This window comes from Gymnoscopelus braueri (genome assembly GCF_963280865.1).
Source record: "Gymnoscopelus braueri genome assembly, chromosome: 10".
NCBI lineage: Eukaryota > Metazoa > Chordata > Actinopteri > Myctophiformes > Myctophidae > Gymnoscopelus > Gymnoscopelus braueri.
The window spans coordinates 26,358,373-26,502,551 of record NC_137611.1 but is presented as its reverse complement, the minus strand read 5'-3'; the positions used below and the strand labels follow the sequence as shown (position 1 = coordinate 26,502,551).

The 144,179-nt window shown below is 41.7% G+C and overlaps 5 protein-coding genes across 9 annotated transcripts; 2 read left to right on the top strand and 3 right to left on the bottom strand.

Annotated features, from left to right (window-relative positions):
- Positions 1 to 56,227: 56,227 nt before the first annotated feature.
- Positions 56,228 to 86,342, bottom strand: mylk4a (myosin light chain kinase family, member 4a). Of its 4 annotated transcripts, XM_080441050.1 has the most exons (15): positions 86,270 to 86,342; positions 68,491 to 68,625; positions 67,960 to 68,056; positions 66,141 to 66,546; positions 65,015 to 65,319; positions 64,353 to 64,458; positions 63,015 to 63,108; positions 62,546 to 62,655; positions 62,308 to 62,449; positions 61,586 to 61,656; positions 60,980 to 61,108; positions 60,164 to 60,316; positions 59,820 to 59,898; positions 59,441 to 59,498; positions 56,228 to 58,132 (listed from the first exon to the last, which is right to left on the bottom strand). In XM_080441050.1, the coding sequence occupies exons 1-14, from the start codon at positions 86,333 to 86,335 to the stop codon at positions 59,451 to 59,453; spliced, it is 1,941 nt and encodes a 646-aa protein (XP_080297176.1). In that variant the 5' UTR covers positions 86,336 to 86,342; the 3' UTR covers positions 56,228 to 58,132; positions 59,441 to 59,450. The 4 variants fall into 4 exon arrangements, with proteins under 4 accessions (XP_080297176.1, XP_080297173.1, XP_080297174.1 ...); XM_080441047.1 differs by lacking the exons at positions 68,491 to 68,625; positions 86,270 to 86,342 and adding an exon at positions 71,904 to 72,813; XM_080441048.1 differs by lacking the exons at positions 68,491 to 68,625; positions 86,270 to 86,342 and adding an exon at positions 71,904 to 72,813 and having other exon boundaries at positions 56,228 to 58,127.
- A 1,053-nt stretch (positions 86,343 to 87,395) lies between these two features.
- Positions 87,396 to 96,523, top strand: wrnip1 (WRN helicase interacting protein 1). Its single transcript, XM_080441054.1, has 7 exons — positions 87,396 to 88,138; positions 88,612 to 88,806; positions 89,451 to 89,689; positions 92,180 to 92,403; positions 94,720 to 94,875; positions 95,103 to 95,182; positions 95,838 to 96,523. The coding sequence occupies exons 1-7, from the start codon at positions 87,455 to 87,457 to the stop codon at positions 96,114 to 96,116; spliced, it is 1,857 nt and encodes a 618-aa protein (XP_080297180.1). The 5' UTR covers positions 87,396 to 87,454; the 3' UTR covers positions 96,117 to 96,523.
- Positions 96,524 to 105,057: 8,534 nt separating this feature from the next.
- Positions 105,058 to 126,112, bottom strand: LOC308093477 (proproteinase E-like; the record flags this gene model as incomplete). The annotated part of the gene is made up of 12 exons (XM_080439813.1): positions 125,989 to 126,112; positions 116,196 to 116,290; positions 115,542 to 115,624; positions 114,943 to 115,068; positions 114,629 to 114,738; positions 108,902 to 108,996; positions 108,248 to 108,330; positions 107,649 to 107,774; positions 107,311 to 107,444; positions 106,613 to 106,755; positions 105,161 to 105,313; positions 105,058 to 105,075 (listed from the first exon to the last, which is right to left on the bottom strand). Exons 1-12 carry the CDS (start codon positions 126,047 to 126,049, stop codon positions 105,058 to 105,060), a joined length of 1,227 nt encoding a protein of 408 aa, XP_080295939.1. The 5' UTR covers positions 126,050 to 126,112.
- A 1,811-nt stretch (positions 126,113 to 127,923) lies between these two features.
- Positions 127,924 to 140,032, top strand: dhx30 (DEAH (Asp-Glu-Ala-His) box helicase 30). 2 transcript variants are annotated; one of them, XM_080441044.1, is made up of 20 exons: positions 127,924 to 128,098; positions 128,282 to 128,412; positions 128,890 to 129,000; positions 129,105 to 129,383; positions 129,637 to 129,786; positions 129,889 to 130,041; positions 130,334 to 130,801; positions 131,955 to 132,338; positions 132,703 to 132,781; positions 132,946 to 133,050; positions 133,189 to 133,364; positions 133,609 to 133,815; positions 133,911 to 133,992; positions 134,223 to 134,416; positions 134,889 to 135,048; positions 135,519 to 135,676; positions 136,993 to 137,093; positions 137,671 to 137,807; positions 138,832 to 139,136; positions 139,245 to 140,032. In XM_080441044.1, exons 1-19 carry the CDS (start codon positions 127,930 to 127,932, stop codon positions 139,089 to 139,091), a joined length of 3,504 nt encoding a protein of 1,167 aa, XP_080297170.1. In that variant the 5' UTR covers positions 127,924 to 127,929; the 3' UTR covers positions 139,092 to 139,136; positions 139,245 to 140,032. The 2 variants fall into 2 exon arrangements, 1 of the variants encoding a protein (XP_080297170.1); XR_013933947.1 differs by having other exon boundaries at positions 127,930 to 128,098; positions 138,832 to 139,143; positions 139,257 to 140,032.
- A 97-nt stretch (positions 140,033 to 140,129) lies between these two features.
- Positions 140,130 to 143,307, bottom strand: LOC308093476 (alanine aminotransferase 2-like; the record flags this gene model as incomplete). The annotated part of the gene is made up of 11 exons (XM_080439812.1): positions 140,130 to 140,220; positions 140,341 to 140,453; positions 140,565 to 140,720; positions 140,926 to 141,100; positions 141,263 to 141,399; positions 141,506 to 141,585; positions 141,673 to 141,820; positions 142,059 to 142,192; positions 142,387 to 142,495; positions 142,989 to 143,078; positions 143,203 to 143,307. The coding sequence occupies 11 exons, from the start codon at positions 143,305 to 143,307 to the stop codon at positions 140,130 to 140,132; spliced, it is 1,338 nt and encodes a 445-aa protein (XP_080295938.1).
- Between the last annotated feature and the right edge of the window lie 872 nt (positions 143,308 to 144,179).

Sequence of the window (144,179 nt, the reverse complement as noted above, 5' to 3'; positions counted from 1 at the left end):
GATAACAGAGCCGTGGGAGGAGGCAGGAGCAAGGCCGAGGGCCAGGAAAAGAGGGAGGAAGGCGAGGGGCGATGGGTAGATGGTGGGAGTCATTAAGATAGCAGGGGTGTTAATGTAATTCATCAAGCCAGATAAGGGGGCCATGGCCCAGCTGCCACTGAGCAAGGTGTGGTCACATTCCCTCACTCATCACTGTCAATGGTAACGTCCCTCACACTAACAAGTTTGTTGTTCTTACGCTTGCAGTTCATTTCAATATTGATGACATGGAAATATGAAGCGGAGCAGCTGGCAGATTGGGGCTGCTCCACTCTTTAACATCACTAGCAACTTGTAGAATTAATCGCGATACTTAGCTTTAGTTTTCAGACCCTTGTCTGTTCTGTGACAAGACCCTTGTCTCGTCTGTTCTGTTCTGTGTGGGTTTAAGTTTAACCACTTAAACGCTATACTTTTGTGAACCGGGGGTCTATACTTTGTCCCCTCCTTTTGTCCCTCTACACCAAATCTATTTACCAAAAATAGTCAATCTACATGATCACAATGCATAGATGAGCTTGTAGATCTGCAGTTTTCTCAGAATGTCACACACTGTGCCGAATGTTCGCCTATTATGACCAGAATCTCTGTCTCTGTGTCTTATCAGTCACTGCTGACCCTGGCAGGTTGCCGGGGGTGGAACTGGTCTCGAACCGGCTGTAGTAGATGTTTAGTTCGTCGCGGAAGGAGGCAGGCGGGTTCACTTCTCTTTGCCATCCATCATAGTGTGTACCGCCTGCCACGTACGCCTGATGTCACCACTGTTTAACTGGTTTCCCATCTTTACAGTGAGCGCCTTCTTCGCCCTCCTGATGGTGCTATTGAGGGTAGCGCGAGTAGACCCCACATTGACAGATCTGAAACCAGCGTTGCGTACATGTAATGCGACGCGTATCTCGCTGTCGATCCACGGTTTCCGGTTCAGGTAAATCCGAACCAACTAGTGACACCGTCCTTTAACACCGCCCAGTTAGTCTGGAGAAAACAGGATTGTATCGTATATGTTCCGATTCAGACCTTATGAACTACTGGCTCTCTTTTTAGCCTCTGCTTGTAGGCTGGTAGCAGTCGAATGGAGCAGTGGTCTGAGCTTCCAACCGGTGGGCGTAAGACCTTTTTGAGGTCTGTCCGGTTGAAGTCCCTGGTAGCTACATACGAGAGCGGCATCTGGGTGAGAATTATCCTGTTCACTGATAGCCCTGTGTAATTCCTTCAGTGTTGTGTCTTTGTTGTACCCAGGGTGAATACCACACTATGTGCACACTATATACTGTACCACATTGTGGTATATAGTGTCAAAGCATGAACAAAAACTTTTTTATTTTTGTCTTTAGCCTCCTGCCATTAATGCCATACTCTGCCTCTCAAGTGCACAAGTCACACAACCAACACAAGATTTAAACTGCTTTCACAGTATTAACTCTGCTTCCACGGTTGTGATTTTTGGAAAACACACTTGGTTTCATTGCTCCTGGAGGAAACTTTCCAGTTGCGCAATTTGTCATGCAGATGAGCACATGGATGCATGAATGCACACACACACACACACACATGCGCGCGAATGCATACACACATGCTTGCAAACACACTCACGCATGTACAGTACTGTACTCGCACAATACTCTGAAACACACACACACACACACACACACACACACACACACACACACACACACACACACACACACACACACTTACATATCATCGCTCTTGGGTAGAAACCTTGCTCCATATTTCATCCTTTTATGATTTTTGTAAATGAATACCCTATTCATACTTGCCAATGCGAAAGTGGCAAAAATAACTTGCATCTCAATATGTGTTGTGAGCTCGTGTATAAGCTATTTTTGTTACTTTTGAAAAATGTAGAACATTATTTTAATTTTTTTAACCTGTTCACCGTGTGTCTGTGGGTTTTATACGTAACAAATGAAAAGTATTGACAAGAGCTTGTGACTAAATAATAACTACATTGGATCCATTGGAACACAGGTTTGTCCATTTCCTGAAAAGTAACAGTTTTGGACATACGGTACAACGTTCAACAATAACTATATTCACATGCACACACACACACACACACACACACACACACACACACACACACACACACACACACGCACACGCACACGCACTTGCAAACAATCACAACTACACAAAAAGACAAGCACACATATACGGTATTAGAAGAAAAAAACACTTCAGAAAAGCTTGCTAATTTGTGGGGAGTGCGTTTTCCCCTCTTAAATTGTCCAGAAAATGATGTGTGCTCTATGGCTGTGAGTGCTGTCTCCTCCAGTCTGAGTTATACTTGGTTTGCGTGCAGGTGTGGCGAACCGAAAAGAGCAGATCTACAAGCTCACAAGGCGTCGCAGTGCGACGCCTTGTGAGCTTGTAGATCTGCTCTTTTCGGTGCACCACACTGGCGCACAACTAAGTATGTGTCACTTTTTAGATGATGATGGATGGGGCTATCATCCACATCGCCTCTCAAATAAGTGGCTGTGTCTAAACACAGTTAAGCTTCAATTTGAACCAGTAGCAGCACACCACAACTGATTGATTGGTGGATTCTCTCTTCCTCCTTCTTGCTGTCTTTCCTCGTCTTTCTCCTTTTATATTTCCTCTCTCTCTCTCTTGCTCTCTCTCTCTCACATCTCCATCTACATCTACCTCTCTCTGCCTCTTGTTGGTTTCTCTAATGCGCGCACCCACACACACTCTAGCTATGTCATTTCACCACCATAACCCATTTAGACCTGAGGCCAATTCCAAAAACGGCTTCAAATTCCTTGCCTAAGTTTTCTGAAAAACGTATAAAATTCGTATAAAAAAAATTCTAAACAAATTATTGATTTATACTTAGTTGCGTGCCAGTGTTGCCAACCCGAAAATAGACGATCTACAAGCTCACAATGACACGGTGCACAACCAAGTATGACTCAGGTTTTAGATCTCACACAACGCAGGTGCTCTATTTTAGTACTGTACAGTCAAAAGCCACACAAATGGTCATTCATATCAATCAATCACTAAACACCGTCCAAAAGGCCTCCTTCGTCCAGTGATACTGAGGAAAACACATCCAGGTGTGTCCTGAATAGAAACCCAAAAATGTTCAAGGTGCTAAAATGGCATCCAAACGTGTTGAAACCACCATGAGCACGCTCTCAAAGCCGAGATTTTCTCAAGGCTTTTTTTCTTTTTCATCAGCGAGGCAGCTTTGAAACCCAGGAATGTTTCCATTTTCAGCACCCCTCTGATAAAAGTTTGCAAAATATTACATATGGTTCGAGAAGTGTCGATGAAAGAGGACATTATGGCGATCACTAGGGGTGTGCTGCACGTGGCGAGAGAGGGAGTGAACGGATCAGGTCCCAAAAAGTGAGTGGAGGAGAAAGCTGAGAACCCCCTGCTACGTTTAGGAGGTGTGAAGGTGTTGTCCAGGGGACCGTGTTCACCATCTGTCCCCAAAAAGCAACAAGAGAGCCTGTGTGGGGAGCGTACGTCACCTCAGTGCACAAAGGATGTCCTGTGTTTTGCACATGTGAAACACACGCACATGCCTGTGCACGTTCACACACACATTCATTCAGACAGACACGTGCACGGCCTTGCACATCGGTGCACGCAGGCGCACACACACACACACACACACACACACACACACACACACACACACACACAGACACACACAGAATCACACAATCCCTTTGTCACAAGGCACGCGTTTCTACACTCCAGGTTACAAATAGTTGTTTGCCGACAGCCTGCTGGTTTTTGCCGCAGAGTGGTGGAGTGAAGAGGTTTAGCCCACATCCCTTTCCCTCATGCTGATAAAGTGCTCTGATAAGCTGCCTGGTGCTGGTGAAAAGTGGCTGGCCCTCACAGCCCCGAGGGGCGCAAATATGAAAGACTGGCTTGTCTGGAGCAAAGAACAGAAGAGATGATTAAAAAAAAAAAGTTAAAGACAGAATAGAGAAGTTGGAAGGATGAAGTGGTCTAGGAGCTGCGTGTGTGTGTGTGTGTGTGTGTGTGTGTGTGTGTGTGTGTGTGTGTGTGTGTGTGTGTGTGTGTGTGTGTGTGTGTGTGTGTGTGTGTGTGTGTGTGTGTGTGTGTGTGTGTGTGTGTGTGTGTGTGTGTGTGTGTGTGTGTGTGTGTGTGTGTGTGTATGCATGTGTGTGAGAGAGAGAACCTACTTTCGCCACCAGCTGTGGGCGGTACAGGGTGTGGAGGAATGGGGGGGGGGGGCTGTGCCATGTGTTTATGTTGACTAATGAGCTAATTACCCAGCCCCTAATCTACCTCAGCTTGTGTCATTTCACAGGAATGCTGCTGCAGTGAAACGCTTGCAGATTATGGGTAATTTCCTGACAGTTAGAGGCAGACTACCAGAGCAGTAATTCTTCCACACACCAGGCGTTAAACCACAAGTGCTGCGGCCTCCCCATTTGTCGCTATAGAGCGTCGCAGTTCCCGCCCACTTCCTGTTTTTTTTGGTGCCGGAAGAAAAATGCATTTTTCCATTGACATTTCCAAAAATATTTATATCTATTAATTTAAGCCTCGAATCAAGCCATCATGACATGACATGAATCATGACCATAAACGTTTGATTCTGTGATTTTTTTTTGTTGAAAACGGCAAAACAAAGGGTATTTATTAAATATAGTATATCATATAATTAAATATTAAAAAAAAGAAAATCACAGAAAAAAACGTTTTATGGTCATGATTCATGTCATCTCGTGATGGCTTGATTCGAGGCTTAAATTAATAGATATAAATATTTTTTGAAATGTCAATGGAAAAATGCATTGAGTTTTTTCTTCCGGCACCAAAAAAAACAGGAAGTGGGCGGGAACTGCGACGCTCTATATGGTTGTATTGTTTGTTATGTATTAGAAGGGGATACAATGAGAGACGGTCACAGAAGGTTCTTGAATTAAAACTAAACAATAACATGTATGGAAAGAGTTCCCAACTAGAATGATTTGTGTCAGTGCTCCAGAGGTTGATTTGTACAGTCTGAGCTCAGCAGCATAATGGCAGAATAAATCACACACCTGATTTAGATAGACCTTTATTGATCCCACAGGGGAAATTCAGTTGTCTATGGCAGTACAGCAGCAATGAAACACAGGACAGATACAGAAAAGAGAGATACAGCTATGTATAGCAACAATAGTACTAATAATTATTAACAGAAATAAGAAAAATAGTACACAGGTAGTAATGCATGGGGGAAAGAGTACCAGAAACCTGGTATTCTACAAAACTCTTGCCTGGCCCTCAGCACTTGGACTCCCTGGGAAATAGTGTTGTGAGTGAGCATTTAACGTGTGGATTTGAGTGTAGCCAGAATGCACTAACACACTTGAACATTATTTGCTCATGTTATCTGTCTCGTCTTTCTCAAACTGAGAGCCTGAAACCTGCCTGCTTGCATTTGAAGTATTTATTTGTTTGTTTTATGTATCTGTAGATACAGTAATACATGCGTACTGTAGACAGGGTGAGGTGTGAATCACTGTTTTGTCTGCATGGAATTGATTGTGCTATGCAGGACTGGCTATCCATCTGAAGGTGGCGCTCATTCAAAAACGCTCACCCCACACATCTGTACATCTTTCCAATTAGGAGAAATCATAGCTGCAATTGTCGCTTGCAAACTTAACTAGTGTGCAAAATAAAACTATGGTTGATGTAAACATTCTTAAGAGGTAAACCCTTTCAATCAATCTTTCAGTTAGACATCATGGGAGGTCCCCCTCCACCCAGGGCTAGAGGTGTGAGTGGGGATTAAGCTTAAACTCTACTCTACCCCCTCATCACCCACCCACCCAACCCCCCCCCCCCCCCACCCAGCTCCCATCCATCACTCCTAAGATTTCACTGCAATAGGTGGTCCTCCTCCTCCTCATCTTCCTCTTTTTACACATCCTTGTGAGAACCTCTCACCAGGAGACCAGCTCAGCAAAGGGTGGAGAGCCAGCAAATGTATGCAGTGTTTTGTTTCTTCAAAAAGCAAACTATATATACTATTTTTGCTATATTTATTTATTTATTTGATACATTTCGCAGAAACAAATAATCCCCAAAATATTGCTCTGGCTGTCATCCCTACAGCAGTGGTGCTCAAACATTTAAAATTCCTAGGACCCCCGTAACTCCTCTACAATTAACTCATTCACTGCCAAGGACGACTTTGACAACTTTTTTTTCCAAAGGCCCAGACGGCCAAGGACGACTTATACGACTTTTTGTGTTTTTGGGTGTTTCCACTAGATGGTGCTCTTTGCTAACACATGAGTGACCATTTCATCCCCAGATGCACTCAGAACCGCAGGAGATCATGTGATCCCAAGATGTATTGCTCCATTCACTTCCTGGTTAACGTAATTTGGGAAATCGCCTGTATCTCGGCTCCTGTGTTTTACTATGTATTTGCCAGACCCAGGGGGTCAGGCCTACATGTGGCTTTGTCGGTCCCCATTTGCTATCGTTTTCGTCCATATATGGACGAAAACATTTTCTTACATGTCCGTCTTTTTGATTGGCCAAGCTTAGCGTGACGTAGTTTAGAAACCATTCAGATTTCCGGCCATTCATATTTCAACCACTAGGGGTCTGGCAGTACCAGGTCCCCTGGTTCCCTTGTTTTGGCGAGACATGCTATTTTCAACGGCCTATAACAAGCGAGCGGGGGTCGCGATGACACAAACCCCCGTGATTAGCAACGATCAGGGGATCGATCATACTGGAGATAAATATTCTCCGACTACTTGAAATGGTAAGAAAATCGTAAAATCGCTGGCAGTGGATGATATATTTATGTATTTATTCTGGCAGTGATTGAGTTAATCATGTGTACACTCAGAGTTATAGACCTGTAAGGGTCCATTTGGAAGCCCCTCAACCAAACCCGTGGGTCCCTGGACCCCACTTTGAGAACCACTGACCTACAGGATTCAGTTGCATAGAACGGCAGAGACGTCCTGGAACGGCAGCATGTTGCTCCCTCTGGCCAGGCCCAAGCCAAGCTGTGCGGTAGCCAGCCATTCAAACAGAAGGCAGGTTGGTTGATATTTAAATGGCCTCTGTTTGTTTTTCTTCTGGTCCCGTGTGTGTATGTGAGCCCAGTATAAAGGACTGGGCCCTTTTGAAGGGGATAGCACCAGGAAAGTGAGGGGGAAGGAAATGTTGCTTTGGTGTTTTATATATCAACGGAATGACTTCCCTCAAATAAAGAAGCCATTCCATTCTGTCTCTGTCTGGAACATGCCGCTCGTTTCCTTTCCTGAGAAATGACTGTTTGAACAATAGGCATCGCCGGAATAGGGGTGCTGTCATGTCAATTGGCCACGGTGCTTTTGTTTGACAGCAGGCAAACTACAACTGAATTATTATGTTTACAGTATTTGTGACATTTGAATGATCAAACACGATTGTCTCATTTGAATTTGAAAGTACTGAAACAATGGACTATGCCTTTTGAACTGTCCTCCAGCCCAGGACATTAAGATGAAAGTGTTTCCTACTGTAAAGGCTTATAAAATCTCTTTAAAAGACCATATTGCCAACAATACATGTTGTCTATTCACAGCTTCGCCCGTATATAGGCTACATAAACATAGACCATTTTGACATTAATGGTTTTAATTTTAGATTTTGTGTTTGTTTACATTTTCCCCATAGTCATTAAAGTGATATCATTGTTATAACAAAACGTTTCTTGTAAAAAGGTTAAAGCTCTATATTCTGAAAGTAATAATTGCTACATAGTGTTTGTTCAGTAACGGGTCTCCCCGTCTCTCCATGGCTTTAGTAAACTGAAAATACATTTCAGGTGGATTCCAAATGTCTTCTAATCAGGAGAGAGAACACCACAAACAATCATTTATCAGCTTGTTTTCCAGTTCCAATTTTGTCTTCAAATATTTTCATCACTTCTAATTTTACCCGTTTATCCTGTATTGGTATTCAGAAAATTCATTGTCAGGCTCTAATAATTACAGCCTGAAAATCAATGTTCTGTTAACTAAAGAGTTGGAGAGACAGGGAGACCCCGTTACGGAACAAACACTCTATAGCAATGATAGCTATGGGAATATAGAGTTATTTAACATTTATTTTAACAAAATGTAGTAAATGTTGGCTAATCTTCATTGCATGGTTAGATGCCATGGATGTTTGAATTTTGTTCTTGAATCAGTCTTTCTCTAGACTTTTAAATTCAATTTCTCTATTGGCTTCCTTGAAAATCAAACAAACTACGGCACGCTTTGGAAGTAATGTCAAGTACACCATGAGTCGTATCCAATGGGCTAAACATGCCACTTTAATGTCATGGTACTTTAATGTCACTTTTTCACATTCAGCCACACCAGTGACAGAATGCTAACAAAGGAATAGGCTTGACAGTGAGAATAAAAGACTCCACTAGTAATGAATGAATTCCCCCATGATTAATCTTACTTTACATTTCCACGTTCTGCACACTTCCCTGTCTGTACAGCGTACAAAGGCCTCTCTTTGCCTGTCTGTACGGGGAGGCTGCCATGCAGGGTTTCTCACTCACGCTGCCCCCTCATCAAATTACAGCCCTGCTCCCTCCTGTCATGTTGGCAAACAAAGGTCTTAAAGCGCACTCCCAGTGTAATTGCCTCTAATCTCAGACATAATGTGGTCTTTCATGTCAGCTGGGCAGAGAGAAAAGGGAGCTGTTGTTCTCTCACTTCTTTTTTTTCCTCCCCAACCCTTTTGACTTCCCACTTTCACTTTGAGGAGGGCAGCTTAAAAAAAACTTTTCTTAACTTCTTTTTTTTTGCCTTTGTTGAGTAAACTCCAACCTGCTCCTCTGCTTTATCCCCTTCTTGTTTGAAGGATACTACACTTTGGAGTATTGTTTAACATTGAAAGAATTTGACTGCATGAAACTTCACACATAATTACCCTGGAGCTTGAAAACTAAGCCTTCGGTATTTCTACAGATGCCTGGTGCTACACTGATTAAAATAAATATCATGAAAAGAGAGTAGGACTCGGGGAAACCGTCCAGGGCCGCACTGCAGGTCTTTGGTGAGCTCCTCCACCTTTGGCCTGGATTCTCTCCTTGGTGAACATCAGGCAGTCTGCAGCTGGAAGTGTTTCTGTGGTTTGGCCAGGTGTCTCTCTGCCCTGTCTGAGACAAGGCCTCCGTGGGGCCTGGGACTGGATTCTGGGAGAAGGCTGGAGGGGCTTGAACAAGCTGGCTGCCCTCTGCGCCCTGAAATCCAGCAGGCCGCCCACCTGACATTTGCTGGGGTGTAACTGATACAGCACGATAGGAGTGCTGAATGGAACAGACAAAGTTCAGATATGAGTGTGTGGATGGAGGGGGAGAGAAAGAGATACAGAGAGAGGGAGAGATTTAAAAAAAAAAGATGAGGGGCAGAGAGAGAGAGAGACTCAGAAAAAGAGAGATCATGGACATTTTCGACAAATTATTCAACTCGAGAAACACCATCTTTAAAAAATGGAATGCAGACTTTAATGGGGGAGGGGAGGGGCGTGTTGGCCAGCAACGATGGACACGTCAAATTTACAGTATCTGATATCTACGCTAGATGGAGAATGTGCGGCGAGAGATGCATGAGTGCAGAGTAAGAGGAGATGCAGTGTTTCTATAACCATTCAGCTGGAGGTATGTGTGGGCTTTTTAAGGGACCCAGCTGTGCGCCCTGGAGGTCCCAGGCTCTAACTGGGACAAGGTCAGTGCAGTGGGGCCAGGCTATAAGGCTTCAAGACCTGGGTTAGCAGTGGCCTGATGTTCCAGGAGCCACGGTGAATTGATGGGTCCCAGGAGAGTCGTCACGTAGCTCTCTCAACAATCACCCATTCATCCCTGCAACTACAGCAACTGGCCAAACACTCTACAGGCAGACAAATATTGAAAAGGGACTGATTAAATTTTTCTCTCCACCTTTCTTTTTCAAAATTGTAAACACAATTTAAAAGATGAAAAAAACTATATGCATGCGTTCTTCTGTGAATGTGGCCAGTATATTTTTGGGCAATGTGGCTCAACTGGCCCCACCACATCACGCCTCATCTGCCAGAGCTACACACTGCTGTTACATAAGACAGCAGAGGCAATCCAGAGGTTTTAGACAAGTCCATATGTGGACAAGATGGGTGTGTTCAGTCAGTGTGTCCCCTACCCTCAAATCCATTTACCATGACTGTATCAACCAACGTTCTTCAAGTGTCATGTTGCCACTGTTCAAATCCATGTTCAGAGAGTTGCTTTCTGTCTCAGAGACGAGACACTATGGAGAGGTCAGCTGCACATCAGCTACATTTCTCTGTAAGTTTCTGGCCAGTTATTTATAGAGCCAGAACAAATATACAATGGAAGGAGGGCAGTGGTTTGGGGTAGGAGGCAGGTTAGGTCCAGGAACATCTGTCCGTTCAAAGGCATCCTTTCCTTGGTATGCTCACAATCCTCTCCAGGGGTGTATGTGCTCCACTGGCAGTCAGAGAGCTGGCATGCTAGTCAAAATAGAGCTGAAGAGGGGGAGCCAAGTACCCCTGCAGACCCTCGATCCCACCCCAAGCCCCCAACGTAACCATTGAACTATGTTCCACAAGTCCCTGCTAGCAGCGTCGCCTTTAAAGCATCCATTTGCTTGCCCATGCAGGCCCTGTGGCAAGCCCTCTGAATGGCACTCACCTTTGTTAAAGTCAACAGTGGATGACCTGTGCATGAGTGACATTCTCTGACATGCAGGAAGAGAAAACAGCCATCAATTCCAGCATGGAATTGTTTTGATTTGTTTCTGATAAAGTCTAGAGAGCCTCAACTAACCCTTCCTCAACTCAAGGAGGAAATGGCGGGTCGTAGAGTCCGTCAATAGACTGTAGAAATGGTAAAGCTGTACAGTATGTTTACTTTAAACATGCTTGAATTACTCTCTATGTCTCTATGTCTAATTATTTGACATTTTACTGTTCCTCAAGGCGTCTTTTAATTTAACCACCTTTTGCTGTTATTTTTCTTTAATTTAATTTAATCACAATAATAAGAGAAAAAAAGAATAACAAATATGCATAAATACACACGTAGTATAAATATATATTGTGTGTGTGTGTGTGTGTGTGTGTGTGTGTGTGTGTGTGTGTGTGTGTGTGTGTGTGTGTGTGTGTGTGTGTGTCACACACACACACACGTACAGTGTAATTTATTTATATATACTACAGTCAGACATACATCGAGTGTGTGATAGTGTTCTGCAGTCTGTTGTGCAAAATATCAATATAAACAAATATCAACTATAATAGTATTTAATTAGCCATTGTAATTATAGATGTATATTTTTCCAGTATTTGTTCTAATCTCGCCAGTTCCCTCGTTTGTGCAGCTTGTAGTGGTTGAACATATCTTCTAGCAATAGCACAATTAAACAGCAGGAACATACCATGCTCTCCGATATAATAACTCCCAGGCGAGAGAGTCATTATGTTTCATTTGGGGATTTTGTCCCACACTGTCCCACACTGTGTGCAAATCACTGGCCGTTCCCAGGAGAGCGCCCGGCATCAGATGTAGGACAGGCACCAGTGTTGCCATGTCTGCTTATTATAAGCGACTTTGGGCTTGTTTTTCTATAAAGTCGCTTGTAAATATTGGTAGTGGGAATGTGTTTTTTTTTTGGGGCTTGATTTTAAAGCGTAGTTGCTCATTTGGGCTTGCTTCCTAATGTTGTTTAAAACAGTGGCTCTCAATCATTTTCAGGTTTTCACCCCCCACCCATCTAAAAATATGTTGTGCTAGGGACCCCCATACAAGATTTGTGTTGTTAAAATGTTTCAAAAATATTAAAAATATAAAAAAAATTGTGCAATACTTAATTTTTTTTAAAAGCAGCTCTACAAGCTGTATATAATAGGTTTAAAGTACTCATGTGGCCTAGCCGCTTCTTTTGGGCTTGTTTTCATAGACCTGGTTGCTTATTTCTCTCGCAAAATCTGGCAACACGGACAGGCACATCACGTCTCGTATAGGCCGAGGGTTATGACTTGGGCCTTGGGTGGGACCGAGCAGCGCTGGCTGGGGAGATGAGGGGAAACATGAAGCTGACACAGGCTCTGTTTAGTCTGTCTGCATCAGAGATGCTTCATTGCACACTCGTAAATTCAGCCACACTGACACTCCCAGGCTGACCTCTCTCTCCACCCCCACCCCCCCCACCCCCCCACCTCTCGCTAGTTCTCTCACACACACACACACACACACACACACACACACACATAACACACACGCAAAACATACACATGTAATAGTGCAAATATGAGCAATCATATGGCACTCATCAACATCTCTAAATTGTATTAACTTTTTATTGTTCATCAGAAATACACTGTGCAGTACACAATAGGCACTATACTATATCTAAATATCTACATACATCTACACGTACACACATACAAATAATATTTTATTATTGTCAAATAGAATCACAAATGAAATTATGCATCATAATGTAGGGTACAAGGCGACATTATTAAAAGATAACAATTTACTGACAAATTTATAACAATTCAGGAGCTGTATGAAAACCATTAAATAATTCTACACAATTTCCAGCCTGTAAGACAACCCTGATAGTCTTAATTGAATTGCCCTGATATTTAATATTTGAGTTATTTTGATCATAATGTCAGTTGAATTATGCATAATTACAGTATACTGTCTTCTATTATTTACATGGCCCTTTTTCTGCGAAACTTTGTTTTATTATGTTTATGTTTTTTGTTTTAATTTATGTCATGGCATCTGTTGGCAACATGGAAAGAGTTCATGTAAAACTTCTGAAAAGAGATTTCCATCATGTGGGGACATTTAGATTTTCCATTGTGCTTTACAGAACATTGTATGAAAACTGTGAGGATATACTGAATAAACACAAGTAGCGTTGCGGTATCACATGCAGTAGGAATGTATTTGTCTGAGAGATTATAACAAAAGAAAGGCTGTCGAGGAAATGTGTTTCATGCTTTTTTTGCAAGCTGCAAGGTAAACAAAAATCATATTATTTCCATTCTTGGTTTTGTGTTTAGAATAGAAGAAACTTTTTTTTCATCCAATATAAATTTACCAATCAACAGAAGATGTGTCAACACAATTACTTGAAATGGGTAAAATGTAATCTTTTGCTTTAATATGTCATATACCGTATATAGTATGACTAGTTAGTAGTAGTCACAGTTTTTCTTTTTAACACATCTCTCATTGAACAAATACTTATTACCCTCGCTTAAGAGATGTATCAAGAAAATCTAGTATTGTTCATATTAGTGTATAATTAATTTTAAATCTTTTGGGATTATTATCCATGTTGTTTTTTCCGGTTTCACTTTGTTTTCAGTTTTTTTTATTTTGTTTTGTTTTTGGCATCAGTAATATTTACCCCCAAAAAAGCATAATTTGTTAAAGATGCATACCTTGGCTCTTGGCTCTATAATGGCCCAGTACTGAGACTAACACCGGTGAGGTAAACAGGATACATTTAAGAGTGAGAGAATTCCCCAGGGTGGAGTCCACTGGCCTGTTATAGCCAGCCCAGACCAGCACCAAGCCCAGACCAGCAGCGACCATAGTTCTCCTCCTGTCTCCAGTTGCAACCTTGGAGGTCCACACCACCAGCCTGACCACTCTCCACTTTTCAATTTAGGATTTTCAAGTCTAAGCACTAAGAAATGGAAGCCTTAGACATGGGAGAAGATCTGTAATTCTAGCTCGCAAAAACTGAGCAGTGATTTAGAAATTATTAATACATGTATGATGCTATTTGTAAGAATTGCATGGCCTGCTCTATTTCTGTTATTAATCAAGCTTGAATTATATATAAAGGAATAAAGGCAAATTTGCCAAACAAGTTCATCAAAACAACTTCCAATCTTGGTATCTAATTCAATACATAATTTACATCATCAGTGAGGTATAAAGGGACGGTTCAACCACCGTGTCAAAGACAGTGTTCAAGAAATCCCCCTATAATTTTGTTTTAAGAGCAGAGGAAGCTGTCGTTCTGAACCCTGTCATTTGGTCGGCATTAAATAAACACAAGCCCCTCACTACTGCTTCGTCAGATACAGTATGCCCTCACACAGTTACACTGTAAATAATGACTTTCATTTGCCATGAGCAAAAATCTGGGGTCATGATCAGGGTACGTGAAGAACAGTCACACCATCAAAGGCTGATACTGTATGTAGAAAAAGAGAAGGAGGGGGTGTTTTACAGGGTTTGTGATCAAAGCTTTTATTTATGTTCCAATAAGCAGCAACCATTACTTCCTATTTCCTATATACCGTATTATTTCCTATATTAAGTCTGTCTCTAAATATTAAACAATGTTATAATGGGAGAAAACTAATGAAAGATGCTAATTACTACAGTATATTGAGTTTATAGAAAGCGTTGCCTGCTCTACATGCCACTACAAGTACAGAACCATAACACAGGACGAATGGTTGCCAATAGTATGTTTTACAAAAGTGCTGCTTGAAACGCATGATTTTCAGATGTGGAAAAACAAATAAAAAGATAAGCAAAATTGATGGAAAAGAAATTACTTGAATGAGAAATATAATTCTCACAAACTCATAATTCACACAAGTTTGCCGTAATGGAAACATTTGTGTGCACTTACTGATGCATGATTTCTAACATGCACCATGTCATTTCTATACCCATCAAACATGGCTTGTAATGATACCATTCCAGAACTGTCAACCGTCAAACTGGATTACACTGATTCCTTGACAAACAATTAAGATTAATTTATTAAATAGAGTATAACCTAACTAGAATTACATTATACCGTTTTTATTATCAATATTACACATATATATATATATATATATATATATATATATATATATATATATATATATATATATATGTATTATTAATCACATCCTTTTGAGAAGGTATGCCTTTATGGCTATTATATTGTCCATAATACTGTAACCTTATTTACTTGGAAATTATTTTATATAACTTGTTCCCTAATAATCATCAAAGTTTGTGGTTATAATTATTTGATAGTTTGACATCATAGAATCACAAGGGAAGAAATTATCTTAAATTCAAGCCAAAACCCAACTGATCCAGTTTGTAAAATTAGAATTGTGAGATTGACAATTATAGAAATGTAAATAATATTCAGTGACATACAGTACATAAAGGCTGCTGCTGTGCCGCGTTTCACTCCAGTTCCAGCCAAGTGATTTAAGTTGACCCCTTTAACCCTAAGGTCAACATCAACATTGTCTCAATGTGTCACTGCGTGGGTGAGCAGTGCCAACACTCTGTTGCACAATAACGTAATTTAAAACACTGCTTTGTTCCGTAAATAGGTAATAAGGAAGGTTGTGACCTTCCAATAACATCCTTCATCAACTCACCCAGCTCCATCATAAATTATAGCCTACTATGGCGCCAGTGGACCAGCCCTCTACCACTGGAGTAAAGAAGAAAAAAAAAAACACCTGACAGGGCATGTACGCTTTTTTTCCCCCCCAGTAGTTCTCATAGTAGTTTGTATTCCCTTAGAGTCCTAATAACTTTATTTCATATGGCAGTATTAATGACAAGTACATTATAATCATCATGCCAGCCGTTTGAATTGTTTTCAATTTTCCAATGCTGATATGCCTCAAGAGATCCCACACACTCATGGTCTCCGCTGTGCAACGCACCAAATATTTAGTCTAATAGTTGGTTACTGTGCTATCTACTCCACTATTAGCTGTCAATCTCTGCCCTACAGCTAATTAAAAAAAAGACCCTGGTGCTTGTTTGTTTGCACACACTGAGGGCAGACTGGAACAGTCAGGCTTGGGGGCATGACAGGCACGCCATGCTCCCTTAAATCACTCCCCTGTGCCAAAATGCTGACACCACATAAGAGCCCTGACAAAACATTCCCAGTGTCCCCAGTGGGTTTTGACACAGAGAGAGAGAGAGAGAGAGAGAGAGAGAGAGGGAGAGAGAGAGAGAGAGAGAGAGAGAGAAAGAAAGAGAGAAAGAGAGAAAGAGAGAGAGAGAGAAGCTCAGATGTTTTAATTAGTCACCACACCAGTCAACATGTATCAAGGATCACTTACTGAATTCACCACACTGCCCTTCATTATCTCTTGTTTACACCTCCCCATTCACTCACTGTCATCTGCTCGCTTATCCCTCAGCAAACTCACCTACCAAATGTCTTTCTTTAATTTTAGATTAAACACATTATTAACTCATATCACACTGAAATGCAACATAGCTTTAAACTACTTAGGAATTAAAAAAAAAAAACACATACAGTATAAAGACACTGTATTTTACTTACCTGTACTGTCTCCACCCTTCCCTCCCTGTATCTGACACAAAGTGAGACCACCTCCTGCAGTGCTCCATGGAGTGATAACTCGCAGGCCTTTTTCCTGAGTCCCCCACTGACTCTTTCACCATAGTGGAGTGCTATGTTCTGCACTCTGTACATTCTAACAAGTGACACCAAGACAGAGCTGGCACACAATAAAAGACACTGACATTTAATTCTGTTAACGGTGGGCTCTGGGACATAAGTCACTGTGGCCCAATGGCTCTCTGCTGCCACCTGTCTGTCCATGTGGAGTAAAGTATAGATTAGATAGGCATTGTGAAGCCGGTGTTCAACAGCAGAATGTGCTGAATAATGGTGGGTGATTCCATTTAAGTTCTTTGCTCTCTGTCTCAACATCATATCATTCCCGCGGTCTCTTGGTAGATCAAACAAAACCACTCGATGTGACATTGGAGGAAGGGAGAGATTGAGAAAAGACAGGGCTCTTTTATTCCAAGCTGTTTACCCCAAATTTCAGCATGGCTATAAATAGCCGCCAGCTTTTCCACATTAAAAGCATCTCTTGCCCTATAGCACACACGGTGAGATAGATCACATGCTTTTAAGCTCTAACTAACACTGCAACAGCAAATTGAAAATACAAAATATTTCTCATTCTACACCAGCTGGGAGAAATACCAAATTAGTCTTAGACCACCTGAAAGCCATAAGTTTAGGTGAGATATTGTTCATTTTTTTTGCTTAGAGACTTCACTGTATAGGCCGGGGGGCAGCTGTAAGACTGTCTTTCAAATAGCTCTTCAAATCTGTGTTTTGAGATTGTGCCTCTGCTCTGGATGATTTGATATCCTAACAAGTAGTGTACACTTCAGACAGGAAGCTCTTGAGCCCCCTAACGTAAATAGTAATCAAGCAATAAGTAAACCAATCAGCAGCTTTGTTACAAAATATGCACCAATCAATTAGCAAATGGATTTCCTTACAATTTAACAAACCAAATCAAAGCATCCCAGGCAAAAAGGCTATGGCCGATTTACTGCTTGTTTTTCTTAAATGAATTCCAAACTGCTCATGGCAATTTGCAGTTTCAACATACTAGATATTTATGGCTGCTCACTTTAGAGGGGGTTGCATTTCATATGCTTAAACCATTTTGTCCATCTGTTGTGTGTAGTACGAATTTTTGTTTTGAATCTACTGAACTCAATCTGATGCCTCGCACTTCCTCGTGGCGAGGCTAGTGTCCAATGATGTGCATGGAACAGATGGTAAACAACAGATGATTATCCAAGTGACAGCAGGTTCTTTTTATTAGGAAACTTTTATTTCCCCTCGCACGGCTCTTTGGCTCCTCAGGACAGCCTGTTGTCTTCACATTTACTTCACATTTACTTCACTCACACAGCTGTCTCCCAGCTTACAGGCAGGGCTCCATCCACAGTATCCAGCTGCAAACCACAAACAGATTGTTTTTTTCTTTGCTTGGAGGGGACTTCCTGCAGTCAGACGAGACGATCATCTGCATGGAAGATGAGGAGGCCAAGTATCAATGAAAAGTGACTGTAGTGACTATTGACCGGCAAGAATTTAAAACCACTCAGTGCTTTTAGTGGGAGTGAAGCCTGATACAGCAGTAGCTGGGAGTGTTATCTGAGGATGTGACAACATTTCCCCGACCACCAAATATTGAAAACAGACCAGCAGGCAACATATTGCATTGATTTACTCGTTTGACAAATAGCCTTGGAATGAGTATACATGTCCAGTCGCTTGTATGCGGTTGCCTTCCAATGTAGTGGATGAAAGGAAGCTCACAGTCATACATCCCAATGGCAGGACTTCAATGACCAGAGACACACTCGGATGATTGTGGTGGTAAGTAATGTTGTGGAGATGGTATTTTGAATGTCCCTTCACATTAAAGTCCTGGTCCTATTATTCGATTCGCATTCTAAATTCAGTGCATTTTTCATTATCTTGCTCCTCATGGTATTATGACCACGTTAATCAAATCTTGTTTAAATATTTCTTGATTCTGTCCTTTTTCAGTGTAGTGCACCAACGTCACAGCGTTGCATTCCTCATGAAAACATACCTGGCATTGAGAATAATTGGGCTGAAATACAATTTAACTGCATGAACCCTAGCTTCCCTATTCTGGGGGGCGAACATTCGGCATAAATAGCTGATCAACGCAATGCACATGTGAGCTTATAGATCAACATGTTCTCACTCTCAAGTCGTACTATAGTGACGAGTTGGGGAAACATGCGTTACGCGTTTGATGCGATGGGATCCCCTGTCAAATCATTTTTCAACGCTCCTAGACAGTATTCACGCCCACACTGGAGTGAGGACGTGCCGTTCTCACTTCCAACTCAGAATCGGTTGATGCGTCCACTAAAAACATTTAAAACAAGGCAGGTGTGCCGTCAGAAGTGGACTTGAGCCCCGCAAGGCACTCCCAAGCGAGCCGTAAGGTGCAAAGTTCGCTTCTGCAGACTCAGACTCGAGTTGTATACAGATAGACAGAAAATCATCTCCTCCTTGGCAACGTGCGACACGATCGGGAGTCCCATTGTGTCCCACGGGTGCTGCATGGTCAAATCTGTCCCAACTCATCATGAGAATGCTTAGATCTGCTATTTCCTGCAGAGATTTGGTGTTGAGGGAAAAAAAGGAGAGGGCCTAGTAAAGAGCCCTGCAAGGACTCCGGTCAACGATGTATATGGTTAATTATCAAGGTTACTATTGTCCTTTAAATTTCAATCATGCAGTGTGCTAAATTCCACCTCCGCAGACTTACTGTTGGTACCAAGGGTGCAGCTTCCTGTTCTGAAATTGAGTCCATATAGGAAGTGAGTTCAAGTGACAGTTCATATGAATGGCCTGTAGTTTTGCTGTTTTACCCCTGCTGGTGTCAGAAAGAATTTCTCTCAATGCAAGTGGGTGTTTTTTTTAACGAACTTTAGACTTTATTTTCTAACCTTAATAAAAATTGTCATAAATACTGCTTCCAGTCGCTAGTTTAAAGTCTTCTTTCAATCATCATGATATGTGTTTTGGTAAATTATGGTCCCATTTATTTTAAAATTGACGATAAAATAGGTTATGCTCTAGGAGGGGCGGGATGTTTGATTGACAAGCTACACAACCAATAACATTCATTCCCCGCCCCCGCTTTTGATTGACAAGCTACCCATCCAATAGCATTCATTTAGCGATTGATTTCCGGTTGCTTTTTTGTATATATAAAAGATGGCGGATTTGAAATTGTTGAAAAATAGGCTTAATGTATGGTCTGTAGAGTCTGGGGGTGTGACTTTGTCCATCTCTTTTATACAGTCTATGGTTGGTACACCTTGCATACCCCAACCTCAGAATACCAGAGAGGTTCTTACATACAGTACTGCGACTGACCAATCAGCACCAAACAACCATCAAGGTGCATAAAGTGCAGCTTGTCAAAACAGCCTGATTGCCTTCCATTTGATTTTCCTAAACCCTGCAAAACTCCAATGGAGAACCTCTGTCAGCAAGGGGAACACAGTTGGGCAAACAGGATTACTCGCCATGGCAACACCTGGAAGCAGCACGTGTGAGCAGGAGGGGGAAATGATCCCAGTTAGCTGCCGCAGATAATGACGCTGCTATATTTATATTTGTCTCAGGCAAGGGCCGACTCAGCCATTCCACTTCTTACAACAGCCAGATTTTGTGTGTGTGTGTGTGTGTGTGCGTGTGCGTGTGCGTGTGCGTGTGCGTGTGCGTGTGCGTGTGCGTGTGCGTGTATGCTATACAGTCCCAATGCGACTCTTACTCAATGTTAGAATGTTAGTTTCTCTGCCATTTCAGAAATATTTGGCTGGGATGCATGTTTTCAACAATGGAAGGCCAAGTTTTTAGTCATAAGCCCTCACAGTGTATAATTAACGCTGTAACAGAACTCTGTATAGAGCTGTTTTATTCTTTACAGAGTACATGATTACGCATCCTGCATTCATTGTGCAATATGTCACTGACAGGGACTCAGGTAATTGGTGCAATAAATGGGTTTGACGAAGAGAGGCTCAGGGTGAATGTGAAGACAATAGAAGGTGTTTCATTATAGTATTATATTTGATTATTGCTCTCCATAGGTGCTTGTGGGGTGAGAGCAACTCGACGGGGAAATTGTGATGATTTGAAGAAAGGTTTGTGGAAAACCACAGTATCACCCGGGTAACCAAATAGCCACTCTTGCAAGGACAAAGGATGGATTTGTACAACAATTTAGCTTTCTACTGCAAACCATACACCAGCCAAGACTGCACACTCAAGCTGTTTTTCTATGGTAATATGTTCCCGGAAAACCGCTGAAGCATCTCGGCTGCCATCGCTGCCCGAGGTACAGGGTTTCCCCGGATGACCTGCAGGGATCCTGTTGATTCACTCGTCATTCCCAGTCAGAAGCACTGATAATGCCTGTCTCCCTTCGGGCCAGCTGGGTCACAAGCAGGTGGAGCTTCTGTTTGACGCCACTGGGCCATGCTTCCAAACCCGACAGGCTCCCTTTTTTAACAACACCGCGACCCATGGGCCCCAGACGGTACGCCGGGCCATGCTCTGTACTGTGTCTCGCTTTTATGGGGGCCTTTCCGGTCTATCGCTGTACGCGTTGTGCCAAAAAGACGGCAGCTATCAAAAGAGACAGACTGGGCTGAGGTGAGAAAGTGCAAAGAGATGTACAAACAAAGGGGGAGATAGAGCGATAAGGCGACCGACAGACAGATAGCGAGGAGCAATGGAGTGAAAAACGTGTGATCGCTGTGATTGTGGGTCGGAGACTCGGGTCAGAGGGCTGCGAGGCCCGAGCTGGCAGCGCTAAGACCAGAGGCTGGCTGGAATAGGTGTGGGGCCACAGGAAGTCCTGTGGGGAGGAGATAACAGTGTGTGTGTGTGTGTGTGTGTGTGTGTGTGTGTGTGTGTGTGTGTGTGTGTGTGTGTGTGTGTGTGTGTGTGTGTGTGTGTGTGTGTGTGTGTGTGTGTGTGTGTGTGTGTGTGTGTGTGTGTGTGTGTGTGTGTGTGTGATGGAGTTGGGGGGGGGACGTAGAGTTGGTTTTTAGAGAGTAACAGAGTGCTGTGCCCTGCCCTGCTTTCCTCTATTCACTACCCATATCCTGCCTGTGTGCCGGTCCTTAATGGCTTTTAATGAGCCACTAGTGGATCTCTCTCCTTCCTGCCTTCACACAACATGTCAGGAGGGAGAGATGTGATTTGAGAGAGGGATTTTTGATTTGAGATTTGTGCTCCAAGATTTGTGAGCTGTTGTTACAGGAGAAGGATGTCCAATGGAATTATGTGAACTCCTGCACTATCTGCACCGTGCTGATCTTGAAACTTTTTCTGAGCTGTGTATAGTTGGGGAGGGGGGTCTCTTACCATTGATCTGAATTTCATTAATTTTCTTGACTTTTTATGCCATGTAGCACTTTGAGATTTGTGTCAAATATAAAGTGCATTACAAATTAAATGTATTATCGTTATTATTATTGTCTCCGCCAGGCCGAAAGGCATGGCGAGAGAGTATGTTTTACCCTCCGTCCGTCCGTCCGTGTGTGTGTGTGTCCGTGTGTGTGTCCGCGTGTCCTGTCTGTGTGTTAGCAGCTAATCTCTGGCACCGTTGGCCCGGTCGCTGCGAAACTGTGCACACACACTCCCTGGATGCCAATTCAGAACCTCTGAAATTTTTCACATGGGCCTGTTATAGCGCCACCTGGAGGCCGATTTGTGCAAAAGATTTTTTTTTACATTACTCCTACAGATTTTATTTATCCATACGTCATGCAAATCGGTACACAGTATCTCTATAGTCATGTGATCAACACGGATCTGTCCGATTTCCCATATTCCATCCTCATTGGCTAAGGTTCGCTTCCAAAATTTGCAGGATTGGTCCGTTTGAACAAAATGCCTCAAATCATGAACGCAGCTTGCGATTTCCGTGAAATTTCACACGCACATTCCCACTAGGCCAAGGAAGAAATGTCACCCTTTTTCACATTGGCCTGTTATAGCGCCACCAGCAGGTCTAATTTAGCAAAACACATTTTTGGAACAAAATGCCTCAAATCATGAATGCAGTGTCCGATTGCCGTGAACGACCTAAGAATAAATGGCACCCTTTTCACATTGGCCTATTATAGCGCCACCAGGAGGCCACAATAACGTACCTGACCTGGCGGAGACCTGTGCTCCAAGGAGCACTTTTTCTAGTTGGTACTATTATTATCTTGGTACTGTACATAGAACTACTGTACAAACAGGGCAACTAACTTTAAATACATTTTACGCGAAAAAAATGCGAGAGAGAGAGAGAAAGAGAAGTAGTAGAAGGGTTGTCATTTTTCACTTACACTGTAGCTGTCTCCTCTCTCCTAAGCAGAATCCACACACCAAGCCTAATTTAGACTTCTGTATTAAATGGCAACGATTTGATCACTACAATCTAAAGATTGGGGTGGGCTCTGGACTGGAGTGTGGACTAGACAGAGGTCACGAGGGGGGCACCTCACCCTGCAGAGAAAAGTGATCTGTAGTCGAGAAGAATGAGCAGGCTTCCAATACACAGGAAGACTTATATGAATGTGGAAAAGTCACTTGAAGTCCTCAATAAAATAAATCTAAGTCTGTCTGTCTGTCTGTCTGTCTGTCTGTCTGTCTGTCTGTCTGTCTGTCTGTCTGTCTGTGTCTCTCTCCCCCTGTCTCTCCCACCCTCTCTCAGACAGGCCCTTGCCTGTCAGGGGTGTGAGTGACAGGGGTGTTGCAGTCTGCACTGGGCTGGGAGTTGTGTCTAGCTGTGCTGATAGATGACAGGTGAGAGCGTCTCTCTGATCCCTCTGACACGCTGTAATCTAGTTAAGAATGCCGGATTAGAGGCTCCTTTTGAAATGGGCTGAGGTCGCCGCTCTGTTCTGCCTGATGCATAGCTTCAGAGAGTGACAAACCCTCTGACACTGATGTCAGGAATGTGTGTGCGTGTAAGTGGCTGTGTAAGTGTCAAATATTGTGTATTTGTGTGCATGTGCATGTGCTGTATGTGTTTGTGAGTTTATGTGTGGGTGCGTGCGTGCGTGTGGGTGGGTGTGGGTGTGGGGGGGGGGGGGGGTGCGTGTGTGTACTTCTGTTATCACAGTTATACAGGGAACGGCACGGGGCACCATTGTACATCTTATTTAGGCCGCAAGAGGCTCCATTATGAGACGGAAATGGAACGGTGTAAACAGAGTGGAATCAGCTGTACTCCGCCGCATGCCTCATGAAGGCTGTTAATAACAATCAGTCTGTTTTGTCTTGACACAAATCGCACATTCATCATTGTGCTACAACATACTAACATTCCAGCCTCCATAGTCCCCTGCTCTCTGAGCTGCCTGCATTTTCAACCACATGCTTAGTGACAGGAGGAACAGTCATGTCCTCCTCCTCCTACCTATAACCACTTTCAACCTGGCGTCCCTATTTTGGGCATGTGCGGAAAAATCACCCATCATTTCTTCAGGCGACACTCGAAAACCGAATGGTGCAAACTTCCCTCCACAGTGCCTTGCTATAGTGAGATACTGATGATGATGATGACGATAATAATAGCTCCCTGCCGCAGGCTGCTACAGGTGCTGTTGGGGATGCAAGGTCTGGAGGAGGAAGTGTGGTGCGCAGTGCGCACGTGTGTGTGTGTGTGTGTGTGTGTGTGTGTGTGTGTGTGTGTGTGTGTGTGTGTGTGTGTGTGTGTTCTGGCTTCCATCCCTCCAGACACCTGAGTGGTTTGGTAGGGTCCAGAGGAAGGGTGCCGGTCGTCGGACATCCCCCCAGCGTAGGGCCCACTCCCTGCTGCAGAGACCCCTAATCAGTGGGAACAAAAGGGGGAGGGGCTTCTAGCAGCTTCCAAAATAGCAAGAGGAGCAGGGGAAGGATGTGGGGAATGTGATGTAACGCCTCATAATGCACACGTTTGGTAAACAAGGTTTAAGTCAATTGGCAAAATTGCACAACTAATTATACACATGCTTATTATGTGGCCGTCGGACACGCGCATGTCCGCACACACGTGTAAAGACAGGCTTGTGTGCAGGAAGCGGGGGGGGAGTGATGCCTGATTTATACAGTAATTGTGAAGCGCACAGAAAATAGCAGCTCTACAAGCCCACAATGGGTTGCGCTTGAGTGAAGTATTGTGCAAATCAGTATATATCAGCCATATGCCACAAATTAGAAAGAGAGGAGATAGTGAGACAGTTGAAATAAGAGAAAGGATTCACTAGTGTGTTTGTCATGCAATTATGTGGTCGTTGTTTCGTTTGTTGTTAGTTGTCATGTGCTTCTTCTGTGTGTGTGTGTGTGTGTGTGTGTGTGTGTGTGTGTGTGTGTGTGTGTGTGCGTGTGTGCGTGTGTGTGTGTGTGTGCGTGCGCGTGCGTGTGCGTGTGCGTGTGCGTGTGCGTGTGCGTCTGTGTCTGTTAGGATTCATGTGAGAGTGAGTGTGTCCATGCATGGCTGTATGTGACTTCCTCAGCTGTTCATTATGAAGTGACAGTCTGACAAGCTGTGGCTATAGTGGTCACATTCACTTCCTGCCTCCAACAAGCCACAGGGCTTTGCCTTGATTGAGTTTTCCTTCTCATACACCGAAACAAGAGCGGAAAATCACCCTGACCAGAGGAGGAGCATACTGTCCAAAGCCTCCTCTACAGTCTACTCTGTAGTAAGGCTGAAAATATGAACTGAAAATATATCGAACCAATAACTGACTTATAACCGAATAATTAAGAAACAATGTTTTTATATACATATACTGTATATATATATATATATATATATATATATATATATATATATATATATATATATATATATATATATATATATATATAATTAACCACCCTATACTTTTTTGTATAATGGTGGTGTACAAAAATTGTGAAAATAGCTGATCTACAAGCTCACAATGCGACGTACCGCAGCGTGTTGTGAGCTTGTAGATATGCTATTTGAACTATTTATTGTATTCATCATAACGAGGCAAAAGTTAAAAATGATCGTGATATTGATTCGATTACCCAGCCCTACTCTGTAGTATTGTATGTAGTATGTGTAGCTTGCCAAAAATAACTGATCTACCAAGCAACACCCTCGGGCAAAATAGTATAAATACATTTTATAAATGAATGCCACTGTCTGCACAGTGACAGAAAACGTGATGAGTTTGTGAGATTGTCGATTGAAAATCTTCACCTACTGTAATAATGTCATGCCAAAAATAGGCAGAAAGTGGTTAAATGAACACTGAGGATTTTGCAGTGCAGTACTGTAGGTTTTCAGAGAGGAGAGCACGCGCGTGTGTGTTCCCGTTATGTGTCGCCTACTGTAACTTTCTTCCGCTTTCAATAAAACAGTCTAGCTTAGCGCTGCCTGCTTGTGCTCTCATGTCTGATGATGATAAGTCCCTGTCCATGCAGAGCAGGGCCCATCAGAAGCAGGAGGTGATAAAGGGGGACAATGAGCAGGGGCCACCGGGTCCCCTCTCCTCTGGGGGCCACAGATTAGGCCTCCCGCGCTTCCTTTGGAAAACAGGCACTGGACCCAGAGGAAGCTCCTGTCATCTGTGCTCCCTCACCTCCCTGGCCCCTCTCTGCTCTACCTTCCAGACCACCACCCCGGCCAACTCCCCCCGACCTCCACCACCACCCACCCTTCCATCCTCCGTCTCTCTCTCTCTCTCTCTCTCTCTCTCTCTCTCTCTCTCTCTCTCTCTCTGTCCCAGAGATAAAACACAGGCCTGTTAAGTTCGCGACTTGCCACCGTACTCCACCCGGCGACTACCACAGCCCAGGCCTCATCAAGCTACTGTGGTTCTCACTCAATCTATCTTTTCCTTCCCCGTTCTGTAATCGCAGAGAAATAAATAAATAAATCCCCCAAAATAAATAAAGAATATTCTTTATAGTGGATGCATTTTTACCGAGACATTATATCCAGTATCCAAAAAGCGTGCTTGAAAAACAGATTTAGAGCGGTGTGGAGCCGTAACGCCAGGCTAGGATTAGTTCTGTTGGTCTATGGTGGTACCGCAGATGTTAAACAGAGCTCTGGACGGGAGACAAATCCCCTCAGTCAGTCATTAAACTGCACTGCGCTGCCACGATGCTTCTATAGCACACAATGCTTCTATAGCACATAGTGGTGCTATAGCACACAATGCTGCTATATAGCACACAATGCTGCAATTCAAGTCTCAGAAGTGTCAAGTGTCAGTATCTGTTTTAGACCATTGGATGTTATTCAACCTTGCCATTTAATCATTTAGGAGGTTTCAAACCTTTTCATTTCACAGATGGACCCAGGGATAGCCCTTTGAGATGTAGCACCTCGTTTTTGAGGGATTCCTCAAAGACAATAATACAATATAAACACAATTAGGCGAAACTTTTAACAAAAAAAACATCTACCAGACAATTTATAGAAGAATACAAAATGTGACAAAAAACGAACCCTTACCGTAACCCTAACAAAAAAAACAAATAACCCTCTATACCTCCATATCAAATGAATCTATCCTAATGTATGGCACCTGATCGGAAATGACATACGTATTTGAAATGTTTTGGTCAAAAGTGAATTATCCAAATGTCATAATTGTACATGACAAAACTAGTATGACTTCCATTCATTCTGTGATATTGAAACATTGTTTGCATTTCTTTGTATTGTAATCACTTAAAGTGAATGGAATTATAGTTACATTAAACTACTCCTTATTTGCTGGGGACGCCCTGGAACCACCTTAAGGACCCCACTTTGAAAACCACTGGGTTTTCAAACCAAGGGGGTGTGGGGGGGATGTGTGGCTAGAGCAGCAACGCTCCTGAGAATGTCCCGAGTTCTTCTGCCATGGACAGATAGCAGGCCCAGTGGAAGGTAAGGGTCAGGTGGTTAGCATTGATTGAGGATGGACCACTCCCTTGACAAGTGGAGCCAAATACGTGTTAAAGCCATCAGAGGGATCACCCCTGCTGGCCTCCTGCGCTTCCACTGTCCTCCCCCTGAGGATGACCCCAGAGAGACGGGACTAGGCGGTTCCCTGACCTCTAAACTGTGAGGACTATGTTTGGCTCAGTTGTACCGTCTCTGTTGATATTAAGTCTGTACCACAGCAGCCAGCGGTTTACACCTTAACCACTGTCAACCTGCCATCCTTATTTTTGGCATGTAATTACATTATATATTTGTAAAGAATTTCAGAAATGTTCAACAACAACAAAAATCCAAATATTTTGAAAATAGCTAAAATAGCCAATTGTGTTGTGAGCTTGTAGCTCGGTTATTTTCGGTATTCGTCCTATCACAAAGTATATAGGGCTTAAATTGTTAACTCAATCCCTGGGCCTTTGGCTTTGGTTGTTTATTTTGTTCCATGTTTCACCCCACACTATTTCCAATCTGGCTCATGAATGGATTTGCACTGCACCTTGTGACTTCGGCTGAAGCTGCTGCACCATCCTCCTATCTGGCTCACACGCGCTACCAAAAAACATAACTCAAGCCGCAGACCTTTGTGATTGACATGTTTAGTATCACTTGTGCGATTATTGTTCCATCCCGGGGTTTGACTTCTGGTCTTTGTAGACATGACAGGCATTTGAGAAGACTACAGCTCTGTAGGTTATATTTCCAGCAGAACCGCCACAGGCAATTTGGATCTCATCCTGGCCCAGTAGCAGGCCTGGTGTGGGAGCGCATGGAAAGCCTAAGTAGGTAACTCAGTCAGGCTTCCCTGCAGTCCCTCTGCCCACTGAAGGCTGGCACACAGTGCCCTCTTTACCACAAACATTGCCCGCAGGTAATGTTTTCCTGAAGCCATGCCAGTGTTTTTAAGAATTTCCATGCATTGAGAAAAAAGACCCTAGCCTTCCTCCTGAAATACAAGCAGTCTTTTCAGCCCCTCTCGGCACTAATGCAGTCCCCCCCCCCTCACAGACAGCAAGCAGACTAAAGCCCCCCTGTCTTGGAACTCAAGAGGTGAGAGGATTAGGGCTGGCCACAGCATTTAACTACACTGAACCTTGTTTGGTTCAATCAAGCATGGCAAAAACCAGGCACAGTGACGACTCTGACCCAAACCTCCTGTTTTTGACCCCGCCACGCAATGTGTGCGTGTGTGTGTACGTACGTGCGTGTGTGAGTGTGTGTGAGACTGACTGAGGGAGAGGCTTCTGGCACCTCACCACACCACACCACCAATGGGGAAGACAAATTGATCTTGAGGTAGATTTCATCACGTTTTCCCCTGACAAATTTGACAAATTGGCAGGAAAATCCCTTCATTTGTAATAGACAAGCACCTCTTGTGAGATTAAAGGTGTTAGCCAGTGAGACGCTAGCCCTTTCAGAGAAAAATAATAATTCACATTTATTTAACCACTTAATCCCTATATACTTAGTTGACCGCAGTCCCAGAGGGCTCTATACTCGTATTTACCTCTACACCCAACTCTTCGACTAAAAAAGCCAACCTACAAGCTCACAACACGTCACAGCGCCCCCCAGAATAGGGATTCTAAGGGTTAAGTGGTTGACGTGAATGTTCAACAGTTCCATAATCTCCGTGTGAAGAAGCTCAACAGATCCACTTTATGGATGCTTTATTATTTCTGTAGAGCGCTTGGCTATCGACCGAATCCATTCTCATGCTTTGTTTCTTCTAAGCCAAAAGCTAGACCTCACCAAGCCAGACACCAGCACACCACCTCTCTCTGGTTCCGCAATTTGACAGGGTCTGGGGGTCTGGGTCTGGGTCTGGGCCTCAGTCTGGTCGGGCAGGAGCAGAGCAACTTGCCACAGAGGAACAACTTGTGATAAATGGGCCTTATCTGGAGGCTGTGGCGTTGGGAAGCTGATTCTGTTTCCCTCCGATTACATTAACAGGCAGGAAAACGGGGACGCGAGGGGAATGGCTGGAATTCCACAGAGCGAGGGGCAGACACTCGTTTTCACTTGTTTGCCGACAGATAAAGAACAAGAAGGAGGGGTGGAGAGGTACTGGAGCACACACAACCAACGTTTGCCAAGTTGATTGTATTGTTTTTGTCTGGTCAGTGCAATGCTGATGACCCAGTGATTTCACCATGAATGTAGAATGTACACAGATAGATAATATTAAAGAGTAAATAATAATTAAAGCAACCTCAGTTCATCCAAGTGGTACACCACAACTTGACCTCAGCTTGGACCTACAATTTGTACTTGTTTGTTTGTTTTTTATCATTTATATCTAACTAGGTCCCAGTGCATCTCTGGAGATACACTATATTAGCTTTTATCAGCTGACCTGAGCCCATGGAATAACAGTGTTTAGAGCCAACATCCTAGTGGCTGGGTGGGGATGATTCATGACTGGGGCCGGGTGTCACCAGAGTGCCCACTTGACTGGATTGTTTCCTAGCTGTGGACCTTTACTGTGGTACACTACAAACCCCAGTTAACAAGCGTGTCAGATGATTGCACATCACTATAGCGTATTGGAGCAGTAACTGTAATAATTTTCCATTACATTTAAAGTACAAATATGATGTGGAAAAAAGCAAACATTATTGTATAATGTTTATTTGATTCTGCATCTAAAAACAAATATAATTCACAATGTGCATAATGATCATAGTTATTCTTTCTACTTATTATCGATTTGATAATTTTTCTATTTCATCTTTTAAATTACACGACTAATAAGAGTCTAAAAGCAACACCTAGATGCTGTGATTTGAACTGACGGACATTGCTATCTTTAAAGCCCCCCACTCTCACTTTTAACTAAGGCTAAAAATTAGAATAAATTATTATATAATATAATTTTTATATAAGTTCCAGAGTGATCGGGTATATTGTATATTCACTGTCACTGAGGACATCCTATATTAAAATTGCCTGGAGGGTGGGTGGACAGTGGACAGTGGACGGTGGACGCCACAAACGTAACATGCAGACCTGCGAGGCGCACCGTTGCTCCAATCTGCACCAAACTTGGCACCAACACTGGTCAGGGGTCAGCCATCAGAGTAGCCACACCGGGGGTCACAGGCGCACAATTGCTCCGCCCCCTCTGTGTTCCTATTGGCTGGGCTTTAAACAGCCGTAACTCCAGTTCCCAACATGCTAAAGGCCCCAAACTTGGTGGGTACTCTTAGATGGCCAATAGGGACCGCATTTACTGATGCCCTGCCCCCTCTGTGCTCTTATTGCCTGGGGTTTAAACAGCCATAACTCCACTTTCCAGCATGCTATAGCAGGCTGCAAACTTGGTGGGTGTTCATACCGACTTCCAATTTCATAAAAAATGACCACTTCCGGTGTTTTCTTCCTACTTCCGGTTTGTCGGATTGCCTTGAAACTTCACCCACACACTCTCTGAGGGGTGTGGAGTTCAATGGTTCCATGACAATAGTCACACACAAAAAAAAAAAAATCACCTGTGGGGCACTACAGCACTGTTACAGCAGTTTCGAACATTTCAAATGGCCATAACTCGATGACCATTGCTCTGATCAGCGCAATATAGGACTGGATTTGAAAATCTAGTTTAGCAAAAATAGCAGTCATGTTGTGATGTAGGCTATTGTGAGTTTGTAGATTGGCTATATTCGGCCAGAGATTTGGACTAGAGGGAAACAGTGAGCGTGTCTAGTAGACCTCTGGGGAACTGGTCAGCGAATTACACGTTTAAGTGGATAAACAAGTGTCAGTTTTGGCCTACAGGTTCACACTGTAGTCTCATCATGAGACATCTGATTGTGCTTAGCAAATTTCATGGCAATCTGTACATTAGATTTTGCGATAGTGTGCAAGTAGACATTTTGGCCCAAGTGTGGCACCAGGGCAAACACTGTGGGATCACCAAAATCAGCAGGGGTCATCATCCAGGTGTCCAACAGCACCCATAGAGAAAGATTAAACATCACGCCATATGGCTTAGTTGTTGTACACCTACGGTAAAAGAAACAGATTTTCATATTCACTAAATTGCTTTGTTTTCAGTTTTTACACTTTCCCGGATAGAAATAACATTGTCTCAAGATCTTGGAAAGATACAAACATATATTGAGAGAGAGAGAGAGAGAGAGAGAGAGAGAGAGAGAGAGAGAGAGAGAGAGAGAGAGATTGTGATAAGGAGTAGGCAGCAGCCCAGACAAACATGGCGTGGCCCTTCCTTGCTGACATCCTGAGGAGGAAGTTGCGGTTCTCTGGCCCCTCTGCTCCAATCCCTCAGAGACAAACTCCTCCAGTGGGTCATCTAAGCAGGCCAGGATCAACTCTCATGAACACTTTCCCTTCCGCCTCTCCCTGTGTCTCCATTTCTCTCTCTCTCTCTCTCTCTCTCTCTCTCTCTCTCTCTCTCTCTCTCTCTCTCTCTCTCTCTCTCTCTCTCTCTCTCTCTCTCTGTCTGTCTTTCTCCCTCTCTGTATCTATCTATCTATCTTTTCCCACTCCTTCTCTTTCCACTCTTTAACATCTTTGTTTTCCACACCTGCCTGTCATGGTGCTGAATGTGAATCATAGTCCAAATTAGTGCAGAAATCCTCCAGACCCTCAGGAACACATGGAGGGGGAAAGTCCAACTCTCCAGATCCATAAATCACTATTCAGACAATCAGGCTAATTGCCACTCAAAATGGCTTCTAACGAAGTTCTGGCTGAATGAGGTGACTGGTGCAGTGAGGTCGCACAGTAAGCTGAGGTCTGGAGGGAGGAGGGTATATTTGACTTTTGTGCTCAGAGATTTGTCGGAGTGGGGTAGGCCCGCTGGCACCAGCGGAACAGCAGTAAGCGGCATGGTTTAGCGTTACAGCGGTGGCTCCCTGCGGGCCTGTCCTCGACTGTAGCAGCAATCTGAGGAACTGCAGACACGCTGGGAAAACGCTGGAAAATAAAGAGTGAGACGAGAGGAGAAGCAGGTAATGCCAGTAGAATATGAACACCACAAACCATCGAAGTGGAGGAGATATGTATGCAAATTCACTTATGCCGTCTCTGTGACACAAATATCCTCTCTTCGTGAGTATATCTTTGGGAAACAGTGAAATGTTGAAAGATTTCTTAATTTTTGGTTGTTATCGTTTTGAAATTGCACTTCGGTGTCAACTTTCGAATAGGGAAAAGCAGCCTTGACGGACATGTTTTGAACGAGGCGTCACCATCACAAGCACAAGTGGTGTTGCCCAAAAACACAATGAGAAGCCAGGGTTTTTTCACCACCCTGCTCCGTGTTTAGCAGAGATTACCGCTGTGTTGTTGTTCTCCTCTCGTTTTTTTTTCGTTTTCTTTTTTTTCACATCCATTCATCCTCCACTGTGGTTATCTACCCTCCACATGCTTGTCCAGCACAGCAGGGGCACTCTGGGAGAACAAACCCACACTGACGGGCACAGAGCGGTCCCACGACCCCCCCCCCCCCTCCTCCCACACACACACACACACACACACACACACACACCTCTTTTTCTCTGTGTCCGCAAATACCCCCCCCCCCCCCCCCCCCTCCCGTGTGGTCCCACCACCGTGCCCCTGCCTATATGCCCCACCGGCCTGCCTTGTGACCTGGTTGCTGATAAGGCCAGAGGCCCCCCGCCGTGCCCAGAGCCTGGTGCCAGCACTTCCCTCTCGCACAAAGTCAGACGTGCTGTGTCACAGATGGGATAGGTGATCAAAAACAGCAGCCTTGCTGAAAAAAATAAAAGCGCGCCGGGTTGTGAGACAATAGGGCTCCATGACCATGCTGCATGGCCCTTTTAACCCTGTGTGTAGCCTGTTATACAAGCTTTTTTTGGGCCCCCGTTCTAGCAGAGAGGGATGGATTTCTTACGTTGCTGGGACTTTTGATGGAAGGTTTCGTTGTGGAGAGCGGACAGGGACTCCAAGACTGTTGGTTACAACTTATTTTGGCGCATATCTTTCACTCTTTCTCTTACGCGCACGGACGCCCACGCACGAGCCACACACACACACACACACACACACACACACACACACACACACGCACACGCACACGCACACGCACACACACACACACACACACACACACACACATACACACACTCATCCTTACTCCCTCACTCACTAATTCACTCACGAGCATGGCCATTAAGAGAGTGTGCGTCTGGCATGGCTGAGCACAGTCACTGTTACTATTTGTCTGGACACATATAACAAGGCTCATCAATCTTCTTCTGCGACTATTCAGAGTCAGGATTAAAAACAGGTGGGCTCCTGCCCAGGCCGCCTTTCGCGAGGTGGAAATGCGTTCCTGCCCTGTCAGACTGGCAAAGAGCGGTCAGACTTAACACAGCCCCAGACAGATAGAGACAGAGAACCGGGCACTGCACAGAACCAGGCTGGCTTTTTTGGGGGCTCTGGGAGCTGTTGGTAACCTTATCCCTCGTAGCAGCACAGCACTGGAAAGAATAAGACTGCACAGCATATATGGACTTCTTCCCTTGAAGCAATAAATGCTGTAGATATACTCAGTTATGTACAGTAAAGTCCTGTAATACAACCCTTAGAGATAAATTAACAAGGATTTGACTGTAAATAACACACTGCAAGCCATTGCAACAAATTCAGAATTGGCACATCCTGACGACAAGGATGGAACTGATTTTCGCTACAGAGCGTCACCTACTGGTGGTGCTGGCAACACTGCGCGCACACACAGTCACCACAGTGAGAGGGGATACTGACTTCCTGAGCCACTCTTGGCTCCCACAAAGATTAAGCCAACTAAAGAAACAAGAGAGGTGAGACCTGAGGCAGCCTTTATATGTGTACCTATGTCGAAATGACGGTAGAACGTGTTGAGGAAGGAAGAACAGGCAATCTCAGGGTGTTTCATATACCAGCTTTTCCAGGCAGAGCTGAAACTGGGCCGACAATATTGTCTGTCTGGGGAAAAAGTTGACTGCAGTTCCTGCGATTAAAGATAATAAAGATATACTGTGTCCATAGTGTGCGTGTGCATGTGCATAGAGTCTGTAGCGTGTGTGTGTGTGTGTGTGTGCGTGTGTAATAACTTTGGGTGGGTGCACTTGAGAGAGAGAGAAAGAGAGAGTGTGTGTGTGGGTGAGGGGGGCTACTTGTTCGGGCCTACCTGTGCATGGGCATGTCTGTGTGTGTGTGTGTGTGTGTGTGTGTGTGTGTGTGTGTGTGTGTGTGTGTGTGTGTGTGTGTGTGTGTGTGTGTGTGTGTGTGTGTGTGTGTGTGTGTGTGTGTGTGTGTGGGATCACGTGTGTGGCTGAGAGAGAGAGGCTTTGACCCCGGTCAAGTCACTTGACTTCTCGGCACCTCTGCCTACCCCAGCTGTATCAACACATCCCTGCTCTGCCCGGGCCGGTGGGCCGGCGGTGTGTCAGGAGCTTGGCTTCAGCCCATCACACAGGGAGACTGACTGGGTGTTTGTATGTGTATGGGGGGTGGGGGGGGCGGAGGGGACGCGCACCCCCTTACCACAACTCCACTCAATGGAATTCTAATTATTCCTCTCCAACCCCACATCCCCCACTGGCAACCATGCCCTGAGTAAACAAGCATCTGAGGTCAGGGGCAAAGCAATCAGCGCCAATGGGGTGGCTCTTAATGGACGCTCATGTTTGCTGAAACAGGTGGCTTCGCGGTGCTTCGAGATCGATATGGAATCAGTTGAAGCCTGTGGGGCTTTGAGGCCGCATGAAGGCGGCGAACTGTGTAGTAATGCAACACAGTAAAAAAATATATATATTATGCCTTTCAAAACATATATTACTATGGATTTTTGTAATCCTTGGTAAAAAAAACACACAACTGCTGTTTTAACCAGTGGTGTGTTCTAGTTTTTTTTCCGGAGGGTATTCCATAATTATTCCCTGCCCAAGCACGACATGCGCGAGTATATACGCTCGCGCGTGGTCACCATATCAATGGTTAGTAGAGGGTATAAGTTTTTTTTCAAATAGTCTGGGACGGTATACTACGTATATAGCGTAACACGGTAGAACACACCACTGGTTTCAACCCCTTTATGTCCTTTCTGACCAGAGTGCTGTGTTGGACAGAGGCTCCCTCAATACAATGATACTGTGAAATTTCCCAATACAATTTTGCTGCAGACTAAATTGACTAACCCTAACCTCTACCCCATAATTAAGAATCAAGAATCAAGATAAGCCTTAACCCATGACCCTGACCCTAAATAATGTTACCCAAACAGCTGCTCAGTAATCACCACGCAATCTTCCAGCATCCACCTGAGAATGCAGTAATGCACATACAGTGGCACCCATATCAGAATCACTTCCGCTGGGGTAGTCGCGGTGCCAAACTGAACGGAGAAGGTTGCCGGAACGGGATGTGGATATGGGTGGAGGGAGAGTGAGTTGAGTAGGTGGAAGTAGAAGGGGGTGTTCGTCTAGACGTACTGTAAAAACCTGAATTCCAGAAACCTGAGGCATGTGCTCCATCTTGCCTCTGGATGACATTGAGTGAAGATATATGGGTACATTATCACACTGTACGAATGTGGAGGCGGAGAGAGGGAGTTGGGGGAGGGGTTCCTGGTACAATTAACTGCCGTACATTAATCTGAAGATGTAAATATAACCAAAGTATTTGGCTTTAGCTTTCAACCCCGTGGCACTGAGCCCGCTGTAAAGGAAACAGCTCTATGAGATGCTTACTCTGTATATCAGGGGGCGCATAAATCAAGCCTCTCTTTTTAGTTCTTAAACATACAGTACCACCTGTTTTGAATGACTTGCATGAATTTCAAGTGAAATCGCACTTCAAAGATATGGCAGTCAACCACCGATGACCGGAGCATAGGTCTCATCTATCGCAATCCTAAAATAAGTTGTCAAGTTGAGAGGGTGATACTTTCAGTTTAGACGGTGACAAGAGTGACGGGTCTCTCACCTAGGAAAACCTGTGCATCTTTAAAGGGTTTCCCTCAACCCACTCAAGAAGAGAATCCACTTGAAAATTTGATGGATGTTTAACATTGGTTCCCTTGACAGATCGGCTGAAATCCTCAGATGCCCTTAAAAGTGACATTAAGCGTGGGGAAGGAGCACTACTTCTGTGATACTCTCGAACTTCTAATATCATTACAGAAGCTAATTCATCTTGGGGGAGGAGAAATACAGAGGCCTTTTTCTTACTTTATTATTATTATTTCTGGCACCGGGAGCCACACACTTCTTGGTGCAGTGCTGACCAGAAGTCTTTACCCAGATGGCAATGGCAATACAACAGATTGTACAACAAACACATCTTTTGGGCTTTGTATGCTATATAACTAACCTAACTTTGGGCTGGGACTAGAGCCAAACAGCACTCTACCTTTCACCTCCTAACCTCCGCCGTTCACGTCCCGCAGATGGAGTCCTTCTTTGTAAGGAGAACATCCCACGCTGATTTACTTGTCTGAGAAATACTATATGGTTTGCCTTCTCCACTGCAAACAGAGTCCACAATCAGACAGGGCCACAGAGAGATCATTTTCTCTGTGCGGGTAAAGCGTATGGGAACTATAGGTATTATTTGAATTTTTTAAATTGCTTATCACATATTGCATTCTTGTCATCGGATAACTAATGACTGTTTGGAGCCGAATGCTCTGGTAGGGGGGCCCCTGTGGTCTGGTGTGCTGCCCTGTACTGTAAACGTCCTGCCACAGTGTTCACTGTGTTCTGACTGCTGGCAGAGGGGGGGAAATGAACCTGGCAGAAACCTGCTCTCCCAAAAAAAAAAAAAAAAGCAGTCAATAACAGGAACTCAATCATAACTGCCCTGGTTTCCGGTAAGTTATGCACTCTGGTCTGCCTGGTCTGACAGAGGCTGGCTTGCTGAAAGACTGGCTGGCTGGCTGAGTGTTGGACTCCACCACAGAATGGAGAACTCTTAGTTGGCTCTGTTGGACCACACTCATTTGTAACTCATTTGAATGAGGTTTCATCTTTTATTCAGCTGAGGGGGGAGCTGGGCTGAGCACTGCCAGGTGATTTGCCAAAGAAAACATTGAGCCCCAGTCTTGAATCAGGTTAATGTAACATGAAGTGGATATTTGATTTATCTCGTGCTTGTTTTTAAAGACATGAGAATGGATTAAAAATAGATCGATATTAGAAGCAGGCGCTCTGTGATGAGACTTTATGTGAGGCCAATGAGCCCAAAAAATTTATGGGGTGTTTGAACTAAGCATTTTTGGGCCTCTAATCCTTCCAATAGACTTGGCTACACCAGGCATCATGTAGACAAGAAATCACTTTTTAATGACATCTTTGTTTATGATACACCTTTGAAAACACTAATTGCATCTTTTGAGACACTTTCATGACTGTCATGAAAGTGTGACCTTTATCAAAACATGTACTGTACATCTCACTCAGCATTGGCAGTGACAGCCTTTGGCATGATCCCCACCGTGTACGGCTTAAGCATAATGTATACTTGGGCGTACAACCGTGTCAGTCTCTCGGCATGCAACACAGTCATTCACAACGAAGTATAAATTTGCTGATTCAGTCTAGTATCGATGAGATCAAGATGTGAGAGAAAACCGTACATCACGCATAATATATCCAAGCGTAACTAGGAACGTGATGCTGCTCATCTGAACCTTTTTCCTCCCCTTGCCCCCTGCCATCAGCGCCCCTGCTTTCAGGTATACAGGCCCTGGGTACACCCTGCACAGGTGACAGCGTGGCCTATGGCAGAGACTGGCAGGTAGTAGTAATACTGTACATATAGGACAGCTAATGTCACAGGCACTAAACCTCAAGAGTGACAGAGAGTGTTGGAGGGGAGGGCCTTCCACGCTCGGATTCCACGGGCCTCTGTCATCACCTCTGTTCTGTTTAGTCTAAGTGTCAATGTCTATCAGCTCACCATGGCACATAAATACTCCTCTTTTTCCTACAGACAAGGAAGGAGACAGTCCTGTGAAAATCAGATCCAGAAGGGAGAAGTATGAATAGAAATGTACGTATAGGTGAGCTGTGTTGGAAAGCTTTGATGTTTTACCAGTTTCCCTTCTACATGTAGAAATAATGATAACTTTTTAATGAAACTAATGATCCCTGTTTGTCACTTGAATTTAAATCAGTCAAGATCTAATTAATACTACAATGACGATTCACAAAAATATTCACATAAGACATTTGTGTTATTGTGTCAATACACAATGACCCAAACAGATAACTCCAATACAATTATTGGAGTGAGGGATTTGCGGAAATAATAAAGAAATAATGCATACAGTATAGAGTCCTAATGTTAATAAGTCATGGTCAGGGCAACAGGTTGTTGATCATTATTCTCTGCCAGTGTTCTACAAGCCTACACAGTTATCATTAACACCTAGTTATGTGATGTCATCAAAGCGCCACCCTCTGGCAAGAAACGTAACCTGCACGCTGTTGTATGACACTGACTACACTGCACTCCATACTGTACCTTTCTCAGATAATTGTCTCGTCTTCAAAGACACCCAGGGTCAGTATGACATTTTAATACAGCATCAAAATGTAAAGAATAAAAAAATGAATGATTTATTGTGTTCTTGAATTAGACCCACTCTCAAAGCTGCCCACAATCTCTAACACGGCCAATAAAAAACACACACGCACGCACCCACTCGCGCACACACGCACACACGCACACACACACGCACGCACGCACGCACGCACGCACGCACGCACGCACGCACACACACACACACACACACACACACACACACACACACACACACACACACACACACACACACACACGCAATACATACTACACATACTAATCACATTCTACTGTATCACTCCTTTCTCTCTCACAGATTCTCTCCTGCGTTCCTGTGTTCAGGACCATGGGTTCAGGACTAATTGAATAAGCAGCGACCCTGTGGACCACCTCTCCTAGGGACCAGGATATGATCTAAAAGCGCGTCCCTCTGAGGGCAAACACAGCCAATTTAGAGCCATTTCATGCTCTCTGCTCCGGCACACGAGGGGCCAGGATGGAGGCCACACACACCAGAGGAGAAGTAATTTATGGGCTCTCAAATCAGGCATGCTTTAAATTCTGCTCTTTCTCTTATGAAACACAGCTGTTAATTTTCCCTGTCTGCCTCTTGATCCAGCCCCCCCCCCCCCCACCACCCCCTTCCTGACTCTAATGCTGCAGAGGCCATTAATTACCCAAAACTATCTTGACACGCATGAATGCATGCACTCAACACACCTTAACTGCATGCTTGTACAGTATGACGAGCAGTGCATAAAAGATGAACGCTTATCATGATCACTCCAGAATTGAAATATATGTTGTTTTGTTTTATGTATTTGTTTATTTATTTTAAGAACCCTCAACAACGGTGGTCCACCGTTTACCTGTGATAATGTCCCTCTTGATGATGTTCACCAATTGTGTCACCCGACAGTGACCTCTCTCATTCCTTCACCCTACTGGCCATATGTCCTGGCAGCATTTCATCAAATTAATAGCCTGACTCACATTCTTAATGATGCCTGCATCCATTACGTTAATTAAGTCTCCACACAAGTGGGCTGTTTGTAATTATGAAAAAATTACCATTTTATTTATAGATAAGGAGTTCTGTGGTCCTTGTGGCCAACCATTATATGAAAAGTACTTCTATATGAGAAACAGTTCTAAGAGCAGAAGGCGCCACAAGAATTCCTCTAATCTCCTCCATTGCCGTCTCTGGAGTGCCTCATAATTAATACTTTAGGCCTGTGAAGTATTTTTAGAAATCTTCTTCATTTTGTATTAATTACCTCAGCCATTAACTCTCCACCCCATCAATGAGAGTGATAGTTGGACGGGAAGTTTCCTAATCCTCAAATCTCCTGGCCTCTCTACCCGCGCACAGTTCCAGCTTTGGCTCTTTAGTCTCTGACTTGAATATGAAATTCATAAGCATTCACATCATATTACACACCATTTCTGGGGCTTTAGGGTTCACGGGGAAGCAAGTCGAACAGTGTGCGTTTTATTACATGCCTCAGTAATCCAGGAAAGGGGAAGCACATGGCCGGGTGAAATATGATCGATTTCAGATTAGCGGTGCATACGTTGCCCCATTCTTAACTTCTCAATGAATCATATGAAAGTCTCTCCAGATTCAGTCTTTACATTATTCATTTACATTATTTTATATAACGAGACCTCCTCTTCATCGGGGAGTGGCCCATCCTGTAGTTTATGTCTGCCTTTCTCTCCCTGACTGCCTATTAGGATTGTGGCTTCCCCCTGTGGTGGCGTATTTCTCCCCCCAACTAAAAAGACAAGTATGTCATTAGTTCACCAGACCTGCCATTGCTGTCAGGATTCTAGTGGGGAGTAGGTCTATTAGATACCTATATTTCCTGGTAGAATGGGTTCCATCTCTGCCTTCCCTCTTGGCACGTTAAATATAGAGACAAAACCCAGATGACTGGTTCTGAATCTATCAAAACAAAGACTAAGTACACTGCTTTGGATGTGGATTCTCAAAGAAAATAATGAAAAAGCCACTGGTGGAAAAAAAAAAACATTTCTCAAAGGACAATTCAGCTGAGAAGAAGCAGTTCACTGTCGTGCCTGTTGGGCCAATAGATCTTTTCCTTCTACAGTTACTCTTATATGTATTTGTTTTTATTGTTGTTGTCATTAGTTAGTTGTAAAGGTACGGCACTGTAAAAGCCGGAGTATTGTTAGTAGTTTGCTGAATGAAGCTTTAACTTTGATCGTCCTTACAAATACAGGTATACTAATTCTATTTCATTTAACAAGACTGATGCTCCTGAGGGACAGTCTCAGTTTGATTTCACCTCATCTATCTCTATCACCAGTGTCCCAAAAAAAAACAGTTGGAAACTGCCTATCGCTATTTAGTATGGGGCTACAGTTACTCCATGCAGCATTCAAGATTCTAAGCAGTAGAGGGAATGGTGCAAAAAAAACATTTGTAATAAAAGTCTGCTCAGGTAAATCACTTTTCAACCTGTCATCACCCGGGAGGGTAATATTATTAGAAACAGGCGGTGTGTGTAACATATGAATACTGGCTACTCATTTCAGTGTCCCTCAAGGCTTGGGCACTGGTGAATTCCATCGTTCTTTAAAGGTAATCCATACAGTGTGTTTTATTTGCTATAACAATGTGATTTGATTTTCATAGAGAAATCAGTGGATAGTTTTCCATCCCATTCTGGATCAAAAATATTTAAAATATATTTTTTTTTTGAGTGCAAAATACAAACTGTGTCAAAATGTTATAGGTTTAGTTTGGGAAAGTTTGGTTTGTAGAGCATAGTGATAGCCTATTAATGTTTAACATGTACTCTATGCTGGAGTATAAGCGGTTGCAAAATTGTGTCTAATGCTGAGATTAAAAAAAAATCACACCCTGTGTGAAGTGGGCGGTGTCTTGCTAGCTAATCACAATACTGAATGGAGTCAACCAATCATGTACAAAAGATAAATACATTTATTGAAACACTCTTTATGATGGACGAAACCATAACTTGAAAAAAACCAATACTTGGTTTTTTTCAAGTTATGGTTGCTTATATAGGGCTATGCACATGTGTCATGTGACACTGGCCAATCACAGTCCTGAATAGATTGTGATTGGCCAATCACAGCGCAGGATAATTCTACTAATTTCCTGGGCCCAGATCACAGCGCAGGAAAATGTACATTTTTCCAAATCTCACTTATAGGGGCGGTTTCACCGCCCAAAAATAATAATAATAATATTAAATAAAACATTATCACCAGATGAAAAACAATGACGCAGGCATGAGCCTTGAGAAATTTATACCACCAGCGTTTGACTGGCCTCTCCATCTATTCTAGCCAAAGTCCTAGTACCCACTAAGCTGAGTTTTCAGGGCCGCCCACGCTGTGTGAGAGCTCTGAATCTACAAGCTTTACAGGCTTTCCTCTTCCCGCGGACGGCAGGAGAGGAGAGGCTGCTGACTCCACATTCTCATCCCTCTATCCCTTGCTCTGTCCCCCTCAACACCCCCCCCCCCCCCCACCCAGTGTCCTGTTTACTCGCTTCCAGCCCTGCGGCCGTGCCACCTCAGAGGCGCTCCAGACCAGTGGTGGAAAAAGTACTCAAATGTTTTACTTAAGTGAAAAAGTATCAATACTGCAATGTAGAATTACTCCGTTACAAGTAAAAGTCCGGAATTAAAAATTTACTTGAGTAAAAGTACAAAAATTACTTAAAGTACCAAAAGTAAAAGTACTAAAATGTTTGAAAATAGCAGATCTACAAGCTCACAGCGCGTCGCGATGCGACGCGTTGTGAGCTTGTAGATCGGCTATTTTCAAATAGCCTAGGTATAAAATAGGGCTAAAGTGGTTAAAGTATGTTTTCTAATTTAATTATTGATCATTGCAAAGTAACTAGTAACTAAAGTTTTCAAATAATTGTAGTGGAGTAAAAGTACAACATTCTTGTACTGCCATACTCTGAGATGCCATACTCTAGAAGAACTGAAAATTGGAAATACTCCAGTAAAGTAAATAAAATCACACCCAGTGTGAAGTGGGCGGTGTCTTGCTAGCACAATGTGTGATTCACTTAAAAAAAAACATAAATGTGTTTTTTTTAGCTTGTAGATCTGCTATTTTCAAACATTTTAGTACTTTTACTTTTGGTACTTTAAGTAATTTTTGTACTTTTACTCAAGTAAATTTTTAATTCCGGACTTTTACTTGTAACGGAAAAAAAACATAAATGTGTTTTTTTTTAAGTGCATAGTCCTATTTATAGGGCTATGCACATGTGTCATGTTTCACTATCCAATCACAGTCCTGAATAGACTGTGATTGGCCAATCACGGTGCAGGGTTAGGGGGGTACACTGGTGGCCAATCACAGCGCAGGATTGGGGGGTGCAAATATCCAAACCTCACATATAGGGGCGGTTTCACCGCCCAAAAATACCGAAAAAATGTACTTAAGTACAGTACTTGAGTACATGTACTTACTGTAGTTACTTTACACCACTGCACCCCCCCCAGTGTCCTGTTTACTCTCTTCAGCCCTGCGGCCGTGCCACCTCAGAGGCGCTCCAGACCACCAAGGCCCCGGCGGGCGGCTCCGACTGGCCAGTGGTGGCCCTGGCTATGGGAACGACAGGGAGAGGTGCTGCAGTGGGCGGAGGAGTGGTGCTGAGATGGTGGCTTAGCGGTGGGGGAGTTGTTACGCTTTGCGAAAGGCATTTCAGAAGGAGAGCAAAGGTATGATTACTCCTTATGTTATACTTCGCCGTGTGACCGTGTCGCTTGCACCGAAAATAACCAACTTCAACGCGTTTATTTTCTGCAGGCGACAAGGTCGTTTAAATTGGCCATTGGACTTGACCAGTCCTTGATGTCCATAATAATACAGCGTGGTATTATGGGGAGCACTTTGTTTGCCAAATTGGACTGCTCCAGGGCCATTATCTCTTGACCTTTAGGCCTATTCAAGAGTTTTTCAATTGTTGGAAACCATGACAAAAGGCTCTGTGTAAAGGAGTATAAAGTAGTACAGTAAAGTAATGCCACTATTATGCACAATACTGACCTTTTTCTGAGAAGACGCTGTACTTCTCAGTTACACAGGCAATGAATATGAATAGTTTATTCTCAAGGGCCGACCATTGAATTCTGTTTCAGCTCCCTTTGGCAGGAGGTTTTCATACCATCCTAGTTAAATTTCCTCTATAGCCATGAATGTAATCGGAGATGTTATTTTTGACACTTGGAGAAAACAGGAGGTCACATTGGCCTAATAATATAATGGGGGGGGGGGGGTTGTTTTTCCAGAGCTTCAGTCGCCCTCTACTGGTTAAAGAGTGGACTGTTCTATCTACGCTCCCTGTCAGCATTCTGGTGTGTTTGCACAGCGCTATAGCCTACCACAAATATAACCACAGCAAGCTCAGTCATGGCATCTATTTTCGGCCGACGCAGCGCGGGTGGTCCGCTTTACGTTGCTGAACTCTGTGACAGCAATTGCTGCTGAAGGTAGAAAAGTAAGTGCTGGGTGGTTAAACAAAAACCCCCAAAAAAGAGTCTTGCACAAGTCAGTCTTTCAATAACCTATCAAAGCCAACTGTGCTGACCGAGCAGTGCGTGCAATTGTTAAGGACTTTTCTCAAAATGCTCGCTGGCAGAACAGTGTATTTTCTCTGTGAGGAGAATAGTTTTGTATAAGTTCTATATGAGGTGTTTGAGGGCTGACTGGGGGGGCGCTTATCCAGACAGGGATGGAGAGAGAAGTTTCTGGAGAAAAGGGAAAGAGGGGTGAAAGAGGGATGCAGGTGTGTGTGTGTGTGTGTGTGTGTGTGTGTGTGTGTGTGTGTGTGTGTGTGTGTGTGTGTGTGTGTGTGTGTGTGTGTGTGTGTGTGGCGTGTGTGCGTGTGCGCGTTTACCCTCAACTACTCTGCAATAATTTTCTGCTGAGCTTCTGGAAAGTGGGTTTCAGCACTCGGGCAATCAGGAGAGTGTTTCCCCATGCTGATGTGTGCTGATGTGAGCTCTGCGGGCCTGGAGGTCCTGATGGCCTCCAGTGGTGGAAAGTAACTAAGTACATTTACTCAAGTACAATTCTGAGGTACTTTTACTTTACTTACATATGACCTTTTTAAAATAAATGTATAGTTGTACTCCACTTGCATCTCAGAGGCACATATTGTACTTTTTACTCCACTACAATTATTTGAAAACTTTAGTTACACGTTACTTGATTTAGATTATTATTACAAAACACACATCAACCAATAAAATGCTGTTTTGTGGCTATTTGAAAATAGCCAATCTACAAGTTCACACCACGTCATATCGCAAAGTGTTTGTAGATCTGCTATTTTCCAAAGATTTTGACACATTTTGAAAACTTTAGTACTTTTACTTTAGGTACTTTGAGTATATTTTGATGCCAATACCTTTGCACTTTTACTCAAGTTAAAAATGTAATACAGGACTTTTACTTGTAACTGTATGTAATATAAATAGTCTTACATTGTGTTACTGCTACTTTTACTTAAAATCTGAGTACTTCTTCCACCACTGCCTGATGGCCTCTGTTGTGCAGTCTGACGAGTGGAGGGGGCTCTGCTGAGACAGCGTATAAATGGTGAAACGGTGGGAGAGGGGTTGTGGGGTCGTGGGTGGAGGTAACTCTTGAAGTGCCTTTTTTTTACCCTTTACCCTAACCCTTTTTTTAACCCCCCCCCCCCCCCCCTCTAAAAAAACAATAATTTGCTTGTGTGTTGCATATTTTTATGAAGTCTGCACGCCAACCCAAGTCTTAAACCCTCCCAAGGGGATCTGTATGAATATGGACTGTTGAATGTTATATTCGGCTATAATTCCCTGCTGAGCATTCCCTGCTTGTCTCTAGGACAGGAAGCTTCCAAACCTGTTGGGCTATCGGCGCGGTTGCCCCCTTTGCTAGAATGTCCCTGTGCCAGCACACTTAAAAAAAGCATTTCCAAAAATAAACGAGACACCTTTCAGCAGAAAAAAAGGAAAGAATGCATTCAAACCTCTAAGACAGGCAGCCAAAACTGAAACAAAACCTGGAACACAGCAAAAAAAAGGGGGGGATTTGCGGGTCCTGACTGCAAAGTGTTTGTGTAGGGTCTTCAAGATTTTGACAGCCACAGGATGTGTGTGGCCATTGTTTGTCCCTCCAAGTCCTACCTCACTGCCCCAGTTTCCTCCTCTCCCACCAACCTCCATGCCACACACACACACACACACACACACACACACACACACACGCACACGCACACGCACACGCACGCGCGCGCGCTCACGCTCACGCACACTCACACACAGATGCACAGATGCACACACGGTCATCATGTCATACATCTGTCCTGACTACATTCGCAAATCAGAAAAAAGGGAACTGAACATTGACCATTTTAAGGTGTAAGCTAGCTTCAAGGTACAAGGTTTCTTTGTTGTTATACATGTACCTTGCGTAAAGGTACACAGAGTAAATCTTTTTGTCTCGGTTCCTCAAATGGGGGGGGGGGGGGGGATTTGGGGGTTAGCATTTTGGAAGCTTATTTTTCTTTTTCATATTTTCCTTTTCCTAACTATAAAATTATATTAATAAATACAAAAAACAATTGAAAACTCTGTTTGTAATTCTAAAAGACTACAGTGGCCTGGTTTTTGTTTGTATTCAATTGTATGTCAATTGTGATCATTTCTAAGAGCAGAATGGGCTTTTCTTTATTATTTCCACATAAAGTAGATTTTTCTCTAAGAAATAGACGTGATGTGAATTTCAAGGGGAAATTTTGTTCACAGATATACTTTAATATAAATCATCCAAAACATTGTAAGTTACAACAAATTATAAGAGCAGAAAATGTCTTTATGTTTTAATAGTTATAGACATGAAATACACTGTATCATCTAACAAAGAAATCATAGACATGTGTTTTGAAAATCATACATTGTTTTCCACTGCAGTTCATGTTGCTGTTAATTTAACCTAAGAATATACTATTTTTTTTGGTCAAATGTAATAAATGAATCCAACAATAATGATTAAAATATTCATAATTTAGTCAAATATATTGCCTATTTAAAGGTGCAGTAAGTGATTTTTTCAGTTTTGTTAAAATATGTGTTAAATAGATCTATAGTCGGATTGCAATCATATCTATAGTATGTCTGTTCAGTAACAGGTGTCTCTCTGTCTCTCCAGCTCTTTGGTTAACAGAAAATGATTTTTTAGGTCAGGATACCCATTTTTTCCAATCAGGAGAGAGAACTCATACAGGTTACAGGATAAACAAGTGACATTGGAAGTGATGACACAAAGAAGTGAGCAGACATAATTGGACCTGGAACACTATGAAACGGAAGCTGATACTGTAAATGGGACCTGATTGGATTGAATTGGCCACCCACCTGAAAATGTATTTTGGGTATATTTAAAGACCTGGAGAGACAGCGAGACTCCTGTTATTGAACAAACACTTTATCAATGATTACTACAGTATCAGAATAGAGCTTAAATGAAAATAATATATATATATAAATATATCTATATATATAAAAAAGCACCATTTAAGTTTGATGTATTGCGAAGTCACCTTCAATCGACTCAGCGCCATATATATATATATATATATATATATATATATATATATATATATATATATATACCCCAGCAATAAACCCCTGACCCTTACCAGTAAGAGCATGTACATCATCCAAAACGCCCCTGAATAGACACACACTAAATCTTTTTTGTCTGTGCTGCCTGCCACACAACACATAAAATGTCTCCCTGAAAATGGGCTCTTTGTGTGGTCAAGTGAATATGGTCTTAAGAATGAACCACAGCACTGTGGCTCTTTTCCTGTTTCCCCTGCTCTAAAAGAAGACTGGACTGGAAAGAAGACTGCTCTAAAAAATGCCAACCTAAGAAAAGAGCAGTGATGAATCTTTGAGTTAACAGGTCACCGGGGCAAAAAAAAAAACAGTGACCTACTACCCTCATCCATCCTGGCCCAGAACTCCACGTGGATGTTCATTTGTTCATTACTTGAAAATCCATGTTTAAACACTTTGACCCTGGTTTCCATTATTATAGGTGAACGTTTTCAAAAAGGAATTCCCGGAAATTAAGTTTCCAAACATCGCGAAAACAGCCGATCTACAAACTCACAATGCTTCGCATCATGACACATGGTGAGTTTGTTCCACATTTGGAACAATCCAAATGGTCATACTGCTGTGACCATAGGTGTCTTTCGTAGGTGTTGCAAAAATGTGGTGTTAAGAATAAGACTGTATCCTGATATTATGCTGCATTTTTGTTTTGTTTATTCCTCTAAAACAGTGGTTCTCAACCAGTGGTCCTTGAAGGAGTTCCAGGGGGTCCCCAGACAAATTAATAGTTAGGAACCATATTGACCCTTATGTGTCTGTAACTCTGAGAGTGTACAAATGGAACCAAATGGACCCTAACGGGTCCATTTGGTTCCATTTGTACACTCTCAGAGTTAAATGAACACTGATAATGATACTACAGTGTAGATTGGGACCCCCAAGAAATGGGGGTCCCTGGGCTAATATGTGTCAATTTGGGGTGTCCTTGATGCGAAAACGGTTGAAAACCACTGCTCTAAAATACAAAAACATATCCATGCTAAAGCCAGGGATCCCGGGGGGAACAGTACGTCCTACAATTTTACCTGAAAATCATGACCTGTGCTGTTCACTCACGGCCTCGGATATTTGTAGAATCCTCTGCTCCTGTCTGAGGTCTATCGTGGGAAACATTTCACACCACAATAGCAACAGCCTCCGTCTTGCCATTGGGTGCCTTGTGCTGTGTTTTTGTTGGCCATGGGAGCTGTTTTTGGGAGTCAGACGGAGAACAGGCGAGGGTTTTTTCCCCTCTGTACAGTCCCGAATGCAGTGGGACCCGGACTCAGGTCATCGATCACTCAGCACTGGGCGGGAGGACAGACTCTGTGGGTGGGATGGGAAGAGATAATTGAGAGATGTTTGGATATGCAATGCATTGTATGTATGCGCAATTCTGAACATGTATGTGAGAGTATGTGTGCGTAAACGCATGCCTGCGTGCGTGGTCGTGTGTGGTCGTGTGTGTGTGTGTGTGTGTGTGTGTGTGTGTGTGTGTGTGTGTGTGTGTGTGTGTGTGTGCGTGCGTGCGCGTGCGTGCGTGTGTGTGTGTGTGTGTGTTGAAAGTATGGCAGTACAAGAATGTGTGTGCGCGTGTGTTTGCACATGCATGCATGCATACAGTGAGTACGTGTGCATGTGGGTGTGAAAAGAGGGGGCTGCAATAAAACATGACAGAGCGGTATGTTGTGGGCAGGATAAGTGGACTTTTTGCGTGGGCGAGGGCGAGGGTCAAGGTTCATTTGTCTGGTTGGAAAGTTAAGAGGTCTGAGCTGCCAGCATTGTAATATTTGCATGCATGACTGCACACACAAGCATGCGTGAACAACACGGACACATGTGATACAAATGCGGGGTACTGCTCAACGAAATAGCTTAGCTTGGTTCCCCTTCAGGAGTCCTGACAGAGCAATTAGACATATAAGAATGTAACACACACACACACACACACACACACACACACACACACACACACACACACACACACACACACACACACACACACACACACACACACACACACACACACACACACACACACACACACACACACACACACACACACACACACACACAGGCAGAGGCCTGTTGGATTATGGCTCTCCCTGCCACAGGGCCGCCATGCAGCCCTCTCAGCAGGCCTGGCAGATTGAACAGAGGCCCCATGCGGGCCAAGGGGTGAGCCATGGGGATGGGTAAATACAGCGCTGATGGAGAGGGCCCCACTGCGGGACCGCCTCACCAGCGGTAGGGCCCAACATGGAGATGATATGGAGCCGAGCGGATGACCCAGCAGCAGGGACCCTCCTGAATCATTAAAGACTTCGGCTTTGCCATTTGATCAGTGTTCTGAAAACACTGGGCACACCGAGCTGCCGTGTTTCCCCCCTGTCTGAAAATCAATCTGTGTGTGTGTGTGTGGGAGTCAGCACTGTTTTCATTTCATAAGTCATGTTTGACCGTTACCGAAAAGCGCGTAAAAGTATGGAGCACATGTGGACCGACCGCATTGTTCATGTGGATTTAAGATGATTTAATAATTCATCTTCCTAATCACGTTTGAACAAATGCACTCAATCAATAAAGCGCGCCTCCCAACTGTCTGATTTCATGAAACATCAGACACAATATGAGACATGGTTATAAAATATGATATACCAAGTCTGACATTGATGTCTCAATAGACAGAAGGCCCTTCATACAGAACTGACAAGGCTGTATGAACGGTGATTAATGTGGGGGAGCTAGAAAGGGTTAATCGGACCTTACAGTGTCGTTGGTGGCAAACCTCAGCGGTGTTAAAAACAGATCACTCACGCTGCATGTTCCCACCGCTGGTCCCGACGACACGTGTACTGCCATTAACTGAACATAAACATGGTCTGTCGTCCCGTCCCCCCCCCCCCCCCCACACACACACACACACACACACAAATCAGAACCACCTGCCTCCCAGTCCCTGAGAACTGACTGGTCGTCTCTCCAGGCCTCCTCAGAGAGAGAGAGAGAGACTCTTGTTTGGGGGAAGAAAAAAAAAAGCTTAGGCTAGGTGTGGGACTTTTACATGAAATAAAGAATGGAGGTGGGGATTTTCACATCCCCCCCCACGCACACAAACAACACTGCCCATATCGCCTTCCTCCTGCTCAGGCCCAAATGCAGGTTTGAATTACATACAGGAAACTCTTGTTAGAAAGGACACTTTTCTTAATTGATCTGCATAGATTGTGGGATCTCTTTCTCTCTCCTCTCTCTCTTTCTCGCTCTCTCTCTCTCTCTCTCTTTGTCTCCGCCAGGCCAAAAGACCCTGTCCGTCCGTCCGTCCGTCCGTCCGTCCGTCCGTCCGTCCGTCCATCCGTCCGTGTGTGTGACCGTGTGTCTGTCTGTGACCAGCTAATCTCCGGCACCGTTGGGCGTTCGCTGCGAAACTGTGCACTCAAATTTTACTCAAATCGGTCTCTATAGTCATGTGATCAAGACTGATCTGTTTGATTTTTTTGAACAAAATGCCGCATGAACGCAGTGTCTGATTGCGGTGAAACTTTGCACACACATTTGCACTACGTTGCGGAACAAATGCCACCCTTTTTAACATTGCCCTATTATAGCGCCACCAGGAGGCCGATTTTTGCAAAAAATAAATATACATTATTCCAAAAATAATTGTCCAAACATGACGCAAATCGGTACACATTACCTCTATAGTCAAGTGATCAAGACGGATCCGTCTGATTTTTCATATTTCATCCTGATTGGCTACCTGACCTGGCGGAGACCTGTGCTCCCAGGAACACTTTTTGTAGTTCTCTCACTCAATTCTTCCCTTTCTTTATCTTCATCCCTCAATGGAAACAAGTTATCCTTTTGTTTCTGACTAATAAAGTATTCAATCAATCAAAACAAATCCCTCCATGAGTGTGTGTACTGTATGTGTGTGTGTGTGTGTGTGTGTGTGTGTGTGTGTGTGTGCGTGCGTGCGTGCGTGCGTGCGTGTGCGTGTGCGTGTGCGTTTGTGTTTGATATCAGCTGACAAAAACTATGGAGTTTGCCATTCAGGGGCCTCAGGTCATTGCTGTCTCAGAGCCAGGATGGCACCTGGTCTCAGAACCCCCCCCTCCAACTTCCCCACCCCTTCAATCGCTTAACATTCACTGCCCTGCCAAAATAATAACCACCCCACACACACACACACCTTCAGCAGTGAGCAACCAGTTTACGCCCCCTCAACCCCCGCCCCACCCAACACTCCATTAGCTTGCCAACCACCATCAGCAGATCACTGACTCAGAGAACATGGCCCCCCATCTCTCTTCCTCTCCCTCCGTCTCTCTCACATCACTCTCTGTCTTTCATTTTTCCTTTCTCTCTCCACCTCTCCTTTTTATAGCTCTCTATACGTCTGTTTCTCTCTCACCGGCTCTCTTCCGTTCGGGTCTGATTTTTTAATATTGCAACACGTGATGAGAAATACATCCATTTTTCATAAACTTTTGGACGAAGACGCAGACATGTCAGCGAGCTCTTTTTATCGTTTGTGTCTTTGCTCCGGTGGTCCCTAACTGACAGGAACTCAGGCACTATTTGTTATCTTTAGGCCCAATAAGTCCATCTGGTTTTGGTTTGGCTCCTCGAGATCGCCCCTGGAGATGTGGATGGAGGGGACTTGGGGCTGGGGTGGGTGAGGTGGGGGTCTAGGAGGCCTTTTCTCTTTTTAAATTGAATTTCTCACCATTCCAACCTGGGCCATGGACCAGGGCTAAAGCTGGAGCCTGCATCTACCTCTCTGCCCTCGGGCTCTAATGCAACAAAAAAAAAAAGAGGGGAAAAAAAATCTGTTTCACCTGTTTGGCCAAACGACTGCATGTTGGGAGTAATAGCTATTAGCTAAATCAGATTCACTCAGCCGATGTTTGCAATGCAGGAATGTATGAACTCCCTCTGAACCACTCCCGACATGAAACTCATGTCTGATGAAATAAAGTGTGAAAATAAACAAATACTAGACTAAACAGTTATCAGCTCTCAACAGGAAATAAGGAGAGAAAGTAAATTGATGTTTGCGTGCTTGCACATTTTCTTACATGGGTAAAAGTTTCTTATTTTCAAACAATGGACTCTTCAGTAATTTTCACCGTATCAAAACAACTGAATATAATGGAGAGTTTTTTTTCTTCTTTTTTATATTAGCAGCAAAGCAAAAAGCAGCAGGCATGTTTCTTTCTTATGAAATTAAGGGCAGATGAAACTCATCCTTCTTGGTTGGAGACATTTTAAGTATGATTTCCACTACCCAGATCCCAACCAAACAGAAGAAGCCGCCATAGTGTAGGAATTATTCAACAAAAGCCAGATCATACTAATTAATTTATTATCTTTGGAGCAACTGGAGGCATATTTTTCAATGTATTAAATCAATCCATATTTTGAGGATATCATGTCCGCAGTCTACATTTAGCTGGATATGGTGACAAGTGATAAGCATACTGGGTTGATTATTATTTTATGGTTATTTCTCCATGTGTGGTACACTAGCCTACATATCAGTGGAATGGAACATGGTGCCAGGTTGGAATCCTGGTAACAGGAGATATAGTAGATATACAGTATATCAGTTTAAGGGAGTATTTGTGGAGATTAGATCTTCTTTCCAACTGGAGGGAGCAATGTGAAATATATGTTCAACCATGGCCTTATTTCTTTCTTTCTTTCTTTGACATAATATGTTCATTTTCCATTTTAGATCATGTATTTATAAGTTGAGACAGTATTCCAGTGACCCCTAAAGCTGTTTGAATATAAAGAGTAGCCAACCGTTGCTCATGGAGTCTCCTGGTGGCTCACTTGGGTAAGACTAGCAGACATTGTGCTAGTGATGCTGTAACTGTGAATCTGGCTCCTCTATCCATACATGTATTGTGAATAGCTCTCTCACCATCTCACTTTTTCTGCATGCTTTACTGAAAATAATTCTATGAAAACAATCTTATCCTAATGGTGGTTTACTGTATGGTTGTGACACTCATATAAATGAAAGAGTGAAAGAGTATATTTCCTGTCCATGTATGAGTATTGAAAGAAACATAACAAAGGGAATGTATTGGTTAAAAAGATGGCTGAATATCTAGCACCTAAATGTCGTTTACGGGGGGTTTTGTTTTGTTGTGATTAATATAGCCATTCATTTTCTGTTGTCATGGTTCGTAGGGGGGGGGGGGGGGGGGGGGCTGTAGGGAAAAAGCAGCACATGTAAAAAGTTCCAGGAAGTGGTCACTGGTAGGAAAGTTCCAGAAAATACTGGAGGTACCAGTATAAAAGTTCCAGGAAGTGAGGCGGCTAGGGGTTCTATTTTGCCCATGAAAGAGTCTCTTTACAGCCTACATTGTAATCCTAATCAGAAATTTTAAATACTTTCTGTTCATTTGTATATTGAATGTCAATTGCTTAGTTTTTGATATTTTGGGGGTTTTTCTGCCTTTATTGGACATGGATAGTACAGTGCGCCATAACCACTAGGCCATCAGCGCCCCCAATAATGGTTTAGTTGAATTGAAATATGAATTTGTTTGATTCGTTTTGGGTCAGATAAAATATAGCAATTTTATTTCAAAAGCAACAGTTTTGTGTTTTCCTTTTGGTCTGCAATACAAGGTTTAATTACAGTAAATAATTACTGACGCAGGTACAAGACCTTCATTTCTTTAATATAACTCAGACATTACATACAATTTATGGTTCTGATTGTTATATGGTCATCTATGGGTTCTGCTGATTGAATGGTTTGTCTTTCATTTGTTTCTATACAATCAAAAACTGTACTATTTCTTTGATTGAATTTACATAGCTTGAAAACTCAACTTACAAACTCACTTACAGTTTGCCAGCTTTGCAGTTTCCTCTGTCATTCCTGCCCTTTCTCTTGTCTTTTCCATGTTTCTCAATCCTTCCTATGACCCCTGTTAACCCCCCCCCCCCCCCCCCTCCGGCATAGCTCAGCTAACCCCATTCCCCCTATCCCTCCCATCACCGTCATCGTCCCACACACTCTGGTTCTCAGTTTATTTTCTCAGGTGAACAAACTGTATCGCACACACTGGCTCCCTCAGTTGCTCTCAATTAGGCTCCTGGAATCATCTGCGCTTTCATCTACTGCAAGAGAATGTGTGGGTGCATGCGTGTGTGTGTGTGTGTGGCGGGGGGGGGGGGTCTTTTTTGGAGACTGAATAGAAAATAGACAACATGTGTTTGCTATGACATGTCAGAGAGACTACTGTAAAACACTCATGAAGAATGTTGCACATCCATTAGAAGAAGAGTGCTTATTTTGAGTCCTCCAAGACCTAAATATAGATTACATAGACTAGAGGGTATCCTGTGGGCATTTTGGTCGATTTTCCACTAACATTTGGCTTTGAGAGACCAAAGTTAAATCTTTGACTGGTTGTACGCACAGTGTAATTTTACTGTCGCTTAACGTTGCCCAGCATTTTAAACTTGTGACACAGACAAGAATACCCATGAAATATTTAAAGATAGAACCCATTGACTACAAGAGCAGAGTTACAAATAAGTAGTAGTGCTTTTAATTCCAATTAGACTATAGATAGATCTGTTACAGACTGGGCTTCCATCGTGAGAAAATGCAAAGGGAGAATTCTCTGCCTATGGGTATTATGAGGTCAAAGTTTGAGGCTAATCCACAGCAACCAACATGACTTTTTTTCATAAGTGAGAGCATTTGTTTATTTTTCATCATGATTAACCTCTTAAGCCCTATCTAAAAAAAATGCTGATTTAAAAGCTCACAATGCATACCAATGCGAAGTCTTGTGAGCTTGTATCAGCTAATTTAGCTGTTTTTGAATTATTTTAGATTTATTTTTGCAATTGTTTGGACCGTACATTTCCTCCGAGGTTGAAAGTCATTAAGCAAGTTTTACCAACAAAACTAATTTACATTTGCGTTTTATGAAATTACATGAAATGTGAAGATGGAATTTCTTGAATGTTGTGAATGACGTTTTGTTTCCTTTGTGGCCAAGTGGTATAAGTCCCTTCATACAGTGTCATGCCTCATCATGTTGTCAACCTGAATTGAACAATACACATTTTAAGAAACTTACACTGAGGAGTGAATTATATTCAGTTGTTTTAATGCTACACACTTCAAAAATACTGTGTGAAATGCTTTTCACTCATGATTATATTAGTTATGTTGTGACTTGAACAGCTCTTAGTTCATCCTGAGTTGGAAAATAAAATAAAATCACACATGAATGTAATCCAAACAGAGACCATGTGGAACACAGAAATCTAATCAAAAAATCTAGTAAAAATAACTACATTCTTGGCAACAATGATTACCTTCAGTTATGCCACCTTCACAGAAGGCAGATTAAAACATAGATTATGTAAAGTGAAGAACCATCTACTACTAGAATGACAAAGTACACAACCATATTGCAGGACAAATCTAGCAATTTACGTGTGGTGTTTTGGCTTAAAGTAAAATATAACCTACAGTACAGCAGGAACGAGAAATTAACTTTTTCTTCTTCCAAGCAAAGCAGTACAATCACTGATAAGACTTGAATTATTTTAATAGGAAGTAAAAATATTCTTATTTTTTTTCATACACACATGGACATGGTTCGAATGAAAAAAAACAACAAAAAAAACAAGAAAGAATACACACCTTTCCAACATCACATTTCTAGCTTGATGTATCGTCTGTAATTAAATAAATAACTATAAAGTGCACATACTACAGCTTATGTAAATGAACCATAACATAAAATCCATTCAATCCATACATAACCATAGACTTCCTTTCCTAAAGATGTTGGAAAATCTGAAAGCTAACTTCACTTTGTTTCGTCACTTCAACATAATCACATGGGCTTCAAAATAATGTATTACATATCACAACCTATATACAACTCTTGTCAAAAACAAAGATAAATCACAAAGTCAAGCTGAAAGAGAACAATACATCATGCATTGTTTCACTCAAACAACAACTTGCGCGGTAGCCTTCATACATTAAGCAAAAATAGTCGATCTACAAGCTCAATAATCATATCGCAGAGATTCTAATTCATCGTGAAATTGTACGTCATTATATACTGGACCTGAGTTGGCTCTGTACTTGGACCGCGTTCTATTTGCCTAAATCTCTTTGCCAAAAATAGAATCTACAAGCTTTGTGAGTTTGTAGATCTGCAATTCCTGGCTAATGTTCCTCCCAGAATATGGATGCTGGGGTCCAGGTGGTTAACAAAACTGGCATTTTAAGAGTTTTACCAATTTTTTGATCATCGCGATAATATTGTTAATCGCAATTATTCTGGCCACAATAATCATGACATATTACCCCATCCCTAAAGCTCACAACCCATCGCATTGTGATGCATTGTGAGCTTGTAGATCAGCTATTTTTGGTGCACGACAAGTATAAAGTCAGGCATTAGCCATTGATGACTACTAAACGTATAGTTTACGTGGGCAAAAATGAAAGGGAGAGTGGCAGACAATCACAGGATACCGTGTGGAGCACAGTCAAAGTGTAGAAATAAAACCTACATTATGTGAAAACACCAGTTAGAACACTGTGCTCATTCAACTTTCAAAGTCATCTTGTCACAAACGTAAGGGCAATATATCTTTTCCCAATATATCACAATACATGACACATAGAATCAGGTTGGGCTCTAACAATACAAACATTCTGTATAGTATCTCTAGTGATAGAACTATGCATTTAATATTATACGATGGATTATGGACATATCCCCAATTAAACCCTATCATCCGAAACGTGCTTTTGTCATTACTTCTCAAAGGTGCAGTAAGTGACGTATTGTTATTTTTGGTTGTTTGTTCAAATACTTGTTAAATAGCTCTATATTCTGATAGCAATCATTGATATATAAAGTGTTTGTTCAGTAACAGGGGTCTCCTTGTCTCTTAACAACATGCATTTTCAGGTCGGGATGCCAATTTTATCCAAGCTTATCCAAGGTTACAGGATAAACAAGTACAACTGGAAATGATGACACAAAGAATTGAGCAGACACAATTGGAACAGGTACACTATAAAATTAAAGTTGATAAATGGGTACTTTCTTCTGATTGGCTGAAATTGGCAACCCCACCAGACAATCTATTTTGTGTTTATTAAAGAGCTGGAGTGACAGGGAGACCCCAGATACTGAACAAACACTCTATACCAATGATTACTAGCAGAATATATTATAGAGCTTTAACTTTCTTACCAAAAAGATATCACTTACCCTACCTTCAACTTACCCTTCAATATTTGCTTTTGCGTAACACAGTGAATCATGGGACAGGAAATAGATCATTTGGGAGCAGTTGGGTCATTGTCACAGGTGCACAAGCAGGTAAAGCTCTGGTAATCTATGTGTATAGCAGAGTTGGTCCAAGTGGTTACGTTACAGCTAGAGCCATCCGGTCAGCGTGCTGCTCTGGAATGAACAGTATAGATAGGGAAAGGAACATTAATCTTCTGAGGGCCGCAGCTTTGTACTTTATACCTTTGTCGCTGTCGGGTGGAAACCTTTACTTTTCTAAAAAACTTTGCTTTTCAGGACATGGAAAAAAAGGACCCGTGTTCCAATGGATCGAATGTAGATTTAGTCACAAGCTCTTGTTAATACTGTTCATTGGTAAAATATTTATAAAATCTACAGACACACTTAACCACTTTCACTTACACTTTCAAATAGTTTCAAAAATAGCAGATCTACAAGCTCACTGGGAGCTTGTAGCATGGCTATTTTTGCTACTTTTGCATCACATTGTTTTACGATGGAGTAGCATGGCATTAATTTATGAAAAAAAAACATAAAAGGTTGGAATGGAGATAGAAGGTTTCTGCCCGACAGCAACGCCCTGCAACTTTCCTTCTGCTGCACTGCACAAATGTGGAAATGTGCTTCCCCCTTGTGGACAGTTGGTTAACATGACATCCTGATCTCTAATGACAGGTGTGCAGCAGTGAGGTCGGATGAGTGAGTTACATCAGTGATTCTCAAACTTTTACATTTCAAGGACCCCCATAACTCTGACAGTATACAAATGGAACCAAATGGACCTGTTGCATCGTCTTCATCTCTCTAGAATATATCCTGACGTGGACCCCCTGTGAGAGCGTTGCAAGGCCTTCCTGCCACTTTGGGGCACATATTTTGCCCGTATTTTATCTATTTTGAAAACCCTATCAGAGCTCTTGGGAAATGAGGTAGAGAGTGACCCCAGTGATGGCTGTGTTTGGGGTGCCGGGAGAAAACAGTCCTCTCAGAGGGCCCAACTCCACAGTTGCAAGGTTTGTAACTCTCTTGGCCCGTAGGTTAATTTTGTTGAACTGGAAACAGGCCCAGGCCTCCCACGTTCGCTGTGTTGATCAGAGACGTTATGCAACACCTTAAATTGGACTTGGCAGCCCTTTATTGACTATGTAGAGGCCAGGCAATAGGTCCTCCTCTCGATTTCTTTCTGCAGTAGTGAAAGATGTCTCAACTCGTTTACCACATAAAACGGCTTTTGTACTTAGTGTTTTTTTTTCTACTGTATGTCCTATTGTGTATTGGGGGTGAGGGTTGTTTTGTGTTTTTGTGTTTATGTGTATCTGTGTAAATGATCATTTTAATTTAGATCTTATACTGTTACTATTGTTTGTGTATCTTTATGTGTTCTGTTCATTTATTAATGCAAAAAATCTAATAAACAGATAAGAAAAAAGATAATGACATATACTAAAAGGATAGACCCACCTCAGCTATCCTAGGAGGGGGGCAGACATGAAGATCGCCGTGATCTGCACATCGTTTTCTGTTGGGGGGAGTACAGTAAACAATAATGGACATTAACACACCTAAAACACGATAATCATTGTAAAGTTGATCTATTAACCACCTTAACCCTGACTTCCTTATTTTGGGCATGTCATTACAAGACTTTTGAAACTTTCAAGCTCACAACGTGTCGCTGTGAGCTTGTAGATCAGCTATTTTGAAAATGTTTGAAATCTTTTTTAAATCGTGAACATTTAAAAAATATAATATATCTACAAGCTCACAAAGAGTTTGTAGAAAAAAGCAAAAAGAAGGTAGGGCTTAAGTGGTTAGTTAGTATAGTGATGATGTACCGTACCCTTGTATACAGGCGGTGATGAAGGACTGGGTCAGAAAGCCAAGGGTGTCTCAAAGCCTCCGACGCCCCGATCCTCCAGCTGCAGATGAACATAATAACAGCATGACGTAAGAGCAAAATGCCCACCGTGTGAACAAGGTCAATAACAACACTGTTACCACATGAACCCTAGAGTCCCTAAGTCTGGGGGCGAACATTCAGCGAAAACAGACGACACATGTGATGTGAGCTAGGAAAAACTAGGAGGCCTTGACAGCATAGACCCCTGGGGGACTTCCGTTTAAATGGTTAATTATCAAAACACAAAAGACAGACGGAGAGACTGAAGGACAATTAATCAATACCTTTTATTAGTGACGAGAAGCTTTCTGATGAAGTCCTTGGCCTCTTCGGAAGTCTCGAGGAACTCCTCTTCCTCAAAGCCCCAAGTACACTTCAAGATGTTGTTCAGCGTCTGAGTGTCATCGTCACCGAGGAAGGGACATAGACCACTTAGACTATGAGGAAAGAGCAGGTGAACGTTAGCGGATGCATGTCTGTACTGTACATGTGCGTATATGTACTGTACATACAGTGGCAGGATTTTTCTGTGATGTCATTATGTCACTGTGATTACGCGTTCTTTGCTCATATTCTTTGCCTAAGCTTGGGGCGGGACACTGTATGGTTTGTTTTGTTCTGCAGTGCAGAATTAGATTATATAGCATAAAAATGAGTTTGTGAGCTTGCAGACCTGCTATTTTAAACCATTCAATCCGGGAACGCATCTATGTCCTTTTAGATTTGAGCTATAACCATTATTTTGTACTAAGGCTATTAAAGAAATCTTGAACATTTGTGCAAATCTTTGAATATATATATTTGTAACTCAAATCTTTGCTTCTGGAGGTCCCTGGGACAAAATATTTTACAAATGTTCGCTTTAAAAAATATATGTATTCAAAGATTAGCACACTTTTTCACGATTTTTCGAAAATAGCAGATCTACAAGCTCATAGCGCGGCACTCGGTGCCGTGCTATGAGCTTGCATATCTGCTATTTTTGAATAGCCATCTTGTATGGGGGTCCCTGGCCCCAAAAATATTTTCAGATGGGGGGTTCCGCAATACATAATTAATTTGGGGAAAAGCTTGAGAAGACCCCTGTCTTGTGTACTTACAGCATGTAGGCAATGACTCCAAGGCTCCACATGTCGGTGTTGAATGACACATACTCGTAGTTGATGACTTCAGGGGCCAGGAACTCTGGAGTGCCAAAGTTCACCTTTAACTTCTCCTTTGGTTTATATCTACGTACATGGAGAAATCATTTGTCATTTCGGTACGATACTCATCCTATAATGAATAATTACAAAACTAAACAGAGATTCTCACCAATGTAAATTCCATGTTTCTTTATATGAATGTAGACTGGAATGTTGTGTTTGAAGCTCTGTTGTGGTATTACTACTTGTGACATCAACCACGGTGAAGACAAATGCAACTTTAGACACATGGCCAATACAATCTCTGTTCTATTACATTCAACTTTAGGTATATTATGAATGCAAATGTTAACCGCTTGAGCCAAAAATAGCTGACCTACAAGCTCAGGATGTGTCACATTGTGTAGATGGGAAAAAAGTGGTCCAAGTACAGAGCCAACTCACATCTGTTTCATTAAGTCTAGAGGGTTTACGTGGTTAAAGGCCCTATCCGGGATAGACAACACATACAGTATTGTACTGTCCTGTAGGTAGCAGAACTGATGTGGATACCAAACTTACACTCTGGCAAGACCAAAGTCAATGATCTTGACCTTGTTTGTGGCCCTGCTCACGCACAGAATGTTCTCAGGCTGAAATAGAAAACAAAAACAAATAAAACCCTTAATATTCAACTTTTTATTTATTCTGATTTCTGTTCAGGAATCTACAACAAAGAAATGCATGTGGAGTCTGATCCATTTTTACTGATGAACCTTCAGGTCTACATGGAGGATTACATCTTCTTAATGTACCTTCAGTGGTGTAAAGTAACTAAGTACATTTACTCAAGCACTGTACTTAAGTAAAATATTTAGGCATTTTTTACTTTACTGGAGTATTTCCAATTTTAAGTACTTTTACTTCTACTCCACTACATCTCAGAGGCAAATGTTATATTTTTACTCCACTACAATTATTTGAAAACTTTAGTTACTACTTACTTTGTAGATTTTGATTATTATTACAAAACATACATTACCCACTTCAGCCCTATATACATTTCGGCTATTTGAAAATAGCCGATCTACAAGCTCGCGACGCATTGTGAGCTTGTAAATCTGCTATTTTCAAAAGTTTTTTTTACATTTTATACATTTGAAAACTTGTGAGTGAAACGTTACTCAAGTAAATTGTTTATTAAGGAACTTTTACTTGTAACAGAGTACTTCTACATTGCAGTATTGATACGTTTACTTAAGTAAAGAATGTGAGTACTTTTTCCACCACTGTTTCTAATGTACCTTCAGGTCTAGATGGAGGATGTACATCTTGTGCATGTGCTGCAGCCCCTCACAGATCTGTCGGATGAACATCACGGTGTCCAGCTCCTTCAGGGTGTAGTTCTCATCGATGATCCGGTCAAACAGCTCTCCTCCATCGACGCTGGAGTCACACACATTAGATAAGCATGTCAGAGAGTTAAGTATTTCTGTTATGGTCTATTACTTAAGTTCAGCCGTATAAAATGTAGGAACGTACTATTCAAGTACAAGGATGATATCATTTCTTGACTCGTAGGCAGCGTAGAGCTGGATCAGGGACGCATGAGCCAATTGGTTCATGACATGGATTTCATTCTTCACCACTTCCTAGCAAAGACACAAGTTGGTATTACTATACTTGTGAGGACATCAACATTTTAGGAAGGCAATTTTATAATTGCCATTTTTACCTTATATTTTAACCCAAACACTAAAGCCTGAGTTATACTCATATACCTGAGTACTGAAAATAGCCAATCTACTCTTTTTGGTCAAGCGGGTATAACTTATGCTTTTATCATAAAGCAACCATTTCCCTGTTACTGAACAAACACTTATAAAATGCAATAATCAGAATATAGTTTTAGCCTATTAACAAAAAAAACTTTAGTTGCAACCCCAAATAATCACTCACCCTACCTATAATGTACTGTAGGGTGAAAACAGAAAATTCCTACTGTACATACCTTTTCTTTTAAAGTTCTGGCTTTGATGATTTTGGCTGCGAAGGTAAGTCCCGAGGAGTTCTCAGCACATTTGTGCACCTGGCCAAAGCGACCCCTTGGAAAGAAAAAAAAAAGATTAGTACCCTGGCCTGTCCTCAAGTGCCGGGGTCTGAAGCACACCTGTTGAGGGTGCCGATACCCTTTCAGTGGAACCATAATCTAATGTAAAGGTCAAACTTTGCATTGCCAACTCTCACACCTAGAAGTCACAAATCTACAGTGTGGCACACTTAGATAATCCACCAACAAAACACCATTTAATGGTGATAGAAGCAGTTTGTAATTATTCTGCCAGTCGATAAACCAATTATTTTCAAACTGAACTTTTAGGAGTCGTATTGTCGGACATAATCAATATTTATGTTACATAAAAGTACTGTAGTATTCCCCCTCTCCTCTTTGAAGATTTGGATTAACACTTAGCGATTAGCTACCAGCTGGCAGAAAGGATATGGTTTCACATACCTCACAGTCCACAAGTAAAAATAACTGTCGTGACTCTAAAGCTATGAACCAGACGAGAGATGGGGGGGGGGACTTTTATGTAATAAGGCTTTCTGAAGAATTGAGAAACCCCTTCTGTCTTTGACCTACTGTCTGGTCAACCATCACCTCTACGTTTAGATTTATTTCAACGCTATGGAGTTTAATATCCTTAATCTGCTGTGATACTGAAGTCTGGACACAATATAAATTCTTAGACACCATTTTTTTAAAACAGATAGCAGCAAGAACATGTGTAGTTTCTCAATTAAGCAACTTTATTGACAACATTGTGTCTATATTATGGAACAACATTAACCACTTAAGTCTTATAGTTTAAGGTTGTATGATGAATAGCTAAAATAGCAGATGCACAAGCTCACAATGCACACGGTACAATGTAATGTGAGCTTGTACATCTGCTATTTGTTGAAGCTGATTGTGTGCGATTACAGACAATCTGTATTGGGAGCTTCCGGATTATTCTATCACACCAGAAGATCGTCGCTGTTGGGCAGAAACCTCTTATCTCCATATTCTAACCTTTTGCGTTTTTTCGGAAATTAATGCTCTACTTGATTATACTACAGCGTCACACAAAAGCATCAAAAGTAGCAGATCTACAAGCTCGAAACACGGCGCGAGGCGACGCGTTTTGATCTACTTTTGCTGTTTTTGAATTGTAATCCTGAAAATAACCGTTTTGGACATGTGAGACATGTTTCCACATAGAAACTGCTTCTAGGTGGTTTCCACCCGACAGAGACGATATACAGTAGATGCTACTGTCTCTCTGGGCTGCAATTGAGTACTTACCCTCCTATGACCTCTTGCCGATTGATGCTGTAAAAGTTGTTGATCTGGTTGGGCTTGGCCATCACAATCCGGTGACTAAACGGAGCTTCTGGAGGAAGGCTATCGTCTACATGAGAATAGGACAATAATAAATGGCCTATTTTAATAATAATCTGGCTTCAGTTAGTAGTTTAGTATTTCATGATTGTTCTGCCTGCAACCACTCCATCTGTAATCCCTAATAAGAATACAACAACGCTCGCCCCAAAACACGCTCGCCCCGCGTCAAATCCGGCGACCTCGGAATGGTCGCCACCAGGTGTTCCTAAACGTAACCTCAGCAAAACTATGCCTAAACCTAACCTTATTCCTAAACGTAACCTCTGTAAATCTATGCCTAAACCTAACCTTATTCCTAATCTTAACCCTAGTAAAACTATGCCTAAACCTAACCTTATTCCTAACCTTAACCTCGGTAAAACAAATATAAGAATACAAGAACCGCTGGGGGCGAGCGGTCCTCAAAAGAAATGGGGGCGAGTGTGTTTTGTGGCCAGTCTTCCGGTTGCCCCTAATACTCCTCCTGGCTTGCCTCAACACAAATATAGCCTGTAAGAAATAATTTACAGTTTACAATAATTTACCATTTCCATGACCAACATATACTGTATGTTCAAACTCACCAATGAAGTAACGCTCCTCAGGTTCATCATCCTCATCCTCATCCTCTTTCTCCTCCTGTGGCTCCTTCCTCCCTTTCTCCACCCTTTCTCGTAGCTCTTTTAGCTGGAATTGGATTCCATCCGCCATGAAGATGCCCCAGCCTTCCTCTCCTTCTCCTCCCTCCTTCTCCTCTTCTCCCTCCTCCTCTTTGCTCTTCTCGTGGTCCTCCACTCCGTTGCCTTCCACATTCACATGGCTCCCCTCTGCTATCTGGACATGTTTCACCAACGCAGGTGGGGAGGTACCTTTGTGGTCATCACTGCTGCTACAAAGGAACAAGGGCTCGTTTGTTTGTTTGTGTGTTTGTGTGTTTGTGTGTTTGTGTTTGTGTGTGTGTGTGTGTGTGTGTGTGTGTGTGTGTGTGTGTGTGTGTGTTTATCTGTCCTATGTGAGAACTGTTCGACCGATTGACTTCAAACTCGCTGTGTGTGTAACAGAGGACCCGAACAGGGGTGTGCTCCCCGGTATGAAGTCAATCAGATCAGTGGTTCTCCCAAAGATCTATGAAACCGCAAATTTCCATAAATGGAGATCACTGATGCCATCAGTATGACATCATAGTCAACAGGCTTGCATCATGTGTTCCGACAGTCATCGCAATTTAGTGATGTAAATTGAAGTCGAAGTTTGGAATTTCGTGGATCAACTATGCATACCTCTTAGGTTTCCCTTTTGTGTTTGAAGAAATTAATTGTTTGGCTGAATAGCATAAATTAAATCAAGCTTTGCCCAATCATGAGCAAAGCTGATAAAAAAGGCCCACTTTTCACAGCATTGTCTTGTGCATGTACAGTATGTGCTGTAATGAGTTTGCGTACATCAACGGCATAATTTTTTGCAATAGCACTGTATTTCTGTATATGCTGCTCATTCATAACTCACTTATATACTAAAGCCTGAATTATACTTAGTTGTGCATGTGCATTTTTGGTGCACAACACTGGCACACAACTAAGTATAATTCAGGCTTGTATTAAAGCCTGAGAGCATCAGGCTTTAATACAGTATACTGGAATAGTAGAAGGACAGTAAAATGAAAAGAAGGAATGAGCTTAATAACTTTCGCTGTTGAGGATAAGAAGTTACCTTGCAATAGGCCCTTTTTCAGAATCCTCAGAAGAAGGGAGTTCTATGGATGTTTCCGGTGATGCTTTCTCTTTTTCCTTCTGCTCTTCCAGCAGAACCTCCTCTTTCGCCTTTATCACATCCCCTTCTTCAAGCTTGGATCCTGTCTCCGTTACAACCTCAGTCACCTCTTTCACACTATCCACCTCTGGCAAGTCTTGCTTCTCAGGCTCAGGAGCCTTCGTGTCTTCAAGGTGGAAGTCCAGCAAGTTGGGGCTGGGGGACCCGAGCTGTGGCTCCTCAGGGGCCCCTCCAGCCTCCAGATCCAGATGTTCAGAGGGGACCTGTTGCTCAGTTTTCCCTTCATTCTCCCTGTTGAGCTTCTGCACTTCCTCCAAGAGCAATATTTGCTTCTTCAGGGAGACGTCTACAAATGTCCAAACAGAAGAACAATGGGTAAGACTTTATATTAAGGTTGTGTCTATAATGCGTTACAACCACAATTATAATGCATTATGATGCACTTATAACATTGATTATGAATGATTATAATTATGCATAACAACTTATAACCAGGTTTATTAAGTATTATATCTTATAATAGTATAATTTATAAGTGCTGGTCATAATGCATTATAAACTCAATATAACTACCAGGTAACACTTAAAGGTTGTGTCTATGATGCATTATAATCACATTTATAATGCATTGTAATGCATCATAATGCATGATGATGCACTTATAATGCTTCATAACACTCGTTATAAATGTTTATAATTTCGCATAACATTTTATAAAAAATACATGTCATATCTATGGTAGCTACTGTATAATGTGCAGTTCCACTGAGCTTATAATGCATTACGATATAATGTGTTATAATATAGAAACGTTGTTATAAGTTGTCATACATGATTATAAACATTTATAATGAGTATTATAATGTCTTATAAGCTCATTATAGTGCATTATAAGTGTGCTTATAATGCATTATAGACCCGACCTTCAAGTAAAGTGTTACCGAACAGGGTTTAGTCTTCCCCAACCAGCTCCACTGGTGACTGTAACTTGCTGATCGTACGGACATGCTAAGTGACACTTAGTGAATCCCCTTGTGTGAAAACTGGAATGCAAAGGGTTGTCTAGCACATGGGTTCCCAAACTTTTCAGCCCGCGACCCCAAAATAATGCGGAAATTGACTCGCGACCCCACCTAAGCCTGGAGGTCATTTATGCACATAAACTTGCATGTTCGGTGCGCATTTGTAATGTATTAAAATGGTAAAATGTACCATTTGTAATCATTTTTAGATTGTATTTCATCCATTCTGTTGAATTTAAAGTTAAAAAGTTTTAATGACCCAAAATAATTTCGCGACCTCACCGTCAGTCTCCCAACTTTGGGAACCCCTGGTCTAGCATATCACCCTGTCATTTTACAGCTTTTAGTTGAATTACAAAGCAATTATGTGTGTGTGTGTGTGTGTGTGTGTGTGTGTGTGTGTGTGTGTGTGTGTGTGTGTGTGTGTGTGTGTGTGTGTGTGTGTGTGTGTGTGTGTGTGTGTGTGTGTGTGCGTGCGTGCGTGCGTGCGTGTGTAGAGTCAATCTGCAATGACTCAATAAACATCCTCAAATCACAGAGCACATAATCAAAATCACATTTGGTCCCATTTGTACACTCATGATCACTGAGGAATTTACAATGTAGATTGCGGTCCCAGAGATCAAAATGAAATTGGGGGTGAGTCGCCTCATGCATATCAAACTTGGGGTCTTTGAAGTTTAAAAGGTCGAGAATCACTGGTGTACATTGAGCTTGTTATGGCATCATGAAATCACCTGCTGCATCGGGCGGCTTCTTCTTCTTTTGAGCTTTCAGGCCCTTGAGGCTCAAACAGGGCTTCTCTTTCCCCTCTTTGCCCTTATGTTCTTTCAACTGTGAAATACACAAAATGACAGACGGGAAAAGTGCGATGAAGACAAATAGAATGGCGAGGTATAAAGTCAAAGTCAAATGACAATGAAAATTGAGAACTCTTTCTGTCAGGATGCATTACTTTGATGTTTTTAATTATAGTTGGTCATTTTTCTTCACCACCACTAACAAACCATTTTGGGGCAGGATTGAAGTTCAAATATGGAAACCATTTTGACACAATGTTTCTGGTGAAGAAAAATTATAAATCCAAAAAAGTAATGGTATCCCTTTGAGATAAAAACAAAACAAAACAACAACAACAACTAAAAATGTTTTGGGGAATTTGAGACCAACCTGAGAAGGGATACGATCAGCACAGGACACGAATACAAAGGGTACATGAACAGACAAAATCCATTAAAGGAAGGTATCAGTGTGAGCGAGAAACCTACAACGGTTCCACGTTTACGGGAGGAGAGGAAAGGCTTTGGTCCATGGTGTTTTATCTTGTGAGAAGGCTCTGGAGTACTGGGCTCACATGCAGAACTTATCTCTTGAGTCCCTTTGGCTTTAGTAGAGGTAGGTTTCTGTTAAAGAGACAGATGGCAATGCTTGGTAGTGTTTGAGCCATGCACATGGGATGATGGGACAGTTATTTGACATTATAGACAACAATGAATGATGAGGTTGTTAGAAACAAATGGAAAATGAAGAAAATATGATGTTAACAAGATTGACAATGGAATGAACACATGGATAAAATAACAAAGGAGATAATCAAGGGCAACGTCCCTGTTATCTTGCACAGAATGGTGTCTGCCCTGTTCTCCACGCACAGACTAACTTGGACTATCATGGCATGCCTTTGATTATTCATAGCAGATGGATAGACAGACTGGTGCAAGGCTGTGAATTTATAGCTTATCACTTGTCACACTCAGCAGTGGAATGCAACGCTGACCCTGAACGGAAAATATCGCAATAGAACATACGCGGTTATTCAACTTTTGAAAGCAGAGCTGTGCAGGACTCATTGAACACAACCTTATATGAGTAGGTCAACATGGAAAAAGCTCTCTTGAACTCAGGGAGTCTCGCATTAGCTCTCTGAATGTTGTTGTGTGGTAAACACAGGTTTGTGGAGAGGCAGGGGCGATGTTTTGAGTATGGACTGGAGTTTCCACAGTAACAGCAGTTATGGGTGATTTATACTTAGCTGCCTGCCGGTGCTCTGCACACAACAAAGTATATCAAGCCCTTTAGTGCTTTCTGGAGGGCAAATCCCTGGATGGGAGCTTGGGGCTGCGTGGCAGCTAAAATAACAGATGTCGCTCTGTAGACATCTCACACCTCTGGAGGCAGAGAGAGATGGGGCTGCCCCTTGACGGCGCTTCTAACGCAACACAAATTCCTTGAAATCCGAGAAGCCATCACATTACTACTGTATGCAATCATAAAGTGCATGGAAATGACATGTCCACAAGCTTTTTGTCTGATAATTCAGCATGATTCAAAATTTTGCTATTACATAATTTTCTTGACGTCTCAGCCACACTAAATGATACTTGATGCTTGCAGGCTGTAGAGCCTTGCCAAGGAAGGGGATACCACTCTGACATATGCAGCTATGTGAATGATGGAGTGTGTTGATATCAGGCTTGATACTAAAGATACTGGAGGAATCTTTAAGTATAGCTCAATAGGCCAGTGCCAGAGTATCCACTGACCTTCACAGAGCCCCCTTCTGGCTATTGTTCACATCTTCACAATAGAGGACAGGATGACAACGTTTGGTGCGTGTATAATTTTAGATTAATACCACTTTACCCGCAAGAAATGCCTTTTAGCCTTAAAGGATAGTTCACCCGCAAAATGACTTTTTTTCTATCGATTAGTCACCCCATGGAGACTTGAATGGATGGGTATTTTTTTGTTTTTGTCGCATTACTAAGCCAATAATTTGATGACCGGCAGTGGTTCCGATAGGAGAGACAAAGAGTCTCCTTAGTGTCTCCTACCGGAACCGCTGCCTACCGGTCCGCTAGTCATCAAATTATTGGCTTAGGAATGTGACAAAAACAAAAAAATATCCATGAATTCAAGTCTCCATGGGGCGACTAATTGGGTGAACTATCCCTTTAAGAACAAATGGTTTAATTCCTTACAAAAGACCATACATCTGAAGCTATTCACTGATCAAAACATTCCTCTCTATACTGTACACATGGGAGACACCTCCAGTATATTACTAGCTAGTAGCTACTAACATCTGAACACCATGTCAACATTAGATTCACACTTTTCATGGCAGGACCTCCAATAAACGCTAATGAATAGCTTCTTCTGCAGACTCAGAGAGATCCAGGCAAAAGTGCTGACAGAGGTGGATACCTACAGTACAGTATACAGTAAAATCTTAAGTGTTCACTTAAATCAGAAGGGTCAATTTCATTCACTTTCAACCTCATTACTATAGTCAAGGAAAATACTTTCAAAGATTTTCAATGATAAAAAAAAACTATAGCAAATATCTACAAGCGCACAACGAGTCGCAATGTGTAGGTTGTGGTATTTTTGCGCGACACCGGCGTACAGCAAAGTATAGGACTTTAACACTCTGGATTTTACTGTGTAGATTGAAATGAAGCGCACAGTAGATGTGAAATGTGGATAGTTGAAATCAGTCACGCAAAGAAAGAGAAAGGTAGAGAGAAAGGCTGAGTCATCACAAGCTGTTGACACTTGACTCCTTACTAGCAGGTGGGTTTAAGGCCCTTTTAGCTCACAAACAACACTACAGCTGAACTCTGAAAGTGGCATTTCTAAACATGGCCACCCACATTCCATCCCTAGCCTCACACCGGCCCTTTCATGATCTCCATGGGGACCCTAAGCATGCCTCATGGCTTGGAGGCCACATCGCGTGTGAAGGGTGTGCAACATATACAAACAGGAGTTAAAATGGAATAGGTGTGACAGGAGTATTTGGCGCTGCTGCACAAACAATTATTGTCTTTTCTTACGGTGCTCAACCCTTAAAGGATCATACCAGTGGTTTGCTGGTTTAGGCCCATGGACTATAAGTCATGTACTTTACATTAATGATTACACTTTTACAAGAGTTTCTGGTTTAGGATTTACCATTTTTTTTAGGTTCATAATTTCAACGTAAAGTTATCTGCTTCTTCATGTCACCATAAGAATTTCATCAGCACAAAATTCTACTGTATTCAAATGCATTGTAACTTTGCCAAAAATGAAGGCGACATAAAGTGCTCTGCGTTGGATTACCTATCTCAAGCAGGTTTCAAGTCTCTGCAACTATATTTTCAGTACTGAAATTAATGTAAACCCGTGGCTTCCTGGAAGAAAGGAAGGAATACCAGCGGTATTCTTCGGAAAATTGTCAAGCATTCGTGACTTGTAGTTCATGGGCTAAAAATGCAAAACAAACTGGTATTGTCCTATAAGCATGAGCTGCAAAACTGAATCAATTTGAAGCTATGCAAATGGCCCTTTCCTCTGTCCCTAAAAAAGAGCCATTGGTCACAGTCGATAGGTCACATTTTACCCCCGTCTACGGAGAGTTACAGGCATGAGCCAAGACACTTTTCTTAGTAAGAGAACTCTACTTGAGTGGTCAGCTTTGCTGCTGTGATCATTTTCATATTCATTGCCAAGAATGTTAAGATACAAAATAAGAGCTAAGGATTTCAACTCAGCATTGAGAACCTGTCACTCCATATCTTGGACTGTAAATAAAAACCCAAGTATATTTCCCCGGAAGCGCTTCCCTTTACAAAACATAGGACATAATCCACATGGGCTGTATTCAAACACTTGAGAGATAATTTTGGAGTTTCACCTTGTCAGCTTTCTTGGCTATCGCATCTGCAGATGATTGTCTCTTGATGGCTACTTTGCCCTTTTTGTCTTTAGGCCTGGAGGCCTTTCTGGCTGCGGGACCTTTGAACATTAGCTCCATGATCCGGGAGCTTTTCACCGTCTCCCCAATGAAGCTGATCATTTGCTGCATGTTGAGAACCAGTTTCTCCATCCCTTCAAGTTTCTGAGCTTGCTGCTCTGAGCGCTGGTTCACAGCGGACATGATGGAGCTCATCTCCTGACAAAGCAACTTCACCTCCCCCCTCATGAGAGCCTGTGGTGGGTTTGTCACACTGGGCGTGATGTGGATCTCCTCTTTGTCCACCCTGATAGTCTCCATATCCTGTTCGATGTCACCAATGTCTTGAGACAGTCCATCTAGTCGGTTGAGGACCTTCTCTTGGATGTTGATGAGCCTGTCCATCTTGCCGCTCAGAGATTCAATGTGATTTTGGATTAGGTCAAAGCTCCCACTGTTGACATCTTTCTGGTCACCCATTGTGCCTGTGGTCGAAGAGCAATGCAACATCTTGGAACTCAAGGCGTTAGGTGAGACAGGATCACTTAAGGACACCGAGCAGTAACAAGAATAGGACCGTCCACGTTCGCGAGGCCGTTTTTTGAATTTAGCCAGTTCTACCCTTCAGTGCACACAGATGAGCTACAAAAAATGCTACAGCAAAGACAAAAGTAAACTATTTACCCCACAAAAAAAAAAGAAGAAAAAACACTTCACATAAGACAAAAATCCACAGGCCAGCAACACAGAAGGTAAATCTCTCGTCAGGAAAGGAAAAGCCCTAGTAGCACCTCTGAGCTCTGATTAAGTGGTCATCTGGTTATGGGATTGCCTCTGTTCCTCTCACCCTCTTTCACCGGCACCTGTCACTCTTCTCCCTAGAAATGGTATTAAGAATGGGGTAAGCCAGTCTCTCTAAATGTAAACTGGCCGGCTTACGTCAGCAGGGGCCAAGTATTGGGGGCTGGACTTGTGGCACAGCTTGTGGGCTGTGAGACATTTGAGATCCTTTAAATCTTAAGCCCTCCACTGTCGCCTGCTCGCCAAGTGTCAGAATGGCCAGTGTACACACAGTGCCTCCTCAGTGTGGAAACTTAAGTGCAACATTGCCCGCTCACCTAGTTCTTTGCGTGTCTATATGTAGATACTGATTGCTAGTCCTGCTGCACATCATAGAATGGACAAAGCAAGTGTTCAGAAAAAGTGGTGCAGGGGGAGGCATTGTTGGGTGTTTTATTTTTAGGGGCAACTCAGGATAACAATTGAGTAAAATGTCACACAAACAGCTGTACGGTGTTGACAAGAGGGCATAAATATGAAATAATGACCATCATAACCTTTTCAGGATTGAATGTTACTCCACTGTTACTGGCACCATAGGGCATTGCAGTGGTGGCCATTTTTGTGGTGCCACAAATCGAAAGCCTGTTCATTTCCCGCATAGCGATTTCCGAAAATATTTATATTAATAATGTTAAGCCTGGAACTAAGCCATCCAGGCTCCTGGTGAATCATGACCATAAAACATTTGATTCTATGTCAAAAGAAATATATATTAGTAGTAGCCTATTAGTATTATATACTATATTTGATATACCCTTTTTTGAGGTTTTCTTTTTGTTACACAGAATCAAATGTTTTATGGTCATAATTCACCAGGAGCCTGGATGGCTTGGTTCCAGGCTTAAAATAATTAATATAAATATTTTTGGAAATCTCTATGGGAAAAGTTAATGGGCTTTTGATCTGTGGCACCACAAAATGGCCACCACTGCTATGCCCTATAGGGCACCCTGCTGCTGTTAATGCATGCAGTGTTTCAAGGGAAGTTCCCTCCTTGCTGGTTCCCCTTATCTGCTGAATACCTGTAACTAGCACCTAGTCAGTGGGAAAAGTGAGGAAGCTTGTGGTTCCTGGCTAAGGACTACTGAAACAGGAGACGGGTGTCAAGGGTTATTCATGGTGTGTCTCTGCACTGACAAACACATCCAATGAGAGTCTCTGTGTATACTTTCTCATACACAGTTAAGACAGTTGGAGCTCAATTTTAACCTAGGACCTGTAATGTGAGCATAACCCATGTCCCCTATAAACCTATCAAAATATGTCTGATTTACTAACAGCATGTATGGGCTTCAAATCAACTCCTAAGATAAAACCACACATCAAACATTTCTTAAAGTTACAGAATAGCAGGGGAAACTTTTATGGTAAAACAATAGATTCTGCTGCGAGTCCGCAGGCATTAAAGCAATGTCATGTTTTCAAGTAGGCCTACACCACTTGGGCTGGACAAAAAGGACACTTGAGATAAGCTTGCAGGACTGTGCCAACTCATGCTGTCTTTGTAGATCAAGGGGGGTGGGTGAAGCTGATGAGGCATCCGGCTTTGTTAAGGCAACCATGAAACACGTTGTTGACAAAGGGGCACTGCCTACAAAGACCTGACTTAAAATAGTCCAGCACTCACCTCACTGCAGTCACTGAGGGCCAAGGCTGGGCAGCCAGGAACCAGAGAAGGATGGGGGTTAGTAGGAGGATGGGATGGGAGTTCGGGGGGCAACCATTCAGCTCAAGTTACACGACAAGTCACGCCACCAGCTTTGACACTGCTCTCTTCTCTAATTTGGACAAGAATTAAGGCACAATGCCTGACCTTCAATATTTGAAGTAGTTGATGAATTGGGAGGTGACATGCTGGATTTGCATTTACTTCAAAGTTCATTTGCAAGAGGCTGCCGAGGGGGAAAGGACAGGTGACCCTGACATGGCAGTAACAGATGGGAATTATTCCCCACATCATTCACACAGGGGAGAGCGAGGGAGACACACCTGTCCTGGGGTGCCAAGAGATGACAGTGTGGCAATTCTGACAATGTGGGTCATTCAACTCATCTTGAGTTGCATGTTCATCATGGAAGAAATACAATATATTTTTTTCCATTCAGGCTGCAGGTATGCTACTCTGACTTCAAGGATGAATGGAAATACAAGCCTAATTGTGACGCACCATCAGAGTTCATATCCAATGAAAAATATGTGCTGCATCACATCAGATAATCCCTACAAGCCTGGTAGCTTATTAGGGCTGTGTTTGAGGTCATTAAGCCCCAGATATAAACAGGCCTCAGTGGTGGGGCTCATTACATAAACCAAAGATCATGTTAATATCAGACGCGTTACAGTGCAACTCGAGCGATGGTGTTATGACAGCCTAAAGTCTGCCCGCCTACTCTCACCTTCTCTGCCAAGTTATGTGTCATGAACCCACGGCTTCAGTGCACCAGGTGGCAGCTGAGGAATCTTTTCCCTGTCTCTTAGTGCATTATTGAAATGTTGTTTACTTAATGTGACAGCAGAATTATCAGGATGTTGAGAAACACTGAAACAAGTCCACACACATGAACACTAAGATGGCCAAGGAGGTGATCATGTTGATGCAGTTAAGTGTGTGTGTGTGTGTGTGTGTGTGTGTGTGTGTGTGTGTGTGTGTGTGTGTGTGTGTGTGTGTGTGTGTGTGTGTGTGTGTGTGTGTGTGTGTGTGTGTGTGTGTGTGTGTGTGTGTGTGTGTGTGTGTGTGTGTGTGTGTGTGTGTGTGTGTGTCCTGATTGACCTTAGTGTTGGAATATACTGTATAGTGACTTACTTTACAGAGTTAAAACAGACAGCTCCTTCTGGCAGTGGCAGAATTTGAAGGTAAATGGTTTGTCACCCAAATAAATGTTTAAACAAGTTATCTTAGTAACCATACAATATGTGATGAGAATGGACTAATGTTTTGACTATTAATGCTTGCAATGCCACCAAGATACAGAGCAGGCAAAAGAGTCCAATATAATGCCAACACACTTTACATAAAAAATCTAATTATTAACAACATATTATCCTGACCAAAATAAATAGTCTGTGCTTGTCACGGTATCAGGTAGAGTAGTGTGACCTGTGTGGTATTGGGTTTGTTTGGCAGCCGGACAAGATTGTCCGTTTAAAATGGAGCACTACCCCTCCTTTCCCAGAACACAGTGTCCTGTGAAGCACCAGAGTGGTGTGCTGTGGCTGGGCTGTTCTGTCACCCTTCCTATACCCCCCACCACCATTCACCATTCAATCTTTTCTATCATTGTCTCTGAATGCTTATTCAACTATATTAGACTGAAAATGCGTGTCCAGACGATCAATTTCAAATGTGCAATATACTACCATACAAAATAATATTAAATGTCTTTCCAAAAGTGGATAGTTGCATCACAATAGTTTGACAACTCTACTCATTACACAGAGCAAAGCATAAAAATGTCCAAATATTTGATGGAACATTTGGAAATGATGTATGTCCACTGCAAGTCATAGAGTGCCACCTTGCGCCTGGTTGATTAGATCACACTTTAGGTATTTTTTTCATTTTAAACAGCAGATGGTGCTCTTCGTCCAGAAAAGCATGTGCATCAGATTCAGTTTTCAGATTTTACAATTTCCAATTTTCCACGGTAGTGAAACATTACGAATAACAATGACCTAGTACTTATCTTACTGACAGAACCTTTGGAAATGTTTATACATTTTGATACAATGCTTTCTTCAAACTGTCATTCATATAGAGAACTATTTGACACTATGTAAACACTAACAGTATGAAATGTAATAGCATCTTACAATGAGGAAGCCATAAACGCCAAGAGCAGTTAATGACTGGATGTTCAATATTATACCTAGGAAGAGCTTAATAGCATGCTAGTCTATATCACCTAAAATGCCAAGAGAGGAATGGAAACAGGAGAGAGTGATAAAGGCTTCATCTTTCCTATGTTTATATATATATATTTATACTTCAGTGCTGTGTGAATATTTAGACTCATGCAGACCTCATTTGAATGTGCAAGCTGTACTTTCACACTGATCCTTATCGGTGAGGGAAAATTGAATAGCTCAACAGAAACAAAACAGAAATAGTAGCAACGAATATCCTAACATCTCAAATACGATTACATAAGACATTCTGCAATCCCATGGTGGGATGCAAGCTCCCTGACTCATTTATTGCCATTTATGTTAATACTCCATAGATAGGCCTGTCATAATTATTACACAATCGTCTAATCGCAATTATTTGAGATAATCGCAATTATCTTTGCATAATCGTCATAATCGTTTCCACGTTGAAAGGCTTTCTCACATTTTCAAATATAAAAAAAAGCAGAAATAGCAGATCTACAAGCTTACAACGCGTCACGAAGTGGCAAGTTGTAAGCTTGTAGATGTATAAAATGATCAAATATGTCAATATTTTCTGACCCTGTGCAATTTTTTATTACGAAGACTAAAAGGCTTCATATGTTCAATGCCAAACACACAATTAAATCGTTAATCGCAATTATTGGAGTGACAATTAATCGTCAACTTAAATTTGTAATCGTGACAGCCCTATCCATAGAGCCAGCCATGATCTACCATACTGTACTCTATATGTATAGCAGACTCACCTTCATCTTTTTTTCTTCTCAACACTTCTACAGTACTAGCCACTTTACAAAGTTATTATACAGTTTTGTTGAATAATCAATTCAGATTGGCCATTCAAGGTATTCTTCAGTCTGATATTTCTGAATAGCAGACTGCTGTTCTGCTTCTGTCTACATTGCTATGGAAACAGAAGCTTGTTAGCTAATGAAATAGTTTTGTAATCAATAGTTTGCGTCAAATGATGTATTTTGTTCGTAAGTAGCCATGTAATAAGCAGGATAATGTACAGTGAGTCATTATGGGAGGTCTGTCTATTGTTAATATTTACTTATTCACTGCTGTTTTTCTGTACCTATTTACAATGCAATCATGCACATACCATAATCATACTATATGTCCTTTAGTTCACCAAGCTATAGAATGTCTCTCCATTCACTCATGGACATAATACAGAATCACATTACTGCTGAACATGCAATAACTGTGCGTTGAGATAACTAATTGAGTTAAATTTGACATTCGGATGGAGAACCTAATGTTCCATGATGTTAATACTGTCATTCTGTTGGTAGTAGATACCATTGAATGGCACATGTAACACGTTTTGGTAAATTTTTGTCAGGGACATTATTGAAAAATACAGAATATACTTGATTTTTTCATTTTACTCACCAGTTTAGTGGCCTTGTGGTTAGAGTGTCCACCCTGAGATTGGGAGGTCGGGGTTCGATTCTCCGGCCAGGTCATACCAAAGACTATGAAAATGGGACCCAAAGCCTCCCTGCTTGGCACTCAGCATCAAGGGTTGAATCCCTGCGACATACTAGCAACATGTCCAGGGGGTATACTTGAACCTCAAGTTGCCACACACTAAGGAAACAGGAGATAGGATCCTGTCTTGACATATGGCTCCCGAACCGCTGGTTCCCAAGGCGGCTTAACTGTACTTACTTACTTACTGTCAACACTTATAACAAAACTGTACATAAAAATAGGCATATCAGTCTACTGTACATACTCTATACTGTGTATATATAGGCCATATATAATGTTTGTGTATACATACTATATACTGTGGATTGACTGTTTATATTTACCCAAGCTACTGGGGATAGATTATTTATGTAGCCTACACCTATATATACAGTATATTCATAAACCTATTTATTAATTTATATTAATATTTATACACGGTTAATAGCTCATATTACAACATGTGAATCCTGGGCGGTCCATGTGCGGAGACCCAGCAAGGACCCTAAATAATTTCCTTGTTTTTTGGTACTTTATTCACAATCCATGTACATTACTACCTGTTTAGTTATTTTTTTTGTATTACTTAGTTATATCTCTTTTTTGGAATCTGTCTTTTGTTCCATACTGTGGTACTTCCATTAAACTGAATAATGGCCTGTCTGTCTGTCTGTCTGTCTGTCTGTCTGTCTGTCTGTCTGTCTGTCTGTCTGTCTGTCTGTCTGTCTGTCTGTCTGTCTGTCTGTCTGTCTGTCTGTCTGTCTGTCTGTCTGTCTGTCTGTCTGTCTGTCTGTCTGTCTGTCTGTCTGTCTGTCTGTCTGTCTGTCTGTCTGTCTGTCTGTCTATATATACTGTGCATCAGGGATATTAAACATTATATTGTTGGCCCTAATTCTTTTACAGAAATATTGTTTAATGTGCATTGTACTCAAAATAACCCAGTAGTAAGGCATGGGAATGCACAGCTCTATTTTGTATGTATGTAGAGACAAGGACATCTGATGGCGCTGAATAAAATGTTATTATATCAGATGAGATATTTCTGAGGCTGGCTTTAGATGTATTACTAATTAACAAAGGCTAAAGAGGGAAGCCTTTCGCAACAGTTGCCGTGAGTTTTCCCCTCCACTGTATCCTGAAACTCGATGCTATAACAATGCACATTTGCCAGAGCACAATGTCCTTGCAACCTGCTGATGCATTTTGGTAGATTTCCAAGCTTTCATACCCAAGCGATCACTATGTGACACCTTCTACGATGATGTGGAAAACAAAAGGGCTCATGAACATCAGAGCGTCCACAGAGGTCAAACAGTTGTAGTGCAACGTTTATGTGTGTCATGAGGATTGTGCTCTAAACGAGAATAGTGACCTTGTGCTTAATGTTCTAACTGAGAATAGGTGCTTGCAAAGAAACTGCTGAATTATGTAACAATAATGCTAAATTACGCGTGGAAAACAAGCATAACTTCATAAGTTGTGCGTCTGGGAGCAGAATTAATGTGCCTGAAGTCTTTGGACCTTCGAACAGCCCTAGTAGCCTGTGTGGTCAACAATCCAGAGGTGAATTTAAGAGAATACTGGATAAATCAACAATTGATGAATGTTGTGAATGCACTGACATTTTTCTTCTCTGTACTTCATTTACTAACCTGTCAGCAATCATAGATCTCTGCCCTGATGTCTGCACTGTTAAATCAGGTGTTGAGTGCCACTCTTATACAGTGAGACAGATTTTATAACTGAAGCTGACACTACACTACATACAAAGTGTGTAGATGATGGTGTTATGCAGCTGTTAGTGAGCAAACTACAGTACACTACACACTTTCAAGTCAGTGCTTCTCCTGTCCTACATTTATAAGGGTTGTGTTTTAATCATTAAGCCTTAAATATATTCTTTATAAGCTAAAATAGCTGATCTACAAGCTTGCGTCAGGTTTTGCATAGCGACACGTTGTGAGCTTGTACAACGTGCAACTTGTACTGCAGGAGCTTGATCTGCTGTTTTTTTGTTTTGTTTTTAACTTTATTTCTGCTGTTTTTGAAAGAAAGAAAAGACATTACCGTCTCAATATCGATAATGAGGTATTTGGTAATATTATATCATATTTGGTGATATTTGATTTTGTCCATATCGCCCTGCCCAGCCCGTCAGCTGCTGTCTTTCCCTCTGAATAGAGTCCAAATACTTTGTCAAGATCTGACATCTTACAAACTCTTCAAAAATGACAACCAGACAGGGTGGATTTATCATAGTCTCACATAATATGTATAAATACAATCCTGAAGAACTAACAATACCAGTTTCTGTAACATACTGTACTGTAACACATTATTAGACCACAACGTCTACTGAACCGAAACTAAGGGTGAGTTCTTACACACTCAGGGAGGGTTACATTATCACACCGTATTTTGCTGTGTACAATAAACCTCTGTTGAAGCATTGGAACTAGCATAAACTGCAGGACTTCAAATGTAGCCTATAGACTTCCCGTCTAAAAATATAAAAGGTTAAAGCAGTCCGTGGTTATAGTAGAACTAGCTTCCAGGTCTCCAATAATGTTGACAAGTATAACATTACTACCACAGACGTATGCAATGGAAACCCATGCAGGATGAGATGATATTTGAGCCAGACCATTAAAGAGTCAAAGAATGTTATTGTACACTTACTAGTCAGAACACTGTGTAAGATGAAGGCAAACCTAAAATGCATAACCACTTTCAAATATGGCTTCCATATTGTTGCAAAAAATCTACACCTTTCTGAAATGTACAAAAATAATAATAAAAAAAGCTCACAACCCGTTGCATCACGACGCGTTGTGAGCTTGTAAATCGGCTATTTTGACTATTTATGAAAACAAAATTAAAGTATAAAGTAGGGCTTGAGTGGTTAAATCAAAATGTACCCACAGGTTTTTGACGCACGTACCTAAAAAAGCAAGGGTTGCAGTGAGTCACAAAATAAGGAATTTACATTTCGAAGTTGCTGGCTGAAAATAACCCCCTGATAATTTCCCCTTGCAACATGGTCTTATGACAAAGTATAAATTAGGCTCAAATAACGGTTTCCCATAACCACGCCAGTGTTAGCACTTGGCTGTGAGTGGGAACACAGACCTCTCAGTATATTATATACAACAAGTCATAAACAATCCTTTTCTACCTGAGTGTCAGGTGGAATGGATTCTCTGTGTCTCCTCCGGTAGCAGAGTAAATCCCACAGCGTGTACCAGAAATAGGAGGCCATTAGACACATGCCGTTCACTAGCCAAACGCCTCTGCCCTTCTCTGTGGCTTTCATCTCACTCTTGAAGCTTCTTCGTCTTTCTTCTACTTGACCCTCCATCTATCCTCCAAAGGGCCTCTCTGGGCTTACGAGTGGAGTGGAGAGGTTAAGGAGGATGTCAGAACACTGTTTAGGAGGTGTTCCTGGTGTAAGGAACGCCCAAACTTTTACACGAGCTCCACAGTTAATCTGTTAATTCAGAGCCCCCCACACAAACATACACTGACACACGCGCACACACACACACACACACACACACACACATACATACATACATAAATACACTGACGTGTCGTGCACACATACAAGCACGCGCAAGCGCACACACACACACACACACACACACACACACACACACACACACACACACACACACACACACACACACACACACACACACACACACACACACACACACACACACACACACACACACACACACACACACACACACACACACACACACACACACACACACACACACACACACACACACACAACTATCTCATCATCACTTACAGCCAAAGGACAGGCAGCTTGTCCCTCTGACAAAAGAGTGACAGGTGCCAGTAAGGGGTATCTGGGAGACACACGCAGAGACACCCTCCGTCTCTGCTTCACTACACACGTGTTAAGTGGTTGAGAACAAACCTCAAAACAAAACGTCACATAAACTTCACGGCGGCATTAATGTTGAGAAGAGTAAGATTTAATACTGAAGATTTAAGAGTGCTGATAAGCACAAGCCTGTCAGTGTGTAGACATTTGGATTGTGAGGTAAATAAATAGCCTGGTACTATTAGATTACAGCTGCAAATGTCACACAGACAGACACTCACGTGGGGTATGCCTTCCAACTGTTTTGATTGGCTAGAGGCCTCTACACTACAGCAGAGGCATTTTCTCATGGGATTGTGTTTTGCATCAATAATGAGCAAAATGATATAGTATAATAGTATAGTAATTATTGTTTAACTAAATATGTTCACTTAAATGTTTTAAGTTTTCAAAATATTTGCTACAATAAATGGTATTTCAAAACAATGACATGTAATAACACGGTTTTTAACTAGTTAGTTAGAGTTGCACCAGTGGCATTTTTTGGCAGGTGATGAGTCTCTATATGGAATGAATGAACAGGTGTTTTAAATTGAACTGACCAAGATACATCAAACGTTGCTTAATGTTTGATGAACAAAAAAGTCTAAAAGATAGCTCGGCGTGTCTTATCTTAAAATCATGTTCGGTACTTAACCCAGCACCCACTGTCAATGTTCCAAATTAACTCCTATTGTAGCCTATACAACTTTCTTTGTGAGACTACAGTCGGCATCTAAGAGGATTTATAAATTAATATCTACCTAAGTCTATACTGTACATTGTGACTTAAGACATGAAGAACATAGATCCATGGTACAGCCAAGACTAGATCACCTGGCCAGCAGTGTCACTCTGTAGTAGCATGGCAGCAGTAATAACACCAAAACAATTACTGTACCACAATGTCAAACATGTCTGCAAACAACCACAGGTTCTTCTAGTCTCTCTACGGAGGCTCTGCCAAGTACATTTCTAGCAGCAGCTACCCTAGTCTTGGATGCTGTGGGTAACTGGTCTGCGCTTGCTTATCCACACCGTCTTCCTTGTGGATCGTAGACTTCTCAGGTTCTTGCATGTCACTTTCTATTTTGGGTGCCCCTTGGCCTTCCAATCATCAGTCTGATAGAGTGATCATATTCAAAACAATATCTATAACTTCCAGGAATCTCTGTTTATGTCTGTCTGTATGTCTGAACCATTCATCCGATCGACTTCACACTTGCTGAGGATCCAAAGGAGTGCTATGTTCGCTGTGAAGTCAATCGGGTGAGCGCTTCTTGAGAACGCTGCAAGCAGTCTTACCAAGCAAGCACACGTTCCGAATGGCCACAGACTGTGAACAGACACTGCACTAGTTCCATTAATTAAACCTTTGACACTTGTGGATGTAAGGTATTTAACAAAAGATCATGGAATTAAATAAACCCCATCTTCTGACAACATATCATGGAATTATGCATTTTCGTGATCTAGCCTACTAATGTATATCTTTTTTAAACTGATCTGAATCTGGAAACGTATATTGTTCATGCTGAATTTAACTTTTTTGCATTGTAAAGAAAATGAGTTGTCCGTTAAGTGTGCTTGTTATTATTTTTAATTAACCACCACTAATATACATTTGAGTTCAATGCGTTCCCTATTCATGATCTACTATAACTAATACTCAATGCAATACCTGTTTTGTGTAGTCTTCTCCATAGAGCGAGCTAAGTGGATTGTTTTTTCACAAAAAAAGCTGTATGAGTAGTTCAGACCTCCATTAGTGGAGGCTGTTGGCTCACCCTGGCAGTGCTCAGGAGCAGTAGTGGAAAGTAACTAATTACATTTACTCAAGTACCGTACTTAAGTACAATTTTGAGGTAATTTTACTTTACTGGAGTATTTCCAATTTTCAACTCTTTTACTTCTACTCCACTACATCTCAGAGGCAAATATTGTACTTTTACTCCACTACAATTATTTGAAAACTTTAGTTACCAGTTACTTTGTAGATTTTAATTATTATTGCAAAACATACATTAACCACTTCAGCCCTATTTAAACTTTGGCTATTTGAAAACAGCCGATCGACAAGCTCACAACGCATCACGATGTGTTGTGAGCTTGTAGATCTGCTATTTTCAAAAGATTTTAATACATTTTATACCTTGTGAAATGGGACATTCTGCATAATGAGTACTTTTACTTTTGGTACTTTAATGTATATTTTGATGCCAATACTTTTGTACTTTTTGATTTTTATTTACTTAATTTACTTAATTTTCACTTAAGTAAATAAATGTAGTACTTTTTCCACCATTGCTCAGCAGACAACACCTCCTGACTTAACGGGCCTTGAACACTAGGTGTCACTGGTCAACAATGTAATGCAGGTCAGGCTTAGCCTGGGACCAGACAAATCTGCGAGTGCAAAAAAAGATTGCAGTGATATAGTCTGGCTACACGAGGCGGTCAGGCTGATATTGTCATGAATTTGATCTCACTATAGTCACACCAGTGTTGCCAAGTCCGCTTAATATAAGCGACTTTGGGCATTTTCTTTCCTGTAAAGTCGCTTGTAAATATTGGTAGTCGCAGTTTGCTGGGTTTTTTTTTGGCTTGTTTCTAAAGTGTAGTTGCTTTTTTGGGATTGATTGAAACACAGGACAGATACAGGAGAGATACAACTAAGATTCAAGAATAAAAAATGTAATAAAAAATACAAATATGATAAAAAACAGTTACAATAATGTATTGACTGATTGATTGAATACGTTATTAGACAGAACATGTAAACTGCATGAAGTACAGTCAGACATTTGAGCTAAAAGGATAACACAAAAAAGTCCTGGGGACTTGTTTACATTGTGGTCCTATAATGAACTATTAATATAAGTATCATGTACAATCCATCACCAGTAATGTGGGCATACATCTATCGTTCATGAATAGATATATAAAGACTATTATGTATACTAGAGTGTCAGCCGGCTACACAGTGGGAATATGGATAAATAGGTAAAGTCAATCTACAGTGAAGGAGCAATACACACCGGTCCATCTCAATTGTTCCTTGCCGGATTGTATTTTGCATTAAGCCAGTGGTTCTCAAAGTGGGGTCCAGGGACTCTCAGAGGTCCTTGATGGGGTTCTAAATTGGCCCTTATACAAGTCTGTAACTCTTGACAGTATATAAATGGAACCAAATGGACCCGTTAGGGTCCTTTTGGTTCCATCTATATACTGTCAGAGTTTAGGGGGTCCTTGCAATGTATAAGTTTGAGAACCACTGCACTAAGCCTTCCAGCAATTACTACCTGGCTGGCTTCTGAACAGTCCTGTCTGATCCCCTGGATTCTGATTCTCCTGGTTCTGACCCTTTACTGTTGAATCAAACCTAGCTTGTGAATTTTGAATTTTTGCCTGATCGTTTCTGTGTCGTGTCTTATACTTATTCCGAGTCAATGACCATTACAGATTTTCAGGCAATGGTTGATATTACGCGACATTTACATTTCATGTAAACATATTACAGCAAATGCAACAAGTGTTACTTGCCTTTATGTGCAGTTGTAACATGTATTCATCAGGTGATTTAGTGGAAGCATTAGTAAGATCAGTGGCAGTTAGAGTAGCAGATGAAGTGGTGGTAGAAGTAATTGTCTTGACACAATGACTTTTGTGACACAGAGCTTTTGAACTATCAACCTACCTGAATCAAAATACAAAACCTGAGCTATTAATATAAAGCATTACGATGTCCTCAGTCACTGTAGAAAGGATATTCATACTTCTTGATTCCCAAGACGTGTACATTAGGGCTGCAACTATCGATCGATTATTTTCTTAGCGATGATTATCATCAACATTTTCAATTAATTGAATAATCAAGAAGCTTTTTTTATATCAACAAATCAATTGACCCTTCTTTTATAGACTACTTAGTTGTGCAAAAAAATAGCAGATCTAAAAGCTCAAAACGCGATGTGACGCGTTGTGAGCTTGTAGATTTGTTAATTTTAATCTTGTAGATCTGCTATTTTCACAATATTTAAACGTGTTTTTTTTTTACTTTTCGCCTATAATGACATGCTCAAAATAGGGATCAATTAATCAATGATTTTAGTAAATTATCGATTATCCGTTTTATTTTTTTAAATATAATCAACGAGTTTGATTAACTGTTGCACCCCTAATTTACATTCATAGCTGTACTGTAGCCTAGTAAGCCTACCTTCATTTCCCAGAAGTAGCGCATGGTTTCCACCCTCTCCAGGTACTGAAAGAAGGCCAGCTTCATGTCCTGATTGTCATGCTGATGAACTGGCCTCATCCTGGCCACATTAGGTGAAGGAAACACATCGTCATCATCATCCCCCTCTCCACAGGACCTCTCTGTCCTCCTTGTGTGGCTGACATCAGGTGCCTGACTAGGATGGCTGGGCTTTTTGTCTGACCTGGAAAGGAGAGAAAAAAGGATAATGAATAATGGGTGCAACAGTTAATCGAACTAATTAGATAAGATATTAGAACTAATTGTTCTAATATCTTCTGGTTCAGCTGAAAGATGACAAACAACACAAGGTTTATATAGGCTACTTGTAGTTTGTAATGGATTCACACGCTCAATACATTTTAGGATTTTCAATATGTATGCATAAAATAAAATAATGCAAATCTAAACCGAACATGTAGGCCTACTTTCGGGTTGGTTAAAAAAAAAGTCATGCACCAAAAACCAAACATAAAATAGTTGAATTTTCAAAAATATCAAACTATTTTCTCAATGATAAATAAACGTTCGAATTTAAACCCAACAAATACAACATATCATGCAACTTCACACCAGTGGGGATAAAGTAACTAAGTACATTTACTCAAGTACTGTAGTAGGCCTACTTAGGCCTAAGTACAATTTTGAGGTATTCTTTTACTTTACTGGAGTATTTCCAATTTTCAGTACTTTTATACTTCTACTCCACACTACATCACAATTATTTGAAAACTTGAGTTACTAGTTACTTTGTAGATTTGGATTATTATTACAAAACATATTACCCACTTCAGCCCTATACATTTTCGGCCATTTGAAAATAGCCGATCTACAAGCTCACAATGTGTTGCAAGCTTGTAGATCTGCTATTTTCAAAAGATCTTATCCATTTGGAAACTTGTGAAATGGAACATTCTGCACAAGTGCATTTTGATACCAATACTTTTGCCTTGGTTTTACTCAAGTAAATGTTGAATTCCGGACTTTTACTTGTCTACATTGCAGCATTGATACTTTTACTTAGGTAAAAAAAAAAAAAAGAGTACTTTTTCCACCACTGCTTCACAAGCACACGTGACCATACGTCAAAGGTTCAGCGGGAACCAACCAAGGAATCTCCTGAACCAACCCCGAAAAACAACAAACATGGCGAGCGAAGAAACAACCGCCGCAGCCTCGGAGTCAGAGTCAGTACACAGAGTGCAGTGTCCCGTTTGTTCCAAGGACTTCCAGCCGTCCAAAATCAACGCGCACCTGGACAGATGCCTGCTGGACGCTGACGGCTGTCCTCCTCCAGCAACAACAACAACAACAACAACAACAACAACAGACTCGCCGCCTCTGAAGAAATCACGCATGTCTGCTGGGGAAGCTCTTCTTCCACACATCATCACCCCCTCAGACAGCGAGCCGCCGCTACCCACGGCATCAGTGTTCTCCATGTTCCACAGCAGCAACAACAAGAGTAAAACTCCATTTAAAAATGAACGAAACGCACTGTTTTCCGCGAAACAAAGCCCCAATGCCGCTGTCAGCAAAGGAGTGAAGCGCAATCTTGAGGAGAACGGCGTGGAACAGAGAGGAGCTGCTGCTGACAGCCGTTCTTCTACAAGTGAACCCATAAAGATAAAGATGTTGTCATCATCATCATCATCAAACCCACTGATGACCAGTATCGACAAGCCTCTGGCGGACAAACTGCGACCAAACACACTGGATGAATATTTCGGGCAGAACAAGGCAGTGGGAGAACACACACTGATCCGTTCACTGCTGGAGTCCACTGAGATCCCATCATTGATCCTCTGGGGGCCCCCTGGATGTGGAAAGGTGCGTCATGATGCCAGGGACCCCCAAATTAATATGTAATTGGCCCCCATCTGAAAAGATGTTGTGCCAGCCAGGGACCCCCCCTCCCCCCATACAAGATTTGTGTTGTGTTAAATGTTTCAAAAATATTCCAAATCTTTCAAGATTTTTTGAAAATACCAGATTTTGCGATGCAAGGCGAAGGCGTTGTGCAGCTTGTACAGTGGCTATTTTCAAATATCCGATTTAGGGTTAAAGTAGTTAAACTGAGTCTGATGCTATCATTCTATAATTCACCAAAACTCTGTGTGTCCGTCTGTCCGGGGCATAACCCCACCAAGGACTGATATAGATTCAGGGTGAAAGCCAGTTATATGAATCTGCCTTCAAGGCCCTAAACAAAGGACAAACAAGACTAGTTTCCACAGTAATAATCTGGAATGTCATCTTTGTCATCACTCTTTTTTTTGTGCTTGTGTTTGTGCACCTTATAGACAACACTTGCTCATATAATTGCCAGCAACAGTAAAAAGAAGGGGACAGTTCGCTTCGTTAATCTGTCAGCCACCAGTGCTTCCACCAGCGACGTCCGGGAAGTTATCAAACAGGCACAGAATGAACTCCGACTGTGCAAGAGGAAGACTATCCTCTTCATCGACGAGATCCACCGCTTCAACAAATCCCAACAGGTGGGATATTGATTGAGACTGTAACATATTCATTTCTTAGGCCAAATTCAGTGATGTGAAGTAATTGAAGCTTTGGTGTTTGGTACAGCTTTATTTATGACTCCTTCAATGGTATTCCCCTCGACCACAGTCACATCTTTCTAACACATGCTCTACACATGAAGGTTAATCAGTCTGTCTGGTCTTAACTGCAGTCTAATGAGAATGTGCTTCCCTAAAATAAACACTTGGCCAGCCCTCCCGCCTGAAAAATGACCCTCCTATGCCCCTTCATAATTCATGTTTTATTGCAAATATTGAATTGGACCTAATTAATCAAACATGCGTATTTATCTAAAAACCCAGTCAATTTAAGACCTTTCCTATACTAGTAAGTTACATTTAAAATATAATTTGAGCTTTCCAAATTATTACAATATATTTTCATATTGATCATTGATAGACACGCACACTCATAAGAGCTGGCTCAGTCATTGTGACTCAAATTAGCTTCAACTGACCAAGCACATTTTGTTAATAATCAACAAAATTAATACTTACCCCTGACATTTTTCTACTTCGCAGAATGTCAAAGTCTTCTTTGTTTTTCCCATGTTCCTTTTGTCCTTCTCCCCTCTCTCACTGTATGTATTATTTGTACATAGGATACCTTCCTTCCTCATGTGGAATGTGGGACAGTCACCCTGATAGGGGCCACCACAGAGAACCCCTCCTTCCAGGTAAATGCCGCGCTGCTGAGCAGGTGTAGGGTGCTGGTGCTGGAGAAACTGTCTGTAGAGGCGATGAGTTTGATCCTGCGCAGGGCAGTGGCCTCACTTGGGATCAGGGTGCTGGGAGAGGACCCTACTGATCCCCAGGGAGACGACCTATCAGATGGCTCTGAGTAAGTGCTCCTTGCTCCAGAATCCTCCCCTTTTGTTATGATACATTGTACCAGAGGGCAGTGAAGACACCCCACAACTCAACATCCTCTCCTCTGTCCTTGAATGGCTGAAGAATGGGAAATTCTCTCTTCTTGCATGCCCGCCTCTTAAGAGTACAGGAAGGAAGTGATTCAGCCAGACTATAGGCGGTCAATAATTTGGAACCACGAGTCCCTATAGACTTATTATATTATATAACTCTAACTCTGTGGGAGTCTCCCCTTGCACTTCATCTTTATTTGTTGAGAGAAATGAAGGGAGTCTGCAGTGGATATACAGTCTGCTTAGTGAGGTAACTGTTAACTGCTGGTAGCTGAGAAAAGATGTATTTTAACAGCTTGCTAGATTCATGTTTAATGACAGCCTCAAGCTTTTGACTGAGCTTGTTGTAACTTGTGTTGGCTGGAATGTAGAGAGGGCATCTGCATATAAATGTTTGGAGTCCAAAGAGATGCAACCAAAGGTTTTTATTTGTCATGCACAGACAGATCTCAGTCATTTAGCTCAGTTGTTTGACTTTACTGAGTTGATGTTTTTCCCCCCTTTTTTTTAAATATACTGTATATAATTATTTGACATTGACATTGACAATGTACAGATAAAGATATGGATCTATCTTGTTGCTGGGCTGAGGTCATAATAATTATCTTGCCTTAAGAATAAATAGTGGATCATTAGTTATTATATACTATTTCAACCTTGTAACATTACTTTTTTCCTTTTCTTTTTCTTTTTTACCTAAGCACTTTACCAAAAATGTACTTGACAAAAAACACACAGTGGACCATTTTAGGTGAGAGGAGATCTGAGCAGAAAGAATGGTGTGATGAATAACATAGGCATTAGGGTGGGTGCTGCAGTCTCCATGGATGCTGCCACGGCGTAATTAAAGAGTCATCCATGGCTCTAGTGTTTGTCACCATTCACTGAAGTTCTAAGGAGCTAAAAACGGGTTGTGGTTAGGTAGGGTGACCATATTCTGAATTCCCAAAAAGAAGACACCTAACGCATGCACGCGCACCCGTGCACGCGCGTGCGAAAACATTTCGGGTTTGGTCGGGTTTTGGTTTATTTTTGTCACCTAAATTCGGTTCCAGAACACATATTGACAGGTTTAACGTGACAGGTTGTTTTTTTCATCCTTCCCCCCCTTTTGCCCGAGGGGGGGCGGTAGGGGGTCCATGTTGTAACTTTTTGGGTGTTTTTTTTGTACCTTAATTCGGTTCATTCTGGGCCTCTTTGAGGTACTGAAAAATACCCAAAGATAGTCAAAGAAGTTGCTTTATAAATAATATATTTATTTATTTAAAGTATGTCTCCTCTGTTTGTTTCAGATAACAAAATAATCACAGCTTAATAATTCAGCTTTTTAACAAAATAAAATAACATCTCAATTTGGCAGAAGAAGTCTCACCTTGCACAGCTTTCTTATGCTTTGTAGTGGCCATATGGGCTTGCAGGTCTGAAGAACCTTTATTTGCCACCAAGACATAGGTTCCAGCTTTGCAGACAGTACACTCTGCTTCCCATTTGTCACGACCCAGACGAAAACACGGGTACTTTTTCCGCATTTCATCTGTGAAATTACTTTTGCGTTTCGGCATTTTGATTCATTCACGGGGGCAGTGCATGCATGCGTCTTTAGGTCGGGGATCACTGAATGACAGGCAGCGCTGTGTGTGTGTGTGTGTGTGTGTGTGTGTGTGTGTGTGTGTGTGTGTGTGTGTGTGTGTGTGTGTGTGTGTGTGTGTGTGTGTGTGTGTGTGTGTGTGTGTGTGTGTGTGTGTGTGTGTGTGTGTGTGTGTGTGTGTGTGTGTCGTTGCTGTCACGTGTGCCTGTCAGCAGCAGTGTTGCCAAGTGTCGTGAGAGAAATAAGGAAACATTACGCCGAAAACAAGCACATTTTTGACCAGAAGTTGCGGTAAATAAGCGGACATGGCAACACTAACAATGAGAGTTAGCGCTTTCATAGTTGCTAAGATACGACAGTACACGCTACCCAAAGTCTCAAAACCCCGGACATTTGAAGGATTTAAAAAAAGAAAACGGACAGCCCCCCAAAAGAGGACATGTCCGGGTAAAAGAGGACGTATGGTCACCCTAGGTTAGGGGCAAGTTTGAAGCAGGGCAAAGAGGCTTCACCATCAATGTCACCTCACAATGTATGAAACAAACCGTTGATGTATTCACTGATTCCCTCCTGTTTTACTTGTACCATGAAATCTGTAGCTTTGTACACTCATTTGGGCTTAATAAGATAAGACTACTGCATCCAAAATTTGGCATTAATTTTTGAATTCATGTTTGTGATCTAATAACATGTTAGTAGTGGTAGCGGTAGTAGGTGGTTTAAATTCATATTCCTTGCCTGTTTACTTCACAAAGCAAAGAACAATGATAGACAATTTTATTATTGTGTTTATTTGAAGTCATGCAATTTTGTTTAACAGGCCAAAAGTTTACATTGAGCAGAAAGCTCTGGACACCATTGCTCACCTTTGTGACGGTGATGCCAGGGCTGGACTCAATGGTCTCCAGCTGGCTGTTCAAGCTCGGGTGGGTGCGGCCCGCCCTGACCGTTTAGCCCAGGACTCTTCTCCCCTGGAGATTGTGGTGCAGGAAGTGCACGTCAAAGAGGGTATGCAGAGGTCCCATATTCTCTACGATAAAGCAGGTAATCCCAGAATATTACCATTCACTCTTATCGTGTGGCCTGCGTTACTGCAGTCACTGCCAAAGAATACTCCCTACCCTAAGTTGTTTGTTGTTTTCAAGCCATCCATCTACACCTGAGGCAAGGAAATGGTGATGCTCAATTTATTAGTTTGTTAATTGGTCTGTCTGCCCAGAGCTGGCATAGGTTGCGCTGTCCAGATTCTGCAGCTGCCGCACGTGAAAGTTACAGAAGGAACGTGTTAAGTCAGATGAAGGAAATAGAAAGTGTTAATAGTTTTTTTGATGTGTTTCACAGGTTCTGTCTGCCCTGTGAGCTGAAATTGAGCGTCTCTGTGACGTGCATATACATTTCTTAGCCAAGGAACAAACTGCTCCTAAAACACATACAGTATTTCTGTATATCTCCTTGCGTAGCTGGTGGACCTCAGAGTTTGTGCTAATTAACTTACTCACAGACTCTCCAGCTCTTTGGTAAGCAGAAAATTGGATGAAATTGGTATCCCAACCTGAAGAGCTGGAAAGATGGGAAGACCCCTATTATTGAACAAACACTTGGGAATATAGATTTATTTAAAAGAAAATAAGGTCTGCACTCCACACACTGGTGAAAATAAACTCCACCGTTTTATTGCATACAATGTTTCGATCAAGTGGACAGTGGGCCTTTTTTAGAATAAAAATATGAATGAGTTTAAATAATAAAATAGAATTATAATTATAAAATAATCATTAACCTCATTAAAAGGCAGTGGCAAACACAAACATATTCAGCTTTGATTTAAAAGAGTTGCAGACCTGCCGTTTAATGGGAGTTTATTCCAAATATGTGGTGCATAAAAACTGAACGCTGCACATTTAGTTTTGACTCTGGGAACATAAAGCTGACCTGTCGGCCAGAGTGGTCTGGATGGTAGATTATGTAGAACAAGATCAGAAATTTATTTTCACTCAAAACCATTCAATGCTTTTTAGACCAACGGCAGTATTTTGAAATCAATAGTTTGACAGACAGGGAGCCAGTGTAAATATCTGAGAACTTGGCGTGATATGGTCCACTCTCTTGGTATTATAAGAACTTGAGAAGCAGCGCTCTGAATCAACTGCAGCTGTCTGATCCATTTTCTTAGCGCTTTCATGGCGATGGCGACTGACTGTGTTGCCAGCCACATAATCAGAGACAGAGACTATACTAGTCTGCATCGTTAGTGTCCCAGCTGGGGCGTAGGAGTTAATACAGCCTGCTTAGAATAGCAGTGTCAACATTCTAATGCATCAGGATTTGGTCCTGGAAGCGAACAGACCATTTATCATTTAGGAAAAGCTACCCCAGAGTGACAATTGAGATAGTGTTTCAGCTCATCAGAGGGCCACTGTCTAATAATGGAACGTCAGTTGTCACGCATAAGGCCCAGTCGAATAAAGGCTTCACGCAACGGAGGCTTTAAGAGAATCAACAGGTTCAGTTAAGGATTATTAAAAGCTATGGTTTTGTCAGAGGCAGAGACCCTCACTACCTTTTGGCACTGAGACAAGAGTAATGCCACTGTTGTCTTGTGGTTGTTGTAACAATAACATGGTAATGAGTTAATATGATAAAATATTACATACACACTATCACACAAGTTTAAATCCTTATGTGTTTATTACGGGTGTCATTGTTTATTACTGTCTACTCTCTACCAGCTGAGAGCTGTACATTATGCCATAATCTGTGCTTATGTGAGTTTCCAGTAGGATTCAGATGGAACGAGTGAGGAGGCATAGAGTAAAGTTTCAATGTACCGATTTTTATTTATTTTATATTCTACTGTTTAGACTGATGCTATGTGTTTGATGTATGGTTTACCTTGCTTACTGTCACTCTGGATGAAGAGTGTCTGGTACATTGCCTAAATTGTAAATTGTAAAAGGTTGCTAGAAAAACAATAGTTAAAACACTTTGGCAACACTTCCCCCTCCCTCTCGCCCCATCTAAGACATGACACCGTCCCATTATGTAACACTCAGCTGTCTCTGAAGCTCCAGATTTACTGTACCCTGCTCCACATAGGGCGTGGAAATCTGCCCTCGGTTTGACTTGTGACCTTGAGGGAGCTAGCAGACACAGTGGGTGCTGTCTGGCATTCTCCCCTTTATTCATTCGTGTGTGTGTGTGTGTGTGTGTGTGTGTGTGTGTGTGTGTGTGTGTGTGTGTGTGTGTGTGTGTGTGTGTGTGTGTGTGTGTGTGTGTGTGTGTGTGTGTGTGTGTGTGTGTGTGTGTGTGTGTGTGTGTGTGTGTGTGTGTGTGTGTGTGTGTGTGTGTGTGCACATCAAGGAGAGGAACACTTCAACTGCATCTCAGCGTTGCATAAGTCAATGAGGGGCTCTCACGCGAATGCCTCCCTCTACTGGTTGGGTCGCATGCTGGAGGGAGGCGAGGAGCCTCTGTATGTGGCTCGCAGGCTGGTCCGCTTCGCCAGTGAAGATATTGGTTTGTAACTACGTTATTAAACAAAAATGATTTATGCAAGCAAAATAATATTTACTCTGTTGAATAATTACTATTTACTCTGTTAAAACTTGTGAAATTATCCCTATCTATATAAATGTATGTGAAACTTAACAGCCCAGCCATAACCTTTTTACAAGTAGGAACAGGAGGACCAAATGGAAAAATCTGGCTTCATTCTGACTGTATGTCACATGTGTGTTGGTCAGGTATGGCAGATCCCTCTGCCCTCCCCCAGGCTGTGTCTGCCTTTCAGGCCTGTCACTTCATCGGGATGCCAGAATGTGAGGTAAGCCACTGACTGAGCCTACTCTGAAATGATGCAAGTTGGGAATGCATGCATGCCCCTACCCGTTTCAATACCCGTTGTACCCATTGTAAAGAGTGTCCAGTGAGGTACCCACTACCATAGAACAGACTGACTAAATATGGAGATGCAGGGATCCCTTGTGACATCATAAAATGCTGACGTCATGTTGATGACATACACATACACATAAAGACAGACAGACCCACAAACAGACAGACAGATACAGGTAAAAGAATAGAGTTCTATTGTGCTCGCTATCACTTATATTAGTGCAGCAACACAAACGTGATGCAAAGTTTGCCCAATCCAAGAAGCCGATGGGTTGGCTAATCAGGGAAGCTGATGCCTACATCCCCCCACTCACACACATATTCAGTACAATCTCCACAGAACCCGCAGTTGATCAGTCAGACGACGGTGCCTGACTTATGCCCTGGACAGTTACACAGACAGACAGGTTTTGTGAATTCATAGATCCGATAGATAGATATAGATGACATTAGAGCAAAATGGCCGGCATGTGAATTATGGTCAATGAACACCTCCAGTGGCTCTGACAGTCGTGACATGATTTGTAGTTGATCTGCCACACAAAGGCTTTATTTACCCTCCTTCCTTTTACCCTGCTTTACAGGTGATCCTGGCTCAGTGTGTAGTGTATTTGGCTCGGGCACCGAAGTCTGTGGATATCTACAAGGCCTACAACAATGTGAAGGCCAGTCTGAGGAACCACAAAGGACCCCTACCTTCGGTTCCCCTGCACCTTCGCAATGCCCCCACCAAGCTAATGAAGCAACTGGGATACTCAAAGGGTTACAAATACAATCCAGCCTTCAGTTCCGCTGTAGAGCAGCAGTACTTACCTGAGGAGCTGCAGGGTATAGACTTCTTCACCTGGATGCCCACTGAGTGAGCACTGAGCATTGGGATAATTCACAGAATATCCTGTAAGTTGAGTTCAAGGAAAGGCAAACTGAATTTATTGGAGCAAGATGGCAGTGTGCACAGACAGTGGTTTATTTCAGCTCTTTTCACAAGTACTATTTGAGTATATCAATTAGGCTTTTCTGTTGGAAATAAAAAATAGATTGGGGGGTGTTTTCCCGTAATATAGGATAAAATAAGTGGTTTCATATTTTAGAATACAAATATGTTCAAATATCTCTGACTCGGTCATATGTGAGTCAAAATCCAGGGAATCTCCTTCATACCTGAAGCACCATACCAAATCAGCACTATGTTTAAATGATAAATGTGTTCAGATATATTGTAAATATTGTAATATTTACAAAAAAGTGTAATGTAAAATGTTCTAATGGATTGTTCTCATTAAAATCTTTGTCTTTTTTTAAAAACATTTTGCCTCTTTCAGATTCTTGCTGTTTGACAGAATACTACAACATCAGCAGATATTTGAGAAGTCCTTTTATTGCATAGTCACAGGGACAGCAAAGAGAATAAATACACAGTAGCTAAGAATGGTACCAACACTCCATGGGGCATCACTCACCTCACTGATCCAGGGGATGAAAGAAGCCACACAGGTAAACACTGTGGGTTTCTGGGCAGTATTACAGCCACCTCCATTGACAAAACTGGTCACTCCTTGGACATACTGTACCATTTTCCATCTTCGCCCTTACAGTTACAGTCAGATAATAATGTGTTATGAGCAAATAAATGACACTAACTCCAGTCCATAACCGCAAATCCACCCACCGCCCATCCGGGCTATGGTACTGCGACTAAAGATCACATGGCCTGTGGCAAAAAGGCTAATAAACAGTTAAAATGTGCGAAAAGTGAAGAATCGGCTTCCTCATTCCCTGCAAGATGGTAAAACTGTTTAACCATGTTATGCAATCAAGACTCCGACTTAAGAGAAGAGTACTGGACTTGTATTAAGCAAAGACTGATGTTTCAGTGCCATAGCATCTTCAATAGCGTGAGTAGTAGTGTCTTCACAGTCAATGAAGATAATGCTATTTTATTGAAATGTCAGGTTTTGCTTAAACTTAAAATACATTTGGCCCGGACTGCTGGCGTAGCGGTCCGGGCACTTAGGCTCAGTGTAGCCTAGCCTGGGAAGCAAAGCTTTTCGGGTCTATGATCCGGTCGGGAGCGGAAGTAGCCCTACGTCACCAGGCGCGTCATCCGCGTCATCAGGCGACCGGATCGCGACAATCCGGAAAGACTTCACCCCAAAATAGGTCCGTCCTAATAAAATCCTTGATGCAGCGTAGTTTAGCTTATTTTTTGAATATAAATGTGAGTGTACTTTCCGGAGACTATTTAGCATCTGTATTATCCCACGGGGAAATTCTATTCCATTTAAATAGGGATTGGGGAACCAAAACAAAGCGGCACCGCAAAACCGGATCACGACAATCCAGAAAGAGAATTCTTATTATTTTTTTTCAGTAGGCGTGGCCTAGACCGGATCACACGGGTCTTTAGTAACGCATACCAGGCTTTCCTCCGAGGTGGAAAGACTGGTGACGCGAGGTTAGTGTAGCCTGACAGCGTGTTGTGGGTTTGAGTCCCGATCCCGATGGCCTTTGTTACGTGTCATTCCCCATCTCTCTCTCCACATTTCCTGTCAGCCTACTGTCCTATAAATAAAGGCATAAAAAGCCCCAAAATAAAGTAAATACATTTTTTAAACTTAAAATACATTTATGTTCAAGAACTGCTACTGTGCTCTCGTTGGTGAAATGGTCTAAATCAGAGAGCAGGTAGTTAGAAAATGTTAATGTCCTCATTTGTTTTGCAGCATTGTAAACACATAGGGGCTTCACATACTCCAGGGCTTCATCAATCATCAATCAGCCTACTCTCTTTCAAGTTCGGACTTGTATACTGTACAGTAAGTGCTGTCCTTTGCTTTTGGTGAGAAATGACAGTTGGGTGATTAGTCCTCACATGGCAGGCAGACTTGCTCTCTCCTCCAGCACAGATCCAGGGGCCCCCAGTGACATTATGGCTCAGATCATCCTCTACAGAACAGCTACAGAACGAAAAATGTAGTCTGACCATTAGTTGTATGCAGAAAGCAATGTTTGTTTGTTGGATAGCAGGGACACAGCATGGAGGTCTGTTGGATTGGGATTCTATGGGGAGACTGGAGCCCAGGTCGTCATGGGCTGTCCCCTATGACTTCTTGCTGTTAAAATTATCCAGAAAAAAAGATCAAGGTTATTGCCAGCAGTACCATTCAGTCTACTGCCTAGACTCAGTAGACACTAGATACATGTTGTGATCATGATAGCGCTGTAATGACTTGCACACCCTCTCTAGGCCCATAAGGGGCCATTTCTCTCCACTGTATCCCTGCTGAGGAGTCCATCTCAAGTGGCCGTCTCCCCTACTGAGTGTCTTTGGTGCAAAGACACTCAGTATTGTGAGCTTGTAGATTGGCTATTTTCACAATGTTTGCCTCTTTCTCACGTAATATTTGAGAATTTGGCCAATTATTAAATTAATTAAAGGTCTAAAGAGTAATTGTAACTTTAGAAATGTGCAGATACCCTGTATACTGTACACTTATACTGTAAGTTGGTTTGTTTACTGTTGAGTGAGAAAACAATGTGGCACATTCAGCTAACCATCTGGGGACCCCCCAAAGTCATTTAGGGACCTACTCCTTTGGGTGAACTACTCCTTTAACTTTATAGCGCTACATTATGTGCACTTATTAGATGCTGTGCTCCAGTAGCTCTCGGGTAGCAGCTATTGCCAGATGTGCTGCTTCAGAATGGAGATGACCATGGCTGGAGGTCCTTTTGTCCTTGTTGATCCCACCTTTTGGCTCAATCCCACTTGTCCGGTCGACATGGCTGCATTTCCCTGTTCGCTGTTATTTTTTTTTAGTAATGATTGAGTATCTTACCTATTGGTTTGGTTGAGAAGAAGGGCACATGCCAAAGTATCCTGAGGTCAGTACTTTCTCCTGTATGATGTCTTACAACATATTGGTCCTATATCACAGTTCCGGCAGGTTGCCCTGTTCCACAAATAATTTTGCACAAATGGCAAATTATCACCACAATTGCGCAACATACTATCTGGGTATCTGATGTTTTCTGTTTCTCAAGACAGACAGACAATACTGATCCCTGGGTAACGCTTTCTTTGAAGCCCATGTATATAATGCATTTTAAATATTATGATCCATTATAACACTGTATAATTATAGTTGTAAACTCTAATAAATATTCATATGCTTTATAACAATAATAACACATTGTAAAGCCTTTTATAATTACTTACAAGGTTAAGTATCCTAATCCTCCCATAATTCTACAAACCTGTCACCAAAACCTGTCTGTTCTGCCCTGTTCTCCTCAGTGGCTGGAGCAATTGATCTGCATTTGCACGCAGGCATTGTACATTACCATATGCACCAAATAACGATGCCCGTTTTTCACTTTCCCAAAATGTAACCTGTTTATTAGCGTTTTTATGTAAACAGCAGAGATTCGCAAATTCGGGCTATGGGACCTATCGTCGCCATGGTTACATTTTCACTGAATGTCACTGATGTCATACTTAAATGTGACCTCACCAGTATGACACGAGCAATCTAACCAGCAGGATAAAAAGCATTGCAGCCTCAGAGAGAGTCCAGATTAAATCAACGCTCAGAGTAATCTCCAGCAGACCTCATCACCAGAGATCTCTTCAAGGCTGTTTTTGTCAAGACTCTTTCGACCAAGATACTAGAATCTAGAAACATAGTTCTTTGGCTCTTTTCTTTGGCTCTTGAGCTCTTCATTAGTCTACAGAGCAACAGGTTTACTTCAATTCAATATTGTTGTGTTCACAATGTTTCATTGGATGGTGCATCTGAAAGCGCCACTAGAGGAACAGCGTTCTAATTTAGCAGTGGGACACAAGCACGTAGGAAAGAACATTGACTTCAACACATTGTCTTTGCACTGGATGATATTGCCTCCGGCACCTGGAAGAGGTCATCCTGAGATTCCTTCCAGGTACCACGGCTACACAGCTGTGCTGATAGACAATATCGCCTACATCTGGGGAGGGTGTCCTTACAGCAACATACTTTATGCATTTGATGTCGACACCCGCAGATGGCTCAAACCACAGGTGTCTGGGTCTGTTCCAGAGGGGAGGTCCGACCACTCAGCCTGTGTCTTGGGGAAGGTCATGTATATACATGGAGGATGCAACCACATGCTGCAATGCACTAATGACATTTACAAGTTGGACACCACCACAATGGTCTGGTCTTTAATTAACACCAGAGGCATTCCACCATCTGCTTCAGAGGGTCACTCTGCCACCATCATCGGGACAAAGAGTTTGTATTTGGGGGCGTATGGGGGTGGGGTCCGATGATCTACTCCATCAGAGTGTTTGACACAGAGACCAACTGCTGGCTGAACATGCCTTTTACACAGCTTCTACCAGAAATGCGAATTGGTCATGCATCTTTTACCTACAATGGAGAGCTGTACATATTTGGTGGCTACAACCCCAGGCTCTTGAACCGCAACCAGCGCTTCAAAGATCTGTGGAAATTCAGTCCAGAGAGCTTCTCCTGGAAGAAGGTTGAGACCAAGGGGAAGCCGGCGCAAATCCGTACGATGTTCTATTGCATGGTGGGAGATCGTATCTTCTTTAAAGCACACGTCACGAGTGACCTGTATGTCTTAGACTTAAGTCCTAGTATGAAGACGTTATGCAAGCTAGCAGTTATTCAGTACGGTCTGGAGCAGTCAGAACTCCCATACAACATCAGGTGGGAACTGGCAGCATACCAACCAGGGCCGGATACAGAAATTATTAATTGGGGGGGCATTAGGAAATGCTGGGGGGACGGCTTCCTCGGGGGTCCTCGGGGGTCCGGCTTTCTCGGTTTCCTCGGCTTCCTCGCGCGGCGGCGAAAATTATTTTGGCGTTTTCTTTGCATTTTTTCCGGCTGTTTTTGTAATACTGCTTCCTATTGTTTAGGAGTAGTAGTGCATGTGTGTGTGTGACTGTGTGTGTGGAAAATCAGGGCAGAGGATTATTTGAATTGTGCAATGATACATGATGGAATATGACTAAGGATTATTTTGATTATGGTAAGCTCACATTTCATATCATGACATAAACGTAACTTTCACAAGCCCCCCCCCCCCACCCAAAAAAAATAAAAAAAACCTTGCCCGCCCTTGCCCATGCCTAGATCCGGCCCTGATTACCAACAGCAGCTGAAAATATAACCACAAAGAGAGACAAAAAAGCAAAACCAAACAGCAAGCTCAAAACTAAACAAAAAAATCACACCCAGTGTGAAGTGGGCGGTGTGGTCACAGTGGTCATCACAGTGATGGAAGAAGTGATGGAAGAAGTGATGGAAGAAACGATGGAAGAAACCATAACTTTAAAAAAACAAATTTATGTTTTTATTTTTTATTTTTCAAAGTTATGGTTTCTTATATAGGGCTATGCACATGTGTCATGTTTCCCTAGCCAATCACAGTCCTGAATAGACTGTGATTGGCCAATCACGGTGCAGGGTTAGGGGGGTACATTTGTGGCCAATCACAGCGCAGGATTTGGTGTGCAAATATCAAAACCTCACATATAGGGGCGGTTTCACCGCCCAAAAAAAAGAAACACCCCTGACTTAAACCCTATTTGCTTAGCCATGGGCCTTCAACAAGGGGTCCTCAGAGATACTAACCAAATGTTTTTTCTTTTCTTTTTATTAACTCTTTGCCTGCTATGGGGTAGCTGTTATCTACCCTATCTATGAATGATGCTTTCACTGCCTTTACGGCAAATACAAGCCCCATTTAAATTGGCCCAGACACGCACCAAGTACTTCTCTGTCAACGCTGTGTCTTGTTCGGTCAAGGTGTCTGCCTCTCCAAAGTTTGTCAGATATTGCACTGGGTCAGAAGCCATAGCTGCATGTTTGGTCCCCACCTTACTCATGCAGTCATCTCCAGTCAGGATATGCGCCTTGATCACTGTCTTGGCCAGTGGCGCTCCAAGATGAGAGACTGCTTGATGCAGTGGGAGGATGCGCCGCTTCTCACCAGTGCCATACTGCTGCCAGATCTCCTTCATCCCCAGTGCTTGGAAGTATGGGGTGAAGTATAGCAGTAATGTGAATGTGCGTGTGTCATTGGAGACTATGACAACTCTCTTGTTTCACATGAACAGCCCACTCCACATGTAGCCTCGCGTAGCCAGACTATATCACTGCATGGATATGAGTCATGGTGCCTCCATGAGGACGTTTTTTTTCCCAAGGGGGCCGGCATCAAAACAATGGCTCTGCACGCAATTGGTTAGACCTACAACCAACTACCAATCACAGTCTCCCATATTTCAAATACTGGGCCCTGATTGGTCACCCCAGACTTCTGGAGCAGGAAATGGAGGAGGGCAATTTTTTTTTTTGGACTGGCAGATTCGTCTGGTCCCAGGCTACTCCACATGCACCACCACCACCACCAGCCTGTCAGCCTCAGCACCAATGGCCGTCCTGGAACTTAAGGCCTGCAAGTGTGCACGGACCTGCAAGCTTCCAGACTGTTCCTGCCTTGCCAACAAATTTAAAGTGCACAGAAATGTGCAAGCTTCAAACCTGCAGCAATCAGAAGGAAGAGGAGGAAGATGAAGTGGAACTGATTGATTATGATGATGATGATAATGATGACGATGACGAATTCTGAAGAATTGATATTGGTATGACAGTTATGATGATGATGATGATGATGATGTTCATTGATTAAAGTACCTCTCAAGCCTACTCCATAAACCAACTCTGTCACGGACCCTGCGGTCCACAGACTTGGACCTCCTCTCTGTCCCCAAGGCAAACAAGCGAACCTTCGGGGACAGAGGCTTCAGTGTGGCAGCCCCCCACCCTGTGGAACTCTCTCCCAATAGGGATTCTCCATGCTGTTGAGTTGTTCATTGTTTTTGATGTAAAGCCTCCTTGGGTTTATGAAAGGAGCTATATAAATTCAAGCTATTATTGTCTCCGCCGGAGGCGGAGAGTATGTTTTCGCTTCGTCCCGCCGTGTGTTCACCTCCCTCCTAGCCAAGCTAACATTGGTCAAGCTCCACGTGACACGTGTCAATATGTTGACACCAATGCCTTTGATTCGCTAGAGGGACGCATGACGAAATAAAATCCTATAAATAGGTGTGTCACTTCAAAAAGAAGTGAGGTAAGACAGGATTAATCAGTCTTGATTGGAACAGTACCTTCCAGTACAAATCACCCGTCCGTGCGTGTGTGTGTCCCTCTGAGAACACCTAACATTGGTCAAGCAAAGGCGCAGAAGGCCAAAGCTAAGAAAGCATACTCATCTACAACAGTATCACAGAAGAGGACTATAGAGTTGAATTGATCCCACAACAAGGCCGAAGTCTTAATACTGTAACAATTGGCCACCTTGATCAAATACATTATGTAGCACTAGAGAAAACTGACATAGATCAAACACACCAATCAACTGCTGAAACTGTTCAAGACAATGAAGATGAAGAAGACAGACAAGCATTTGAACAAACCAGTCAATTACGACGACTCCCATATGACACATTGCTTCAAGAAGAACATTTTTTAGATGCAGACACTACATATTCAGTCGCCCCTGCAGAACACCAAAAACCACGCGCATTCTACCAAGACGACCCGTTCTACCAAGACGACCCGTGCTATTAAAATAGCACGGGTCTGCTGGCGGAGACTTGTGCTCCGAGGAGCACATTTTCTAGTTATTATTATTATTAAAGTGAATGAAAGACAGAACATTCTGAAAATGTTTCTTTAAAAAAAAGTGCCACGCTTTCTTCATTATTTGGTTGGTGTCTTTAAAGACTGATAACTGTGACTAAGCTACCACTTGGGAAAGGCTATCATGATCAAATATCATCTAGGGATATCAAAATACAAAGCTAGAATTTCCAAATGTTGCACTTGAGTGACCCCGATTAGTGAAAATGCTGTTCACATCGTATCACAACGTGAGGTGTTGTGAGCTTGTAGACATGCCATTTTCTGAATGTTTTCCCCAGAATGTTTTCCCCAGAATAGGCATGCTAGCATGTGGTTAAACAAGACCAGGAGACCTGGTTCTGCCAGACCCAGAATAAGTACTTTATAAGATCAGAGCACTACGTCACGGCTAAGCCGGACTTCACATGACGTGTCAGCCTGTGTCTATGCCCATGTATGGACGAAAGAGGGACAAAAGATGGACAGACATTTATCCCCATATATGGACGAAATAGGGACAGAGCCTCATGTAGGCCGACCCTCTGGGTCTGGCAACAAAAACAATAAGTGAATGAAAGAGATTGAATAATGTTTTTTTTCCTCTGTATGACATATTCTATTCAAAAAAGGTTAGACGATTTTTTTCATTCTTTGGATCTATGGTTGCTGTCATTGAAGGCTGATAACTGGGACTAAGTTACTACTTGAGAAGGGCTATCATGTTGAAATATTATCTAGGGATATAGACCTTTTAAAAAATACCAAACTAGAATTTGCCACCTTGAGTGTCCCTGTGACCTGGGCCCATGGACTAATTCTAATTGTCCTATAATCAGCAAAAGTGAGAGTGTCAATTCCTTGTGTCAATTGTGTTTATATAAGATGATAGTCTATTCAAAGCAGACAATGATTTGTGGCGCAATTTACAAAAAGGTGTCATGTAAAATTCTCTAATGGATTGTTCTCATTAAAATCTTTCTGACTTAAAAAAAAAAAACATTTTTGCCTCTTTCAGATTCTTGCAGTTTGACAGAATACTACAACATCAGATGAGATTTGAGAAGTCCTTTTATTGCATAGTCACAGGGACAGCAAAGAGAAAACTTCAGTTTTGAGCCATTGTCTGCAAGAAAAAAAAGGCAAATTATATCTTGTGTGAATAAATACACAGTAGCTATGGTACCAACACTCCATGAGGCATCACTCACCTCACTGATCCAGGGGATGAAAGAAGCCACACGGGTAAACACTGTGGGTTTCTGGGCAGTATTACAGCCACTTCCACTGACAAAGCTGGTCACTCCTTGGACATACCATTTTCCATCGTCGCCCTTACAGTTCAGAGGACCCCCAGAGTCACCCTAAAATAAGTCAGATAATAATGTGTTATGAGCAAATAAATAACACTAACTCTAGTCCACAACCGCGTTTCCATGCACCCACCGTCCATCCGGGCTATGGTACTGCGACTGCAACTACAAATCACATAGAATCAGCTTCCTAATTCCCTGCATTTGCATGCCAGTGGTCGCATTGCAATTTCAGATCTTTTCCTAAGTCAACCCACTGAGGAGAAAAATGGATGAGGACAGACTGAGTTTTGTTAATTTAATAGTAAGATAAGATAAGATGGTCAAACTGTTTAACCAATCAAGACTCAGACTTAAGAAAAGAGTACTGGAGCATATAAATGTGCTTTTTTAAGCCAAGTCTGATGTTTCAGTGCAATAGCATCTTCATTAGAGTGAGTAGTAGTGTCCTCATCTCAGTCAATGAAGATGATGCTATTTTTATTGAAATGTCGGTTTTTGCTTAAACTTAAAATAAATGTATGTTCAAGAACTGCTACTGTGCTCTCGTTGGTGAAATGGTCTAAATCAGAGAGAGACAAGTAGTTTACACTTTAAAGGGATTTTTTTTTTTAATTGGGTCATTTTATCGTCTACTCAGGCTTTTGTGAGCCCCCCAGACAGTTTTAAGTTGCTTGATTCAGTATTTAGATATTTGATATTAATTTTATCAGACTCGCCCCCTTCCTATACAAACCCATTATAATGTAACTTCAAACTCCATTTTTAATGTTAGATTCATCAAAAACACCCGTCCTTGGTTCTGGTGACTCATCCTGCCCTTCTAATACGTGAGGGGGCGTGTTTTTTGTATTCCTATTTTCATTAATTTTTTTTATTGTATTACATTTTTTCATAAAAAAAGAAAGGGAAAACAATGAAAAAGGTAATTGAAAAAACGCGGTCTCCTCATGTATTAGAAGGACAATATCAGTCACCAGAACCAAGGACGGGTGTTTCTGATGAATCTAAAATGGTTAAAATTGAGTTTTAAATTACAATGGGTTTGTATAGGAAGGGGGCGTGTCTGATAAAAATGAATATCAAATATCTAAATACTGAATCAAGCAACTTAAAAACTGTCCGGGGTGCTCCCAAAAGCTTGAGTAGACGATAAAATTACCATTTGTTTTGCAGCACTGTAAACACATAGGGGCATCACATACTCCAGGGCTTCATTTGGAACGCTAGGCCTACTCCCTTTCAAGTTTGTACTTGTATACTGTCATCATTACATTTCACAGTGTACAGTACAGTAAGTGCTGTCCTTTGTTTTTGGTGAGAAATTATAGTTTGGTGATTAGTTCTCACATGGCAGGCAGACTTGGTCTCTCCTCCAGCACAGATCATGGTTGGCTTCACTGAGCTGCCCCACCAGTCACTGCTACTACAGATGCTGTTCTCCACCACTGGGAGCAGGGCCTGCTGTAGTTTGCTTGCCCTGGGACCACCGGCTGACAGACAAAGACAAAAAGAAAGAGGTCAGACCTGCTCTATTTATATATTATTATGCACATTATTTACAATAATAGAGGCATGTAGTAATATAGAGCATTTAAAGAATCAGAATAATTTTTATTGCAGGTATGTTTGCACAACATACGAGGAGATTTTCTCGTAGCCGGGCATTAACTAAAACACTAGTCAAATTATTTCGCTCTGTCTGGTTTCCAGGCTATTATTCTCAGTCAGGTTGGTGCATTACACTGAAGGCACAGTATAGAGACATTTCAATTATAGTTTCTATACTGTTGCTTCAGTTTATTACACCAATCTGACTGTGACATGATGTATTCATTTAAAACATACCTGGCATACGATACCGGTAAACATTATTCTAATTAAAAACAGTTGATGCAAATAAAAATAGTTGATGCATCTCTATATTGTTGTCTTTTCAGCCATTGCACTACCAACTTTTTACAGTTTTGACACAGTTTATGTCTGTCCCCCCCCCCCCCCCCCCCCATAGTGTGTGTGACCCTATTAGACTTGGCAGTAGGTCTTACAGTACAGACGTCCCCAGCCTGTGACATAACAAGGCTGTTTGTTTACAAGGACAGCACCAGCTGCCATGCATGCTGGCTGGACTTTGTCATTGATGACGGCATCTTTCTCCAGCTTCAGCAGGGCAATGTCATTCCTAGTCAGGATGAAATTACAAAAAAATAATGCTGAAAATTAAGAATGAATAACAAGGCATGACAAATTATTAAAGCCTGTTCATTGCCATTTGAAAACTTAGCTATTTGTTCAGCTGTTGCTCTACAAGAAATTCTCAGGGCAAGCTTCTTGGTCAAGGACATATTCACACTATCACATCTTGAACCTTTGCTGCTCAACCTACCCACAAGAGACACAGTTGTCATTCCACTTTGGGTGGAGGAACATCTTGTCCACCATAATGGACTGCTCAGATCCATCCGTTTTGTCCAGGTCATGCTCAGCGAGAACCACCCTATATGTGTGGAACCTGTATAAAGAGTGAACAACAAGAACACAAGGGACCTCGTCTCATTCCTCGTATATTCAGCTATTCATTTTACAGTACTACCATCTGGCGGTGTTTTTATTTTGATCACACTGTGATTCATTTCTACTGACACATAAACAGTGTTTTGTAAAAGTATAACTGGAATTGGTACTCAGGAGTACTCAGTGACGTTTAAATAGGTATTTGGCATGCCTTCTTTTAATGTGGTCTGCTGATCTCTCAGATTTCGAGTCTTTAACCACTTAGGCCCTATATTCAAAAATAGTCTACATGCTCACATCTATTTTTGAAATTCTATGAAAGAAAATTGAAATTGAAGTTTTTGCCTTTAATGACATGCCCAAAATAGAGATGCCAGGATGAAAATTGTCTAAAAGATCCAGCTTGAATGTTTTACAGTTACTTTAAGATGTGAATACTATACCACAAACAAAAACATATGCATTGCTTACGTGATGCAGTGTGCAGCCGTCAAGACCCAGTTAGGAGCAATGAGTGTCCCTCCACAAGTTGGGAAGAAAGATTCCAGAGAAACCTAAGAGCAAGAGAACTGTCAAATTTACGGGATTAATGGGATACTGTACGTATCCCATTCAATTATCATTTATGCTATTAAGAGTTACAGTGGTTCATATTTTTTTTCCTTTAGATCTTACTTAGACCAGAATCCTAATTTCTCCCATGACCTGGGCTTAAATTCAGGTGGTTATATCAATAAAACAGCAATTATATGCCACCACCTGCTGTGCAGAGTTGTGTTAAGTTACCTGAGAACAGTCAGGTCATGAATATGTTTAGGCTCCTAAATTATTATAAGATTGTAGATGACACCATTACTAATATTAAGAAGACAAGTTGGCTTTTAACACTTGCGTTATAATAATTAAAATACAGTAGCGGAAGTTATATATTAAATATGTAACTTCCGCTACTGTATGCTAATTATTCCTAAAAAATAACAGGAATTTCTGAAACTGAGTTTAGTGTACTTGTATGTTCTATGGGCCCAGTATTCATAAAACGTGGCACATGGAGGATGTCCATGTATAAGCTATTATCTTATTCAAAACATGACATCTTTCACATGTCCATTTATGTTGCTCTACCTGCCATGGCCAACTATGAGGACGGGCTTCTTCACCGTTCACCACACGGCTGGTGCTGGGCTCATGGCTTGGAGCACCGCATCCATCTCCAGACACTAGAATACACAGTGATCAAGGGCTGGTATGAGTATGTTGCCCCTTAAAAATGTGCATTCTATGACAAATAATCTAAATTAGTGGTTCTCAACCTTTTACAAAGGACCGCCAGTTTGATATGCATTAGGCCACGGACCCCCATTTGACACAATTGTTTATCTCTGGGACCCCAAACTACGCTGTTTATTTAACTCTGTCGTGTATCAGTATTCAAGACTGATGAATATGAAGTTAATATGCTATTAATATACTATGAACACAAATTGTCAAGAAGTTCCCTGTCAGAGTGAGACCAAAACAAGGAGGCCAGAGGGTTGTGAGTGGGGGAGAACAGCTTTAGTGATCTAACTAAGGTAAACAGTCTAGCTATCCTGTCTATTGTCTTAGGTGCTAGCCTAAAAGACCACACCCAGCCGAGTTCTTTGTTCCCAAAAAGGCATTGTAATTATGCGATCTATTCACACATGTTGCCATCTCTCTCTCTCTCTCTCTACAGCCAGCTAGTAAAGAAATAGACTTAAACTGAATTATTGTAAATTATAACTAGCTCACAGTAAAAGCTTATTTTATAGTAAGTACACAAGTGTGAACAAATGTGGTTGGGGAGAAGCCAGTTAGTTGCATGTAGACATTTCTTCTTGAATCTAAGGAAAACGCCAAGTCCCCTTTTAAATCATCTCTTTCTGTCTAAATCATTCATACAAAGTTGGATACAAATATGTGTGGTCTTATTTTGAAGGTAATAAGGTGTTAAACAAAGATTGCATAATATGAGCTTGTGTAAAGGTACAGTTTTATAGATAAGGGTTAAAGTAAATTGTCACATGTTTAAACCAAGTGAGATGCTAATTCCTTGTGCCGATTGAGAAGGCCTGCCCAAGAAGGTCTATTGTTCTATAAAATCTGTGTTGTGAGTGGTCAGAAGGAGGAATCTGGTTGCTTATAACATGGTGCTATTGGGAAAAACAGGACTCTCTGTGTTTTTGGGCTACACACAGATGTCGCGTCCAACAGGATAAAATGGATCTATGGACTATGCACTATACGTCGAATTGACTTGTATGTATGGGATGCTGAGAACTCTGACAATAAAATGGAATTGTTGGAAATGACTACCTCGGACTTTAAAGGATTCTGATTTATTACCACCCAGAGAAACATGTCTGCTTCCGTCTTCCAAAATGGGCTCAGTTTACCACACAATTATTGGCGAGACAGCTAGGCCCCTTGCTGCTGGAACACGGGACATTTCTACAAAGTTTTCGTTGAAGGTATGTGTGAATTGTACCTCTAATGTTAAAACTTTGTCCGTGTTTATGGCGGTTGGAAAAAAAAAAAAACCTTGTATGGGCCATTTTGGCTCCGGCGGCAATGGATGATGCCTCTGAGTGGTTTTAAGTTGCGTGCTTAAAGGCCGCTTGGTGCCTGTGGAGTGTATGTTTTCATGCACGCATTGGTGAGACACTAACACGGGAAGCGTAGAATTGTGTGTTTCACCGTTTCCGTGTACCACAGAAAAATGTTCGATCTCTTCACGGGGGTTCAAGCCGTGTCTGGGTTAAACTGCATTTCGGATAGTATAAATGGACTTTTGATTTGTCGTGGTACATTAAGCGTATAATTTCTTTCTAGGGGTTCAAGCTAGACATCAATTATATGTAGGATCTGATCAGAAAGTGTAAAAAACACATCTGGTTTAAGAGGGCTCTTGTGATAAAATAGAGCCTTGTAAGTCTAGACTCTCACTATTGGTGTTTAATTTTGCTAGTTATAATATACGTGAGCGCCCCGGATATTTCCACATGGTTATGAAAGGAAGTGAAGGTATGAAAGTGCTGGATAGGGTGTTCTGAGTTGTTTTATATTTTAAGCTTGTTTTATCGGGGAATAACTTCCAGTATTGCCGTTATCGTCAGACGAGCGCCATGTGATCCATGGCTACGCAGTGATTTAAGCCGACACGTTTCTAAATACCGATATTTTAAGCTTATTTTGTGAAACAGTTTGCAACATTGTATCCCAGCGTTTAAGGTTGACAGAGAGGCCTGTGGAAAATATTCGGTTCGGTAAGAATGTCTATAAGTATGTAATGTAAGGGCAGCCCACTGGCACTTAAAGTTGGTTCCTGGTACTCATTGTGCGTGTTTGCATATGTTGTTTCCAAGCGTCGCGGTGGCTTTTTGCTTGTAGCGTTTGTGACCTGTTTGTTAATGGGTCTCGGGTAGGGCTACGGCTCTCTCTCTCTTTTTCTCTCTCTCTTTCTCACTCTCTCTCTCTTTTTCTCTCTCTCTTTTTCTCTCTCTCTTTCTCTCTCTCTCTTTCTCTATCTATTGTGTTGCTTTTTAGCGTCGGATGGTTTTGTATTGTTTGTATGCTGCAAAGTGACTGTGGACTTGAGCTGCTGGTGCACGCAGCAGTTTGAGTCCATTTCCAATTTTTCTACGTGAATGGATTTTGTTGAGTTGAAACAAGGACATTCGGTATACTATACATGTTTCTTTACAGGACTTTGTATTGTTGTTCGTTAGTTTTTTCTCAAAACATTGTTAATAGGTATAATGTTTTGAAGAGGGGAGTGGAGTATGATAAGCTTTTAAAAACTTTGTTTGGACTTAGGGTTCCGTTTGTATTATTGTAAGAGATGGACAGAACTATATGGTTGAAATTTGAGGCTTTAGAGATGTTGGTTGAGAGGAGTGATTCTTTTATCTTGGCCTATTGTGTCGAGTGGAAATTTGTGTAAATATGAAGCTGGATTTGATTTTTGGAAACCTACGAAGGCGAATGGAACGGTTATGTTTTGGTTAGGAGCCAGTTTAGAATGTGGCTGTGTATAGGATTAAAGAAGCGTCTTGCTTCTTGACTTTGTGAACAGGTGAAGAAAGGAGGTTTAAATTTAGAGCAGCGTAGGCCTGCTGTTTCGTGTTGTTGTTTATTCTAGAGGGGAAGGTATTTTTTGCATAGCTCATTCTTTGTTCTTCAGTGTGAGAGCTTTCACTCGAGCTTGAAGCGCAATTTGTAGTTTTTTGGTCCGGAAATGTAGTTTTTCTACGCGTCTTGACTTCCGCGTTTCTACGTCATATCCGGAGAGACGCAGTTTGGAGTTTTAACTTTTAAAAACTTAAAAGCTACTTTCTTATGTATATTACATTCGTAATATCTCCTTATCTCAACGCTTGTACGAGATTCCTTTTGTTTTGATGGAATAAGATCTTTGAAGGGAGTAAAGTATTAATTTTTTATTTTTACATTTAGAATAATTGTACGTTATACCCTGTAGTTGTACAAGGACACACGTTCTCTCGTGTGTGGGAAAGGCTTCTTTTAACTGTGTTTAAGCACAAGATGGCGTTTAGTTTTTCACACTGTTTTGTTTATGAAACTTTTTTAGCTTTCTTTCTTTTAATAGGAAGACTTGTCTTTTTAAGAAACTACGGATCAGGTTTCTGTTGTTTTGAAGGTTCTCTGTAATGGTGTTATTTGTCTGTTTTGACACGTGAGTGTGGAGCAGTGCCTTAATTTTCGTTGAGATGTTTTACCGTTGTTTTTCTTTAAATAGTCGTTAAGCGGTCGGGTGGGAACGTTGGGTGTTTGTTTCATGTGAATGGTAGGAGTGCTTATTGAATGATTGTTTCTCGGTTCTTGAAGGTGGAGTGAGGTTGGGATGATGGGTGTATTGTTTATTGTGAGGAATGAATTGAATTGGCGAAAGTAGCTGTTGATGTTCAAATTAGGGTAGTTAAGGTGTTGTGTCTAAGTATGTTTAATGGTTTGTTATTGGCCTGTTCTGCGTGCTTTATCCACGCCCGTATTCCTTAATGGTCTGGTCATTAACCTGTGTGCTATGGAGAACATTGTCTTTATGTTAAAATATGGTCTTTTTAGTGCACACACAGTAACCTTGGGGTACGCGACCCCATAGGGTCCCTCATTCTGGCTGGTTCCAGAGGAAAGGATTCTGTTGTGTGTCTTTGGAGTCACCATGGCATTCTGTAGTAATATGTTTAAACTTAGTCATGGTTACTTTGTAGGTTGGGCTAAGGTGTTTTACATCTGTGTGGTTCAATTCACAGATGTATTGCATTTTGGCTCACTGGGCTGTGGGAAGAAGTGATTATGCGTCGAATTTAAAACGAATTGTTTGATTGTAACTAAATAGTGAATGCTAGGATAAATTTGATAAAAACGAGTGCCTGCTTAAATACCCACAATGAGATATTTTCCCCATAATATCTGAAAGGTGTTTAAGAGTGGTGCTATAAGTGGCTTTAAAACCCTACTAGAGGTATAAATTAAAATTGTTTATTATGCGTGATTATTTGATGGGGCACAACCATTCGAGACTATTCCTGTCCTTTTAAACTGATGGACATTGCCAACTGGTAGATGAGAGGAATTATCACACCGTTTAGTAACCTATTTAGATCGATATGTTAAAGGAAAGTAGAGATTTCTTAAATAGATTAAACCCGAATTTGAATAACAATTTATGAACAGTTAACCAGTCTATGTTACTCTTTTTAATGACACGAATGTGTAGGATTTGAAGTTGCAAACGTGTAATTATACTCGATTTTTGTGATGTACCACTGGTGGCTAAGAATAGGTTGAAATACGTTTTTGGTTTCAGTACTGTGAAAGAGAAATTAGGAGTTCACCCTACTGGAAGCACGGACCGTCACGTGATCATTACGTGATGACGTGTTGCCTGTGGGAGTGATCTATTTGACGGCATGATAGTGTATTTTACCTCTGAGGGGGCTGAGCTGACATTGTCAGATTGGCTCCCCCTGGTGGTCAAAGTATGAAGCCTGTCCATTAATGACAGTTGATTAGGTCTTTTTGACATTATTTTCATGATGACAGAGTTGCTTCCTTTTAACAGTTCTTAGTTTTAACGAGGTTACCTTAGTAGTATTTTTTAGGTCTAGTGTGTTAAGAATGCTTGAATTAACATTGTTTGTCTGTTGTGTTAACGATTAATCCTTTATTTCATAGATGGCCTATACAAGTGAGGCTTCATAATTGTCAGTATGGCTTGAGTGTCTTGTACCAGCTTAATAAGGCCAGCTCCTGTCTGGAAGAAGTAATGTATCGACCAGACTTTTAAAATTATTAGACGCTCAGAATGTTTGATTTGTATTTGATTCAGTTTTAGAAGTAACTAGAGGGGCTTAGTGTAGTCCCAGAGTGTCTTAATTCTAGAAAAAGGACCTTTTATTATTGATTTTAACCGTTCATAGATAAGATCGAAAGTTTCTAAAACAGAGTATTTTTAAATTGAGCTTCAAAAATTCCTATCCTTGGCGATATAGCCTAATACCTTTTGTTTACATTTGCTACAGCTTCTAAACAGAAATCACGATAATACATGTATTACAGCATGTACATAGAGTGTACATGTGTTGACCAAATTCACACCCATTTTTTATATTGTATTGACAATGCTTAAAAGTTTATATGTAATACTGGTTGTAGAATATTGTGTGTTGTGTAGAATGACACATTTTTCATACAATATTACATTAGTATTAGTTTCCTTTTGAACAAACTGCTCTGAAGTAACCAACATAATGGTATCCATCGTTTGTGTTTTATTTTCAAGGAAGGGAAGTGAAGTGTAAAACATACTTTCAGTAGTCAGAATAGTAGGAGGAGAATTTAACATTGCCATGCATGCTGGCTGGACTTTGTCATTGATGACGGCATCTTTCTCCAGCTTCAGCAGGGCAATGTCATTCCTAGTCAGGATGAAATTACAAAAAAATAATGCTGAAAATTAAGAATGAATAACAAGGCATGACAAATTATTAAAGCCTGTTCATTGCCATTTGAAAACTTAGCTATTTGTTCAGCTGTTGCTCTACAAGAAATTCTCAGGGCAAGCTTCTTGGTCAAGGACATATTCACACTATCACATCTTGAACCTTTGCTGCTCAACCTACCCACAAGAGACACAGTTGTCATTCCACTTTGGGTGGAGGAACATCTTGTCCACCATAATGGACTGCTCAGATCCATCCGTTTTGTCCAGGTCATGCTCAGCGAGAACCACCCTATATGTGTGGAACCTGTATAAAGAGTGAACAACAAGAACACAAGGGACCTCGTCTCATTCCTCGTATATTCAGCTATTCATTTTACAGTACTACCATCTGGCGGTGTTTTTATTTTGATCACACTGTGATTCATTTCTACTGACACATAAACAGTGTTTTGTAAAAGTATAACTGGAATTGGTACTCAGGAGTACTCAGTGACGTTTAAATAGGTATTTGGCATGCCTTCTTTTAATGTGGTCTGCTGATCTCTCAGATTTCGAGTCTTTAACCACTTAGGCCCTATATTCAAAAATAGTCTACATGCTCACATCTATTTTTGAAATTCTATGAAAGAAAATTGAAATTGAAGTTTTTGCCTTTAATGACATGCCCAAAATAGAGATGCCAGGATGAAAATTGTCTAAAAGATCCAGCTTGAATGTTTTACAGTTACTTTAAGATGTGAATACTATACCACAAACAAAAACATATGCATTGCTTACGTGATGCAGTGTGCAGCCGTCAAGACCCAGTTAGGAGCAATGAGTGTCCCTCCACAAGTTGGGAAGAAAGATTCCAGAGAAACCTAAGAGCAAGAGAACTGTCAAATTTACGGGATTAATGGGATACTGTACGTATCCCATTCAATTATCATTTATGCTATTAAGAGTTACAGTGGTTCATATTTTTTTTCCTTTAGATCTTACTTAGACCAGAATCCTAATTTCTCCCATGACCTGGGCTTAAATTCAGGTGGTTATATCAATAAAACAGCAATTATATGCCACCACCTGCTGTGCAGAGTTGTGTTAAGTTACCTGAGAACAGTCAGGTCATGAATATGTTTAGGCTCCTAAATTATTATAAGATTGTAGATGACACCATTACTAATATTAAGAAGACAAGTTGGCTTTTAACACTTGCGTTATAATAATTAAAATACAGTAGCGGAAGTTATATATTAAATATGTAACTTCCGCTACTGTATGCTAATTATTCCTAAAAAATAACAGGAATTTCTGAAACTGAGTTTAGTGTACTTGTATGTTCTATGGGCCCAGTATTCATAAAACGTGGCACATGGAGGATGTCCATGTATAAGCTATTATCTTATTCAAAACATGACATCTTTCACATGTCCATTTATGTTGCTCTACCTGCCATGGCCAACTATGAGGACGGGCTTCTTCACCGTTCACCACACGGCTGGTGCTGGGCTCATGGCTTGGAGCACCGCATCCATCTCCAGACACTAGAATACACAGTGATCAAGGGCTGGTATGAGTATGTTGCCCCTTAAAAATGTGCATTCTATGACAAATAATCTAAATTAGTGGTTCTCAACCTTTTACAAAGGACCGCCAGTTTGATATGCATTAGGCCACGGACCCCCATTTGACACAATTGTTTATCTCTGGGACCCCAAACTACGCTGTTTATTTAACTCTGTCGTGTATCAGTATTCAAGACTGATGAATATGAAGTTAATATGCTATTAATATACTATGAACACAAATTGTCAAGAAGTTCCCTGTCAGAGTGAGACCAAAACAAGGAGGCCAGAGGGTTGTGAGTGGGGGAGAACAGCTTTAGTGATCTAACTAAGGTAAACAGTCTAGCTATCCTGTCTATTGTCTTAGGTGCTAGCCTAAAAGACCACACCCAGCCGAGTTCTTTGTTCCCAAAAAGGCATTGTAATTATGCGATCTATTCACACATGTTGCCATCTCTCTCTCTCTCTCTCTACAGCCAGCTAGTAAAGAAATAGACTTAAACTGAATTATTGTAAATTATAACTAGCTCACAGTAAAAGCTTATTTTATAGTAAGTACACAAGTGTGAACAAATGTGGTTGGGGAGAAGCCAGTTAGTTGCATGTAGACATTTCTTCTTGAATCTAAGGAAAACGCCAAGTCCCCTTTTAAATCATCTCTTTCTGTCTAAATCATTCATACAAAGTTGGATACAAATATGTGTGGTCTTATTTTGAAGGTAATAAGGTGTTAAACAAAGATTGCATAATATGAGCTTGTGTAAAGGTACAGTTTTATAGATAAGGGTTAAAGTAAATTGTCACATGTTTAAACCAAGTGAGATGCTAATTCCTTGTGCCGATTGAGAAGGCCTGCCCAAGAAGGTCTATTGTTCTATAAAATCTGTGTTGTGAGTGGTCAGAAGGAGGAATCTGGTTGCTTATAACATGGTGCTATTGGGAAAAACAGGACTCTCTGTGTTTTTGGGCTACACACAGATGTCGCGTCCAACAGGATAAAATGGATCTATGGACTATGCACTATACGTCGAATTGACTTGTATGTATGGGATGCTGAGAACTCTGACAATAAAATGGAATTGTTGGAAATGACTACCTCGGACTTTAAAGGATTCTGATTTATTACCACCCAGAGAAACATGTCTGCTTCCGTCTTCCAAAATGGGCTCAGTTTACCACACAATTATTGGCGAGACAGCTAGGCCCCTTGCTGCTGGAACACGGGACATTTCTACAAAGTTTTCGTTGAAGGTATGTGTGAATTGTACCTCTAATGTTAAAACTTTGTCCGTGTTTATGGCGGTTGGAAAAAAAAAAAAACCTTGTATGGGCCATTTTGGCTCCGGCGGCAATGGATGATGCCTCTGAGTGGTTTTAAGTTGCGTGCTTAAAGGCCGCTTGGTGCCTGTGGAGTGTATGTTTTCATGCACGCATTGGTGAGACACTAACACGGGAAGCGTAGAATTGTGTGTTTCACCGTTTCCGTGTACCACAGAAAAATGTTCGATCTCTTCACGGGGGTTCAAGCCGTGTCTGGGTTAAACTGCATTTCGGATAGTATAAATGGACTTTTGATTTGTCGTGGTACATTAAGCGTATAATTTCTTTCTAGGGGTTCAAGCTAGACATCAATTATATGTAGGATCTGATCAGAAAGTGTAAAAAACACATCTGGTTTAAGAGGGCTCTTGTGATAAAATAGAGCCTTGTAAGTCTAGACTCTCACTATTGGTGTTTAATTTTGCTAGTTATAATATACGTGAGCGCCCCGGATATTTCCACATGGTTATGAAAGGAAGTGAAGGTATGAAAGTGCTGGATAGGGTGTTCTGAGTTGTTTTATATTTTAAGCTTGTTTTATCGGGGAATAACTTCCAGTATTGCCGTTATCGTCAGACGAGCGCCATGTGATCCATGGCTACGCAGTGATTTAAGCCGACACGTTTCTAAATACCGATATTTTAAGCTTATTTTGTGAAACAGTTTGCAACATTGTATCCCAGCGTTTAAGGTTGACAGAGAGGCCTGTGGAAAATATTCGGTTCGGTAAGAATGTCTATAAGTATGTAATGTAAGGGCAGCCCACTGGCACTTAAAGTTGGTTCCTGGTACTCATTGTGCGTGTTTGCATATGTTGTTTCCAAGCGTCGCGGTGGCTTTTTGCTTGTAGCGTTTGTGACCTGTTTGTTAATGGGTCTCGGGTAGGGCTACGGCTCTCTCTCTCTTTTTCTCTCTCTCTTTCTCACTCTCTCTCTCTTTTTCTCTCTCTCTTTTTCTCTCTCTCTTTCTCTCTCTCTCTTTCTCTATCTATTGTGTTGCTTTTTAGCGTCGGATGGTTTTGTATTGTTTGTATGCTGCAAAGTGACTGTGGACTTGAGCTGCTGGTGCACGCAGCAGTTTGAGTCCATTTCCAATTTTTCTACGTGAATGGATTTTGTTGAGTTGAAACAAGGACATTCGGTATACTATACATGTTTCTTTACAGGACTTTGTATTGTTGTTCGTTAGTTTTTTCTCAAAACATTGTTAATAGGTATAATGTTTTGAAGAGGGGAGTGGAGTATGATAAGCTTTTAAAAACTTTGTTTGGACTTAGGGTTCCGTTTGTATTATTGTAAGAGATGGACAGAACTATATGGTTGAAATTTGAGGCTTTAGAGATGTTGGTTGAGAGGAGTGATTCTTTTATCTTGGCCTATTGTGTCGAGTGGAAATTTGTGTAAATATGAAGCTGGATTTGATTTTTGGAAACCTACGAAGGCGAATGGAACGGTTATGTTTTGGTTAGGAGCCAGTTTAGAATGTGGCTGTGTATAGGATTAAAGAAGCGTCTTGCTTCTTGACTTTGTGAACAGGTGAAGAAAGGAGGTTTAAATTTAGAGCAGCGTAGGCCTGCTGTTTCGTGTTGTTGTTTATTCTAGAGGGGAAGGTATTTTTTGCATAGCTCATTCTTTGTTCTTCAGTGTGAGAGCTTTCACTCGAGCTTGAAGCGCAATTTGTAGTTTTTTGGTCCGGAAATGTAGTTTTTCTACGCGTCTTGACTTCCGCGTTTCTACGTCATATCCGGAGAGACGCAGTTTGGAGTTTTAACTTTTAAAAACTTAAAAGCTACTTTCTTATGTATATTACATTCGTAATATCTCCTTATCTCAACGCTTGTACGAGATTCCTTTTGTTTTGATGGAATAAGATCTTTGAAGGGAGTAAAGTATTAATTTTTTATTTTTACATTTAGAATAATTGTACGTTATACCCTGTAGTTGTACAAGGACACACGTTCTCTCGTGTGTGGGAAAGGCTTCTTTTAACTGTGTTTAAGCACAAGATGGCGTTTAGTTTTTCACACTGTTTTGTTTATGAAACTTTTTTAGCTTTCTTTCTTTTAATAGGAAGACTTGTCTTTTTAAGAAACTACGGATCAGGTTTCTGTTGTTTTGAAGGTTCTCTGTAATGGTGTTATTTGTCTGTTTTGACACGTGAGTGTGGAGCAGTGCCTTAATTTTCGTTGAGATGTTTTACCGTTGTTTTTCTTTAAATAGTCGTTAAGCGGTCGGGTGGGAACGTTGGGTGTTTGTTTCATGTGAATGGTAGGAGTGCTTATTGAATGATTGTTTCTCGGTTCTTGAAGGTGGAGTGAGGTTGGGATGATGGGTGTATTGTTTATTGTGAGGAATGAATTGAATTGGCGAAAGTAGCTGTTGATGTTCAAATTAGGGTAGTTAAGGTGTTGTGTCTAAGTATGTTTAATGGTTTGTTATTGGCCTGTTCTGCGTGCTTTATCCACGCCCGTATTCCTTAATGGTCTGGTCATTAACCTGTGTGCTATGGAGAACATTGTCTTTATGTTAAAATATGGTCTTTTTAGTGCACACACAGTAACCTTGGGGTACGCGACCCCATAGGGTCCCTCATTCTGGCTGGTTCCAGAGGAAAGGATTCTGTTGTGTGTCTTTGGAGTCACCATGGCATTCTGTAGTAATATGTTTAAACTTAGTCATGGTTACTTTGTAGGTTGGGCTAAGGTGTTTTACATCTGTGTGGTTCAATTCACAGATGTATTGCATTTTGGCTCACTGGGCTGTGGGAAGAAGTGATTATGCGTCGAATTTAAAACGAATTGTTTGATTGTAACTAAATAGTGAATGCTAGGATAAATTTGATAAAAACGAGTGCCTGCTTAAATACCCACAATGAGATATTTTCCCCATAATATCTGAAAGGTGTTTAAGAGTGGTGCTATAAGTGGCTTTAAAACCCTACTAGAGGTATAAATTAAAATTGTTTATTATGCGTGATTATTTGATGGGGCACAACCATTCGAGACTATTCCTGTCCTTTTAAACTGATGGACATTGCCAACTGGTAGATGAGAGGAATTATCACACCGTTTAGTAACCTATTTAGATCGATATGTTAAAGGAAAGTAGAGATTTCTTAAATAGATTAAACCCGAATTTGAATAACAATTTATGAACAGTTAACCAGTCTATGTTACTCTTTTTAATGACACGAATGTGTAGGATTTGAAGTTGCAAACGTGTAATTATACTCGATTTTTGTGATGTACCACTGGTGGCTAAGAATAGGTTGAAATACGTTTTTGGTTTCAGTACTGTGAAAGAGAAATTAGGAGTTCACCCTACTGGAAGCACGGACCGTCACGTGATCATTACGTGATGACGTGTTGCCTGTGGGAGTGATCTATTTGACGGCATGATAGTGTATTTTACCTCTGAGGGGGCTGAGCTGACATTGTCAGATTGGCTCCCCCTGGTGGTCAAAGTATGAAGCCTGTCCATTAATGACAGTTGATTAGGTCTTTTTGACATTATTTTCATGATGACAGAGTTGCTTCCTTTTAACAGTTCTTAGTTTTAACGAGGTTACCTTAGTAGTATTTTTTAGGTCTAGTGTGTTAAGAATGCTTGAATTAACATTGTTTGTCTGTTGTGTTAACGATTAATCCTTTATTTCATAGATGGCCTATACAAGTGAGGCTTCATAATTGTCAGTATGGCTTGAGTGTCTTGTACCAGCTTAATAAGGCCAGCTCCTGTCTGGAAGAAGTAATGTATCGACCAGACTTTTAAAATTATTAGACGCTCAGAATGTTTGATTTGTATTTGATTCAGTTTTAGAAGTAACTAGAGGGGCTTAGTGTAGTCCCAGAGTGTCTTAATTCTAGAAAAAGGACCTTTTATTATTGATTTTAACCGTTCATAGATAAGATCGAAAGTTTCTAAAACAGAGTATTTTTAAATTGAGCTTCAAAAATTCCTATCCTTGGCGATATAGCCTAATACCTTTTGTTTACATTTGCTACAGCTTCTAAACAGAAATCACGATAATACATGTATTACAGCATGTACATAGAGTGTACATGTGTTGACCAAATTCACACCCATTTTTTATATTGTATTGACAATGCTTAAAAGTTTATATGTAATACTGGTTGTAGAATATTGTGTGTTGTGTAGAATGACACATTTTTCATACAATATTACATTAGTATTAGTTTCCTTTTGAACAAACTGCTCTGAAGTAACCAACATAATGGTATCCATCGTTTGTGTTTTATTTTCAAGGAAGGGAAGTGAAGTGTAAAACATACTTTCAGTAGTCAGAATAGTAGGAGGAGAATTTAACATTTTTGTGAAAACAGCTGTATGCCTAGAAAATGAAATAGAATGACAAATGTTTGTGACTGAAACGATTTGAACAAATACTAATTAATGTGGCCTGAGGGGAGCATATTTGATCCACAATAATTGGGAAAAGAAGGAAGGCGGTCGTATTATTTTTCAAAAAAGGGAACGAGGTAACCAAAAAGCTCACAAAAAAAAAATCCCACACTAAAACTGACAACCGTATGGTGGTCCAGTGATGTCTTGCAAGAATTCCATGTGTCCCAACAAGTTTGATCCAGTAATACAGGAGACCGCAGTCACAGCAGAAGGAAGGTGCGACCGTTTCGATGACGGTATGCTGATACAAGCCTGCTGTATGTGGCGTCAAACTCCAACTGACGGACACAAGCAGGACAACAGGTTTTGCCAACACACAGGGGCAGCTCGACGGACGTGGTTGATCATCAGGATTGTTTCATGCATGAAAGTCACATCATCTTGCATAATCCTGTCCACGGCCTCTCAACAAACCTTCGGCTCAACGTCTCATATCATGGTGTCCCTGAGGGGGCCCAGCGATTTCGCGAAGGAACCGGTGATCCATTGTAATGGTTCACCGGAGAGGGGAGGAGTCCAGTGGGCATGAGGTAAGCCTGAAGATATCGATTGCAAGAATTCAAAGTTATTACAGAAAAAGACATTTGAAGGACACTTGAAATGTACAGAGACATTACTTTAGGTGTTGGTGAATATTGGAAATACTGGAAAATACCAGAAGAAGCATCACTGTACAAGGAAAGAAAAACAGTAGTCATCTTTTGAACTTGACAAAAGGACTTGACACAGCACAGATTATAGTTTGGTGTGGGAGTTTAAAAAAAAAAAGAGCTAAATAATTTGCTTCCATGCCTATTTTGAAACTTGATAACAAAACTCTTTCCCTAAAACTAATGTTAGATTTAGCAAAATATGCTTTCAAGAGTCTACTAAATTGTAACAAAATTATAGAGTATGCAGGTTGCAGATATTGTCAGTTTATTTTGGAAAAATGCTCATTTAAAGAAAATATAGTTCTGTGGTTGTCCTTTAGACTTCACAGTTTTGGAATATTCTCATAATTATCAAATCATGGCAAAATACATTTTGGAACATGTTTAAAAAACGAAAACAAATAGTAAGTTAACCAGGACTCTAAGAGAATCACAGTAAATTAAGAGATTTGTCCTTAAATAAATTACAAACTTTGGAAATAATTGTCAGAAAATTTGGAGCAAAATAAGATGCAGTAAAAGATTTAAAATAGGAGATTTATTATTAGGGAAATACAAGAGTCATATATGGAAAAAGGAGAAAGCTGTGGTAAATGAATAAACGAAATGGAACGATTGATTGACAAAATACAACAGGAATTAGAAGAGTAAAATATGGATAAGGCGGGAAAGATCACTTTAATATTGGAATTTAGTTAGTACAATGTAAGAAGGAGCGAATGGACCAGCAGGAAAATGTACTTTCTGAAAGAATCAGATAGCAGTCAACAATTTGATGATAGGTTCTCTAAATTTAACAGCATGAGTTAAACTGTGCGTCTATGAGTGACTAATCCCTGAATGTATGAGTATTAAAGCAGTTAGGCATCTGTTTAGCTTCTGTGGAGCAGGTATAGGTGGACTTTTGTTTTTGTGCTAGGAGAAATAAAGCAGGTGCTGAGATTGGAGCCATCCATCTGGACCAGGATGACAATGCAGAAGGGAACAGCTGACCCGGAACAAACAGAGGTCACCTGGACTTCTACCTCCAGGGAACCACAGCTACCCTATCTTCACATCTCTCCACCTACCAGTGACCATCACAGACCATGGTCGAGAGGGGAGTCGTGGGGGTACAGCCTGCATGAGATTCAACCGGCCACACCGGAGGAGAGAGTTCCAGACCTGACAGCCGTTTCATCTCCGCGTCATAGATCCAGCAGGAAGTGGCGACCACCAGCTATCTGTCAACTCATCATCATCGGCCCTACAAAAACACCTTGCCAAGGCCAGGGTGCAACACCTCTGTCGTCACAGATCTACAATAGTTTCTGACAAACCAGCAGCGGTTGGAAGTTCCAGGTACCTATAGGAGTTACCCGTGACACATCAAGTTGCATCTGCAAATTGAAAGACATGACACTTTCTTTCGATCATATGAAAAGAGGGGCACCCGTACGGATCAGGTATGGATAAGAGAATCCTGATTGTCAATATCAAGTCAAGTACTGAAATAGCTGTGATTCGGTTCAGAAGCAACACCCTTAGGATGACAATTCTTGTGTGATTCCCAAATTCGGACAGAAAGGATATGGGCGGGTTTTTTGGGCTATGGTGGTGTGCAAATCTGCAGATTGCATATTCCATCATGTCCAGAGAATTCGTACTTATGCCTCATGTCAAATTGTGCAAAATGGACGGTCAAAAGAATGAATTGCGTTCGTTAGAATAGAAAAAATAAGAGCAGAGCTGTGTCTCTGTATTTGCGCGTTGTCAATGTAACTGCCAACTTGTAATAATGATGTTTGTATTAACTTGACTTTTTCTTAGGTTTTGTGAAAAGAAGTTCAGCTGAGAGTACAGCGATATTAGTTCTGTGCGTTTGATGTACAATGTTTGTTGATGAGTCACTTTTATAATTCAACAGTCTTGAGGGGTTACGGATTGACCATTTTAATAGAATAAGTTGTCTTTTGGTTAAAACAGATTCTAGTTGATACCTACACAAGTGACATCAGTCTTGAATATCCTTTTGTGGAGATGTATTAATATATCTCCATGAGGGGAATATGTCGTGTATCAGTATTCAAGACTGATGAATATGAAGTTAATATGCTATTAATATACTATGAACACAAATTGTCAAGAAGTTCCCTGTCAGAGTGAGACCAAAACAAGGAGGCCAGAGGGTTGTGAGTGGGGGAGAACAGCTTTAGTGATCTAACTAAGGTAAACAGTCTAGCTATCCTGTCTATTGTCTTAGGTGCTAGCCTAAAAGACCACACCCAGCCGAGTTCTTTGTTCCCAAAAAGGCATTGTAATTATGCGATCTATTCACACATGTTGCCATCTCTCTCTCTCTCTCTCTACAGCCAGCTAGTAAAGAAATAGACTTAAACTGAATTATTGTAAATTATAACTAGCTCACAGTAAAAGCTTATTTTATAGTAAGTACACAAGTGTGAACAAATGTGGTTGGGGAGAAGCCAGTTAGTTGCATGTAGACATTTCTTCTTGAATCTAAGGAAAACGCCAAGTCCCCTTTTAAATCATCTCTTTCTGTCTAAATCATTCATACAAAGTTGGATACAAATATGTGTGGTCTTATTTTGAAGGTAATAAGGTGTTAAACAAAGATTGCATAATATGAGCTTGTGTAAAGGTACAGTTTTATAGATAAGGGTTAAAGTAAATTGTCACATGTTTAAACCAAGTGAGATGCTAATTCCTTGTGCCGATTGAGAAGGCCTGCCCAAGAAGGTCTATTGTTCTATAAAATCTGTGTTGTGAGTGGTCAGAAGGAGGAATATCTGGTTGCTTATAACATGGTGCTATTGGGAAAAACAGGACTCTCTGTGTTTTTGGGCTACACACAGATGTCGCGTCCAACAGGATAAAATGGATCTATGGACTATGCACTATACGTCGAATTGACTTGTATGTATGGGATGCTGAGAACTCTGACAATAAAATGGAATTGTTGGAAATGACTACCTCGGACTTTAAAGGATTCTGATTTATTACCACCCAGAGAAACATGTCTGCTTCCGTCTTCCAAAATGGGCTCAGTTTACCACAACTCACAGTGTACAAATGGAACCAAATGGACCCCGTAAGAGTTACAGACACGCAAGGGTCCATTTGGACCTCTGGTGGTCCCCGCACCCGACATTGAGAACCAGTGATCTAAATGATATTATTCCTGAATAGCATTGGAAATCAATGCCAACACCACAGTTCTTTGTACTGAATTGAATGCTGCTTAATAAACCGAAAACAATGTGTTTAATTGTTAACTCACCAGTAGTGACTGTGGCGGCCAACAGGAAGACAAGTGCCAGTTCCATGATTCTCATATGCATCCAAAAGAACAGGCTGACCTCGCAGAGCTATTTATAGGCAGCCATCCAGGTAAGCCTGGGATCTTTCCTCCCATTCTCCAGGTGGCTATTCTCCCATTCTCCACATTTGTGCGTATTTAACCTAATCTCATGTACATACTGTTCCAGCTCATTTATGTTATGTGTATACAGTATACAGTATGCAGAATTTGCAGATAAGATATCTTAGATTTTTGCCTATCCCTGACATGTTTGATTTCTTTTTCTCCTTGCTCTCCCTGACCCCCCCTTCTTTTCTTTTTCTCTTCCTGAGAAGAACAAAAACGATGGAGCTTGCACAGAAACTAATTTCACCCACTTAACACCTGTAAACCTGTGATGTGACAATAACATGATTCTGATTCTGTAAGACCACTGGTTCCCAAACTTTTTAGCTCGAGACCCAAAAGAGAAATGTGATGTCAGGACCCAAACTGGTGAAAATACTAATAGCAGATCTACAAGTCGCCATGCGACGCGTTAGGAGCTTGTAGATCGGCCATTTTCCCTTAAACATTTGTTTTCTAATTCATGGAAATTCTTTTGAAAAATCATTGAATTTGTTTTAAATTCATGAAAAATGATTTATTTATTTTTATGTTTTGAAATAATAATTAAAAACAAAATAGAAATGAAGGAATATTTATTTACTTGTGACCCATAAAAATGTGTCTGTGACCCACAAATAGTTAGTGGTTGCTCATTTTAAAAACGAATGAATCACACCGTTTGATTTGTGTCAAAGCATTAGGCACAATGACACGCTGACAGTACGTTTTAACAGCGGGCGACTCTCGGGCGATCGCCGGGCGACGTCATTATATGTCTATGAGAGCCGGCAACTACTGGCGATTGGGCGAAGTGGGCGGGGGGGCGATGAAAGATGGATTTTCTTTATCTTTTGGACGATGTCGCCCGGGGATCGCCCGAGAGTCGCCCGCTGTTAAAACGTACTGTGACAGTACGTTTTAACAGCGGGCGACTCTCGGGCGATCGCCGGCGACATCGTCCAAAAGATAAAGAAAATCCATCTTTCATCGCCCCCCCGCCCACTTCGCCCTATCGCCAGTAGTCGCCGGCTCTCATAGACATATAATGCACTTCCGGAAAATACTATCCTGATCGCTCGCTGATCGCCCGCTGTTAAAACGCACCGTTAGACTTTAATGGGCTATCATCACAGTGCATCCGTTCATTTTATTTTAACCCTTCACATTTTCTCCCACTTCTGTGGCTTCTGTTACAATGCATCCAGATCTGAGAATGTCTAAAGATGGTTTTATTTTCTTCCATTTGCTGGAAAGTATACTCCACGCCAGAGGAAGGCGCTCTAGACACAATTGCGGCTGCTAACGGTGGAAATAGACCAGAGTTATGGAATAAGTGTTGCCATGTCCGCTTATTATAAGCGAGTTTGGGCTTAATGTTCTGTGAAGTTGGTTGTGGCTTGCGTTTTTTTGGGCTTGTTTCTAAAGTGACAAGTTGTGTTCAATGCTTAATAAGCTTGCTTCCAAATGTTTTCATTATTATTTAAACCAGTGGTTCTCAAATATTTTCATAAATGTTTTGTGACAGGGAGCATTTGTGTTGATAGAATGTTTAAAAAATATCCCAAATATTCCACATTTTATTTTTTAGAAAAATAGCAGATCTACAAGATCACAACGCATTGCATCGTGACGCGTTGTGAGCTTGTAGATCTGCTATTTTCAAATAGCCGACGCGTAATAGGTTATGTGGCCTAATAAGTTGGTTCTTTTGGGCTGGTTTTCCTAGACCTGGTTGCTTGTTTCTCTCTCAAAACCTGGCAACATTGCAGACCAGTAGAAGAAGTTTGTAGTTTAACGATTTGTAGTTTAAAGATGGCGCTACCCGGCACTGTACTCGTGCGGCTTAGAGCGTTATGCAACCTTGGGAAATATTGTGATAGAGGATGTAAAACCCCATCAAAGTTGACTGACGTTCGGTGGTATAAGACAAAGGCTCAAACTTCTCAGGAACACGGGACGGCAGCGTCCGGAGTACAACAGGGTGAGTGTTAAATGTCTGACCGCCGCAACTGACACACGCCGTCTTCAAGGACAGACACCATTCAAAATATACCATTAATGCTAGTATTTTGGGTTGTTATGACAACCTAATGTAATGGATCTTGCATTGAGATAAGAGATCATTAACCACTTGTGTCCTTTCCGACCCATATTCCCGGTCTAGGTAGCCCTGACCTGCTGAAGCAGTTCCCTGAGCCCAAGAGCCTGCTGCATAATGTCATCTCCCGTTCACTGGGAGCCAGCGACCTGTCCCAGCTGCTCCAGTACAGCTGCACAGACCACGGGGATGTCAAGGTCAGTGAAGGTCACACCCGGAAAACACAATGTTTTTTTTTTAATGGGTCCATTTGGTTCCTATCAATCATTTAGCTGGGGAACCCCTGGAACACCCCCAAGGACCCCTGGGGGTCCCCCGTCCCGGCCCTCACTTTGAGAACCACTGACGTAGACCTTGCTGCTCAAATAGGCAAATTTGTCAAATAAGGATAGCATCAATTGTAAACTTGAGCTCATTGCTGGCTCTAATGCTAACGCTAATACTATAGGCTACAAAAAAAACTATTGTCCTCTTCAGGCATGCCTTAATTAACCACATTCAACCTGTCTTCCCTATTTTAGGTATGTTAATATAGGCAGAGTTTTTTTGTAGCGATCTACAAGCTTGTTTCGTTGTGAGCTTGCAGATGGGATATTTGTCTAGAAGTATGTAGAAGAGGTTAAGTGGTTAACTATTCTATGTCAAGTAATACTTGCCTTTGTCCCCTTTTGTAGAGAGCCACTGTCACAGTCATGTGGCCTAGCAGGATTGAGATGGAGGGCTTTGCCTCTAAGAAAGTTGACGCTGAAAGATTTGCGGCTGCCGCTGTCTGTCTCAAGCTGAAAGTAAGCAATTGTCTGTGTGCATAACGTGGACATTTAGGTGAGCCACATTGCCTGCTTTATCGATATGAAGCGTATTTGGTTGTCACTTCTCTCTTTCTCTGAAGGAGCTTGGTGTGATTGGTCCAGACAATCAGCTGAATAGTAAGAGAGCCGTTCGAGGGAGAGGATCACCGCAGGCGCAGTCATTGTATTTTCATCACACTGAGGACGACCCCTGGATTGATATTGAGCGTCATCCTACGACTACAGAAGAGAGAGGCAATGGATCCCCTAGTCCCCCTGGAGACACTTGCAACATCTCGGAAGCTCTTTCCCTGTTTCCACACCCTAAAACCCTCCTTGCCAACGTCATCCAGGTGGCCACAGCAACCAACAGCACAAGGGTCAGTAAATCACATCCCTCCGCTAAACGGGGCCCATGCCGCCCATCACTCTTAGGCCGACTCATACTTTGTTGCACCACGATGTTGTGCGCCGAAAGTAGCTGACCTACAAGCTCACGACGGGTCCCGGATGTGACTCGTTGTATGCTTGTAGGTTGTTATTTTCAGCGCATGACACCATTGCACGACTGAGCATAAATTAGGCTGTAGCGTCTTTAAGCTTAAATATTGTACCCATCATCCAACTCTACAGGAGCTAATTAAGTACAGAACAACGGCAGGGAAGATGAAGCGATGTGAGCTAACCCTGCATTGGCCAGAGAAGATGAAATTCACATCCACAGCTCGCAACAGAATGGCAGCAGAGAGGGCAGTTGCAGCTCTTGCCTGCATGAAACTGAAGGTGAGGAGAAAAGCTGAAATGTTTAATCCTTGTAAATGTATATATTTTTCTATACCATCATGTCATCATGTCTCAATCTCCTCTCCCTGTCCACTTGTCCAGGAGCTGGAGCTGATCAATGAGGACAACAAACCCCTGACTCATGCCAAGTACCACCAAGAGAGGGTTAAGGAGGCAGCAGAGAGGGAAAGACAGCCCTTCCCCCTGGAGGTCCCAGAGCACCTGGAGGACAACGTGAGACAGTACCTCGCTCAGGTCAGTTCCAACTTCAGATGAGTCACATGCAGATGGAATGTGGAGCTTCTTGGTGATCTTTTGCGCTGACAGTAATGCACGTGCCAGTGCCTGGGTGGCTACAGCTCAGTCCATAGGGGCTTGGGCACTGGAGGGTTGCCGATTCAAGTCCCCTAACTGCTCCTGGTCACTCCACCATCTCTCCACATTGCATGTCATGTCTGTATTTCACACCTAAATGTGTGTAAAAACTGAGTGAGAGATAATATAATTTACCCATGGTGATTAATAAAGTTAATCTTCTTAATCACAGTACCCTGTGGAGGAAGAAATACAGAGAGTGTGGGAGGAAAAAGAGGACAGAGGGCAGCAGAGCGTAAACCCAGAGGACTGGAAAGAGGAAGACTCTGTGACGGACGCCATCACAGGCAGGCCGTACCAGCCGCTCTCTACCCAGCAGGCCCAGCAGCTGAACGTTGACCTGCAGGAGCAGTGGGAGAGAGCCAACCCTGCGCTCGGGGTGGAGCTTCCCGTCGACAGCCACCGTCAGCGGGTGGTGTCGGCAGTGGAGTCCTCGAGGGTGGTGGTAATCGCCGGGGAGACGGGCTGTGGTAAAACCACCCGGATCCCTCGCTTCCTGCTGGAGGAGCGCGTGAGAGAAGGCGACGGGGCGGAGTGCAACATCCTAGTCACCCAGCCGCGTCGTATCAGTGCCGTGTCAGTGGCCCACCGCGTTGCCCAGGAAATGGGCCCGGCTCTAAAGCGCTCGGTTGGGCATCAGGTAACACAAAGACTGGACTATTGTATGTATGACTGAATGAATGACTGAACGAGTTCTAATTTCCGAGCCTTGTCTCACGACCCACACCACCAAATACACAAATATAAAACTTAACAATCATTTCTCAATAACTGAAAGTTGCATGGTAAACACAGTTTACACAAAGATAAGCAAACATTGAAATTATTCGTATCACATGAGGCAATTTATGTAACACTTTGGTTGCTTATCCCAACCAAGCCTTCTCTAAATAGTCAGCAAGTGCAAATACATGCGTCACTTAAAAGTAGGGTAAGTGATTTTCTTTGGTTAAAATAAGTGTTAAATAGCTCTATATTCTGATAGTACTCATTGCTGTAGAGTGTTTGTTCAGTAAAAGGAGTCTCCTTGTCTTTCCAACTCTTTATAAAACAGAAAATGCATTTTCGTTTCAGTTTCATTTCCAATTTTATCCAATCAGGATAGAGAACTCAATCAGGATATAGATTAAACAAGTGAAATTGGAAGTGATGACACTAAGAAATGAGCAGGCAAAATTGGAACTGGAACACTATAAAAATGAAGCTTAAAAATGGGTACTTTCTCCTAATTGGCTGAGATTTTGACACCTACCGGAAAATGTATTTTCTGTTTATTAAAGAGCTGGAGAGACAAGGAGACTCCTGTTACTGAACAAACACTCTATAGCAATGATTACTATCAGAATATAGTGCTTTAACCTTTTAACAAAATACTTTTTGTTTTAACCCAAAAATATCACTTACCCTACCTTTAACCACATCAAATATGTCAAAATCACCTTATAATAATCATAATTTTAAACTCAAATCATCACATGAAGGACAATATAACACATAGTGGAACTCATTCTCAATTTATTCAAGATCACAGTAATTACAAATTAATTACAAACTCTTCTTCTATAACCCTCGAATAACGGCCAGTCTTAAGGTGCAGGAGCAAGATCCCAGAACTAAGTTGGGATTGTCCTTAGATAATGGATGGATATATTTTTCTCAGGCATAGCCCCTTCAAATTATGCCCAATGTTCTGAGTTTTGGTTTACACAATATGTTCTTTGACCATTTTTTCCAGATAGACAGAAAGGATTTGTTTAACCAAATGGTCATTCATATATGCTTTTGGTGCTTAGGTGAGGCTGGACAGCCGTCCTCCGGAGCACAGCGGAGGAGCCCTCCTCTTCCTCACAGTGGGTGTGCTGTTGAGGAAGCTGCAGGGGAACGCCTCTCTGCAGGGCATCAGCCACGTGGTGGTGGACGAGGTCCACGAGAGAGACGTCAACACAGACCTGCTGCTGGCACTGCTGCGCTCCGCCCTGGATGAAAACCCCAAGCTCCGCGTGGTACTGATGAGCGCCACCGGGGACAACCAGAGGATGTCTGAGTACTTTGGGGGCTGCCCGATAGTCAAGGTGCCTGGGTTCATGCACCCGGTCCAGGATCGATACCTGGAGGACGTTTTGAAGGAGATGGGGCGCCGACCTTCACCCCCAAAGAGGCAGGACCCGGACAGACGGGTAAGACTTTTCTGTATTTGTTTCTGTATTTAGATTTTAACACCATAAGCCCTATTTTATTTAAAAGTATACCATGTTGGTATATGTAAAAAATATAGACAAGCGACGATGCTGAAGTAAGCGGAACGAAGGGGTAGGATTAAAAATGTTAGATTTCATTCATTGATTGCAAAAATGGCACAAATAGCCAATCTATTTCTGCTATTTTTTTTAAATGTATGAAAATCTTTTAGAAATCCATTATTTATTATCTCCTATAATGACATTCCCGAAATGGGGACACCAGTCCCTAGATGAACTGTCTTTTACGTATACATGCTATTCTTTCATCTGTATTGCGTCTTACTTTTGTGTATTTGTTCAGGAGGGAAAAGACGACCTAACGCCAGACCTGGATCTAGTGGCTGATGTAATCGATCACATCGATAGACGCGGGGAGCCAGGTAACCCACCTCTTTACCACTCATTTGTTGTCAGGGGTGGAAAATAATGAATTCTACTCTTGTTAATGTAAGGGTACGTTCACACTCTTCCCACCACAGTTTGTTTTTAAAGATATTCACCCTGTTCATTTTATTTGTATAACCCATGGTTTCTCATGCCTCAGGTGCAGTGTTATGTTTCCTTCCTGGGTGGCAGGACATCAAGGCCGTTCAAGAGAAGCTAGAGGGGAAGTCCCGCTTATCCTCGGGCTCCCAACTAATCCTTCCACGTAAGAGAATGAAGATGGACCAAACGTGGTCCACTTCATGTTCTTTGGTTTGCATATACTCGTTCTAATATTGCAAGGACCCAATTGAACTGAAATAAAATAATATCTATCACTTATTCTTTCCCCTCTCCTACCCAGTGCATTCCAGCATGTCTGTGGCAGACCAGCAGATAGTTTTCCAGCGCCCCCCAGTGGGCCAGAGGAAAATTGTCCTGGCTACCAACATTGCAGAGACCTCCATCACCATAGATGACATTGTTCATGTTGTGGATGTTGGAACTCAGAAAGAGCAGAACTATGACCCACGCACCAAGGTCAGTTACAGCTACTCTATTTAACTACATGTATTTACTATTGTGCACTGACGCTCATCCATGCTATAAACAAAATCAATGTACAGACGTATGTGTACGAGGACCCCAGGTTCGATTTCCGACCCTTGTCTTGTCTCTCCGCCCTTGGTTTCCTGTTATTCTACACTGACCTATCTGAAATAAGCATAACAATGCAAAAAAAAAAGAAATCTAAGCTTGTGTTCTTTCTTGATTTTTTTAATAGGTTTCTTGTCTGGACACAGTGTGGGTTTCCCGTTCCAATGTTACACAACGACGTGGTAGGGCGGGGCGATGCCAACCAGGACATGCATACCACCTGTTTCCACGACAACAACTGGAAACCATGCAGACATTTCCCATCCCTGAGATTTTGCGCACCCCTTTGGAGAGTGTTGTAATGCAGGCCAAAATCTTCAGTCCCAATTGCAAGGTAAGGAAATAACATCAGCCTTTTGCCATGATCCAAATGTAGTGGAAATTAAATCTAGATATGTGTGATCTGACTATCCCTTTTCGTGTGGTTAGGCTGTTGATTTCTTATCCCAAGTTTTGGACAGTCCAGAGCAAGTTGCTACAAGGAACGCTGTCCGCAATCTACAAGAAATTGGTGAGCAACACGGAGCTGTTTCTATTCTCCATCATGTGATGTTATTTTTATGATATATTTATTGCTTTAATGTTCTTTCAGAAATAAATGTCCTACTTTGTACTTAGTACAAAAGTAGCAATATGTTTTGCTAGTTGTTTGTTCCTGAAAATTAATGGTTTTGGACATACAAGGTTTCTGCCCGACAGCAATGATATACAGGCCTACCTTCTTTGCCTCAATGCTATCAGGTGTTCTAGACAAGACAGAATCGCTGACGCCCTTAGGAGAGCGTGTTTCCTGTATATCCTGTGACCCCCAGCTGGGTAAAGTGTTGGTCCTGGCTGCTATGTTCCGTTGTGTCCTGCCTATGCTGTCTGTTGCTGCCTGTCTGACCAGAGACCCATTCTACAACAGCATGCAGAACAGAGGACTTGTCACTAAGGTCACACACACACACACACACACACACACACACACACACACACACACACACACACACACACACACACACACACACACACACACACACACGTCCATTCTAATTGATCTTAAGCACTTAAACCCTGGCATGTCATTATAGTTGAACATTTTTCACAATTAAAAACAAAAATAGCAGATCTACAAGATATGTAAAATTGTAGATTGGCTATTTTTCACCCGAAATCTACCAGAAATGTATTTATGTATTTTAACGTTAATATACTGTTTATGAAAATGTGTTGATCCGTCCCAAAATATCCTTTGGACCCTACAGCTTTCCTTCCATTATAGACAAACGCTTTAATGACAATGCAGCTACTATAGGTGTTGCCAAAATAGACACAGTATGACTTACGGTTAAACCAAACACATACGTATACTGCTCTAGCTTATAGCTGATCACAGTACTTTGTTTATGTTTCTCCTTCGTTCAGGCCAAACAGGCTCTGAGTGGCTCCAGCTTCAGTGACTACCTGGTGTTCAGCAGAGCAGTGTTGGGCTGGAGGAGGGTTCAGCAGGAGGGTGACAGAGCTGACAGACAGGACTACCTGGAGGATCACACCTTGTCTGGAGCCAGCCTACGATTTATTAATGGTAAGGCCCAATGTATACTTTTTCCTACGACCGTGTTGCTCGCAGAAAAGAACTAGCAGAAAAATAGAACACCAACGTATTATTAGGCTTACGGCAACACTTTGTTGATTTTAAAACTAAGTCCTCCATTGTTCTCATGTGAGGACTGAGGAGGTCATATTGTGTCAGAATATACCTTATGTATTGTGTGTATTTCTCAGGAAAATGTGGAAATGTCAAATGCATAATCACATGAACATTTCTGCATTTTGCTGAGAAATGCACAGAATATATAGGATCGTTTTTGACAGTTTATGCTCCTCACATGGTTCACATCAGAACAATGGGACATACCAGTAGGTTCAAATTTGGCAACATGTTCCTTTAAGTTCAAAGAGCAGGCACGCGTGATCTTAAGACGTCTGCTGTACTCAACCCACACTGGGATCTGCAAGGTTGGCAAAAAGTGATTCATGTTGTTTTTGTTCCAGGTTTAATTTCTCAGTTCAGTGAGAACCTTAATGAAGCCCAGCTAGTGTCTCGTTCCACCGACTGCCAGCAGGCCTCTGCTCTCTGCAACCAGCACAGCAGGCAGGAAGAGCTTGTCAAAGCTGTACTGCTTGCTGGTCTCTTCCCCAAACTCATTAAGGTATACAATACACAGTTACCTTCTCCAATGCAGCATCAAATATATAGTCAAATAATGTCTAGCTGATACTCAAAACATCTTTACTACCATTATATGAGAAATCAGATGCACTTCTGCAAATGTGAAGATGTTTTCTACAATTGTGGTTTTCTACAACAGTGTTCAATAGTGATTAAGGTTAGGCAGTAGGCACTGTTTAGCCTCGATCTCCAGGCTTTTAGTTTTCAGTTTAGCTAAAAAATAAGAGCCTGGACCAGCCTGTTGATGCGACTGGAATAGGAAGTGTTTCATTTCCCCAACCAACCAGAGTGCAGTGGGCGTCGCTCCAATTGTTGTGAAGTCAGGGCTCTCAATAGAGCATCGCAGTTCCCGCCCCTTCCGGGTGCCACTTCAAAAAACTCAATGCATTTTTCCCATTGACATTTCCAAAAATATTTATATCAATTAATTTAAGCCTAGAATCAAGCCATCCAGGGTCCTGGTGAATCATGACCATAAAACGTTTGATTCGTGATTTTTTTTTTTTGAAAACGGCAAAACAAAGGGTATTTATTAAATATAGTATATCATATAATTAAATATAAAATAAAAAAAATCACAGAAAAAAAACGTTTTATTGTCATGATTCACCAGGACCCTGGATGGCTTGATTCTAGGCTTAAATTAATTGATATAAATATTTTTGGAAATGTCAATGGGAAAAATGCATTGAGTTTTTCCTTCCGGCACCAGGAAAAACCAGGAAGTGGGCGGGAACTGCGATGCTCTATGCTACACATTGGGGAGGATGAGGGGCATGGGGCGGGGGCTGACGGACAGATCGGCGAACCAATGGGATCTCACAGAAAAATCTCCGGAGATTTTGAACCCGCCCCTCTATGCCAGATATGAGACACGCTAGGGCAGCCTAGGCACTGTTTAATATTGGTTAAGTAAAGCAATGTTTACTGGTCGTTAAGTTTAGGCACTGTTTATTAATCATGGTTAGGGAGTAGGCAGTGTTTAAGGGTGGTTAAGATTGAGCAGTGTTTCATTGTGGTTCAGATTAGGCAGTGTTAATAGTGGTTATGGTTAGGCAGTGTTTAATAGTGATTAAATTACATTATAAGTAAAGTTACAATTATTTATAATTGTGTGATATGACACACAGCACTATGTAACGTACAGAGGTGCATTGAATTTCACTACACCGTACTGCATAATGTGAATTATATTGTAGCCCTACATAATGAAAAATACTGGTTTTGCACATACAGTACTGTATATTGTGATTTGTGATCATGCAATAACTGATACACTTTGTATTGCTGTTTTAGGTGAAGAAGGGCACGGTGACCAAAGGTCGCTTTCGACCCGACAGTGTAGCCTACCGCATACACAGTGGACCAGTACTACTTCACCGCTCCTCAGTCAACAGGTGTGTGTGTGTGTGAGAGAGAGAGATTGAAAATGAACATGTGTAATGTTTATACTGTTAGTGTTTCCTTTTTTGAACACTTTTTTCATGTATTTTTAATATTATTTTTGGAAAATGAAAAAAATGTAATACAATAAAAAAATTAAATAAAATAAATGAAAAAACACGGCCCCCTCGCGTATTAGGAGGGCAGGGTGGGTCACCAAAACCAAGGACGGGTGTTTTTGATGAATCTAACATGGTTAAAATGGAGTTTGAAGTTATAATGGGTTTGTATAGGAAGAGGGCGTGTCTGATAAAATGAATATCATATATCTAAATACTGAATCAAGCAACTTAAAATGGTCTGGGGGGCTGATTAAAGCCTGAGTAGATTATAAAATGACCCAAAGTTTTTTTGAAAGTTAAATAACCCTTTAAGTGCTCTTTTCTCTCCATGAATGTATGTACAAAGTGATGGCATAACAAATGTCTGTGTGGCCTGTGTTTTAACATTTAGAGGGCAGAAAACTAATTAAATTGTCCCAGGGTTCGGTTCCACTTGAATAAAAGAGATCATGCTTCCTGTGTGGTGCAGGGGCAAGCCACTCCCCAGTCGATGGCTGACTTTCTTCAGTGCAGTCCAATCCGACCAGCAAGTTTGGATCAGAGACTCTTCTGCCGTTAATCCCCTCGCCTTGTTGCTGCTCACAGACTGTGACGTCTCAGAGACGGGTAGGTACACCTTTTTTATTAATCCCATTCTATTTTAGCTTCACCCAGCTGATTGCTGCTCAGGTTGGGAGCTGTTAGGGGTTAAAGGGATACTTCACTTTCGGGCCGGGGACACATTTAAAAAATATATTAAAAATAAATGAAAAAAGTTATGGAAAATTCATGGCCCCCTCACGACACGCAGTGTCCTACTAATGTGTGAGGGGGCCATGAATTTTCCATAACTTTTTTTCATTTATTTTTAATATTTTTTTTAAATGTGTCCCCGGCCCGAAAGTGAAGTATCCCTTTAAGTAGGCTGCACTAGCCTTCCTGCTTTTGTGTATAGAGGGGCGGGTTTAAAATCAGCGCAGAGAGAATGCGCCTGATCCCATTGGTTCACCGATCTGTCCGTCAACCCCCGCCCCTCAACACAGCATTACGAGCGACGCCCACTGCACTCTGGTTGGTTGGGGAAATGCAACACTTCCTATACCGGGTACACCGACGCGCTGGTCCAGGCTTTTATTTTTTAGCAAAACTAAACAATAAAAGCCTGGAGATCGAGGCTAGGGGTTAAGTGTCTTGCCTTGCCTATACTGGGGGGGGGGGGGGGGGTGATCAGGTGGCCTTCTGATTAAGCAGGGCCGGCCGCTGCTATAAGCAATATAAGCGGTCGCTTAGGGCCACAACCACTAGGTTTAACTTTCATATTGTAATTATGTCATGTATCTCCTATCCAACAACTAGCGTTATTATTATTATATTATGCAATAAAAAATGACAATGTTTTTATTATGGTGGTGTTTGGGGGGGGCCACCAAAAAAAAATCTTGCTTAGGGCCACGAAAATTCTAGGGCCGGCCCTGTGATTAAGGGTAGGCAGGGTCGACTGATTATTTATGTCCCATGACATAGGCTATCTTAAGTTAAAATGATTATAATCAACCACTGACTGGCAGCAGTCTTATATCCTCTCTTTCCTGTTCTTAAAATACATTTAAAAAATACATTTCTCTCTGCCTTTCCCTTCTCTCTGCTCCAGTGAGAGGAGACCGTGTCCATGTGTCGCTAAGCGGCTGTTCTATGGTGCACCTGGAGCTATCAGTTGAGACCTGGGAGCTCTTGTGGGAGCTCCGCACGTCCATTCAGACCATGTTGCACCGAAACCTCAACAACCCCGACGCCATCAAGCCAAACTCGGCGCAGGATGGCAAGCTCATCGCTTTACTTGTGGAGCTGCTCAACAACTCGGACTCCAACCCACACACCGAGATGCACGATAGCGACAGTGAGGTGGACTGATGACGTTCAAGGACAATTGGAGTGTGTGAACAGATTGTTGCACGTGTGTGTAGTTAGCCTGGTAAACCCTCCCTCCGGAAATCTCATTTCCATTGGAAATGAGATTTCCGGAGGGAGGGTTTACCAGAGATTTCCGGAGGGAGGGTTTACCAGGCTAGTGTGTAGTGTACAGTAAAGTTAACCGGAGTTGCACATGGTTCCGCACTGAAAATAGAAGATCTGTGACACCAGCACGCAACTATTGTAAGTATAAATCAGGGGCTAATGCAGCTGGAGAGCACTGAAGAATCAAGCAAAATGTATTTAATATTGATGTAATATGGTGTTATTTTTCAAATGGTACAATAGCAAAATGCAGTGAATGATTTATTATTGGCAATCATTGCGCAATTTTGAGTCTTCGTAGTCTTCTTCACAGCGGAAGATGAGAGGAAGAATAGGGAGAATGCTGATGGTTAAAATGATAACTAATTTCATTTCATTTCATTTGTTTCAATTATGTTTTACATGATCACATACATTTATTTTTATTCAACTTTTTGTACATATTCCATAATTGAAAATCAGGAGTCGGATGGAGTATTATGTACAGTTTCTGTTTAAGTTATCAAAACTGTTGATGTGTGTACAGTTTTACCCCTGTAAATGTCAACAGTATGGTCCACAATATGAAGTTCATTTTCATGACTGGATTATGGACTCTGGGTAATGTGGGTATTTGCTTTTGAAAAGCATATGTCGAGTTTTACTCTGTTAATGAGTATCTAGAGAGGTCAGTGAGATGAAAGATGTTGGCCAAAGGCTGTTCGACTCGACTGAATGTAATGAATGAAATATGAGGTGAAATAGTTATTCATAAACTATTTGGTGATACACAATAATACTAACGCATCAAAACCTTGGACCCAGTGGTGTGAAACACAAACTGATGAAAATAAATGGATGACGGATGCATAAATACTGTATATTTATTGTCTCTTTTCTGAAGAATAAATTCATACAATACACTTAAATTGTAGCGCTACACATCAATGCTGTTCAAGAGAACTCCTTCATAAATTGTAGGTGGAAGCTTGTCAGACGTTTCAGCACTTCCTCTATAGTATTCACAGAGGCCACGACACAGAACCTGCGGAGACAGGAAGATTCTGCTTTATGGTTCGTCGTACGCCGGTGTCGCACGGGAAATAGCCGATTTCAGCTTGTAGATCGGCTATTTCAAATCATGGGAATATACTTATTACTACACCTGATATGGTAGGTACCCTCCCTCTGCCCATGCTCACAGCCTGGACCAACACACAATCCGGCTGCTTCTAGCAGTCTGACACAATAGAAGACATCTGGTGGCATTCCCAGCTCCTGGGATATGCAAAGACACTGGAATTGATGGTGTGTCCAACTCTTAAGGGTTTAACATGTTCTATCTTGAAATGCGTATAATAGGCTGCACCAGATATTCTGAATTCTAACCGTGGCCTTTTTAACTGCTCCAGGTGGGAGATGCAGTCTGGGGAATACAAAAGCCCCTCCTTTCACTGGCTGGCAGCTGAAGCCTGGCAGGCTGTTTAGAACCTCAAGGACTTTCTTAACATTATGGACCAGCATGGCACGAATATGTTGTTTCTCCTATAAAAGGAAAGAGAAATATTGGGAGAAAAATAGTCCCACTTTGTCTCAGAAAAATCTAAATGTCCTACTCTTTTGATACTCCTGAAGCAGGTAAATAATAAAGGACTTCTATTTTTCAATGGATAGGCTCAGATGTGAAACATACACCAAAATCATAAATAATTGAATGAATTTAAACCTAAATTTAAATGTTTGCTTTCACCTCATTATAGACAGGGTATGAGGGGTCTCCTGGTTGCGGAGGGTTCACCATGAGGTCCAGGGCCATCTGACCAGTCACAGGAGCGCAAGAATCCGTGGAGAACATAGTGTAGACGTACTTCTCAACAGTAGGGTCCAAGTTTACCAGCTCAACATATCCACCACGCAGACCACACCTGGAGGAGAAGCAAATACAAACTCAAACCATGCTCTTAATGTTGATGTCGTTCAAATTACAGCTAAGTGTAAGTATTCATATGCTTCACTTGTCATCATGGGCAAAAAATAAGATCATTCACGCATTTTGCAATACGCAAAAATCAGAACAGATAACTCACTCTCCCATGAAGCCTTTGGATGCTGAGTGGAAGGAAGCCAGCTCCACTGTATCTGAGAGAGGAGGCCCCATCTCAGCCAAAACCCTCTTATATGAGACAAACTCCATTCCCTCTTCAATAACACTGTCCTGGTATACCTGCAGATAGAAGGGTAGTTGGGGGAGCACAATAATGGTATTAGAAATGTGTGGTTTGGCTTCATATCATTCCTGGATAGATGATGCTACAGTTAAAGACATTTACCTCATCAGCGATGATGAAGAGCTTCTCCTCTGAAGCAAATCTGATGACTTCTTCAATTGATTTCCTGCTTTGAACATGACCTAGTGGCAACAAAGTATGGATGATGTTGCAAGGCAAGATCACTAGGAACAGACAGACATAAATCTATTATACAACATTTAAATTACCTGTAGTATCTCCAGGGTTGTTGACATACAGCACTGCAGGGTTACAGATTTCCTTTGCAGACTGCAGTGCTCTATCGAGTTCATCTATCTGGAGCTCCCAGCCCTGTTCTTCATTCAGGTAGTATGGTACAATGGTGGCTCCTAGCCCCTCCAAGGTCATATTTACAGATGGGTAGACTGGCATCGGAATTAACACTGCAGTGGAGGGTGAGTTCTCACTGTTCACCAATATGCTTAGAATTTTCTAAGGCACAAATAAAAAAAGTAATGTTAGTACTTGGTATATACGGTACGTGAAGATGATGGTAATGGAAATTATGAGGAGGAGGTATAGGCAGAGGAAAAACAATAGATTATATAAACATGGATTAAGAAGATAATATTACCATAATTGACCACTGAGAGCCAGGACTAATGAATATATTATCAGGGTGTGATGGAATCCCACCATCTCTTTGAGATATGAACTTTGCAACATTTTGCAGCACACTGAATATACCCGCTGTTGAAGTATATGAACCTGCATAAAGGCAAATATTTTCTTATGAACATTCACAAAGGCACTCAGTCAGATGTATATACCTGCACTGTGATTCAGGCTGATGATGAAACGCATCTAAAATGAAATAACTAACTTCGCTGAACAATAACCACATGTCGTACACAGTAACTGCGTCCAGTTAATAACTGGACTTCAACTCCACCAGTACTCACCTACACTCCCTCCATCACATGCTTCAAGCAGCCTCTGAGCCCTCTCTCTGACATCCACTGGCAGTTTGTCACTGTTGGCAAGCTGGGGGTAAAAACAGGCTGCAAGAACCTGTCCATGATTTAGACATAAAGGGACAGGGGGCATGAAAGTTAAGCCAGTGCAAATATGGGGTTGTAGTCCAGAGGGGACACTTACTAAATTACGTCAAGGCAGATGCAAGCAGGGACACAGAAGACCATGTTTTTACTGAAATAAATTGATGCACCCCCTTTTCTACAGCACAGATTTTTTATTCAACCCTTTTTAATACACCCTTTCGACACAAATACAAATGTTTCCAATATGAGAGCTTCTGGGCCAAGATGTAATAATCTGATCATAGACTTGATGCAAGTCATTAGTCAATCAGTGCCATATTATTTCTTCCAAAATGTTAGTGCTTTAATGCCCCACTTTCTTTCAATGAAAGAACAGTGAAACAATGAAACAATGAAAGCACAGTACTCACATTGCAATGTACAGTAGCTCCAAAAGTGCTTTATTACTGTACATTTCAACCTTCATGCCTTTTTCAGAACAACTTTTCTTACAGAAAGATTACCTGCCGGACGAAGGTCAAAGGTTTTACTCCTGCCCTGTGTGGGTCACCCCAGGAGACATCTATCACTTGCTTATATGGCTTCTGTACTCCCTAAAGAAAAATAAATACAGGTTTGCTTTTTGACCATACCTTCTAAACATATGATTATAATATACTGCATTACCCATATGCAGAACACCTATGTCAATATCTTCAATACCATTTAAGTATTTACCTGTCTAAGTTCTTCTTTGATCTGGTTGGCTCGTCTCCCCAGAGCTTCCAGCTCTGACTGTCTGATGTTCCTCACCTTCGGACTGATGTGCGTCAAGAAAGACATGTCTCTCACTCTTCTTGATTCTATCAATCCGATACAATGTCATCAAAGTTGGTAAGGTATGGATGTGAAGAATCTCACCGGCATACACTTCTACTGTGTATTATACTGTATCTGTTCTAGAAGGTCAGTGAGCTTTAGGCAGTGGACTTGCTTCATATTACGTTTTTCTTTTTTCTTTAAAGATCCCTTCAATGAACATGGAATGGGTCAGAGCTATGTTTGGAATAAAGGAGTTAATATGTCCCCTATAGGGTATTCATTAACAGTGCTCAACTTTTTGTCTACCTGACTCAAGACCGTTGTTAAGAGAGGCAAGTGTAAATGAAACAAATCAATATTCACTGGTATTACCATGATGAAGCGTATGACTACTTCTTTGTGTTATTAGCTTTTAATTCTGTTTATTCTCTGTTATCCTCGTTTTAATGATTTTATAAATGTAAATTGATCTTATGTGCTTGTTTAATTCTTGTTGTTGCATGTTGTCATGCTTCTCTTTTACCTTGTTCTGTAAAGCACTTTTTAACCTCGTTTGGAAAAGCGCTATACAAATAAATGTATTATCATCATCATTACCAGGATGCTATTTTATGAAAGATTATTCATTCACTTGCTGTCATGTTTTACCACTAAACATAACCAACAGTTTCACATTTTATTGTTATTATGTGGCTTTCATTTGCAGCACATACAGTACCTATCTGTCCATAGTGCACTCTCAATGTTCAGAGCATTTGAATCATTCTGAATGAATCACTGACTTTATTCACTGTGATTGTCATTTTCATCAGAGACCCATCTGCCACCCCTTTGCATTCCTGCTGCTCACAGACTGTGACATCTCAGAGACAGATACATGTGCTACAATTGAA

Bases quoted from the DNA above. Each gene is read 5' to 3' on its own strand.
- wrnip1 (XM_080441054.1), top strand. From the start codon at position 87,455: ATGGCGAGCGAAGAAACAACCGCCGCAGCCTCGGAGTCAGAGTCAGTA. The intron at 88,807-89,450 runs GTGGGATATTGA...ATTTGTACATAG, and splicing joins GCTTCAACAAATCCCAACAG to GATACCTTCCTTCCTCATGT. The intron at 95,183-95,837 runs GTAAGCCACTGA...CCTGCTTTACAG, and splicing joins TCGGGATGCCAGAATGTGAG to GTGATCCTGGCTCAGTGTGT.
- dhx30 (XM_080441044.1), top strand. From the start codon at position 127,930: ATGGCGCTACCCGGCACTGTACTCGTGCGGCTTAGAGCGTTATGCAAC. The intron at 133,816-133,910 runs GTAAGGAAATAA...TCGTGTGGTTAG, and splicing joins TCTTCAGTCCCAATTGCAAG to GCTGTTGATTTCTTATCCCA. The intron at 133,993-134,222 runs GTGAGCAACACG...CAATGCTATCAG, and splicing joins CCGCAATCTACAAGAAATTG to GTGTTCTAGACAAGACAGAA.
- mylk4a (XM_080441047.1), bottom strand. From the start codon at position 72,452: ATGTTGCATTGCTCTTCGACCACAGGCACAATGGGTGACCAGAAAGAT. The intron at 66,547-67,959 runs GTGATTTCATGA...GGACATTTGTAG, and splicing joins GAAGCCGCCCGATGCAGCAG to ACGTCTCCCTGAAGAAGCAA. The intron at 59,499-59,819 runs GTACGGTACATC...TCCCCCCAACAG, and splicing joins ATCACCGCCTGTATACAAGG to AAAACGATGTGCAGATCACG.